The sequence below is a fragment of the Phoxinus phoxinus genome, assembly GCF_949152265.1.
Source record: "Phoxinus phoxinus genome assembly, chromosome: 16".
NCBI classification, from domain to species: Eukaryota; Metazoa; Chordata; class Actinopteri; order Cypriniformes; family Leuciscidae; genus Phoxinus; species Phoxinus phoxinus.
The window spans coordinates 10064518-10201191 of record NC_136891.1 but is presented as its reverse complement, the minus strand read 5'-3'; the positions used below and the strand labels follow the sequence as shown (position 1 = coordinate 10201191).

The window sequence follows — 136674 nt, the reverse complement described above, 5'->3', positions numbered from 1 at the left end:
ACCTTGTCTCTGAAATTCGATTAACAAAGCAAAACAGTATCATATTTGAACAGCTGATAATAAATATATTGTAAGATCTCTTTAATCAACTCACTGTTTTACATTTGTATAAATAAAAGAAAATGCATTTTCATGGGAGGAGTAAAAAATATATTATTGTCGCTGCATAATTGTACACTCCTAACAGTATCTGTGAATGGGAGCGTTTGATAGTTGTTGTTAAGCAGGATTCATTAGATTCCTTTACACTCAGTCAACATTATACTATCCTGGGCCCTGTGTGGAGTGGGTCCACAAAAGTCAGAGGAGGATGAGGCCCACGCATTAGTAATCCTGAAGACCTTTATTACTTTCTTAGCTTGTCTATTTTGTCTATTTAAATGGAGAAAAATCAATCATAACTTCAGTAAACTATGGAGTGCCGCAGGGATCTGTGCTAGGCCCTCTATTATTCTCAATATATATGCTGCCACTTGGAAATATTATAAGGAAACATGGAATTAGTTTCCATTGTTATGCTGATGACACTCAAATATATATTTCATCACGGCCAGATGAAAACGCTAAATTATCAAAATTGACAGAGTGTGTTAAAGATATAAAAGATTGGATGACGCGTAATTTTCTTCTATTAAATCCAGACAAGACAGAGGTACTACTTATCGGTTCAAAAAACCGCCCACAAAACCTCTCACAATAGCCTACAACTTTAACATAGTAGGATGTCCTGCTACTTTATCCTCTACAGTAAAAGACCTGGGTGTCATACTAGACTGCAACCTGTCTTTTAAAAATCATATTTCATATCTTACAAAAACAGCCTTTTTCCACCTTAGAAACATTGCTAAGCTACATAATATGCTATCAGTTTCTGATGCAGAAAAGCTAGTTCATGCATTCATGACCTCGAGACTAGATTACTGTAATGCTCTATTAGCTGGTTGTCCTGCATCCTCAAACAAGCTACAGTTAGTCCAAAATGCAGCCGCTAGAGTTCTTACTAGATCAAGAAAATATGATCATATAACACCGATCTTATCATCACTACATTGGTTACCTATAAAGTTCCGTATTGATTATAAGGTATTGTTACTGACTTATAAAGCCCTAAACGGCTTAGCTCCAGTTTATTTAACGGATCTTCTATCGCCCTATAATCCATCACGCTCTTTAAGATCGCTAAATTCGAGGCTTTTGGTTATACCTAGGATATCTATGTCCACCGAGCATTTTCACATTTAGTTTCAAAACTCTGGAATAGCCTTCCTGATACTGTTCGTTGCTCAGACTCGCTCTCACTAGATTAAAGACGCATCTCTTCGGCCAGGCATTCATATAAATGTTTTAATCTTACAGTTAAATCCGGCCTCTAGTTCATAACCGCCAGAGGAGAACTGGCCCCCGACTGAGCCTGGGTTCTCCCAAGTTTTTTTTTTTCTCCATTAGGTCACCTGATGGAGTTTTAGGTCACCATTAGGTCACCTGATGGAGTTTTTCGTTTCCTTGCCACTGTTGCCTTTGGCTTGCTCAGTTGGGGATGTTCAATTTAATGAATCAATCAATAATACTATTGATTAGCATTACCAAACATGGACGTTTTATTATTATCTTAATTTAATACTGTGAAGCTGCTTTGATACAATCTGTATTGTGAAAAGCGCTATACAAATATTCTTGACTTGACTTGACTTGACTTGTTCAGGTTGTGCTTGATCAGGGCTGGAGCTAAACTGATCTGATTGATACTATATATGATAATATTCAACTAAGTACTAAATAACTAAGACGATATATACTAAAGTAAACTACTGAATTATACATTTAGTTACTATGCACTATGGCTGCACGATTAATCGAAATTAAACTGCATGCGATTTGGCAAAGGCTGCGATTATTTTATGCGCAGCTTGTCAGTGAAGTACAGCTCTGTGCTCAGTAGTAAATGCTGCTCCCTCTGAAAGCCAGAGGGCGCTCTCACGCAAAAAAAATCTAAATATGCCCCGCCGCAGAAGTAGATAGCGCAAGTTATTCCAGGAAATCCCTATGGGAATCATTCTATCGATGTAGCTGAATAAACAGAAGATTGAAACGCTTTGTTTGGCGCGTGTTGGTTTTCCAAATTCACGTTATAAGCGACTCAAACTCGCAGTGCTTTCAGATGAACCAGCATTTACTACTGCCGTCCGTCACTGACAAGCTGTGCAAAACAAATATTGCAGCCATTGCGATTTCATAATCGTAATAAATCAAATCGGTTTAGCACGATTTCATGTTAATTGAGATTAATCGTGAAATGTATTTTTCAATACATTATCAATCATTCCACCAAAAAGTGTTTTTGTCTTACCCTGATTCACTAAGCCTATTATAAGTGTTTATATTTCGAACAAGCAGGATGGTTTTCACTGGAAATTGCATACATGCGTCACTCGCCCGTGCATGTATTGTCATATCTGTAAATAGAGAAAAGTTGCTCCGGCTACTTTGACGCTTGTATGGTGTGAGAGTGGCATCGGTTAGTTGTCACGAGCGAGAAAGGTTGACATGGAGCTCGCTAAATACCAAACCAGGGAATCACCCGTTTTAAAAATGCAGAACAGAGGAGAGTCTGCTGGCAGAAAGAGAATGCAGCAGAGCTTGTGATAAAACGAGAATCAACATTGGCTTGGCTTTTCGGAGATGGTGAGAAGAACTGAGGGATTTGAAAGGCTGTAAAAGCGACACGAAGATGGCGTTTTTATTACTTAACTGGTGGGTAAGGTATTTTATTAAACAGATACATTGCCATGTGTAGCTCTTTAACAGAGTTCATTGTAAAGCATTATCAAGTTTGAAGGGTCATTTCATTATGGTTGTTGTAGCGCTGCGCTGTAATTTATTTTCAAAGAAGTACCGTGTCTATTAACGGGTATAGCTACAGTAACATCTTTAGCTAGTCGGCTTGAGATTCTTTCCATTTTAACTGGTTATCTCCCTTAGGCCTATTAGTGAATGTTTTATAAGCAGTAGGATAGCCATATTCATCCGCACAGTCATGCAAAGCCGAAGTACAACCAAAACATTGTTCTTCCGCAAAATGCATGCAGTTTTGCTTTTTAACCGCTAGAGGGGCAAAAGTTTACATTTGACTCGTAAGGCTAGATATACTAAACAGGTCAAATTATCGTGAAAGAACAATTCCCAAAAACGGCAATAGGAGTGCAATAAGGTCAACCACAAAAAATATCCCTGTCCAGGCCTTTTCAGAACTCATTTTTCACAGTAGATTTTTTTTAATGCCAAAAGAGGGTTTTTGCCAGCACAAGCTTTTAGTAAATCTGGCCCTTAATCTGTAAAACTGATTTTTTTTCTTAAAATTAAAGTATGGTTTGATGAGGACAGCATAACAACATAAAGCCTTTGTTCAGCTAACGTTCTGCTCTTAACTGAAAGCGGTAGCAAAGACATGACAAAAATCCTGACTGACAGCATTCATATTTCAAAACTATTTTATTCCCGTAATCATTCACATGCAGGGCAATCAAGGTTATGCTATGCAACGTTGCTCTGGAAACAAACAAAACTGAATCTGCCAAAAAGCAGCAGGAATATTTTTGTGTGTGTGTGTTTGGGTGTGTGTGTTTGGGTGTGTGTGTGTGTGTGTGTTGTTTGTTTTAAACTGGAATGAATTTTGTAATTTTAGTATTATTTTAATATATTAAAATATTGCACAGACGACGGAAAATAACCCCAAATTATCAGTGATTTTAAGACGATTGCAAAAAGATTACTCCTGCTGACATACCAAACACTATAATAAAACCTAACTCAATTCTTGAACTAAACTTCTGTCAATTTAATATATTATTGGCAGGCCAGAACCAGGAGAATGGAGACAAAATTTACACACGTATGCATTATCTGTATTGTAAGCATATATGATATTTTAGCGAGTGATCACAAGGATAGCAATATGAGCACATGGTGGATTACTAATTGAAAAAATTAATGGGAGAAAACACTAAATCCCCTTTTAGAATTTCTTCATTTTAGAAATGTATATACATATTATATATAAATATTTTTTACAATTTAAAACAACTGTTTTCTATTTGAGTATATTTTAAAATGCAATTTATTCTTGTATTTTCAGCATCATTACTCCTGTATTCAGTGTTACATGATCCTTCAGAAATTCTAATGCTGATTTGCTGATTACAATCACTTTTGACCAATTTAACACATCCTTGCTGAATAAAAGTATTAATTTCTTTCAATTAAAAAAATAATAATAATAATGACCCCAAACTAGTAAATTTGATAGTAAATTGTTATTATATTACAAAAGATTTGTATTTTAAATAAATGCTGTTCTTATTTTTATTTTATGTTATTCATCAAAGAATCCTGAACAAAGTATCAGCAAAGAATAGGTTATAAAAAAATAATTATCACAACCTTCAGAGCAGGTTATGTTCAGATTGCTAATCAATTGCTATTTGCTACTCGCCCTGAAAGTTACCTCAAGTTCTGGAACCAAATTAACAGACAAAGAGAAAAAGCTTTTTTTTTTAAAAGAATTGTTGTGTAAACTTAGCCAGGTAACTCGCATAACCTGCTTTCATACCCCCTTAGAGAAGAGAAGAGAAGAGAAGAGAAGAGAAGAGAAGAGAAGAGAAGAGAAGAGAAGAGAAGAGAAGAGACAACATAATTTAAAGGGGTGGTAAAGTATGATTTCACTTTTCTAACTTTAGTTAGTGTGTAATGTTCCTGTTTGAGCATAAACAACATCTGCAAAGTTACAACACTCAAAGTTCAAAGCAAAGGAAGATAGTTGCTTTTAAAGAAAAGGACTACAACAAACGGCTGGTAGGAACTACACGATATTCCTTCAGGTTTAGTGACATCAGCAAGTCTAAAATGTACATAAACCCCGCCCCCGGGAACAGTCCATGTTGAGAAGAGGAAAAGTTGTTGTATAAGAGTACATTTGTGAGTCAGCTCAAACTTTAGCATCCATCTTTTCACATGCAATAGAAAGTTCCTATACGAGCAATTTATAGATTACCATGACAGAATATCCTAATTGAAGATAACTCTGCATCAGCAACATAAATTCATCAACTAACCATTCAGAGACGTCCTGTTGCATTCTACATGTTGTCACTTCTTCTTGAGTCTCTCCATCTTTGTCTGACTCCGTTTTAACATTAAAGGCAGAACAGTTTCTGTCATTTTAGTGTGTCTGCGTGAGGTAATCGCAGCTGCAAAGTAGTACCCCAGAGTGCAGTCTGGACGATGGGGCGGGGCGACACTTTGGGGCGGGGTTACACGTGTCGCTCCGCCCACCCCCAATTTAATTGGCTTGTTATACAGCAATCTTATTGGCCCAGATGATTCAAGCCTGAGCATGCGCATTCTTTATGTACTATTTTTGTGAATGATTTGTCCATATTAACGAAATATTAAATGCTAACTCTAATCGTATATTATCGGTTTACCATGGTCATTTTAGTTAAGATCTATTGGCTAATGTTTTATTGTTAAGACACAGAATAGACAAAGTTATTGTTTAAAAACGAACGCTTGGTGACAGCACCTCAGCTGTTTTCATATTTCCATCAGGTCGGTCGGTGGATAATCTCAAACTCGGGATTTTACGCAAATTATGATAAATCGCTGTATTAAAGGAAAGACATCGGACAAACCCGAACGCAAGCAGCTGATTTTAAATGTTATATTTATTTTATTTTATTTAAAGCACGACCGTTTTTTTTTTGTTTTTTTAAACGAGATTTGTTCTCCAATGCTTGCATTTTTTGGCACAAAGTGCAAATAAAATGTTTAATGGCAAACTCATATTTCCTATTTGTTTACCTGTTAAAAATAGGTTCAAATATTAACACTGGCAAAGGCTACAGCTGCAGCCTAACTATTAAAAAAATCGCCGCTGTAAATCTGTGCATAGCCTATAGCCTAAGCCTACTTCAAATTACTTATTTATACTTACTTAAATTGAGCACATAAAAAAATAATATTTGCTATAGAGCGACATATTAATATCTGTTTTAGTATTTGTTTTCCACTTTTCAGCACTGCAGGTTTTTAAATTCCCATTGTAGGCTACGCAAAAAAAACAAAACAAAACAATGTCCAGGGCTTGTATTATTTGGTAGCCTATTATTGTCTTATTTGTCACTTTCGGAACTGTGTCTTACTGAAATACAGTGAATTAGTATGTAGTGTAAAACCCCGAGTTTATTTTATTCACCAATCCTAATGGAAAAATTAAGCATAAATTAATGATGTAAAATGACGCAGCCCTGCATGACATTCGGAAAATATTACCATCAGCTTAATAGGCTATCTCTCCTTGCAATGCTAGTAATTTAATGCAGTCATGATCATTGCTCACTTAAAGTGCCATATTTATCTGCTGGGTAAATTAATAAATATAATTTAGCTAAATCTAAAACATCGTATGATTTATATCAGCAACATATTTCTTTATATCGCCCAGCTCTAAAACGACTCAATATAAAGCTTATATAGCCTAGGCCTATATTACTTTTTGAAAAACTGCTATAAAACGATGTGAATTGAGCGCTATACAAAATGTTTTGACTTGACTTGACTTCACTTGATAATGATATAGACCTAGGCTATCGTGGCCACGAATGAAGAATTCGTTCCCCAGATTTAGCAGGGCTATTACACGGCGGTTTGCCTTGAAATGATTGTTTGTTGTACAGTAACTTCATTTAACTTATTAAGTCGTATTAACTGTAACTCGTAGCCTACTAAGTTAATAAAAACATTATTTAATTGATCGTTAGGCTACTGAAATCGCCATGCGTAGTAGCCTACGGCCAAACTGCGTAGGAGATCATTCATAAACTCGCACATAAAGGAATGCGCATGCTCATGCCTACTCCAATAAGATTGCTGTATTATAAACCAATGAAATTATTGGTGGGCGGAGCGACACGTGTAGCCCCGCCCCAAAGTGTCGCCCCGCCCCATCGTCCAGACTGCACTCTGGGGTTACTCGCTGCAAACACACGCAAGCTCTTGAAACCCCGCCCTCTGTGCAGCTCATTTGCATTTAAAGGGCCAGGCACAAAACGGTGCGTTTTGGCAAATCCTCAAAAAGTGACAACTTAAACATGCTTTATAAAAATATCCGTTGGGTATTTTGTGCTTAAACTTCACACACACTCTGGGGACATCAGAGATTTTACCACTGTATTTTACCACTCCTTTAAAAAGCAAACATAAGTTCCCAACACAACGGAATCAAGCCACAAAACAACGACATCAAGCCACAGCACAACGGAAATAAGACACAACACAATGAAGACAAGTAACATGTCTCTTTTTTTTACAGTCTAACACAACGAAATTAGAGCCCTTATCTGACGAAATCAAACCCCAACGGAAATGCTCCCGACCACTAGGGGGCAGTCGGAGCGCGGTAAAGTCAGGTTCAATATTCGTCAGACATTCGTTTTCACTTGCCATTATCAAAGTCAAACAGGGGCGGAGTGGCAATCGGGAGAGTCGGGACTTTTCCCGGTGGGCCGGTATTGTTTTGAGGCCGCGAGGGCCGGTCTGATAATAATTATACATTGCAAGTTAGCAACACCATCCGGCGGCCTGATGTGCGGCCGCTGCCCGCTGGTCAAACTGTGCAGCCTCTCTCTTTTTTCATCTCGCTGCACCTGGAAAAAATGAGCGCGTCGCTTCAATTATGAGCGCACTTGCCGCGCGCCTACATTTGAAATAACGAACTCGAGCGCGCAAAAGACGCAATATGTAAACGGCCCCTTGGTAGCGTACTGGTAGCTCGCAAGCGACGTTTTGGAGACCCCTGGTCTAAATGATGGAAAGGCAAAAAAGAAAAGGGAAAGGTGGCGTTGAGAAGGGCAGACTCAAAAGGTAGCAATTCAATAAACAAATTAATCTAACCATATGTGACCAGTAGCGGTGGCTTTCTTAATCTAAATCTATTTTATAGATTCATAACTCCATATGGTGTAGTCTACGTGATACGCAGGTATACGCCGTATAGGCTACCCACTAGGAAATGCCAAGTATTTCCGTATACCCACTAAAAAAAGCGTGAGGATACGTAACAACTTCGTTTTGTGACAGAACTTTCCCACTTTCATTCATAAATTCACCGCGTCTGTGTTTGCAATGGACACAGATCAAATCGCGTGAATATTAAAAACTCAAAGAGACTGCAGTTGTTCAACGCGTCTCTGGGAATGAGCGCTCAATGTGTGCTCTACTACACACACACACACACACTGAAGCAAGCGCGTGCTTGTGTCAGCGCTTCACTAGCTATGAGGACATGATGTAGCTACACATGACACATGAACTTCATCACAGAGCTGCTATGAGAGTCACTTCATGAGAATTTCACCATTTCATTTGATAAAACTATCGCCATTCATTCGTATCATACACACACAGAAACTGTAATGTCTTTACGACAACCTGTCAAAATAAAAGTTCGGTATAAACTCAAAAAAATTATAAAAAATTTCCACAGTAAAATGTACTGTAAAATAATAATAATGATGAAATCTATTAAAACTTATTTTAAAAAGGAATATCACACAAGTTTTCATACATGTTTTAATTTAAACAGTAAACTTGCCAAAAACAATAACACAATTTTCTTTCAAAAGCACCATTTCTAAAAGTAAATTTGTATTTGTGCCTATAATGTTTTATTTTTATTTTTTTTATTGTCAGCTGATAAAACCTGTGCTTCAGGGACCATATTCATATAACATCTAAGGCTAAATGTAGAAAATCAGTCCAGTCTCCTCAGCTGTAAATGTCATTGGCTGTTAAAGTCTTGTGTTGCTTATAATAAATTTACATGTTGATAACACTTAGTCTCATAATGCTCTCAATTACATGTCGTTGCATACTGTATGCATTAGTGAGTGTGGTGGTGCTTATGGGGTGATGAGGGGGGAGGGGGGGGGGGGGGGGGTTTGGGTCAGAGACTACACCACTGTAACTCCCCCTGTAGGGCCGGTGGTCTACGAAATTTCCCGGTAGATTTTTTGGTCCCACTCCGCCCCTGAAGTCAAAAGTCTTACAAAGATATCAATACCACGATTAGTTTAACCCTCTGGGGACCAAGGTGTTTTTGGGGTCCTTGAGATGTTTTGACATGCCCTGACATTTGTGCTTTTTTCAGTTGCTTATAAACACATGGGCAGTTCATTCTCATACTGTTTTTTGAGAAAGTTTTAGAATATGTAACGTTATCCTCTCCCCAAATTTGTCACACAAAAAAAAACACAATACAAATAAGTGAATGAGAAGGGGCGTAGCCTATATTGACCTACTAGATTTAGTTTACATACCTTATATTTGTTTTGCTATTTTATTAAAAATGTTACAATTACAACAACAATTAAAATTTTAACAATATTTCAAGTGTAATCTTTCTTTGTAAAAAGTATACATTTAATCATACGTATTTCAGAGGTAAGGATTCATTAGTTTGTATAAATAGCAGTAGGGTGGGACAATGGGTAAAGTGGGACAGTTAAGCTTAATCATTTATATCTTTACATGGATATGTTTTTATTACTAAAAATCAACACTGAGCTCATCATTAGCTAGTATGTGATTTAAAAAAAAATATTCTGTGGCTATGACATCACTTCCGGGGTGTGGCACATAATTTTTAACAACCTTGCAGTGAACCGTGATGGTAAGTAAAATGACATAGCATTCTGAGGTAAATGTTAAGGTTATAAAAAAAAAAAAAAACTCATGGATCATTTGTAATTGTTATATATTTTGTTATAGGATGTAATGGTGAATCAGAAACCCAAATGTGAGATGTTCAAACTGACCAATCAGATATTTACAACTTCCCCTATTATACTAAAGGTGTGACAATTCTTAGATCCCAGATGTACACACATTTTGGCCTACAGGCCTTGAGCACTTCTGCCTTTAGGAATCCAAATGGTCCTTTGGATAAGAAAAAGGGGGGTTGAAAGTAAAAGAATCCCTTAGTTAAATTTTTTAAATATCTTTGATTATTTTCAACCTTACATAGTCCATCACAAACTCTTTGATTCTTTTGTTGAACATAATGCAAAACATTTATTTACACAGTTTGATTATGATGGTGGAAATTCAACTTGTTGCTCCGAGTGTGTGTGTACAGTAGCTAAAAATTGTAGTTCCCTTCACCAGGCCTTCTAACTTCTACACGTGTAAACACCTATTTAAAAACCCTCTGTGCGCATACTGTCCCCACCCGATGACAGCCCGAAATACATTTACATTAACACTGGCTCTTACACACCGACCCCATAATTGTTGGTGTGTAACTATAATTATCTCTTAAATTATTCAAAGCAGTCAAAAAGGGTGCATGTGCATTTCTTCTTTTAAGATCAGTCCTTTATATCTTTAAACAACGGGCAGATTTTGGAAACAGGTCTATTTACTAATACTGTTTTTGTCTGCAATCTTACAGATCGATTCCAAAATTCCCTTTTGTCAGGATATGTCTGAGTGTTTTTGCCTAATGACCAGGAACCATGTGAAGCAGTTGGGTCCATGGTGACCACTATATCACCAACAGCAAAGTTTCTATGTGGTTTCATCCATTTTTGTTGTTCCTGAAGCAATGGAAGATACCCCCTTATCCACCTTTTCCAAAAGAGACCAGACAGATAATGGTATTTTCTCCATTTACATCTGATGTACAAATATATATATTTTTTTAATCCTGGTGGAAGAAGTGGTTTTGATCTTAACGGCAAGATATGATTGTGTGAGAGCTTCTATGTCATTTGGATCATCAGAAAGCTTTGTGATAGGACGGTCATTAAGAATAGCTTCAGCTTCAGCTTCACAAAGAACAGTGAAAGCTCTCATCATCCAGCATTGTTGTCTAGGAGTGGAGTTACAACACTTTCTTTACAAGGCAAATGAGCCTTTCCCACATGTCTCCATGATGTGATCCAGCGGAGGGATTAAAGGTTCATTTGATTCCTTCTGATAGGAAAGTACTCAGGATTTGATCATGCTCCAATGTCTTCAAAGCTCCCTCTTTGCTCCAATAAAATGTGTGCCGTAATCAGATCTTAAATGCAATACTTGCCATAAGACGACACATGTAATGTAATTTATGCAGAATAGGATACTGTTTCCCACAACGCAACTTGCTCCACATGACATTTCATCTTCGTGAAGAATGTGACATGAGTGAAATGGAGGCGAGGAATAATTATAAATGTAACACTTTAATAAGGATACATATACATGTAGCCTAGCAAGTAACTAGCTGTGTTTCCGAAAACACTATCATTAGTAGTGCATAAATTGTACTTTAATCTACGGCAGATTTACGATCAAGTCAAAATTAAGTCCCCTTTATTATAGCGCTTTGATTTCAACGCAGCTTTACATTAATAAACAGAAATAGATAGTTTCATTGTTTAGCTGAATTCAATTTAGTATTTCTCATTTATTCAATAACTGTGTAAAGTTCATCAATTAGGAAATGAGTTCAATTCGACTACAAATCATCGTTGTTTAGTGGTAAGATTAATTGAACCCTTCGACCACTTAGGCTATTTAGACCATTATGTTCAATTAACAAATCTTAAGACTTTACATGAAGGTTCCCTTTGTAAAGGTTTTATAAAGTGGTAATGACTATAACTCATTTACAAATGCATTATAAGCCATTTTAATGGTGATGGATTGCTTCTCTTTTTGAACTAAGAGACAAAAAAAAAATTAGCTCCCAAGAACAAAGCTAAATGAGTGAAGCATGCCAGCCCTCTTTACCTGGAAAACAGGTGTTTGGTGCTCCCAAGAGCGATAGTATCGGTAATTCGACATTCATAATTCGATTGGATTTATCTAATCATTATAATGCGCTTTGATTGATCTAATTTCTATATTTTATTTGACTAATTTCAGAGCTCTGTATGGGTCATTATACAAAAACATTTGCAACATTTTAATTGGAAGGTTAGTTTACGTGGTTAATAAAATAATAACTTAAATAAAACCATAACAAGATGTTCATAACAATTAAACTTGAAATAAATGTTCAAGAATGTTTTTATTCTTGTTGTATATTTTTTTTATATTATTATCCATTCCATATTTGTATATTTTTATATTTATTTATGTCAACTGTATGTTTTGTCTACGTGTAGCACCTTTGACCATAGCAAATTCCTCGTATGTGTAAAACACTACTTGGCAATAAAGTTACTTTTGACTTCTGACTTTCAGGTTTGGCATAGACGAAGCAGACAGAATGGTAAGTTAATGCCTTTAATTTGCAGAATGGATCGGTACAGCGAAACAGGTGAGTAACCAGGAAGTTGTATATCAGATGAATGCTTAACTGAAGTGTAACCAAGTCTCTCTCTCTCTCGGTCCTTGTTTAAATGGAATCTTATGCAAGATAAGTGATGGTTGTTTAGAAAAGGGAACGAGCTCGGTTTCCCTCCGGAATGGGTTTAGGTCGTGTTGATTGTAGTTGGTGATCAGGTTGGTCACGAAAACATAAATTCAGCCTCGAATAGCATGAATAAAGCATGAATAAAGCATGAATAAAGCTGTCGTTGTTTTTTTTGAAGACAGAACAACTTGTTAATCAAATAATTGAAAATGGCCTTTGGGTGAAGGGGATGTTTGTGCCGGCAACTCCGTTGTATGCACCGGCTACAAAAGTTATAGTTTCAAACGTAACGTTACCTCCGTTTATTAAAAATGAAGCGATCGTCAAAGAATTGTCTCGTTTTGGGAAATTAGTTAAGATGGTACCTTTAGGATGTAAAAATCCAGCTTTAAACATGTAGGCTACTGTCATTCAGACGACAAGTTCATATGCTTTTAAATTCTCAGGAAAAAACTCTAGATGTGTCGTTTAGAGTAGGGGAGAGCCGGGACGAAAACGCGGGACGGATGAAACATTGAGATTTCCTTGAAAACCACTGACTTCATGTACGTCAAATTTCGTCAGCACGTAGGCCTAACACGCAATGCCTACCAGACACGCGAAAACATTTATTCTTTACGTCATGCCGTTTTGGATTTAAAGCCGGAAAGCTGTTTTTGAGTGCAGTAAGTGAATTCTTTCGTGCGGTTCTTTTTTTTGACTGACAAGTTGTATTTATTGTTTCATGTGCCATTGTAATGATAATATGGCAGGTGTATTAGTACTGTAACACACCCTTAAGTGTGCAATATCAAAGTTTTTTAGGGTGTATTCACACCAGGAAAGTCCGATAGTTCACTTGCTTTGGTCCAGACCAAATAAAACATTTTTTGTTGTTGTTTGGTATGGTTCGCTTTCACACTGCTCTTTTTGCAAGTGAACCAAAATTTGTAAACAAAACCACACGTGTGCGAAGGTCGTCCATTCATTGGACAAGGATTGTCAAGTAGGGAGATTAGGAAGTGCAAAAAAAAAAAGCTATTGTTTATACTGCTAACAAATGCTGTCAACGTTAACGCTTGCGATTAAGTTAGACCAGTTTAACGTAAATTAACGCAGCAGCACCCCCCCACCACCACACACACACACACACACACACACACACACACACACACACACACACACACACACACACACACACACACACACACACACACACACACACACACACACACACACACACACCATCCTTGTATTGTAACTATCGTTACATTATATGAACTCGCTCGTATTCATTCATTTTAAAGCATTTATGCGCGATTCGACTAAAGAGAAAGCTCTGTATGTGAATGTCCTGATGCGCACACACTCATTCATTCATTCATTCATTCCATTCCAATGATGCACTCACGACGCACAGAAAGACGCGCAACAGTATCGTGTGGCCGGAATGAAATTCTCTTTCGCACTTGAACGAACAATAACACAAACCATTATGCCAAAATGTATTAAATCAACAACAGATCACTTTCCCATAACGCAACTCCAACTACGGAGGCCTGTTAACTCAAAGGCGCAGTGCTTTCTTGCAATTGGGTCGGTTCATGTTCACATCGTAAACTAACCGTACCAGAGTTCGTTTGGAACCGTACCGAGACCACCTCTTCAGCTGGGTCTCGGTTCGATTGTTTGGTGCGCACCCGTTCAATTGCTGTATTCACACCTGCCCAAAAGGTCCGCACCAAGGGGGGGTGCGAACTCTAGTTGAATCGAAGTAGAGTTCGATTCAATCGAACCAAACAAGGCAGGTGTGAATACACCCTTAGTTTAAGGGAAAAACAGGTTTAACTGGCGGGAGGCGCTGTCGGGACGGTTGAAACAGTGCCTCCTGCCAGTTAAACCTGGTCACATGAAAACCGCTGTTAATGTGGCACCCCTAATTGTACAACTGACTACGCCACCCCTTGAGCTAAACTGGTTAGTGCAAGTGTCAGAGCAAGGGGAACTCTACTCCAATAAAATGTACAAACACAGGTTCGTAGAAAAGTATAAAAATACAATCTTTATTGAGGAATGATATTGATTGAAGGTGTTGGTTGGTTTAAGAAAAAAAAAAATAAATCAAACAAATTACCATAACTAGGGAATACCAAGCCATCCGCACAGGAGCCAGTAAAACAGTTGTGAAAACACTAGGGGAAGCTGAGTTCACACTACCACCGGTGAACAAAGACCTCACTTTGAAGTAATATACACTGCACACTCACAGCACTCTAATAAATAGGGTTTAAAAGACATTAAGGTTCACACTACACAGCACTGCAAACTTCTTCGTTAAACAAAAGAAAAAGGGAAACTCGCTTTCCAGTGAAGCTACGCTGGCTCCAATAACACAGAGGCTGGTTACAAACAAAAAGGGGAATTGGGCCTAAAGAAAATAATAATAAATAAATAAACCCACTCTAGCCTGTGACGTACAATTCATACGATCACATACAATAACAGCTTCAGCCAACAGGCTAGAGGAAAACAAACAACCAACAAAAGGGGAGAAAAGAAAGAAAGAAAAATAATAATAATAAAATAAACTATACTATGAGCAGCATCCACAATCACACAGTATGGAGAACAGCAGCTAGCAACTCAAGTGTAACTGCACAGGTCTGTCGTAGCATTCACAGTGAAAGGGGGAACACGAAGTTGAATATAAACATCCCACTGCAGTCACAGTCTCCAGTTGACGCTTATTATCCGTGGACGTAGTTTGGCACTACTTTGCTGTGATTCGTTCGCCCATACATGGTCAACCAGGAAAACAATAGCGCGCTGCGGCTCAATCAGCGTCGGCTCCTTCACGCACTCAACACTCAAACAGCATCTGGATCACTGATTCACCACACCAGAGCCAGCAGTACATTTACACCATCCCAGTCTAAGGACACCAGGTGTTTATAAGCCTGCCTCAATCGCGTTTGACGGCTTACTAAATACCCGCTCCACCCACCAATTAGTGACGTGATTAAACATAAAACTGAAAGAGAACGAGAGTAAACCGAAGGGACCCAATCCTAACCAGGCCCACAGGCTACATTCCACCCCCTCCAAGTGAATCGGCGGCCCGACGATGGCAGCTCACACTCCAATACTCTGGTCAACAACCTTTGGCAATATCCCCTCCTCATTCCCCATGGAAATGGCTCGAGGGAGCCGGTAGGGGTTAGGGTGCCGACCTGCCGTAGATCTAACAGAGCATCGCAGAGTCATGGTCACGTCTTCAGGTATAGCCTCCATTTCAGCAGGAGCGAGGGAACTGGGTGAATCTAGGGCCTCCTGGATCTCCTCAGGATGAAAAATGACCACCTCTTCCTGCTCTTCCTCTTCCCTGACCATAGGGTTAGTGGGTAAGTCAGCTTGGCTCGTGGAAGGAGTGGCCTCCTCTGCCATTGACTGTAACCCTTCTGGAACAGCCCTCAACTCGGACCGGTGCACCTGCCGGACTGGTCCTTCTCCATCTCTAGGGGCCACAGTATATACTGTTCCAGTCCCAGAGGGACTCCGTAGCACCCGAAACACAACAGAGTTCCAGTGATCTTGGATCTTATTCCGTCCAGGCACATGGTTACGCAGGTACACCAGCCTCCCCTCTTCAAGTCCAGGATCGTTCACATTGTCATTATGACGCTGGTTTCGTCGGCGTATCAGCTCATCTGATCTTTGCCGGACATGCTCCTGGGTCACCCGCATACTCTGTTGATGTTTCTGGATCCAGTCCTCCAAGTTGCCGGCGTCCTGCACTGCAACCCCAGTCCCGAGCAAGAAATCCACGGGTAGTCTTGGATGGTTACCGAACATAAGATAATATGGAGTGTGCCCAGTAGTCTGGTGAGGTGTCGTGTTGTAGGCAAAAGTCAGCTGTGGCAAATGGTGGGGCCAGTGTCGTTTCTCGGCTGACGGTAGGGTACGCAACAGGTCGTGCAAGGTACGGTTAAATCTTTCACACTGTCCATTACCTTGGGGGTGGTAAGGGGTGGTTCTACTCTTCTGGATGCCATACATCTGACAGAGTTGTTTAATCAGGATGCTTTCAAAGTTCCGCCCCTGGTCAGAATGGATACGGCCTGGGGGGCCGAAACGATGGAACCACTGCTGGACCAACACTTTGGCCACAGTGGAAGCCCTTTGATCTTTGGTGGGAAATGCTTGAGAGTACTTGGTAAAGATATCAGTCAAGATCAAAACATTCTCCCGACCATCGCTTGCAGGTTCCAAAACTGTGAAGTCGATAGCCAGGATCTCATTTGGCTGGGTAGCCTGCAGTGTCCCCCAGTAGGCACGAATCTTGGGCTGGACAGCCTTCCCCAATACACACCTTTGACATCGTTGGCACCACCGTTCAGTATCCCCGGTCATATTCGGCCAGAAGCACCGGTCCCGTAGGAGCTGGAGAGTCCTCTCGGTGCCCTGGTGCCCCTGATTATCATGGACACTATGGAGGACTTCTTCCTGCAAGCACTGGGGAAGCAGCAGCTGGAGTATCTCCAGGCCTTCACCTGGGGAATGAATGAGGCGGTACAATACCCCTTCCTTCTCGACTAGGCGGTCCCATTGACGCAGAAGCGCCCTGCTGGGGCGGGACAACGACTCACGCTCCTCAGCTCTTGGACGGCGACCTGCTTGATGATATTTGCGCACCGGGCCGATGACTGGGTCAGTCTCTTGCAGCAGGCTTAGGTCCTGAGATGTACGGCCAGGTAGCGCCACCACTTCTCCACAGTGACCCTCGGCGGAAAGGGGCTGGCCCATACCAGCCAGGGCTCCCAGCAATGGGACGTCTGTCCCAACAGCAAAACGGTCCAGGTATTGCCGGGATAATGCATCAGCATTTTGGTTGTTCCTCCCTGGGCGGTACTTGATAGTAAAGTTGAATGATGCGAGTTGAGAGGCCCACCGCTGTTCAGTCGCCCCCAGCTTGGCAGTCTGCAAATGGCTCAGAGGATTATTATCTGTCAGATTCCCCAGCAAGTACTCTCTATACTTTTCTGTCACTGCCCATTTCACTGCAAGAAGTTCAAGCTTCATTGAGCTATAATTCTCCATGTTTCTCTCGTTGGGTTTCAACCCTCGGCTAGCAAAGGCGATGGGGCGAACCTTCCCGTCACACTCTTGAGAGAGAACCGCCCCCAAACCCCCGTGGCTGGCATCTACTTCCACAATAAAGGGCTTTTTAAAGTCAGCATAGGCCAAGACTGGGGCAGAGGTAAGTCTCTCCTTCAAAGACTGAAATGCATTCTCACAAGCATCATCCCATGCTGTTGTTAAAGGAACCGGAGGAGTCTTCCCCTTCCGCCTTGGTCCACTGAGCCTCCCCACAAGATGGTGTAATGGGGCTGAAAGCTTAGAGAAGCCTTCCACGAACCGCCGATAATAGCTTGCAAAGCCAAGGAAAGATCTCAAGTCGGCCAAGTGGGCCGGGCGCTGCCACTCCTTAACCACCTCGATTTTCGCAGGGTCAGTAGCCACCCCATCAGCAGAAACCACATGCCCCAAATAACTCACTTGATGCTGGAAGAATTGACACTTGGGCAACTTAACTTTCAGGTTCTGATTTTGAAGGCGAGCAAACACTTCCCCTAGCCGCTCAAGATGTTGTTCTACTGTAGTGGAGAATACAATCACATCATCAAGGTACAGGAGAACTGATTGATGACGGCAATCTCCAAACATGCGCTCCATAAGGCGCTGGAAGGTGCCTGGAGCATTGCAGAGCCCGAATGGCATCCTATTAAACTCAAAGAGGCCAAACGGGGTGCAAAAGGCAGTCTTTGACTTATCTTTATCTGCCATTGGGACTTGGTTATACCCACTTGCGAGATCAAGGGTAGAAAACCATCTTGCCCCAGACAGGGCATCTAAGGACTCCTCTATCCTGGGGAGAGGGTAGGCGTCACGACGAGTCTTGGAGTTCAACTGCCGATAATCCACACAGAGACGAAGACTCCCATCTTTCTTTGTTACAAGGACGATGGGGGAAGAGTACGGGCTGTTGCTTTCTCTTATAACTTGGCTATCTAGGAGCTGTTGAATGTGTGCCTTCACAGTCTCATACTGAGAGGGCGGGATTCGTCGGTAGGGCTGGCGGACTGGGGCATCATCAACTAATGGAATCTCATGAGCAATCAGAGAAGTACATCCCAAATCTCCATCACCCTTGGAGAAGATGCTTTCGTACTGGGCAAAGAGGGCCTTGGCTTGGAAAACCTGCTGTGGAGCCAGCCCCTCGAAGTCAGGGAGGATAGACTCAGGGACTCTGGAGGAAGTGATTGCCTCCTGGATAGAGACATAAGCGCTACACTCTTCCCATGAGGGCTCAACAGCGACTGGTTTGGTTCCAGCAGAGGTCGCCACCACTGCTTGCACAGTCCCAACGACGCGACGAGGGGAAAGCCACACTTCAGTACACCCAACATTAACTATGGGGGCATACAAAAGACCCTTTTTGGCAGAAACCAGGGTGGGAGACACCAGAAGACCTTCGGGCAATTGTCCATCTTCAAAACCCAACGGCTCAAGCAAGAACTCAGCGGTCTCGAGCTGAGGGCATGTAACTGGAACCATAGTCAGGGCACCAGCCCCAAGGCAGATCGGAGACTTCCCCTGGACTTTAACCTTGAACGGCTTGGAGGCGTTGACGAGGGTCTGGATCTTCGCACAATGTCGCAGGGCCCGTTGAGCTGCTGGGGCCGCCGACTTAACTGGAGGGAAGTGGAAGAGCTGTGAACCATGCTGCTCAAAGAGAACCCTGTAGCACTCTGAAAGTACATTCATACCCAATATACCAGGGGTAGCCACCTTACGGTCTTGGAGGGTCACATTCGGTGGGTCCCTGACAATCAATACCCCCCTCCCCGGAATACGCTGTCCTAAAACGACCACATCCAATTCAATATAGCCAGTGTAAGGTATGTCTAGCCCGTTAGCTGCCTTAAGGCCTAACCACTTGCAATCTTTCCTCTGCAAATGACTAAAATGCTTACTAAAGAAACTCTCAGTTACAGTTGTAACCATTGATCCAGTGTCAATTAAACAAGGGACTGTCACACCTCCCATAACCACACTCAACACCGGGCATTTACCCACTAACTGTCCAAAAAAGGACGGACATGCAGAGCCAGAACCCATCCCTCCCAGTGTGCGGCTCTGTACACTGGGGGGTTCTAGTTTCCCAGCTGGCTATTAGAATTACTTACAAGGGGCAATGACTGACTGGTGGAATCTGATAACGTGTGAGAGGTAGATCTACTATTGCTAGCAGGAGCAGACTGACAATACCGGGCTATATGCCCAGGTCGATCACATCTAATACAGATAGGCTGACCATTAGGAGCACGTTTAAAACGGCCTTCCCTATTTAACAGAGGGGCGTGAGGTTTACCAATAGACTGTCCCAAGTGTTGGACCAGCATATCTAGTTGGGCTTGTTGCTTTAAAACCATTTCCTTTAACTCCGCCATCTCAGAAGGTTGAGCAACCGTGGAGTCACACTGAGACATATAAGAGGTTTCACTACTGCGCCCCGGTACGCGGTGACTCCGGTCACGACCTGTCTGTCCCTCCTCCACCCACCTCGTGGCCTCCCGTCTTACATCCAAGAGAGACAAACGCCCATTAGCCCGAACCAGTCTTTTAAGTTCCCTTCGTAACATATGATCTCTCACATTCTCACAAAATTGATCTCTTAACACTATGTCTGGATCAGAAATTGAATCTCCCTTGGACTGTTTCACCTTTTCCATAAGCTCCATTAATGCATGGGAAAACTCAAATAATGATTCATTTTCTCTTTGTTTTCTGTCAAAGAAACGCTGTTGCCAATATACATATGACTTAGAACATCCATATACCTCTTTTAACACTGAAATGATTTCTGTAGGATTTTCTCTTACAACTACAGGTCGATATTTAATCTCACTCCGGGCTTCGCCCTCTAAATGGTCATACAAAAACATTGCCTTTTCCAAATCAGACATGTACCTCGACCTAATGCAACTTTGTGCTTCTTCACTCCACTCTTCAATAGAAAGTGACCCCGCTGTTACAGAGCCGGAGAATTTAGAGCACCGTCTCTCTCTAGGCAGATATACTGCCTGCTCTCTTCGTACTGGCAGGGGACCACTCCCGCCAGCATCGTTTCCTTGGGCACCTGACAGTCTCTCATTTTCAGCTTGGAGCTGTGTCACACGGTCCCGCAGTTGCTGCAGCGCCGCATCAAATCCTCCACCGGCGTCGCCCGAGTCCATACTGCCAGCCGCTGTTCTCCACGCACACACACACACACCACACACACACGATGCTGCTCAATGTAGCCAACCAACACTTCAAAGAAAAAAAAAGAAACCCTGCCGACTACGCCAATTTGTGGCACCCCTAATTGTACAACTGACTACGCCACCCCTTGAGCTAAACTGGTTAGTGCAAGTGTCAGAGCAAGGGGAACTCTACTCCAATAAAATGTACAAACACAGGTTCGTAGAAAAGTATAAAAATACAATCTTTATTGAGGAATGATATTGATTGAAGGTGTTGGTTGGTTTAAGAAAAAAATAAATAAATCAAACAAATTACCATAACTAGGGAATACCAAGCCATCCGCACAGGAGCCAGTAAAACAGTTGTGAAAACACTAGGGGAAGCTGAGTTCACACTACCACCGGTGAACAAAGACCTCACTTTGAAGTAATATACACTGCACACTCACAGCACTCTAATAAATAGGGTTTAAAAGACATTAAGGTTCACACTACACAGCACTGCAAACTTCTTCGTTAAACAAAAGAAAAAGGGAAACTCGCTTTCCAGTGAAGCTACGCTGGCTCCAATAACACAGAGGCTGGTTACAAACAAAAAGGGGAATTGGGCCTAAAGAAAATAATAATAAATAAATAAACCCACTCTAGCCTGTGACGTACAATTCATACGATCACATACAATAACAGCTTCAGCCAACAGGCTAGAGGAAAACAAACAACCAACAAAAGGGGAGAAAAGAAAGAAAGAAAAATAATAATAATAAAATAAACTATACTATGAGCAGCATCCACAATCACACAGTATGGAGAACAGCAGCTAGCAACTCAAGTGTAACTGCACAGGTCTGTCGTAGCATTCACAGTGAAAGGGGGAACACGAAGTTGAATATAAACATCCCACTGCAGTCACAGTCTCCAGTTGACGCTTATTATCCGCGGACGTAGTTTGGCACTACTTTGCTGTGATTCGTTCGCCCATACATGGTCAACCAGGAAAACAATAGCGCGCTGCGGCTCAATCAGCGTCGGCTCCTTCACGCACTCAACACTCAAACAGCATCTGGATCACTGATTCACCACACCAGAGCCAGCAGTACATTTACACCATCCCAGTCTAAGGACACCAGGTGTTTATAAGCCTGCCTCAATCGCGTTTGACGGCTTACTAAATACCCGCTCCACCCACCAATTAGTGACGTGATTAAACATAAAACTGAAAGAGAACGAGAGTAAACCGAAGGGACCCAATCCTAACCAGGCCCACAGGCTACATTCAGGCTATTCAACTAGTAAACACTCAATATGACGCAAGGAAGAAATGTAAGATAATTAATTGTAAACGGATTTGTCTGTCTTCGTCAAAATAGCCTATTAGAAAGATTACACAAAATGCGCATAGGCTTATCGCCTTGGTTTAAAGGATTAGTTCGCTTTTAAAAAAACTTTTGCTGATAATTTACTCACCCCGATGTCATCCAAGATGTCCATGTCTTTCTTTCTTCAGTCGAAAAGAAATTAAGGTTTTTGATGAAAACATTTCTCCATATAATGTACTTCACTGGCGACCAAACGGTTCAAGGTCCAAATGACAGTGTCAGTGCAGCTTCAACGGGCTTTAAACGATACCAGACGATGAATAAGGGTCTTATCTAGCGAAACGCTTGGTCATTTCTAAAATAAATCAAAAAAGTTTAAGTTTTATAAGCACAAACGATAAGGACGGGTGGTTAGCCCCAGAAAATATTGCGCTAAAGATTGATGTGAAATCCTTGCGTTTTTCTGAAAGACTTTTAACTGAAATTGTAACTGCTGTAGGCTACTCTCTGATTTTAAATGTGCTCTAGATAAAGAAGTATCTGAACAAAATGATGTTGACAATGTAAAAGATTTTCCAGAATTGGAAGTAAAAGTTGGTGTAGTCTCATGGCAGGAGGAGGAAGGAAAACTGCTCACTTTCAGTACTCCAGAACTAAAATCCTTTCGTGTGGTGGGCAAGAAATCCATGTATCATGTCTGCGTTAAAGTAATGCGTTTTCAAGATTTGAAACAAGTACGTGAGTCAAAATGGCAAGAGATATTTGGCACAGATCTCTCACCCAAACGCAGCTGGAGAACTTTATAAGAACTTGCGATTTACAGTGGAGGATCATACATGGAATAGTAACAACCAATAAACATAAAGCTAATTTAGATTAGCGCTACTGATATGTGCCCTTTTTGTTCAGAAATTTAATCTATTTTTCATTTGTTTTTAGAGTGTAATAGATTAGAGCCACTGTTTCAGATGTTAAAAGAGTGGTGTGATATGTTGGGTCATGTTTTTAGTCAAGAAAGTTTTATTTATGGTCCAAAGTATCGATATAAAACAAGGAATGTTGATGTCTTTTTGAATTATTTGTATGGACAAGCTACATTAAAGGTGCTCTAAGCGATCTCGGTTGGCGTAACCTTGTTGATGTTTGAATTATTATCAAACAAAACGGAGGCTAGCTAGACCCTCCCTCCTCCTCATCCACGCAATAACCCCCCAAACCCCACCCTACATCATTCTTGTCGGTTATTGGCTGGAACAGTTTGTTATGTTTCGTGCTGCGGGTCACTCTGTTTATTGCTCAGTTTGTTTTTGCTGCTGTTTGTGGAGCTTGGGCTCTCTGCAGAGACCGTGTTTTTTTACAGTGTGTTCAGGGGACAGGCAGCTAGCGGATAGTGAGGAGATGTTTGCGGTATGTGAAAAAAAGTTTTGGCCTAAAAAACGCGCAAGATCGCTTAGAGCACCTTTAAGTATATGGTTGATTAGAAAAGCTAAGATTGTGGGAACAGGTTCCACCAATATTGTTTTAACATACAAAGGTTTGATGTCTGCTCGTTTAACGGTTGAATTTGCCTATATGAACTTGTTGGAAAATTGGTTACTTTTGAGGAAGTCTGGTGTTTAAATGGAATCTTATGCAAGATAAGTGATGGTTGTTCAGAAAAGACGTTGTTTTGTTTTTTATTTATTATTTTTATTATAATTTTTGTTTGTTTTATTTTTTTGTTTGTTTTATTTTTGTTTTGTTTTATTTTTTTGTGTGTGAGTGTATAATTGTGGAATTATGAAAATCTATTTTTAACTGTAATTAAAGGTTTTTGTAAAGTAAAAAAAAAGTATCTCTCTCTCTCTCTCCATGAAGAGGAGTTCCTTAGAAGACGGAATGATGAAGGAGGAGTTCCTTAGAAGACGGAATGATGACTGGCTGAGAAGAATGAGATCGTAGGTAGGAATGCATGTAGCCTAAGTATCGCAGAGAGTCTGTATCATGTGTAGACGAGATCAGACAATGACTGGATGTTTGTAGCATGTATATAAGGGTGAACTGATAATGAGTTCCAGGTGACGGTGATTAGTAATCAGGTGACAATGAGCGTGTGAATGACTGAGTGGGCGGAGTGAGGGAATGAGTGGAGGGAGATGGTGATGGAATCCTGACACTGTATACGTTATTTTTAAGTTATTTAAAATAGCTCATATCTCAAATATAATACAGTATAGGCTTTAGGTCCATTTAATCCTAATACTGCATTTCTTTCTTCAAATGTACTTCAGAAAGCCAGTTTAACATTTAAAAGAAACACACTAATTTGTTAACGTTCTACTTTGTCTCTGGAAAGAACCAAGTGATCCCGAACTCGTTTCTCAGGGTCCAAAATGATTTCCTTGTTAAATGATCCACCAACAAAATCTGCATTTAGGTCACCTGCTAAACAAGTTTAATGCGAAACAAGTCTCTAAATATTTCCTTACTCTGAAGTGTGGAAAGAACAGAATATATTGTATAAATATACTGTAACAGGGTTTCAGGCCTTGTCTCTGAAATTCCTTGAATGCTAAGAAATAGCATTATGTTCCGGGATGAAAAGGAGTCTGCTTAACATCTGTAAAAGGGAGCGTTTGAGAGTTTTGCTAGTGTAATGATTCCTGTCTTGTGTGGACTTTTGTTATTTCCTGTTCTGTGCCATGTTTTGTAGTCCTTTGTAGTTTTTCTTGTTTATTAGTCTCCCAGGTGTTTCTTATTAACCACACCCCCTTGTTATCTTGTTTAGCTTGTTTGCCTGTGTATTTAAACCTCTGTGCTTCTGCATCAGTTGTTGTTTGTCGGTTGTTGTAGCTGTTTTCTTGTTCCTGTCCTGAGTTCCCTGTTATGTTGTTTGCCCTGGATTACTTGTTTGTTTCATTAAAGTAGTGCGTGCATGTGGATTCTCTCTACGCTTCGTCCTTGCCACATCATAACAGCTAGATTCATCAAATTCCATTTTGCTCAGTGGATATTATTACATATGCTGGAACCGGGAATGAGGCCCAGATAAATGTAGGCCTATAATCATTACATATTAACCATCTAAAAACCTACTAAGATAAACTAAAAATGTACAATGGCTTGAGAAATATCTCTCAAAGTGCTGCTTTTTGCAACAAAGATAGCGAACTGAAACCAAAACGATCTTAACTGTACCTTAACTAACCTGTATATCCGTGTGTTTATTATTTTATAAAGATATAATGCCAAAGTATTACTTGCATTTAGTTAAGGTCATACACTTTCTAGCGCAACTAAAAAAAGTTATATTCTATAATAAAATTGAACTTTATTATAATTGACAGAGCTTCTTGTTTTAGTGGTTAATCATTAAAGGAATAGGTCACTTAAAAATTAACATTTTGTCATCATTTACTCACAAACACTGTTTCAAACCTGTATGAATTTATTTCTTCTGCTGAACATAAAAGAAGATATTTTGAAGAATGTTGGTATAAACAGTTGATGTACCCCATTGACTTCCATAGTATTGTTTTTCCTACTATGTAAGTCAATGGGGTACATTAACTGTCTGGTTACCGAAATTCTACAAAATATCTTCCTTTTTGTTCAGCAGAAGAAAGAAATTCATAAAGGTTGGAAAAAAATTTGAGGAAACGGCCCCTTCGTCCTGACTTTTTTTTTTACATTTTTGTCTGTATGACTCCGGCACAAGTTCATGAGCACAGAGTACAGTTTGTTTAACAACATCAGAGACCAAACTCTGTTCCACTGGCAATGTGGAACAAACTTCCTGTGCTTTGCCAATTAATTTACACTGCAGCAGAATAGCCCACATCTCTCTTGGCCACTGCAGTGTACTGTAGATGCTTCACGCTCAAATGCTGTGAAGCAGCTGTCCACTTCTGTCTCCCTAAACGCTGGAACCAAATTAATGTGTTTTTCTCACATCGAAAACCGGCACATTCACTGTATCCGCAACAGTAATAGAGGACTAGACAAGGCAGGCATAGGGCCTATGGGTAAAGGAGCAAATGAAGGAGATGTTGGGTAACTTATCAGTGAGCCCAAAGCCGGCTGAACTGACCGTGATCTCTCCGAAATTGTTCCCTCTCTAACTCCAACGCCAGTTTCCTTAGCCTGAGCCTTTTACCCTTTAGTCTCTTCCCATTTCACTTCTAATTCCAATTCATTCAATTTTAATTCCAGCAGTGGATCTGATAATGGAAACATCATCGTGCTGCTGGGTGGCGTAAATAACGGCAACCAGGGAGGTACGGTAAAGAGTGGGACAGAAGGCGGCTTCTCATCGGCCGTTAACGACAAAGCACTCCCATCTGCACCCACCCTAAGAACAAAGAGAGTGCTCTTCTTTTGTTCTGAAAGCAAAATTCATACAGCTTCATAGGGGAGATTAGAACTGTGTTTAAAATGTTTAAGATTAGATAATGACAACCCTTACCACTTTCAGAAAAAGCATCCAGAGACACAGGGATTTCTTTTTTCTGGAGAGTTTTAAAAACATTTAAGTTTGCTGACGTAAAATCATCGCCGTTGGGGTCGCTGAGGCTGTTGGTTTTTACTTTAAATTCATAGCCTGCTATAATGCTACCAGGCCTATGGAGTAACACGCATACCACAACAACGAGAAAACACAGTTTTACCATCATCATCATCATCTTCTTCTTCTTCTTCTTCTTCTTCTTCTTCTTCTTCTTCTTCTTCCGCTTATCCGGGACCAGGTCACGGGGGCAGCAGTCTAAGCAGAGATGCCCAGACTTCCCTCTCCCTAAACACTTTCTCCAGCTCTTCCGGGGGGACACCGAGGGGTTCCCAGGCCAGCCGGGAGACATAATCCCTCCAGCTTGTCCTAGGTCTTCCCCGGGGTCTCCTCCCGGAGGGAGGCCACCTCAGCTGACCCCTCTCGATGTGGAGGAGCAGTGGCTCTACTCTGATCTCCTCCTGAGAGACCGAGCTCCTCACCCTATATCTAAGGGATTGCCCAGCCACCCTGCGGAGAAAGCTCATTTTGGCCGCCTGTATCCGGGATCTTGACCTTTCGGTCATGACCCACAGCTCATGACCATAGGTGAGAGTAGGAACGTAGATTGACCGGTAAATCAAGAGCTTTGCCTTGCAGCTCAGCTCCTTCTTCACCACGACAGACCGCTACATTGACCGCATTACTGCAGAAGCTGCACCAATCCGTCTGTCAATCTCCCATTCCATCCTTCCCTCACTCGTGAACAAAACCCCAAGATACTTGAACTCCTCCGCTTGAGGCAGGAACTCTCCACCAACCTGTACTTGGCAAGCCACCCTTTTCCGACTGAGAACCATGGCCTCGGATTTGGAGGTGTTGATTCTCATCCCAGCCGCTTCACACTCGGCTGCAAACCGTCCCCGCGCATGCTAAAGGTCCTGGTCTGAGGAGGACGACATCATCTGCAAAAAGCAGAGACGTAATCGTGTGGTCCCCAAACCTGAAACCCTCCGGCTCCTGGCTACGCCTAGAAATTCTGTCCATAAAATTATGTACAGAACCGGTGACAAAGGTCAGCCCTGTCGGCAGAGGTGGAAAGTCCAGGTTCAGAAAGTAAAAGTCCTCCTCAGTATTTTGTTCCAATCACCTGGATTTGCTAATTAGCACAGTTTTTCAGCCAGGAGATAGAACTAATTAGTGAAATCAGCAGTTCATGGGTGGAATAAACATATGGCAGGACTTTTACTTTCTGACCCCTGAACTTTCCACCTCTGCCTGTAGGAGTCCAACATGCACCGGGAACAACTCTGACTTACAACCGTCAACCGGCAGTGTGAACCAAGCTCTTGCTCCAGTCGTACAGGGACCGGACAACCCTTAGCAAAGGGCCCTGTATAGACCTTACCTGAAGCCAGTGACTTTTACTGAACCATTACCATAGGAAGACACAGTTGTGTAACTTGTATCAATCTGTAAAAAGTAACCAGTGTGCATTAGGAAATATACAAGATACCAGATAAATTATATAGTTTTTCAAGATGAAATTACGAGAACCAGAGATAGATAAATAATTTATAAAAATCTATATAATTAATTAATATATCAAATTAGAGTGGTGTAAAAAAGGCTTTAGAAAGATAGCAGCTTCATTATTTTATTTTTACACAGAGATTGGTAGGTCTATTTGTAAAATATCTTCACTTTAGCAATCTTTGTTTAATTATATGCCAACAGTGACAGTTAAAAAGTGCCTCAAGTTTGCATGCCTGTAACTCAAGAATTATTAAAGATATCTAAATATCCTTTTAGATTATGGTTCTTAACAAACTTTTATTTTGGTACCTCCTTTTAAAGGCCCTCGATGGTTCAATCCCAGAGATACGTTCAGTATCTCAGTAAATTAGTCATGAGTAAATTGGTCAAATGTCACTTTGCAGACAGCAGATACTTTTTTCTTTTAAAGGTGCTGTATGGAGTTTTCAGCGGCATCTAGCGGTGATCTTTCAGATTGCAACCAATACGTTTACAAGCGAGCTTTCTTTTGTTTTTTATTATTATGTGGAGTTTGTGTTGGAGTCAGTGTTGTGCTAGTCGTTTCCTAGTATTAGCAGACTCCCAGGGCCGCATTAAGAGCTCACTGGGCCCCGGGGCTATGAGCTATTGGAGGCCCCCTAAAATTTAATCAAATTAAACATTCTCTTTTTTAAAACTTGTTTTATTAGTTTCAATATTTTAACTTTATGCACATTGCATCAACCAAAAATTTAATTAAATGCAACAGTCTCAGACTTGAAGAAAATTGTTGAACATTTAACGAATTTCTGCACATTCCACCATATTTTAACGAAATAAACAAAGTCCTTTTTCTGTTAACTTATATTTCTGCATATTCCAGCATATAAAATGCACATATTTTTTTGTAAAATCCTCTATTCGATTAGATGTAAATAAAATACAGCAATAAAACAATTAAAATAAAAGTCTCTCATGACTGTATACCAAATTATTAACATTTACGTCTTTTAACATTAAAGTGCAGATTAGTTTTGTTTTTGTAAATCGTCAGACATGTTTTTTACCATTTCATTAAGTTTTACTTTGTAGAAAGCATTTCTTTAAAGTGAATTTCGTTTTGTATAAATTGTATCTTAATTTTAATAAATATTTAATCAACCAATTGCATGTATTTAATAAATAAAAAGCAAATATAGCAGACAATATATAATAACCGTGACATTGAGGCGCTAGCACGCTGTGTTCACTTGCATTGCATTGTTAAAAGCCTTTCTTTAAAGTGAATTTCGTTTTGTATAAATTCAATTGTATCTTATTTTAATAAATGTTTCATCAACCATTTGCATGTATTTAACAAATACACGGTAAATATATAGCAGACAATATAATAACCGTGAGATGGAGGAGCCGCGCGCCGCGTTCACTTTCACTTTCATTGTTAACTAGAGCGCGCACCTCATAAATGAATGAAACTCAGCGTAGGCCTATGTCTCATACATTAGCATTACATATATTTGCTGCATCCTTTCTAGAACAGACAAGGGATTGAATGAACATAAGAAGGAATGTTGTAACAAGCGGTATTACAAATTCACAATGTCACATTAACATTAGCTTCTAGTGGGAAAAAAAGAAAGAATACATTTTACATAAAATCCAGTGCTTTCAGAGCATTACATGTTTTTATTTCTTTCTTGTTTTTAGTTTGTTCCGAAAGATGTACATATAATGTAAAGTCATTTATAAAATGTGGAAAATTTGGTTTACTTTGAGCCCACTTCTTTTTATGTATATGGTATTTTCCCAATATAACAGATAACTTTAGCCTAATATGTTGTTCTTTACATTCCAAATTGTTATTCTTCTTAGTACAAAAAAGCACATAAAAAAACACAAATTTCCATCATACACTTTTAGAATAAATGCATTTGATATACCAAATTCAAACGTGACGTTTCAATTCACCCTGCCGCCCACGGGGGTTTGATGGACAGGCGATCTGACCAATCATAACGCCGAATCCGAAATTTAGTCCGGCAGCAAAGCAGTCAGTAGAAAGTTAACGTCTTTGGACTTGACTGAAAAACGGTATTGTTTAAATTACTTAAATGACAATATTTGAAAGTTGTGACTTTGTTTCATGTCAAAAGTAAGCTGCTCTCTCGTCTGTCAGCGCGTAGCCTACTACTAGTCTGTGCCCCGCGATGTATTTTTCACTGCGTGAGAACTTGTGTGGCGTGACTCGTGAGAGCGAGAGCCTGGCTTATCACACACAGGAGGCTGGTCTTTGCGAATGGTCAATTACTTTAATAATAATGATTGATAGTGATGATTCCATGATAATGCATGCAATTTATGGTAAAGCATCACTAAATAACAGGGCTAATTTGTGGGGGGCGTGGTGAGGCTGTGGCAATCAGCGTTACCGATGGATAGTCAATCTGCTCCACGGCCAATCACGGGCCCCCTCCTTGCTCGGGCCCCGGGGCTTTAGCCCCGCCTAGCCCTGTTGTTAATGCGGCCATGGGCACAGCAGACATTTCAGAAGACAAAAATGCAACACACTCAGTTCAGTATCTGAAAGATCCTCAAGCTGGCAAGGGTAGGCGAGACAAATAATCAGCAACCTGGTTTTGAGAGCCAGGATAGTAGTTCACTTCATAGTTAAAACACAAGAGTCGCTCTGCCCAACGCGCTATCCTCATTCCAGTGCGATCTGTGCCTTTACAGGAGAGGAGCACTGTCAAGGCCTGATGATCCGTACGTAGAAGAAATTTCCGACCCCAAAGGTAAGTTCTCCATTTTTCAACAGCCCAGACACATGCTAACGCTTCCTTTTCGATCGTTGAGTATTTGCGTTCAGCTGTTGACAATGTTCTTGAAGCAAATGCAACAATACGTTCGGTGTGGTTTTCATGAATTTGAGAGAGTACAGCACCTAGCCCATAATTTAATGCATCCGTTGATACGACAGTGGCTAAGTTAGGGTCAAACAATGCTAAAGCAGGGCATTGAAGTAACAACTCCTTTACAGCACTGAAACTCTTCTGAGCTTCACCTGACCAGCTAAACTCAGTACCTTGTCTGATGCATGCACGCAATGATTTTACTATTGTAGCAAAATTTGGTATGAATTTATTGTACCATGACAACAATCCAAGAAGGGAACGGAGCTGGTGTGCATCATTAGGAACAGGAGCATGAAGCATTGCACTGAGATGACCTTCATCTGGGTAAATACCCTGTGCAGATTCAGTATGACCAAGCAAGCGCAAACTGCTTTTATTAAAGTGACATTAAGAATCATTCAACTGTAAACCTGCATCTTGTATGCGCTGAAGAAACACTTTAAGCATGTGGCCATGTTCACTTTGTGTGCGTCCCCAGACAATAACATCATCCAGATAATTGGCTACAGTTGCTAGCATTTTCTGAAATGTAGATGGAGCTGAAGCTAGGCCTAAAGGTACTTGACAAAATCTGAATAGTCCTTCATGGGAGATAAATGAAGTCAGATTACGACTTTCTTTGTGTAACAAAAGCTGGAAGTAAGTATTCTCCAAAACAATTGTAGAAAAAAAACTGTTGCTCCTCGCAGTATAGACAACAATTCATCAATATGGGGCAACGGATAACTGTCTGCAATAGCTTTATTTGGTTCTCGCAGGTCTACACACAGGCGAATGCCACCCGATGACTTCTGAACAACGACGATTGGAGAAATCCACTGCGATGCATCCACTCGTTCAATGACACACAAAACAAGAAGGCGTTGAGTTCATCACTCACAGCATTTCTAACAGACAATGGCAGCCGTCTGAGTTTCTGGCGTACAGGTTTCACATCTGGAGAAATTTTTACCTTATGCACAAAGTCTTTTGCACATCCCAGCTTAGCAACAGGCACAGAAGTAGACAGGCGCATTACGGGGATTGGTGAAGGAGCCAGTCCTGGAAGTATGGAAGAACCCTCAAACTTGAGATGCAGTCCATTAATCAAATCCATTCCAAGAAGAGCAGAGCCACATTCAACAATAAAAATTGACGTATTACAGTTAACATCATCCTTGGTAACAGTAACAGGTAGACAGCCAAGCACTGGTATTGGATCACGTGAATAAATCACTAATTTAACAGAAGGAGGCAGCAAGGAATCTTGTTTAAAGTGTTTTCATACACAGATTTTGGCAGAATGGAAACGGAAGATCCAGAATCCACAATCAACTTCATAGGAACAGAGGCAGACTCAGTCATAATAGTAGCAATACACTTTATCTTATTAGATACTGAATCATGCATGTAAAGAATCTGAAGCTCAGGCAGTTCAATCTCACGTACAGAACGTGTTTGCGTTGAACGACAAACTCTTGAAAAATGTCCAACCTTTTACAATTATTGCACTTCACAGAAACTGCAGGACATCGGGAATCATTTGCAAGATGCTCGATAGATCCACAACGATGACATGCACGAGTCGAGGAAGTAGCTGAAAACTTTGAAGACTTTCTTTTGTACCGATCAACAGCAGGCACACCCATTGTTTGCATTGCTTGAACAGGTACTGAATTCTGATTTGAAATCATCTTAGCTTGTTCAGCAGAAGCCTCCATTTGTGTAGCAATAGTAATAGCCTTGTTAAGAGTCAAATAAATCTCCAGCAGCAACCGTTCTGTAAATACCATGGCTGTTTACATTCTCCACTAATTGATCTCGCAACATTTCATCATTATTAGAAGCAAACTCACATGTGGCTGCAAGGTCCCGTAGAGAAGCGGCATACCGCAGGATTGTTTCCCCTGATGCTTGAATTCGTTTCCTGAATGCATGATGCTCAGCAAAAACATTACGTAGAGGAATAAAGTGCAGGTTCAATAGCATCATCCATTGTCTCTCCATTGTTTGGAAAAGTATAAAACAGTCTCTGGCCTTCTGTTCCCAGGAAATGAAGAAACAAAGCTCTCTTTCTTGCAACTGGCCAGTCATCCCCTGATGCATACAACAAGTACGTAGTTCTCAAACATCTTTAAATAGACGTAGAAAGGTATAGATGGCTCACCAGAACATAAGAATGGTGTAGGAAATAAAGCAACAGCAGACATCTTTCATGAGGAAAAGCAAAATGCTCGTCGCCAGTTTGTTATGATTAAATCCTGGTAAGCATGAGGACAAGGCAATTCTCCATTCTTAATCTTTTTATTCAGCTTCCACAAGCAAGCCGTGGGTGCTTCTCAATGTCCCTCCTCGTCTCCTCGCTCCTCCATCCTATGACCCGGAAACCGATCGAGCTCAGCCATCTTGAAGGACATCTCAATTCTCTAATTGCACCGTGAGGAGGCGAGGATCGAGGAGTGAGGAGGCTTGCAGAGGAGCTATGAGTGAGGATACACAGGTGTAGCCAGGGTTCTAAATTAACTTTTTTGATCACCAGCCAATCAGAATATCCACTAGCCCAATTTTTTACTTTAAAATGATTATATCCTACTACGAAATAGTATGTTTTGTTTTTTTGAGTACATGCGGCAATCTTGACAATCCCTGACGACATTGTGATCAAACACTAGCCATTCACGACCCGTCAGCCATTTGGCATTACAGTTTCTTTTCTTAGTTTCTCTACCGATACCCTGAATCGAGTGATCAAGCATTCCAATGTATAAAAAAGCTTTCATTCGATTCCTCCGTCCTCATTTTCTTTCCTGGCAGCCTTCCCCTGCGTCCTCCAGGGGGTGGAGCTGAGACGCGAGGAAAGGAAGCAAGGAAAGGAAACAAGGATGCACAAATAAGAATTGAGAAGCACCCAAACTATGTCAGGGATTATCTTGATTGGTAACAGGTGCAACACTTTTCATTCTTACTCTACACCTTTTATAGGAAATGACATGTGGACTACAGCGCCATCTCCTGACCAGTACATAAACACAACATTGTCACAGTGTCTGGTTGGTGTTTCCTGGGTGTCCACTAGACTGGTCTCTCTCCCATACCGTCACCACCTCATCATGAACTGCATTTCCCATAATCCTTTGTCTGAACTCATCACTGACCATTGCACACAGCTGTTCCCACTCACATTGTTTGTACCTGTCTATTTATACCCTGTCTGTTTCTGTGATTGTCGTGGAGTCCTTGCTTAATGTCTGTTTGTACTTCTGAGTTCGTTTTCTGGTTTGTTTCTCGTTTTTGGACCGTCTCTGTATGGATTTTGACCTTTTGCCTGGCTGTTTATGATTACGGATTACCCCATTAAAACTGCCCTTGGATCTTACCTTTTGTGTGTGCATCCCGTGACAATTGTATTTTCAGCCGTCATATTTGCCCACACGCGTGATCACATTCGGATGTAAGAAATTATTGTGTGAAAAATTACAAATAAAGAAAGCATATCAAGATGTACTTACTTGACTCATTATTTGCAGTACATAACGTCTCATCAGGGCCGACGCTAGCCATTTGGGTGCCCTAAGCACAAATGCTTGGTGGTGCCCCCCACACCCCTCACCCACCCCCAACCACAACCACCCACCCACCCAAAGTGTGTGTCTACATGAATTATATATGTGTGTACTGTGTATAATTACTTTGTATATATAAATACACATTTGCATGTAGGCTATGTATTTAATAAATATTTGTTATATTATATATATTTGTTATATTATATATAAATATATACAGTATATACATGCAAATATTTCTTAAATATATTTCTTAAATATATACGTGCATATGTGTGTGTATTTATATATACAAAATAATATATCATGTAGACACAAACTTTTATTTTGGATGCGATTAATCGCGATTAATTTTTCCCAGCCCTAATAATTTGACAACTCTGTGAATATGAAAATATACAAACACTGAGATTGTGGGTTTTTTTTTCTTCTAATTGCAGTTTCACCAACAGATGTCGCCCTTGGCCTATGAACCTCTTGAAAATGACCGCATTATCCGCATAGAACAACAACGAAAAAACGTATCTAGCGGTCTAATTTGACAAAATCACATCACGTTCAGTTGCAGGGTTTTTCTAAAGTTCACCTTGCCAAGAGGCAGATAGACATTGTATTGAAGCGAAGAAATTACAATAGGGAACGTTCTGCACTAATAGCCTATGCACACACATCTGTAACGTAATAGCCTAGGGGGAAAATTTGCTTTATTAGTCATTCAAATATGACGATGAGGACCCCAACGATTGGCCGTCCTATCCTTCTCAAACAAACTAACTGCATCTTTAACAGCCCAAGTTTCAAAATTTCCCGGGGGAGAAACCCCCGGACCGCCATTAAAATAAAAGACTCAACATGCAGAGCTAAAGCCCCGGATCTTTTGCACTACTAGCGACGCCCCTGGACGGCGCTGGACGACGCCCCTGGACGGCGCAAGGGCCCCCGCGCTACAAAACTAACATTTTTATTTAAAACATTGTCTTACCTGCAAGTGACGCGCGAGCATCATCCCGCTGTCTCTTTTATTTTTTCCGCCCCCGACTCTTTTCGAGGCCATGTCTGAGGTTGGTGTCTGCCAAATTTGACATTGATTGAGGCATAATCGGACAGACCACTGAGAGGTGGGGAAGGGGGGGCACCAGAGGGAGACTGGCACAGGAGATTCACCTTTTTCTCGACTAATTTGGTCTAGGCCTATATTACTTTTGTATTGCTTTTGTATATTAACATGCTTTAGACATATTTTATTTTTTATTTATACTAGTAGCCTATTGTGATGATTTTTCACGACCCAGATTTTTTGGTGCCCCCCCAATCACTTGGTGCCCTACGCGCAGTGCGTGATGTGCGTGTGCGGAGCCCCGGCCCTGCGTCTCATCTGTAATTATCCGAACGTGGCGCTCCTTTGCGCACTTCTTGTCTGATCAGCAAAGTTACCAAACACATTTCAATTAAATAGACATGACGGACAACGCATTTTCAAACTCGAGTGAAGTAGTTGCGTCATCATTCGTAACATAATATTTTTGGCGCATGCGCATTAAACAAAAAGTTCATATTTTGAAACAAGATGAAACATTGGAAGAACTATTCATTCAACCCGAACCTCCATTGCAAGGACAACTCGAGCAGGACGTTTCTCAGTGATACACAACTCAGTTTGAGATACATTATGAGATGTTGCAACTGTAATTCCTTAACATCAGCATTAACAAGTGTATGTCCATCTACAAACGCGATGTGTATATTTCTAATATAGTGCGGTGCACATGCAGGAACTGTATCAATAACGGTGCATAGGTTTGCCCAGCACTATCTTGCTCCATCCTTTCTCTTTACTCAAAGTATGAACGACAGACAAACTGCTTTAACCCTCTGGGGTCGGCAAACGCACGGGCGCGTTTTGCTGTTTTTTTTTTTTACATAGAAGCAACATAGACTTAAAATACTCCGTCATGTATGGTCATACAGACTTAAGAAATATGAAAAAAGAATCTGTGAGATGTCTACTTTTGTATGTGTCCACTTACAATCTAAACAAAACGTTGTGCTTTTGTAAAATAAAGAAAATAAACAGGGTGTGCTTTCTGCCTCTCCGTCTCGTGATAATTGATAATTTAAGTATAATTGACAAAGCTTAGGCTAACTTGTTTTATATTTTCTCATCAAATATGATCAAAAGTGTTAGTTTTGCTTTAGGGAAACAAGGGTTGCTGAAAACATACAGTATACAGGAACAGAAAGAGATGCAAAGGATTCAGAATCAAAGTCCTCATACTTGTATAATGTATAATATAACGTAGGTGAGGTTGACCAAGCTCAAATAATTGTGAAAATGAATAAGAAACTGTAACTTTAATACTGTGATGGCTTAAAATAATAATAAATTATTTGGAAACATGATTATTTCATCATTATTGCCAGATGCAATAAATATGAATAACAAGAGAGCTATGCCATGATTATCAACTTCCAAATAAATGTAAAATAAAGAGCCTTTTCATTTCTGGTGCAGCTAAAAATAACATTTTTATTATTTAATTATTTTAAATAATCCATACAGTGTAGAACAGCATGATATAATGACACCAACTGGACAAGAAAACTGATGATTTAAAATGGCAAAGAAAAAATACATCAAAACATCAAATACACCAGAAAACACAAATAAAGCTATTTCTCTAGATCTATATTATTGATATGATTTTTCTGTTATAAATGAAAGTGCACCCAATCCTGCAAATCACAGCCTTATAATAAAAAGTATACTTAATTAAACATTAGATCTGTATATTATTGGCCATTTTAATTAATACTTCAGAACAGAGAAAAACTTCTTCCCAGAAATCAGTAACAGATAGTGCAGTTTACATGCAGTGTTAAAAACATGTTCAGAAAAGGCTGTTTAATATTTAATAAAGCAAACAAATCCCTAATGAAGCAGCTGCTTATGCATTTGTATAAGTTTCTGAGCCACTGGACATGTTTGAAAATGTTGCTGCCTCAGATATGTTGTACACATCTGCAAATAATTATTTTTATTTATTATGTTACTTGAAATATTCTTGTCATGTCATATGATATATAGGCCTGGTTTCACAGACAAAGCTTAGAATAAACAAGGCCTTTGTTCAATTAGGACATTTAATACGCTTTTATAAATGTGCCTTAGAAAAAACATTACTGTTTTTTTTTTTAGACAAAACATTACTGGTTCCCCCCCCCCCCCCCCCCCCCATCTCATCTTGAGACAAAACAATAGATATATTTTAAGATATGTCAGTGGAAGTTGCTTTCAGTTCAGACAGCTCAAACATTAATTTTAGTCTGTGAAACAGGCCAATAATGTATACATTTGAATAGTAAGACTTACTTCTTCTCCTACGCATCCATTGAAAGAAACCCAGCCCGCTTGAAGATGATGGTCCTGCACTAGTACTCTGTAATGTAGAGATTTAAGATATCAGCCGTAAACTGAGTACATCTATCATTAGGAAGAACTCATGCATCAGATGTATTGTTTTGTTGGCATTTACCCTGGTACGGTTAGAGCTGGTAAGGTTCCTTAGTGACAGCCTTCCTGCCAGTGCCTCACGGATCTGCAACCATAAGTGACAAAATGAGTTAAAGCACTGCAGTAGAAATTAATGCCTCTAATATAATTTTAACAAATTGTCAACTTGCAAAAACAAAAATCAATTCATACCTTGCTGTCTAAAAGCGTTCCGAACACCAAAATAAAGAATCCCTGCAGAAGTGTTACAAATATGAGGAAAATGGTATGAGTAAATAATACTTATTATAATGCTGTTAATTTCATATTCATAACAACATTGAAAATAACTTATTTTGCATTATTATATGTTGTTGTGAGGCTTTATAATGAATTGTTAGAAGTAGAGATTATAATAATTATTGCATTATTTGCATTACAATTGTTTTAATGTTTGCATTTAAATCAATCACACAAAATATAGCTTTAATATAAAGTAAAAATACAAAGACAGAAAGTGATACCTGCAGTGAATTGAGGAGTGCAAACACCACATGAATGCCTATGTTACGGGACAACATGGTTCCAATTCCAAATCCCCATGTTAGACCAAAGATAGGAGTCAATATGGCCACACATCGGGCAATGACCACCAGCGCATGTTTCTCATCCGGTTGAGTTGTGGCACCAACTCCTCTCCTCAACATCTTATACAGAACCACAATCAAAACCACAAGGTTTATGGCTACAATAGTGAGAGCTGGAATCACAAATGCCAGCAGGGCCCTAGATTCATTCCAGTTCAGCCAGCATGCGAATTGTTTCGTGATATAATTCTGTGGTCCAGCTGTTGACGCAACAGTAATGACCGCTATGAGCAAAGGTGCACCATAACCGACTATGAAGCCAATGGCCATCATTGTGGATCTTGACATTTGGGACAAGACCATGACTGTACGGTAAAAGAGTAACAGCGCTGAAATTAACATCCAGAAGAAAAGAGCCAGGTAAAAAAAGTGCATGAAGAAAACCGCTGGACTGCAGCGACCCACTGATGTCGGTTGCTCTAGTTCTGCGACTGCGGCTCCAATGATAAAACAGATGTTTGCGATCAGCAGGGACACGGCAATGTTGACTATGGACACATGTCGCATGTAGGATGTGTCATTTCTTGTCATTGACTTCCATACGATAATTTCAATAATGAGGCACAAAATCAAGCTGACCATTGAAATAGTTACACCGATGTAAGTTATATAAGCTAGGAGAATACTTTCAACACTTTCACCACTTTCACCACTTTCACCACTTTCACCACTTTCACTACCAATAGAAAACGGTGACATTAGGATTGAAAAAGAGGTTGTGTGGTTGCATTCACATGTGATATTGCCCGCTTTGTTCCCTGAGGGCTTTACTTTACATCCAGTGGAATCCCATGCGTCAAGACTGAAGTTCCAAAAGACACACTGAGGATTTCCCAAAGACTGATCCGTAATGTCAAACGCAAAAGAAATGTTGTCAAGTTTTACATTATTATCAACCTTAACAACAACCACATCTCCATTGATGCGCACATCTGAATTCCTACTGTCATTATTAGTAGTACGATTAGGTAGGACATTTTCAAGAGTTGAGAAGATTATGATGGTTATGGTAGTCACATTAGGAACCTGTGGTATGACAATCTCTGTAGTTGAGTTTGGCAGTGTTGATGTTATACTGAATGAGTTATTAATTGTAGTTCTGTCCAGCTGAATGGATGTTTCATTAAAAACAAACTCATCTTCGAGACGGTCACTTATCTTCTCAATAGCGCTCAGAAGTTCAGTGCTGGTGTCTCCTGTGGTGTTTCCTTTGTTCAGTTTGTTCCATGTATTACTGACATTACCTGATACAATGATGTTCACTGTTGTTAGGTAATTCTGGAAATAAAATTATGTTTAATATGGTGAAGTTACATAAAATATAAAAATATTTTAATATAAAACAACATAAGATATTATTATATGAGAGAATGTCTATTGCAAAACACAATTACTGTATGTGCACTGAATCAAAACAAGTTTATGTTAACTGGACATCTTATTAAATTCAATAATACAAGAATAAAATGTCTATACATTAAATTCGCTTATAAATGTGGATATACATACCACCATCACTGGATTATCGATGTCTGCTGCAGTAGTTTCTGACAATTTAGCAATTGTAAAAAGTATAAAAACAATTGCTTGAACAGTAGCAGCAGACTGTGTAATATTAACATTATTCTGTACTGTGGCACTACTGAGGCTAGCCATAAACCCTGGAATCTCCTCCACAATCAAGGCCTACATTGTGAAGTACAAAAATATAAATATTAGAAACATTTAAATTGGCAAGATGAATAGAGATAGAGATACATGATCTCTAAATTACCTCAACTCTGTTTTTAAGTTCGTCTATAACGTCAAGTACACAGTTGTCTTGTACTGGAGTCCAATCAGGGGAATCACATCTGTAAGTTATGGTGCCTTTAAAGCCACTTCTACAGATTCCTTTCGTTTCTTCGTTTTTTTTCCCAAGTCCAAGTTCTGTATTTTTACAGACGTAATCTGAATCTGATTGAAAGTCAGAAGGAAACTGATTCAGTTGAAAAGGTGTTCACACACTATGCAGAAGCATCAGAAATAACTAGGGTCAAATACACTAACTAAATAATGGGATCAAAGCAGTCAACAGCACAGCATAAGATGCGATGTGGTCCAAAGAAAAGTCTGCCAGATCGTTAAAATCATCCAATGCAATTCCATAACAGTGAAAAACAACTTAATGCTGAAAACAATAAGAAACTTAAGACTCACTTTCTGCGCTTGTATTTACTGTGACTCTGCTCCAGCTGTAACTGTATTGAAGTAGTTGGGACAGACCCTTGAGACGGCATATAAAGGTTTCCTCCATACAATTTCCACTTTGAGTAGCATAGTTTACTGTGATGTCAGATCCTGATTAGGCAAAAAGGGGAATACATTTATTAGAAAACAGTAATAACATGGAGGATTTAACTGAAGGTTTAAATGACAACAGCTCTCTCTCTCTCTCTCTCTCTCTCTCTCTCTCTCTCTCTCTCTCTCTCTCTCTCTCTCTCTAAAAGTGTACCAACCTGAAGATTGTACGGTGCCATTCAGGACCCACTCAATATTGTAGCCAGCATCAACAGAACATCTCAGTGTAACATTGTTGCTTTCACACGGAAAAACTCGATATTCATCACCCACAATGATATTGGGGCGTTTTTTAATAACAATGTTTTGCCATTGAATGTGTGGTATTGTATCCGTTTGTATGATGCATGAGTATCGACCTGCATTGGAGGGGGAGGGGGGGGGGGGGGGAACATCATGTATCTAAATCCTTCCCAGCTAACACACACAACATGCCAATTATCTAAATTATTGGTACTTTTTGGTAATTTCATGTCTTACTAATGGACAAAGTAACTACGACAATGCATGCTCATCATTTCAGTTACTCTTTTGCTGCATTCAGGTCCTCCTGGGAAGTTATTTATGGGGGAAGTCCTGTTTATGATGTCAGGTGCGTTCAAGCAAGATGATGGTGTACCTTCACTTCATTAACTATACAAAAATACTGCAATGTTTTTTAACTCTACTTCTAGAAAATGAAGAACTAGAATGTGCATCAAGTGTTTGCTTTTTGTGTGTTAATTTAGGAAGCACTGTAAACTTTGTCGTATTGTTATTGTAGATAAACAATGCTATCATATTTTGCGCAGGCAATTAGCATATTTTTTTTCTAAATAAAAAGCCTGATAATGGCCATTTCTCAATATATGTTATTAGGCGATCTTGCGTCCTTGTGTTCTAGTAGTAGCCTACTACGTCATCATCAACCGTCGAAGTTAAATTCCAATACTCAAGATGCAAGTACAGTGGACGCATGAAAGTACTCGGATCTGCTCTTGATTTCGAGGATGCATCGAATGTAGACTTGAGAGAACCGAACCATTAGAAATCCCAGAAGACATCACTGCAGGCGGCCAATGTACGGTATGTAAGTTTTAAACATCACGTTCTCACTTAAGAGATTGCCTCTGCAAGCTCACAAATACGTGACTGCTTGTGAAAGTAAACATTTGTCTGTTTGTTTTGCTTAATTTTAATAAAGTGATAATATGAAGAAAGCCTGCAGTATTTTTATAATTGGCATATTCAAATAATCTTAATATTGACAAAGCAATGGTACTGTAACACATAGGCTACTAATTTTCATAAATACACGTGGTAAAATAAAAAGATTAAAGAAAAAATAAAGATCATATGAAAATAATGTCTATAATATGAAATAAATGTTTTAATAGGTTGTGACATTTGATTGTGATGTTATGTTGTATTAATTTATTAATTGTTACTTAAAATATGCTGGGACGTAGCCTACAGTTGGGAAACAAGATTGCAGCACATCTCAATTCTCACAAAGATGCGTTCTGTGTCCTCGCGTCCTTCCGACGTTCATTCTTTTAAGGTCGCCAGCAAATATTTGCATAATGCCGCCAAAAATGCATACGCAAAGAAAGAAGACGTGGCTTCAGTTCTTGTAGTGCTGTCACCGCCATGTTGTGGAGACGTTGTATGTTTCTATGCGAAAGCACTTTATTTGGCCTTCCAAAAGTGGATGCAATTAGGAATCAGTGGTTAATATTTACAACACTGTTCCAGAACAGTAAAACCCAAATGTTTGTATGTGTGCAGTGTCATGGTAAAAGGGGCGTTTACAACGGTTACATTTCCAACACAACGCACTGGGTCAGCTGACCAATCAGATCACACTGTGCTTTTTCAGAAGGAGGGGCATTGTAGAAATCGAAGCAAGAAATTGAAAAAAGATGGGGCATAGAGGAGCTACAATAATGTACACTATGTGAAAAATTATGTATTTTTTTAACATTAAAGCATGTTAACATATTCCATTACACCCAAAACACAAAATAATAATCTTTGAAAAAAGCATCATATGACCCCTTTAAACTGCGTCCGACAGAAAAGTCCACAGCTTTCGCATGTCTTTTTTAAAAAAATTCTTGCATCAGAAAAAAACATTTAGAGTTTTTTGTTGTTGTTTCTTTGACTACACACTCCGGCGCAAACCACTCAGAATGGTCTTGCGACCTGCTTTTGGGTCGAGACACACGGTTGAGAAACACTAATCATGGTGTTTATTATCATCATATGCTATAGTAAATCAGTGATGATATACTTATTATGGTAAAGTTTTACAGCAGTCTGCTTTTTAAAACAGGACACTAAAAGCATTCAGGCAATTTGCCATGTAAGATATCATAGAGAGGACAAAATAAATCTCACGTCACTCACCACTGTCACTTTCAATAACGTTTTCCACAGTGAGAGTGCTATTGTTGTTTGAAATATTGTATCTTTTGTTGTCCAGTGCAGGATCTTTGTTATTCACTATCCATTTTATTCCTTTTGCAAAGTCTGGGGGTGTACAATTCAGGTCCAGCTTTTGCAAAGGATATAATTCATCTGTTGTGAAGTCCTTTTGTTCTGACAATAAAAAAACATACAGATACAATATAACAAATATGATGGAACTAAGAAATGTGAAGGGTTTTAGATTAGGCATTGACTACCCTTACCACTCCGAGCAAAAGCATCTGCAGCTAAAATGAATCCTTTTTCTGTTAGAAAAGCAGAAATCTCTGTGTGTGCTGCTGTAAAATCAAGGTTGTTGGATGTTGCATTTATCGTGTAGTCTACTATAACACTACCAGATCTACGGAGTGAAACACAAACCACACCAAGGTGAAAACACTGTATTAATATTGTATTTGAAAAAAAAAAACAAGTGAATAAATGGGAATGTTGTTTAAAAAAAGTGAACATTTAAATGATAGATCATACCTGAAGCCAGAGACTTTTGTAGAATTAGAAATGTAGCCAGTTAGTTTATAGGAATAAATTGTGTTAATCTGTAAAAACGTAGCAACAAGTAAGACTTTTAAACAGCATGACATTTTTCACAGGATCATGTTTTTTTGTTTGTTTCATCGCTGGGTAAAATACTGCAGCTAAATTGGGATTTGCATTCCCGACTCGTGGAAGCATAATAAGCACATTCTATTGTATTAAAGGTGCATTGTGTAATATTTAGGAGGATCTGTTGACAGAAATGCAATATCATATACATAACTATGTTTTCAGTGGTGTATAAAGACCTTACTTAATGAACCGTTATGTTTTTATTAGGTGTCAAGTAACGAAGTACAAATACTTCGTTACATTACTTAAGTAGAAATTTTGGGTATCTATACTTTACTTGAGTAATTATTTTTCAGCCGACTTTTTACTTCTACTCCTTACATTTTCACGCAATTATCTGTACTTTCTACTCCTTACATTTTAAAAATAGCCTCGTTACTCCTATTTCATTTCTGCTTGTTTTCATTCCCGCTTGTTTTGTCGTCGTTCAAAAAATGGGCAATTATACAATAGATCTGAGTCCCGCCTCCTGAACAAACATCGCTAAACTGATTGGCTTTGTGTTTTCTTTCTAACTTGTGAGAGGCTGTCCGCGCGGCGCGCTGTAGTTACATTTGGTTTGTGCGAAGCTGCAAAACTCCGAAGGAAACCTACTGTAGATGCGGTAAGCGAGGTAGAAATGAATCAACAGTTTTGTGCTCAAGAATACGGGGCAAATCGCGTCAAATATTGCTTTGGGGACAGGACAGCCGTTTTTACAATATTGCCTACTGTATGACAATCGCGGGATAAGTGGCAAACATAATCGTTAGTGTGTGTGTGCGTGTGTGTGAGAGTGAGAGAGAGCGTGCGTGCGTGCGTGTATGTGTGTGTGTGTGTGTGTGTGAGAGAGAGAGAGAGGAGAGAGAGTGTGTGTGTGAGAGAGAGAGAGTGTGTGTGTGTGTGTGTGTGTGTGAGAGAGAGAGAGAGAGAGTGTGTGAGAGAGAAGAGAGTGTGTGTGTGTGTGTGTGTGTGTGAGAGAGTGAGAGCGTGCATGTATGTGTGTGTGTGAGAGAGAGAGAGAGGAGAGAGAGAGAGAGAGAGAGAGAGAGAGTGAGAGTGTGTGTGTGTGTGTGTGTGTGTGTGCGCGCGCGCAACCATTAATAGTGTCATATCCCCACAAAGACGGCAATATCCGAAATCCTTATATGTGGCTGAAACAGGTAGCCTAGTGCCTCACAAGTTTTTCAACATTTACATTTTAATATATATAACATTATAGTCATTATGGCCTTATAAATTTTTTTTGGGGATGCACTATAGGCCCCTTTGGCGCGGTCTAAGCTTTTGTCCTTAATGGCATTTTTTGCCTTGCATTACTTTTACTTTCATACTTTAAGTAGTTTTAAAATCCAGTACTTTTATACTTTTACTTGAGTAAAAAGCTTGAGTTGATACTTCAACTTCTACAGAAGTCATTTTAAACCCTAGTATCTGTACTTCTACTTGAGTAATGAATGTGAATACTTTTGACACCTCTGACAATGAGCCATTTCTACATACACCGCAGTTCCCTTTCATGGGTCTCTCATCACTGCGACAGCCGTCGCTATGGGAACATACCGACTGTCTGAAGCCCTTATACCAGAGCCGTCAAATATTTTCGCTATATTGGACGAGTCTTGTATTAAGATTAATTTCTATGGCAAGCAGTTTTATTAGCACTAATGCCATAGTGGCTGCAGAGTGAGCTGACGGTTTCTCCTCTCTCTCTCTATATATATTCTGCGCTGCATTAACACAGGCATATGCATTTGATTTGGTGCTCACATTAAAATGCGCTCCCATTTTTCTACAGTGGCCCTAAACGGACAAATGCTTTTCGTCACTATGTTGTTCTTCGTGCAAAGAAGCATAGCTAAAGTCAGGGAATAAAACACTAACACAATGATGAACAAGTAACAATAATAATCGCAATAACATATAGATTTACTGAATAATTAAGTAAACCTAATTTCTTAATTTATCTTTGTAAAGAAACATTTGTGGGTGCATGGGCTGTGCCAATCATAAACCCCAATTATTGTAAAGGCCTACTTCATAATGAATATGGACTGATTACTCATTTGGACTATGTATAATACTTGATACTTGTTCTGGAATGTGGAATCAACTCTTTATATGGATGCTAACCATTATGGGCAACTTAGTGTTCATCTGTGATCTCTATAATATACTGTAAGATTATTGTAATTCAGTGTGGCTGTATTGGGTTATGTTCAATTATGTTTTTTCTTTGATGATTTTAAAAAAATATATATATTACAAAGGGGTTAATACTTTAAAATACAGGTGGTGGATAATACAACTTATAACCACAATATAAGTTGTGGTTTAACCACAACTAAAGTATAGCCTCAAGTATGCTTCGTTTCAAATCTGAGGATGATATCTCTAAAATTGTGCATGCTCTGAAGACTGCTGTAAGAGTATGTCCGTGGAGATTTTTTTTTAGAAAAGCTGATAAGATGCTAATCAATATGTTATTGCCCGTAAACAACCATTTACAGTCTTTGATTAATGCCTGGTGAGGAGAACTGGTCATTCATGCGATGTTGATGTCAATCGACGAACCTTTTACACTTCTGCCTGTATTGTGTAAATTTGAATTATTAACAATAATCTAACAAAATTGAGGCCTTTTCTCATCAAACAACCAGACAAACCAAATGGCTCGACACAACCCGTACCGAGGAAGAGCCTAGACAGGGCTTTCTTCTGTGTAGATATAAATTCACCAACGCTTTGCATCAGCTGGGTAGGACAGGGTAAATGACGGCTGTCATAGCTTACCATGGTAAGTTAAAAAAATAAATAATAAATTAAGATATAAATCAATATAATTAGTAGTAAATTAAATATTTTAAACACTAATACAAAAATGAAAGAATAATGCATTGACTTTTGTATATAATAGGCCTAACGTTCATAAACTGTCATTCAGACTGACTGTCAGAGATATTAAAATACACAGGCCTACTCTTCTGAATTTTATGATGTAGGCCTTTATTTTTTTCACTTTATTTTATTAAAAATGATTATAATTTATATCTCAAAAGGATGCGCTTGTGCATTCTCTGACATTACATTTACTTATTTCATTAATATTGAGTGAGTATCAATTGATGTCAAACAAAACGGTGCGTGTTAATTTCTCTGCCAACTAAGCTACCTGTAGGCCTAAGTCACTGTGCGTTCTCTCCGCGCTGTCTAGGGCATCCAGCAGCTTTTCCACACAGATTTTGAGAGTTGGCCAGCTAAACAAAATAGGCCAAAGAAGTAGAGTAATGCTAGTCCGGGAGATGTGGGTAGGGGGTAATAAAAACTGTTTTTTACTCTACATTTACTACAGCATTGTACTTTCTATTTTCTGCCAGCAAGTTACTATATTTCACAGTGTTCTTTTTACAGTGAAGCTGTATTCAAAGTTGTATTTATAGTATTCAAAAATCAACATGTTCTTTTTCATAAACAATTTAATTAAATATGGATAACATTCCGATCAGAAGCGCGTTTACACTTGTCTTTTCAAAAAGTGTATGTTGACAACATCCGGATACAGGTCGCATGTTAATGCCAAGTGTAAACGCAGCCTGTGATCTTTGGGGTTTTAATTTGACCCAGTTTTCCCAGTTTGTCTCTTTTATTCAGTATCCTGTTCACCTGTGCCTCGTTTGTCATGTCAGCTGTGTCTTGTTTCCTTGATTTGGTCCCTGTGCAGTGTATTTAAGCCCTGTGTTTAGTCCTGTCTAGTTGTCGTCCGTATTATGTGTTGGTTCTTCTGTGCCTGATCTGTTCCTGTCCATGAGTGTTTAGTTTAGTTTTTGAGTTAGTCTAATAAAAGCCTGCTGCATTTAGATCCTGCATCCTTCCTTCCCTGCTTCAACCTGCACTGGGACAGGCGTAGGCTTACACAAAGGTCTCGTCTCCTTCAGGGCTTCGGACGAGGAAGAGGATGACAGTTTCTCCATTGCTGCATCCGATTGCGAGTGGACGGGCTCCGTGTCCGGCCCTGCCCCATCGACCCAAGCTGGCGCGAGAACGAGCATTGACACAGAGCTTATCCGCTTGCTGATCGAGGCCGTCGAAGGCCTTGGGCTCGAGTGGCCCCTTAGCAGAGGCCCGCCCCCTTCTTCCCAGAAGTGCACGACGAGCTGACTAAAGCATGGAAGGTGCCCTACTCAGCTCGCTTGAAGCCGTCGTTCTCTTCAGCGCTCTCCTCTGTCGACAGCACTAGAGACAAAGGCTACGAGGCAATTTTTCCCTTCGAAGAGGCGGTGGCTGCTCACCTCTTGTCCCCCCACCGCCGCGGGATGGAAGGCGAAAGCATCGTATCCTTCTAAACCTTGCCGCGCCACCTCAGCTCTCGCTGGCCGCGCATACACCGCCGCTGGTTAAGCTGCTTCAGCGCTACACACCATGGCTGTCCTTCAGGTGTTCCAAGCCAAGCTCCTCCGCTCATTGGACGAGTCCAGCCAGGATACAGAACCTTGTAGGGACCTGCGCAGCGCCACAGATCACAGCCCAGGCGAACGGTCAAAGCATGGCTAGCCTCACGGTGCTCGAGAGACATGAAGGATAAAGACAGGGCAGCTTTCTTCGACTCCCCTATCTCCACCACTAGTCTGTTTGGCACCGCTGTGAAGGGCTTTGCGGAGCAATACACAGAGGCTCAGAAGGCGCCACAAGCGATGCGCCACTTCCTCCTGAAACGCTCCGGCTCTGCTTCGAGTCATACTAGAAGAAGTGGTCCGTCGCGACTGAGGTCTGTCACCGCTCTCGCTCAGCCAAGCGCCAGCAGTTCACGGCGAGACGGAGACCCCGGCCCAGGATTGTGCTGGACCCCGAGCCTCACAAGCCTTCCTAGCCGTGAGAAGGAAAAGGGAGAATTCAAGTCCCGCCGAGGCCGGACCATTCTCCAAGAGACTTCTCAAGCATTTCCCAGCTCCCTCCTCTCAGGCGGCTGGAAATGTCAATACTGCAGTAAATGGGTCTGTTCTAAAACATGCGCACCTGCAAACAAACGCCGTTTTAACGGCGACACAAATAACACACCGAAAAGAGCACTTTTCTGTCTGTGTCACATGTAGGTCACGTGCCCGCTGCAATGTATACACCCCTACACACAAGCACTGTCCCCACAGTAAATGTTTTTTCCAGCTCACGCTGTGAAGGTAGTTCGTGTGCCCGCAACAAAGCGCGCACCCCTACACATAAACACTACTGACAGTCCCCAAAATCCCCCCAGCACACGCTGGAAGTGTAACGAATGTAGTTTGCGCGCCCACAATAAAGTGCACGCCCCTACACACAAACACGGGTTCAAACTCTCTCGCGTCCAGCTCGGAACCAGCCCACTATGAAGTATGCACCACTACACACAAAAACTGTTCCCAGAGTATCAGTTTTTCCCCTCGCTGCCGCGAGAAACATGATAAAGGGTGCACCCGCTGTAAAGCGCGCGCCCCTACACATGAGCGCTGTTCATACAGCAATAACACACGGTTGGACGGTTGGGTCCCTATCTTAAAGCGGCCCGCCTCCAGCTTTTATTCAACCCCTTGCTATAGGGCCAAGGCCTGGGAGGCTATCCCCGGTATATCAGAATGCGCCCCTACACATGAGCGCTGTTCATACAGCAGTAACACACGGTTGGACGGTTGGGTCCCTATCTCAAAGCGGCCTGCCTCCAGCTTTTATTCAACCCCTTGCTATACAGGCCAAGGCCTGGCAACCTATCTCCGGTATATCAGAATGGGTGTTAAACACGATAAAACGGGGATACTCGCTACAGTTCGCTCGCAGACAACCACGCTTTCTAGCCGTGGGCGAGACGACAGCGAAAATGGGCGTGGCTCACGTCCTTCGGACCGAAGTGTCGAAACTGTTGGAAAAGGGAGCTATCGAACCAGTTCCCCTTCCACAGAGCGAGTCAGGCTTTTACAGCCGTTATTTCCTTGTCCCAAAGAAGGATTGCGGCCTCAGACCCATCCTAGATCTCAGGCATCTGAACAAAGTGCTTATGTGCTTAAAGTGCCCGTTCAAAATGCTGACGACCAAACAGATCCTTGCTCAAATTCGACGGGAGACTGTTTTTTCTCAGTGGATCTGAAAGATGCTTATTTTCACATCCAGATATTGCCTTGACACAGGCCATTCCTGAGATTCGCCTTCGAGGGACAGGCCTACCAGTACACAGTACTACCGTTCGGCCTATCGCTGGCACCTCGTACATTTACGAAGTGTATGGACGCAGCACTTTCCCCCCTGAGACAGCAGGGAGTGTGAGTGTTAAACTACCTCGACGACTGGCTTATATTAGCCCAGTCGAAGCCAGAGTTAGTAACTCACAAATCCTGGATACTCAGCCATCTGAAATGCCTGGGTCTCCAGATCAACACAACAAAGAGCACACTGTCTCCCAGCCAGAATATCTCGTTCCTGGGTACAGAAATAGACTCTATACGAATGAAGGCGCGCCTTACACCCTGAGAGAGGGAACGAGTATTGCATAGCCCGCCGTGCTGTGCTGTGATCTGGGTTCCCTTCAGTCGATTTAACCTGGTTTTCCTAGGCGAGTCCTGGTCCCTTTATACCCTGGGACCACGCCCATTCTGGCGGGCTCTGATGTGTTCAGGGCGCGAAGGGCCGCCTCGCCACAGGTTTGGACAGTTGCCGCAGCACAGCCAATGACCACGCCTGCGCTCATATGTGTCTGCTGTGCAGCTACACTGCGTTTTGAAAATATTGCTTCAGTATTCTCGAGAAAAGGAGTTTTGCCATAGCGTATGCTACGCAATACTCGTTCCCTCTCTCAGGGAACTGAGGTTACTTTAGTAACCGAGTAGTTTTTGAATTATGTTTAATTATGTTTTAATCATTTCCAATTTTATCTGGACATTTTAATAATTTAACATTTAACTTGAATGGATTTATGTGGATTTATTATGTTTAGGAAAATAGTATTGTTTACAATTTTTTTAATAAATGTGTATATACAGTGTATATATATAAAGATTTGGAAAGTTATGTCATTTTCTGACAAAAACGGTGTCTTCATTTTACAGTACACAAAATTAAAGCAGAAATGCCTCATAACAGTGATTTTATATTTGCTGTGATAAAAATTACAGCACTAATAATACTGTGGTTATTACTGTAATATAAATCACAGTAAGTATATAGTTACCATGATGAAATTTACAGTAAGCTTACTGTGGAATACACTACAGCAACGTACTTTCTATTTTCTGCCAGCAAGTTACTATATTTCACAGTGTTCTTTTTACAGTGAAGCTGTATTCAAAGTTTTATTTATAATATTCAAAAATCAACATGTTCTTTTTAATAAACAATTAAATTAAATATGAAACATGGAATACTCACTGCTGTCTCAATTTGTCCAGATAAATTTGTGTAGGTCTTGCTATTAGAGTCAGTAAGACTGGTGTCAAAAGCCTGTTCTATTTTTATCGACATTCCAACAACTGTAAAACAATATTTTTTACATTTATGTGCATTGTATCAGGTATCAAACAATCCTCAATATACAATACAATAATAAAATACTGGGGGTGTATTCAAGATAAACAATGATTTTTTAAACCCATGACAAATTAACAAAACGTATTTCCTGTTATTGTTATTTGCTTGTGCCCCAGCTAATACAATATATCTTGATTCAGAGATATATTTTTTTGCAGTAAGGTAGTAAAGAAAAATACATCATTAAAGGACAAGTTCGGTATTTTAAACTTAAAGCCCTGTTTACAGATCGTATCTGATGAAATAGAACGGTTAAGATAAAAATTTGGACACATGCTCCTGTCCCGAGAATTTTAGGTTTATTTCGCTTCCCCCCCCACCTCCACAATGGCAGTCTATGTGCACTGGAACAAATCTTCCTAAAATGCATTAAACTTTCGTTTACAAAGACGTGAAACTCACCGAGTGGTCAGGGGTGTTCACTGATATGCTCACACAAAAATCGCTGCAAAAGATGCTTTCCAACAGGTGTTTTACCATTCGTTGTAAAACTGCGGACCTATTTTTTTCAAACGCATCGCAGGCATTCTTCCGTTGAGAGCTGGAAAACTACGATAAAACCTGTTGGAAAGCATCTTTTGCAGCGATTTTTGTGTGAGCATATCAGTGAACACCCCTGACCACTCGGTGAGTTTCACGTCTTTGTAAACGAAAGTTTAATGTGTTTTAGGAAGGAATGTTCCAGTGCACATAGACAACCATTGTGTGTGGGGTGGGGTGGGGTGGGGTTAGGGGGGGGGGGGGGGGTTCTCGGGACAGGAGCATGTGTCCAAATTTTAATCTTAACCGTTCTATTTCATCAGATACGATCTGTAAACAGGGCTTTAAGTGTAAAATACCGAACTTGCCTTTAAAGTAATTCATTGGACGTCACTCCATAAAAATTAGGCTGGAGTCACATGGATCACTTTAATGATGTCTTTACTACCTTTGTGGGGCTTGAAAGGGGTAGTTGCGTAGGCTGTCAATGGAGGGACAGAAAGCTCTCAGATTTCATCAAAAATATCTTCATTTGTGTTCCGAAGATGAGCAAAACTTTTACGGATTCGGAACGACATGAAGGTGAGTAATTAATGACAGAATTTAAATTTGTGGGTGAACTAACCCTTTAAGTGTCCACTGAATTAGCAGGTTTTAGTAACAGTTCTCAATACTAATACAAATCTTCATCATCATCACAATTGTTGTGCTTTATTAAAAATTGTGTTTTACCGGGCATACCTGTTGCTGTTGGTGCTTGTGTTGTTCGTGATGCTGGTGTTATTATTGCTGTTGGTGCTTGTGTTGTTGGTGATGCTGGTGTTATTATTGCTGTTGGTGCTTGTGTTGTTGGTGATGCTGGTGTTATTATTGCTGTTGGTGCTTGTGTTGTTGGTGATGCTGGTGTTATTGTTGGAACTGAAGAAAACAGACATGACTTAGTTTGAAAATTCAGCCTCTATCCTCTTGTGTCCTCACACCATTTGGACTTTGTTTTCAGTTTGCACCATTTCCCTTAGTTCATTGTCATAGTTATGAATGGATTAGTCATTTAGTTCAGCATTGTTCACCCATTGTCACTAGTATTTAAGTTCTCTCTGTACTCGTTACATCATAAGAAGAATGGCATCTACGCTAATTTTAGTGTCTTTGTTTATCCCGGGGTTTTCCCGCAGCCTGCCGGATCCAGGCCGTATCCAGATCTGACGAAGGACCTTCGCCTGGACCCGATGTCAACGCAGTGCTGAAGTCCCAAATAGCCTCTCCCTATGGAGGATCCCTTTACCACTCTACAGATAAAGCGTTGTGGAAATTCGCGTATCTACCCCGTAGTGATAAAATAAAATAAAATTCTGTATCAAATTTATATGCAGGACAAGTAGTTTATTTCGGCTTGGTTTGAAGAGAATTACAAACATGCGCACATATATTCAAACGCACATACCTATATAATTAATTCTTGATGCGCACGTGAGCGCCATCAGTGTTTATATCACAGGTTCGCGTTTAAAGTCTGTGTAGAGAGAACGGTGTCGTCTTAGCGGCCCCTAATTTAATAACAAATTATCCTTTCGACGAAAGTGAATCAGTCAAGACTAACTTTAGCTGGAAAATAACATTATTCAAGAAGCGCTATAAAGCCAAAACAATCTGTTACCTTAAAGGGGTCATGACATGAGAAACCAAATTTGCCTTGATCTTTTGGTATATAAGAGGTCTTTGTGTCATTAAAACGTCCTGCAAGTTTCATAGCTTAAGACGTCCTCCCCATTATAAACGAATCATTTATTTAATCAAGCTCTAAATACAGCTCGTTCTGGATCCATGGTAAGAAGTGACGTCACGGTACGAAGTGACGTACCAGCGTTTGCATGTGACCGCCTCCAGAACAAGACAACTACGCTTAAAGCGCAAGACAACTACGCTCATTTCGTATCATTGTCGCGCCCACGCGCTGCGCGCCTCACAAGTGTTCAGTCGACGGACAGCGAGTGGGTCTGTGTACAGGGAAATTACGATGCCACGTAGATGTGCTGTTCCTGGCTGTGGACAAACAACATCTTTGAATACGCTGCCGAAAGATCCAGACGTCAGGGAAAAATGGATGCACTTTATTTTTTGCGGACGTCCCAGTCACGGCAGTGTTCATTTAAGCGTTCGTTCTCTACATTTGAAGGATGACTGTTTTGAGAACAAATCCCAAAATGATGCTGGCTTTGCCAGAAAACTGTTGCTCAAAGATAAGTCCGTGCCGAGTGCCGACTATTCTGGGCTCAACAACGACGACGCAAACTGTAAGTAATGTATTTACTTTTTAAATACGCTGAATCCGCAAATGTTCTGGCTGGGGGAGTTAATAATTGATGCATAGGCACTGACGTTAGCCAATCATAACAGTGGGCGTTAACACTGAACTCTTAAAGGGGAAACACCCCCAAAACAGACTGTTTGAATCAGAGGATGAGAAACAGGGTGGGGAAAGGTCATAAATCACTACATTTTAAAAGTTTTTTGTAAAAAAAACTATAGTAATACTATAATTGCACCTAAGGGAACATAATAATAAAATAAAAAAAAACATGTCATGACCCCTTTAAATTATACGTTTATCTATGTATAGCAGCTTTGAAACAATCTACATTGTTAAAAGCGCTATATAAATGAAGATGACTTGACTTGAATTGACTTGTTCCTAGCAGGGGCGGCTGGCCAATAGAGGGCACTAGGGCGCTGCCCATGCGTACCCATCTACAGTGGACGATTGGAGCTGGTATACCGTATACGTACAGTAGGAAGGACTGACTAGCTGATGGGTGCGGTCATGCTAATGCCTTGTTTTGCTTTCTGTGATAACTTTTTAAAACAACAGGGACAGATTCAGCATGGACAGTAACCGGAGTGAGGGAAGCACTTGTCTGAGAATGTAACTACTCGGTTACTATCGTAACCTCAGTTCCCTGAGATAGGGAACGAGTATTGCGTAGCTATACGCAGTGGGGAAACTCATTTCCTCAGATTTATTGAAGCTTAAAATGTAAAGCGCATTGCAGCTGCACAGCTAGACAGTGAGAGACTGGCTCACTCATTGGCTGTGCTGCAGCAATCTCAGAGAATTCCCTAACTCAGGGAACTGAGGTTACGATAGTAACCGAGTAGTTCCCTTTCGAACGGTCACTTCGTATTGCGTAGCTATACGCAGTGGGGACGTCATTTAAAACGCTGCACCATAAGTAACTATCTATCTATCTATGGGGAAAATACATTTACATTTGTTTTAATACATACAAATATAAACACATAAAGCATGAAAGACAAATGTTAACTCACAACATAATATACTAAAATAATAACTATATAAGGAGAATACAGATTGAGAAAGTATAATAATCTACATTTTTAAACACAACTGACCACAACATTTACATTTGGACAACAGCATGTGCAAAATAAACAAATTAACAAAAATGTATTATACACCTCCCAATACTCATTTTCTTTGTCATACATTTATATCATAAGGTTTTGCTGTACCTTTGCATGGGTTACTGCTGTTTATAGGGAGGTTCGGGTCTGTTACATTATATCCACTCATGCACGAGCAATTGTGACTCCCAACAGTGTTGTTGCAGATTGAGTTTGGACCGCAGACCTCTGATCCATTGACACATTCATTCACATCTTTATTAAAAGGAAGTTATGGGAAAAAGAACAGTTTGGGTCAGTTTAATCTCATCTGAATGAAACATTCACAGTTTTAAGCAACATCTCAGATTTTGTTTTAGAATACATAGATATTGGCAATGTCACTGTTAACACTTCATTTGTAAAAAAGAGAAACAATAATAATAAAAAAGTTACTACCCTACCAGTACCCATGTTCTTTGTCATTAATTTATTAGCACTAAGTGCTTCACATGTCAATCATACCTTTGCATGGGTTACTGCCGTTTATAGGGAGGTTTAGGTCTGTTATATTATATCCAGTCATGCACAAGCAATTGTGACTCCCAACAGTGTTGTTGCAGATTGAGTTTGGACCGCACACCTCTGGTCTCTCGACACATTCATTCACATCTTTATTAAAAGAAAATGACAGGCAAAAAAATAACAGTTTCCTCTTTAGGTCACTCATACAGAATGTGGAGGTCAACTCATTAATTGCCTAACCTTACAATCTAATATTCCATCTAGAATATTTGATCTAAAGTAGGAAACGCTTAAAAAATCAATGTTGTTATTAAAAACATATTTGCTGATATTTTAGTAATATTTATTGGACTAATGGTGCAAAAACATCTAGTTCATTATTCAATGTTAGAGAACACATATATCTGAATATAGAATGTACCTCTACACATGTTATTGATGCTGATGGTGAGATTTGAGTTTGTTGCAGTGAATCCATCCAAACATGAACAATTGTGACTCCCAACAGTGTTGTTGCAGATTGAGTTTGGACCGCAGACCTCTGACCCATCGACACATTCATTCACATCTTTATTAAAAGGAAGTTATGGGAAAAAGAACAGTTTGGGTCAGTTTAATCTCATGTGAATGAAACATTCACAGTTTTAAGCAACATATTAGATTTTGTTTTAGAATACATAGACATTGGCGATGTTACTGTTAACACTTAATTTGTAAAAAAGACAAAGCAATAATAATAAAAAAGTGATTAGCCTCCCAGTACTCATTTTATTTTTCATGAATTTATTAGCACTAAGTGCTTCACATGTCAATCATACCTTTGCATGGGTTACTGCTTTTTATAGGGAGGTTTGGGTCTGTTACATTATATCCACTCATGCACGAGCAATTGTGACTCCCAACAGTGTTGTTGCAGATTGAGTTTGGACCGCAGATCTCTGATCTCTCGACACATTCATTCACATCTTTATTAAAAGAAAATGACAGGCAAAAAAATAACAGTTTCCTCTTTAGGTCACTCATACAGAATGTGGGGGTCAACTCATTAATTGCCTAACCTTACAATCTTTAGGTTACTTACGTAACTCCGGTTCTCTGATAACATGAGTGAGGTATCTCACTATGGGAAACGCCTCTGGGCGTGACAGATCTGGAAGAACCAATTACACCACGTCTGTCAGTTGACAGACCAATCACGACAGTGATGCGGGAGTCCCCTTCCCACATTTTAACCACTGCCAGTGGTCCCTACTTCATTCTCTGCATATCTCTTCTCCGTGCAATGCAAGGAGGGACGTGTGGTGAGATACCTCACTCATGTTATCAGAGAACCGGGGTTACGTAAGTAACCTAAAGTTCTCTTTCAAACATTCGCTCGGTATCATACTATGGGATATAGACAACTCCCGTATTGCAGATATGCTATCCGAAGCAGGCATGTCAACTAACTCAGTGATGCATGTAACATAACAATCCACAATGAGTGTTTTTTTTTTTTTACACACTTAAGACGGAATGAGCCAGTGATGGCTCAGTGACATCCAGTCTATAAAATCGGACAAATGTGTGAGGCGAAGCCCAACTTGCTGCAGCACATATGTCCTGAACTGAAACGCCTTTAAACAGTGCCCACGAGGTAGCCAACCCTCTGGTAGAATGAGCCCTCAGCCCTTCCGGAGGACAGAGACCACTGCTATTATAACCTAATATAATAGCTTCCACTACCCAGTGGGACAGGCGCTGACGCGAAATAGGTTTCCCCTTATGAGAATCAGCCCATGAAACAAACAACTGATTACTCTTCCTTAGCGCTCTTGTTCTGTCCACATAGTGACGCAACGCACGGACAGGGCACAGGCAATGAAGCCGCGCATCCTCTGACGAGAGAAAGGGCTGCGGACTGAAAGCCCGTAAATTCACCTGCTTACAGGCGAGAGCTGACTCGCTAACTTTAGGGACAAACGATGGATTCGTTTTGAGAGTTACTCCCGAGTGGTCCATAGCGGATTTATCCGAATTTATAAGAGCCAATTTGTCTGGGGCTGGGTGAAAAATCTCCCCGCGCGCTTGCGAGAGAAGGTCCCTGCGCAACGGGAGGGGCCAGGGCTGTGCGTAAAGGAGCTGAATTATCTTCGTCAACCACAACTTCCCTGGCCAGTTCGGGGCAATCATTATGACCGAGTGACCGCACTCTCTTGTCCTTCTTAAAGTTGGAAAGATCAGACTCAGTGGAGGAAACGCGTACAGTAGTGCGTTTGGCCACGGGTGCGCCAGAGCATCCACACCCATAGGCGCACCGCTTCTCACCAGAGAGAAGAACAGAGGACACTGAGTGTTTTCGTGCGAGGCGAAGAGATCTACGGCAGCCCGGCCGAACCTCTCCCACAACTGGCTCACTACCTGAGGGTGGAGAGTCCATTCTCCATACAGAGGATTCCCCCTGGACAAGAGATCCGCCCCCACATTCATTATTCCCGGGACGTGGGTTGCCCGTAGTGAATGAAAATGCTTCACGCCCCACAAGATTATTTTCTGTGCCAGACTGTGAAGCAGATGGGAACGTGTGCCTCCCTGGCGGTTTATGTATGCCACCGCCATTGTGTTGTCCGACCTGATCAAAATGTGATGGTTCCTTAGGAACCGCACAAAATGATTCAGAGCCAGAAAAACTGTTAACAGTTCCAGGAAGTTTATGTGTGCGTCTTGTAGCGAGACGGGCCTTTTTCCCTTCGCTATCCTGCCCTCGCACACGGCACCCCAACCTGTGAGCGACGCATCCGTCGTAACCACCTTTCTCAGAGAAACTGCTCCCAGCGGAGTCCCTGACTCGAGAAAAGAGCGATCTCTCCACTGACGGAGAGCGCGCATGCAAAGTGACGTCACTATCACTCTGCGGTTGAGGTGGCGTTTTGGACACAAGCCCAGCGCCGCCGTCCAGTTCTAAAACTCTCTCTTTCGCAACAGTCCCAGGGGAATGACAGAAATTGTCGAGGCCATCAGACCCAGAAGACGTAAACACAGTCTGAATGAAACTCTGTTTCCTTTTTGAAAAAGGGATAGACAGCCGCGAATTGACCTGATGCGCTCCTCGGACAGAAAAGCTTGATATAGGTCTAAATTTAGTCTGAGACCCAGGTAAATTATCTCCTGTGTAGGCACCAAGCAGCTTTTCGTTTCGTTTATCTTGAAACCTAAGCTCTGCAAATGAGACACGAGCATTGTTGACTCTCTCTCTGCCTGTTGCCATGACGGCGCGCACAGCAGTAGATCGTCCAAATATGCTGACACTCCTAGACCCATTATTCTCAGCGGTGTGAGCGCTGCTTCCACACATTTGCTGAAAACCCTGGGCGCTAAAGACAAGCCGAACGGGACTGTCAAAAACTCGTAGGCTGTGTCTCGATAGGCAAACCTGAGGAATTTTCTGTGTGCTGGGTAGATGCTTATGTGAAAATATGCATCTTTCAGATCGACTGACGTAAGCCAGTCCTTGGGACGAATAGTTTGAGATAACGTCTTTAAGGTCAACATTTTGAACTTGTATTTCCTGAGGTGTTTGTTGAGGTTCCGTAAATCCAGAATAGGACGGAGACCACCCCCTTTCTTGGGAATAACGAAGTACCGGGAGTAAAAACCCTGATGGCTGTCTTCCGGCGGCACAACTCGAATAGCTCTTTTGCTCAATAAAGAGGCTATTTCTTCCTCTACAACCTGAGCTGACTCCCCCTCTGCTGCTGACATTGACACACTGTTGAAAAGTGGAGGTTTTACAGCAAATTGCTGACGATAACCCCGGCTTATTGTGGTTAAAACCCATGGGTGTACTTCGCATGCGCGCCAGCTCTCCGCATGAGCAGCGAGCGTCCAGTAGCGACGCGGCGGCGCCCTCTAGTGGTAAGGCTGGGAACTGCAGCTCTGATTTTGACAATTTTGTTTTTGTGTGTTTTTTTATTTTCAAACATAGCTGTGCCCTTGGCCCACTGCCTGGATGCACAGGGAACATGTTTATTATTTCCATAGCACACATGTCTTTTGGAAAACAGCCCTCTGCCCTCTGTTGTAACCCCGTGGGTGGAGGGAGGGAAACTTTTTTGTGAGGCACTGGGGGAACTGGTGCAAACTTCACATTTGAACTGGTCATTACATAACTCGTGAACAATTCCCCTGTCCGACGCCTTCTCTTGGCGGGAGGGGGAGAAAATGACCGTTCTCTTTGAGGGAGGATAGCAACAGATACTCCGTGAGTGCTGTTGCTCATCCCTTTGTCCTGAACCTGACAAAATACTAGGTTGCTCGCCATTTCTTCCGTCCCTGAGGGTTTGGTGGACGGTGTCTGGCTGCAGCCGCTGCAAATGAAGGTTCACCCCTCGGCTGAGCTGGCTTAGACTGCGGCTCAGAACGCTGAGGCTGAGAAGGGTCTAGGGCCTCTGAAATCTGACCGACCACTCCCTTGAGGGGCTTCAAACCTGGGCCGTGGTGGTTGAGAAGTCCCTAACGGTGGATCTGCGAGGGAGGCAAGTCTGGAAAGCTTCGCCCTCCTGCTTCTTTCGATCGCACCGTTCTCTCATAGCAGTGACCGATGCCCCGAAAAGGGCTTTGGGCTCAACTGGAGCATCCAAGAAATCTGCTTTCTCTCTGTCTGACAGCCCTGACAGCCCCAGCCAGAGAGATCGCTCGCCAACCACTGCCAAGCCCATGCTGCGGCCGCAGCTCTGGACCGCACCCCTGGAAGTTCTCAGGTTGAGATCTGCAATAACGCAAATCTCTTCCCAGAGGACTGGGTTTGGTGACCCAGCATCCATTTGCCTCCCCATCTCTTCCATAAGCTCTGCCTGATAAGCAGTGAGGAGAGAGGTGGCATTAAGAGCTCTCACTGCCAGTGCAGAAGAGCAATACATTTTCTGAAAAACTGATGCCGTTAGACGATCAGTGCGACCTGGCAGTGAAGCTGAAGCCGAGGAAAAAGCTGTCCTGCGGTTAGGGTGGAGATGATGTGCAACCGACAGCTCGACAGGAGGGGAATTTGACATCCCTAACTCCTCCATTTTATCCACATCCAGCCTAGAAAATCCCTTTACGGGAACTCTGTGAGAAAACGGCTTATCCCAGAAACGTTTCATTTCCGAAACGCACGCGGGGACCGCTGGAATGAGCTGCTTAGCTGGTGGGGCACGTGACGGCAGTCTCTTGCCGTCATATAGATCTCTCTCCATCCCCTGGCCCGTCTGCTGTGATGGCCAGTCTATGGAGAGTTTTGCCGCCGCCCTCCGGCACATTTCCAGTAGGTCGAGCTCCGCCTGAGCCGGGGAGGATGAACCCTCACTTAAAGGCCGTGTTGCAGGTTAAATTTTTCAACGAATTTGTGCAATTTGCTTGTTGGTAATGAACATTTAAACTGTTATCCATTGTATTTTATGTTGTTGGGTATCACAAAACGGAATATAATACGAAAAAGTAGGTACTATCTTACAGCGCCAACGATTCTCCTTTCCACCACAATGCATTCCATGACGTCACCTTGGGGAGAGAGTTTACCAAAGCCCGCCGTGAGAGCGCTGAGAGTGACTAGAGAGACGAGTAGTAGACGAGAGTATTCAGATAGCGCAGATTATAGAACATGATCATTGTCTATACAACACATCTATAGTCACCTATAACTGTTTAAGTTGGTTCATAAGACTTCGTGAAAAAAGTAAACAAACAATTAACATACTCGTGCGTGCTGGCTTGAAGGGGACCATGATCCTGAAATGGGTGTATGCTATCTTCAGCACAAACGGATTCAGGCAGCATGCATTCAGCATTCAGTCACATCTGTTCGCGGGGTGAGCTGCTCGACTAGCAACCCAAACGCACTCACTGCCCTACAGCACAAGCTTTCCAGCGCAGTTTCCACGGAACGGCACCGCCCACGCGAGCACCTGCCAAACACCGCGACAGACACGCGGCGGCTACGTTTGCAACAACATTTTCACCGGAGGAAGAGAAACGCTTAGAAACGCCCATATAGCTAGCACAATGCCTTTATATTTATAGATGACAAAGACAAAGTTTACCAGTACTATGATGACAAAGGCTAACGTTACCGGTACCTATCTGAACTAACGTCATGATCACCGCCACTATAAAGAAAACGTTGATTTTTCACTCAGTGCTATTCAATGACAGTAAAAAAAAATGTGTCGTTATCTCATTGCTGCGTTGCTAAATGATAGCAACTCACCAGGACACTTCACCAACTCTCCACTCATTCTCCTCGGACCATGCATTTCATCGGCTTTGACGGCCATCAGGCTACCTTTCCTCCACTTCTCCCCAACGTGACGTCATCGCCGAATTGCGTGAAAAAAAAACGTTAATACCAAAAATGTAAAAAACTGGTATTTAAGACTATTTTTGAGACATTTTAAAAATGATATACATATCTTGAGTGATTTATGTACCCATTAATCGACAGTGGTGGTTAACCTGCAACATGGCCTTTAACGCGTTGTCTGGCCGGGATGGATTTGGCGGGAGGATCGCATCTTCGTCATCATCCTCATCGTCCTCTAACATACGAGCGATGGCCTCGTCGTCCTCGTCATCCTCCTCTCTCACATCCGTAAGTCCTACGGATCCAAAGAGGGGAGGTAGTTGCGGGGAGAATTCGTCCATGTATTCGCCCCAGCTGCAGGACGCCGGAGGCTGTTTCGCCTCCTCCGCGGGTGACGGAGAAAAGCAGGGATCTCCCTTAATAGTGGCCGCGACACGCACTCTTCTCTCTAACACCCTCGACGGGAAGAGAGAACAGTGAGGACAGCCCTCGGGGTTAGCGAGGGCTGCCTGTGCGTGTCTCACCCCCAGACATGCGATGCATAAAGGATGAGAATCCTTGCCCGATAATATCGAGCCGCACGCACACGGGCGAGAAATTTCTGCTTTCGGTCCGCTGTTTGTAGAACTTGAAGTTGCCATAATAATAGTATCTAAGCTCACCGTAACGTGCAACTCAGAATAAGGAATATCTAAGAGAATTCGCCGTAACACGTTAATTCTCTTAAAGTACACCAAAAAACAAATAACACTGCCAAAAAAATAGCTGCGTTCAGCGACGTACCTTGACGGCTCGTCTAAGAACCGTTAAACAACTATTTCAAGACAGGTACAAGGATAGCTTCCAATTTGATCTTCACGGGGAAGAGATCGAAGAATGAAAAAGGGACCACTGGCAGTGGTTAATATGTGGGAAGGGGACTCCCGCATCACTGTCGTGATTGGTCTGTCAACTGACAGACGTGGTGTAATTGGTTCTTCCAGATCTGCCACGCCCTGAGGCGTTTCCCATAGTGAGATACCGAGCGAATGTTTGAAAGAGAACCAATGTTCCATTTAGAATATTTAATCTAAAGTAGGAAACACTTAAAAAATCAATGTTATTATTAAAAACATATTTGCTATTCATTTTAGTAATATTGATTGGACTAATGGTGCATAAAAACATCTAGTTCATTATTCAATGTTAGAGAACACATATATCTGAATATAGAATGTACCTCTACACATGTTATTGATGCTGATGGTGAGATTTGAGTTTGTTGCAGTGAATCCATCCAAACATGAACAATTGTGACTCCCATCAGTGTTGTTGCAGATTGAGTTTGGACCGCAGACCTCTGACCCATCGACACATTCATTCACATCTTTATTAACAGGAAGTTATGGGAAAAAGAACAGTTTGGGTCAGTTTAATCTCATGTGAATGAAACCTTCACAGTTTTAAGCAACATCTCAGATTTTGTTTTAGAATACATAGACATTGGCGATGTTACTGTTAACACTTAATTTGTAAAAAAGACAAACAAAGCAATAATAATAAAAAAGTGATTAGCCTCCCAGTACTCATTTTATTTTTCATGAATTTATTAGCACTAAGTGCTTCATATGTCAATCATACCTTTGCATGGGTTACTGCTGTTTATAGGGAGGTTCGGGTTTGTTACATTATATCCACTCATGCACGAGCAATTGTGACTCCCAACAGTGTTGTTGCAGATTGAGTTTGGACCGCAGACCTCTGATCTCTCGACACATTCATTCACATCTTTATTAAAAGAAAATGACAGACAAAAAAAAACAGTTTCCTCTTTAGGTCACTCATACAGAATGTGGAGGTCAACTCATTAATTGCCTAGCCTTACAATCTAATGTTCCATTTAGAATATTTAATCTAAAGTAGGAAACACTTAAAAAATCAATGTTATTATTAAAAACATATTTGCTATTCATTTTAGTAATATTGATTGGACTAATGGTGCATAAAACATCTAGTTCATTATTCAATGTTAGAGAACACATATATCTGAATATAGAATGTACCTCTACACATGTTATTGATGCTGATGGTGAGATTTGAGTTTGTTGCAGTGAATCCATCAAAACATGAACAATTGTGACTCCCATCAGTGTTGTTGCAGATTGAGTTTGGACCGCAGACCTCTGACCCATCGACACATTCATTCACATCTTTATTAACAGGAAGTTATGGGAAAAAGAACAGTTTGGGTCAGTTTAATCTCATGTGAATGAAACATTCACAGTTTTAAGCAACATCTCAGATTTTGTTTTAGAATACATAGACATTGGCAATGTTACTGTTAACACTTCATTTGTAAAAAAGACAAACAAAGCAATAATAATAAAAAAGTGATTATCCTCCCAGTACTCATTTTATTTTTAATGAATTTATTAGCACTAAGTGCCTTCACATGTCAATCATACCTTTGCATGGGTTACTGCCGTTTATAGGGAGGTTTAGGTCTGTTATATTATATCCACTCATGCACGAGCAATTGTGACTCCCAACAGTGTTGTTGCAGATTGAGTTTGGACCACAGACTTCTGATCTCTCGACACATTCATTCACATCTTTATTAAAAGAAAATGACAGACAAAAAAAAACAGTTTCCTCTTTAGGTCACTCATACAGAATGTGGAGGTCAACTCATTAATTGCCTAACCTTACAATCTAATGTTCCATTTAGAATATTTGATCTAAAGTAGGAAACGCTTAAAAAATCAATGTTATTATTAAAAACATATTTGCTATTCATTTTAGTAATATTGATTGGACTAATGGTGCATAAAAACATCTAGTTCATTATTCAATGTTAGAGAACACATATATCTGAATATAGAATGTACCTCTACACATGTTATTGATGCTGATGGTGAGATTTGAGTTTGTTGCAGTGAATCCATCCAAACATGAACAATTGTGACTCCCAACATTGTTGTTGCAGATTGAGTTTGGACCGCAGACCTCTGACCCATTGACACATTCATTCACATCTTTATTAACAGGAAGTTATGGGAAAAAGAACAGTTTGGGTCAGTTTAATCTCATGTGAATGAAACATTCACAGTTTTAAGCAACATCTCAGATTTTGTTTTAGAATACATAGACATTGGCAATGTTACTGTTAACACTTCATTTGTAAAAAAGACAAACAAAGCAATAAAAATAAAAAAGTGATTATCCTCCCAGTACTCATTTTATTTTTCATGAATTTATTAGCACTAAGTGCTTCATATGTCAATCATACCTTTGCATGGGTTACTGCTGTTTATAGGGAGGTTCGGGTTTGTTACATTATATCCACTCATGCACGAGCAATTGTGACTCCCAACAGTGTTGTTGCAGATTGAGTTTGGACCGCAGACCTCTGATCTCTCGACACATTCATTCACATCTTTATTAAAAGAAAATGACAGACAAAAAAAAACAGTTTCCTCTTTAGGTCACTCATACAGAATGTGGAGGTCAACTCATTAATTGCCTAGCCTTACAATCTAATGTTCCATTTAGAATATTTAATCTAAAGTAGGAAACACTTAAAAAATCAATGTTATTATTAAAAACATATTTGCTATTCATTTTAGTAATATTGATTGGACTAATGGTGCATAAAACATCTAGTTCATTATTCAATGTTAGAGAACACATATATCTGAATATAGAATGTACCTCTACACATGTTATTGATGCTGATGGTGAGATTTGAGTTTGTTGCAGTGAATCCACTCATGCACGAGCAATTGTGACTCCCAACAGTGTTGTTGCAGATTGAGTTTGGACCACAGACTTCTGATCTCTCGACACATTCATTCACATCTTTATTAAAAGAAAATGACATGCAAAAAAAAATAACAGTTTCCTCTTTAGGTCACTCATACAGAATGTGGAGGTCAACTCATTAATTGCCTAACCTTACAATCTAATGTTCCATCTAGAATATTTGAACTAAAGTAGGAAACACTTAAAAAAATCAATGTTGTTATCAAAAACATATTTGCTGATATTTTAGTAATATTGATTGTACTAATGAAACAGAAATTTGATTATGTAATTTTACAATTAAAATCTGCATAAACAAATTATAATTTAACACATTGTTTTATGGAACACATTAATTATTTGTTTCTATGTAATCCTTATAAATAAACTAAAAATTAGCCGTAGGAATCCAACTGTTAGATGAAATTACAGCTTTATTACTTTTGAGCAGTAGGTGGCAATGGAAATATGGCACTGATGGTTAGAAATTTTATGGTGATGCAAAACAACCATTGCCAATATAATGTCGAATTTACTGTATGGTGTTTTCATCAGCAATTTTCTTAAAATTTTTCTGGATAACATTGAAATCTAATAAGTGACTTTACAGAGTTTATTTGAAGATGTTATGGGCCAATTTTGGTAAAGATTGCATGATTACACTAATCTATTGAAAATTAGTATTAAAGTTATTATCTTGTCTAAAATTCTTTAAACTTTTAAATGCAATGCCTATTGTCACCAAACTGCTCCTGTACACTCAAAGTATTGATGCAATGAGCCTCCCTTATAGAGACTGGGAGGCGAGGTGGCACTTGCAGCTGGAAGAGACTCCTCCCACGGGCAGACGGGTCTGAGGACCATCATCCTCTCGAGGAAGGCTTCGGCAAAGAGGTCCTGACACCTAAAGGGTCAAGCCTTTGAGGGTAGACCCCTAAGGGGGGACGGGATAATACCTCAGCATACGGTACCCTCAGGGGGTCGTTCTGCCAACCCTGCCACCTCGTGTGCTTCGGGGAGCAGCGGTCCTCCAGCGAGTTCTAGTCTCAGTGTCAGCTCGGAAACGTTGCAGCACTGGGAGAAACGCCCCCCTCCCAGGAGGGTTTCAGAGGAGTCAGTATGGTTGTTTCCTGCCGGTCATCCACTTCAGGGCATCGTATTGGCTACTCAAGTGATGGCAAAGACCAGTCTCGAGAGGCTGGTTCCTCCTAATAGATTTTTTGGCAGCGTGGAAACTCCTGCCAAACATATCTCAATAGAAGCAAAAGCGTCGCCACCCGAGACCCCTACAAAAAGACAGTGCCCTCAGACGAAGTCTTCCCCACCACCTTGTGTGTTTTGAGGTGCAGCGGTCTCCGGCGAGCCCATATCTTAGTATCCCCGCGTAAACGTAGTGGCGCTGGGATGCTCGGTCCCTCTGAGGAGGGTCTTCGAGCAATCAGTTTGTTTGTTCCCCGTCGGTTCACCGCTTCAGGTCACCGAATTGGTCGTTTAAATAACACCAGAGTGTCATGATTCTGCCATCTAGTCCTTGTCTTTCTTTTAGTCTTGAGGCAGGATCATGACAGACCCATGTTTTATGTGCAAACACATGGCCTTGTTGGGCCATGTGCTTGTGTTGTCTCGTCATCTAGCCCCGCCCTCCTTGTTATCCTCGTTTTGTCATTATTGCTTTACCTGTGTCACCTGTTATGTTATCATTAGTCTCGTCATTATTGCTTTACCTGTGTCACCTGTTATGTTATCATTAGTCTCCCTATTTAATCCCCTTGTGTTTGCTGTCCTGGGTCGGTTCATTGTTAATCCATGTCAAACCTTTGTCAGTCTGTGAGTAGCTTGTCAAGAGCTGTTGTGCTATTGCCTGTGTTAGTTGTTTGTTTTCTTGTAGTTATCTGTCACAGTCTCAGTCTAGTTAGTCTCCATTGTTCTGTATATGTTTTGCCCCCTCGTGGGTTTTGTTTTCTGTTTTGTGTCAAAATAAACCTTGTGTCTGCTAGTGATGGGCAGATCGAGGCTTCGTGAAGCAATGAAACAGTTGAACCAAATGGTTCATATTGTTTCGAGGCTTCGAATCAATCCGACACCCGTCTCCACGGTGACACCTAGTGGTCACTTGCAGGTGTTGATCTGAAACAACCTTGACGAGCCATTAAAATTGTTGTAGTTTATTTATTATTGTACTTTTCTAATATGTGAATCTTGTAACCTATAGGCTCCTCACTGTGCATAATGTTATTTTGGTCCTGCAAAATGAATATTAATAAAATAAATCAAGCCACAATGTCTCACTTTTTTAGATATTTTTATTCAAAAATATTAATTTCTCTGCTGTGGAAGGACTTAGCTTACTTCTTTTTTTATAGATAATTTCTCCAGCCTTTGAAAAAATCCTCTCACAAGGGACACTTGTTGCTGGAATGCAAATATATTTTTTAGCCATGACATACAAATGAGGAAAGACTGCTCTCTCTTTCCAGTAAGTTAGTGGATCATGAGTTCTGGGCAAATACGCATCGTTGATGTATTTTTTCACTTCCACTGTGGCATCAGCTGTAGCATTGTGTATCATCTGGGTTTGATGGATACGACGAGTATCAAAAAGTTCCCATAAACTGTCCTGTGTTTCTACTGGTGTTGATGTTGATGATGTTGATGGGTCTGATGTTGACATTTCTATCCCTATCTTTAATATATCTATGTATCTATCTATCTATTAATCTAGCTGTCTATATATTTATATCTATGTATCTATTAATGTGTCACTATATGTATACTCTGTGTCTCTAGGTCAATGTGTTGTGTAAATTTAAATGTAAGCCTAAATATAACTAAACAAATCGCACTATAAATGTCGCTATATCACCAAAAATCGGCTATCTCAATATCAAACTCCTCTCACAAAAACCCACGAGGCCAATATGCGTTGATTTCACTTTTATACAGATGTGCGATTGTGTGGTCTGTTTCCGACCGTGTCAATCAAACACTGATTCGGCGGATCACACCTGATGAAACACTCATGAAACACTTCGAGGCTTCGTTTGGCCATAGTCACGTGACATGGGTGTTTTGAATCACGCTTCGGATCAGTGTTTCGAAACATCTGCGCTTCGGGATCTCGCAAAGCTTCGGAACGAGTGTTTCGCGTCAGCCATCCCTAGTGTCTGCATATCGTCTGCATTTGGGTTCTCTCCATCAACCTCATAACAGAATGAACCGACCAAAGAAGAACCCAGCAGACAGAATGTCTTATGTCAAGCATAACCCAGATGACCTTATAGATTGGTGGCACAGGACCATCGCTGACTCGAAGAGGGGCAAACTCCCGATTCCCTCCCAGGGAGAGCTATCAATGAGGGAGTATGCCCGGGTCGCGAACAAGAGGAGGTTTTTCCTGCCTGATGTTCTCCTAAACCGTTACCTCATTGCGGGTCTCAACTCTTCTCCACCCCTGGCTGAACGGGAGAAGCTGGTTTGCCGTTCGTTCACTGATATGGTGGATTGCTTATCTCGGGGAGAGTCACAGGCACCCACGAGCTCATCATCTGCCAAGTTGCCCGTGATCCCGGAGGGTCGTGTATTAGCTGTGGTCACGCTTGGGGACCAGGCTCATGCCGCTTCGACTCCTGAGGCGTCATCTCCGCCCATTAGTCTCGCCGGTAAACGGGGAAGACGTCTCTCGTGGGAGTCCGCTTCGGAGTCCTCCGCTACGGAGTCAATCCTTCCTGAGGCTGCTCTTTCGCTACCTGTAACGGATCCTGTTGAACTTCCCCAACCGGCTGCGAACCTGGCAGAGGCTTCTGCTCCGCGACCTAGAAAGAAGAGGAGGAGGAGGAAGAGGGGAGTCTCTTGTCCTTTGTCATCCCCTGTGTCTGCAAGCGCTGTCCAAGAGCCTGCTACGGATGGCGCTGTCCCTGAGCCCGCTGCAACTGAAAACGCTGTCTCAGAGCCTGCTGCAACTGAAAGCACTGTCTCAGAGCCTGCTGCAACCGAAGGTACTGTTCCTGAATCAGCTGCTGAGGGCGCGGCTCCAGAGTCTGCAGCAGTAAGGGCTGTTCCCGAGCTTGCAGTCGTGAGTGCTGCAGAGAGGGAAGCGGCCGATTCAGCTGCTGAGGCTGTTTTGCGCTCAGTTTCAGCTAATCAAGAGATGCCGGTCATCATTGCTGCCAAGACCCTGTCTGATTATTTGTCACGTCTCGTCAAGATCCTAGAAGTCTCTGTCAAGCCTGTCTTGTCCCCAGACCCCGTGCCTAGAGCTGCAGAGAGTGCTGCTCCTGAGTCGGCTGCTCGGATTGCTGCTCCTGAGTCGGCTGCTCGGATTGCTGCTCCTGAGTCGGCTGCTCGGATTGCTGCTCCTGAGTCGGCTGCTCGGATTGCTGCTCCTGAGTCGGCTGCTCGGATTGCTGCTCCTGAGTCGGCTGCTCGGATTGCTGCTCCTGAGTCGGCTGCTCGGATTGCTGCTCCTGAGTCGGCTGCTCGGATTGCTGCTCCTGAGTCGGCTGCTCGGATTGCTGCTCCTGAGTCGGCTGCTCGGATTGCTGCTCCTGAGTCGGCTGCTCGGATTGCTGCTCCTGAGTCGGCTGCTCGGATTGCTGCTCCTGAGTCGGCTGCTCGGATTGCTGCTCCTGAGTCGGCTGCTCGGATTGCTGCTCCTGAGTCGGTTGCAGAGAACGCGAATCCTGAATCCGACATGAGAAGCGCATTTTCCGAGTCTGATGTGAGGAGCGCTGGTTCTGATTTGTCTGCAGAGTTCTAGGACCCCGTTCCAGCTCCGCAGCCTGCTGCATTGCCTCTCTCCACTGCCCAGCCACCTACTACATCCCCTGTCTTGAGTCCTGCTTCATCTCCTACTGTTTCCCCCATCAAGATTCGTCCCGTATCGTCGCCCCCTGTTGTTTCTATCAAGACTCCTATCAAGTCGCCTTGTGTTTCCCCGGTCAGCCCTGTCTGCACTCAGCCCCGAACTGTTTCCCCCAAGACTGTTCCTCATGTCTCCCCATCCAAGCCTGCCCAGATTCCTTGTCCACAGCCCTCGTCCGGAAGAGACCCAAGAACCCAAAACCCAAGACCCAAGAACACAGTCCCACCCACCCACCCTGGACATTCCCCCATGAACTCTCTTATTCCTCCGCCCCCCCTCCCGTGTTTATTTTTATTGTTGCATCCCAACCCTGTTGTCGTGTTTTCGTGTATGCCTTTATTGTTATTTGTCATGTTTTGTTGGTTTGTGTCTTTGTCTCAGTCTGTCATGTCCCGTGTTTGATGTCCCCTTGAGGAGTGTCTGGAAGCCGCTCCTTAAGGTGGGGGTTCTGTCATGATTCTGCCATCTAGTCCTTGTCTTTCTTTAAGTCTTGAGGCAGGATCATGACAGACCCATGTTTTATGTGCAAACACATGGCCTTGTTGGGCCATGTGCTTGTGTTGTCTCGTCATCTAGCCCCGCCCTCCTTGTTATCCTCGTTTTGTCATTATTGCTTTACCTGTGTCACCTGTTATGTTATCATTAGTCTCGTCATTATTGCTGTACCTGTGTCATCTGTTATGTTATCATTAGTCTCCCTATTTAATCCCCTTGTGTTTGCTGTCCTGGGTCGGTTCATTGTTAATCCATGTCAAACCTTTGTCAGTCTGTGAGTATCTTGTCAAGAGCTGTTGTCCTGTTGCGCTATTGCCTGTGTTAGTTGTTTGTTTTCTTGTAGTTATCTGTCTCAGTCTAGTTAGTCTCCATTGTTCTGTCTATGTTTTGCCCCCTCGTGGTTTTTGTTTTCTGTTTTCTGTCAAAATAAACCTTGTCTGCATATCGTCTGCATTTGGGTTCTCTCCATCAACCTCATAACACAGAGACCATTTTTGAGAGACTGGTTCCCTTAGTGGATTTAATCGGCCTAGCTTTGTCACCCCACACTTTCATGAAATACGTGGATGCAGCACTGGCTCCTTTGTGACTCTAGGGCATTTTCATGTTAAATTACATAGATGATTGGTTAATTCTTAAAAAAAAAAATTATAGGTGTTATACCGATATTAACAAAACCTCACGCATTCAACATAAGTAATTGGCAGTAAGCTAAAAAAAAAAAACGTGCGTGTAAGTTTGTATATGATTGAGTGTTTTTGTGTTTAAATATTTAAATCAGCAGGATTGGTGTAGTATGAATTGTTGCAGGTTGAAGAATTGTGTCCTAGTTATAAGAGGGGATGGGTTTGAGATTTTGAGTATGTTGAATTGGGTCAGGTTCATCAGATCTTTCCTCCGACTGCGCTAGCCTTTACTGCGGCCAAAGAGCACATTGACCCCAGGTGCTAGGGGGAATGGGGCTTCGGATGCGGAGGGAGATTTAATCCAGAGGCACCTGGTGCCAGAACCCCCCTCTACTTCTGCCCTCCCCTGCCCCCGCCATCAGGTGAGGAGCAGGGGATAGGACTTATTCAGATCCACCCTCCAGCACCACCTTTTCCCTATCTATAGATTGACAGCGCAGGGAGAGGAAACAGAAGAGGGGTAAACGAGCAGGCCTACTAGTGAGACTAAGAGCTGCTCCCCACAAAACCCCCATCCCTAGTGTCTTTCTTGCTAGATCACTTACCAACAAAATGGACGAGCTTCGACTGGACATTGTCACACATAAAACTACAAAGGAATGCTGCCTTCTGATTTTCTCAGAGACATGGCTGAACCTCAGCATACCGGACGCTGCAGTTCAGCTAGCAGGCCGTACACTACATCGTACAGACAGAACGGCTGATTCCGGTAAGAAAACAGGAGGAGGACTCTGTGTTTATGTTAATGATTCTTGGTGTACAAATTCAACTATAATCAACAAGTTTTGCTCTCCGGATTTGGAATATTTAATGTTAAGATGCCGACCATTTTACTTGCCCAGGGAGCATACAGTTGTGATTGTTATGGCTGTATACATACCACCTCAGGCTAATGTTAAGTTAGCATTGGAGCAGCTATATGACGTTATCAGTAAAGAACAGAACAAACACCCTAATGGAGTTTTTATCATCGCTGGGGATTTTAATCAGGCGCATCTTAAGACTGTACTTCCCAGTTTTTACCAACATGTAAAGTGCAAAACTAGAGGGGAAAACATCCTAGATCATGTTTATTCAAACATAAAAGATGCTTATAAGGTTATACCACGACCCCACCTCGGACAGTCAGACCATATCTCCTTGTATCTCGTCCCTGCATACAAAGCCCTTGTCAACAGTGCTAAACCAACTAGCAGGATTGTTAAAATTTGGCCTGCAGTTGCCATGAACCAACTCCAGGACTGCTTTGAACATACAGAGTGGAACATATTTTCCCATCAGTCAGACTTAGAGACATTTACTTCATCTGTACTCTCATATATTAATTATTGTGTAGAACACGTCACTGTTAATAAAAAGATCAGAGTGTATCCAAACGAGAAACCGTGGATGGACAATGAAGTCAAACAGCTGCTCGGAGCAAGGGACATAGCCTTCAAATCAGGAGATATCTCTGCGTACAGAGTTTCCAGAGCTAATCTCAAGAGAGGTATTAGGTCTGCAAAATTAAAGTATAAACAGCGGATTGAAGAGGATTTTAGCAATAATTCCAATCCACGGCGAATGTGGCAAGGCATCCGATCAATCACAGATTATAAAAAGAAAAATGACACACAGCATATACTGTACCATTCAACAATAATGCTAACCTTGCAGAGGAACTTAATAGCTTCTTTGCTCGATTTGATAAACATAATAATCAATCGCCAGTTCACTTGACAGGGGACTCACAGCCCCTGGTCCTACATACTCATGAGGTACGGCGGGCACTTAATAACATAAACACAAGAAAAGCAGCTGGTCCTGATGGTGTGCAAGGACATGTGCTACAAGCCTGCGCTGAACAACTGGCGGAGGTGTTTACAAACATTTTCAACCTTTCCCTCTCCTTGTGTATAGTCCCCACATGCCTGAAATCTACAACCATCGTGCCTGTTCCAAAAAAAACCACAATAACAGGTCTCAATGACTATCGACCGATTGCTCTCACTCCTGTTATTGCAAAATGTTTTGAACGACTAGTAATCACACACATCAAAGACTCTGTACCAGCTGATCTAGACCAATATCAGTTTGCCTACCGGGCAAATAGATCGACTGAGGATGCCATCTGTGTAGCTATGCATGCTGCCCTTTCACATCTGGAAAAGCCCAACACATATATCAGGATGCTTTTCGTTGACTACAGCTCGGCATTTAACACTGTTGTACCAAGCCAGCTGATCAACAAACTGCGTGCACTAGGACTAACTCCCTCTATATGCTGCTGGTTACTGAATTTTCTCACCAACCGCCCCCAGTCAGTGCGGTTGGATAAGCATACATCCTCTACCTTAATCTTGAGTACTGGTGTACCACAAGGATGTGTGTTAAGCCCCCTCCTCTATGCACTTTTCACCCACGACTGTCAACCAACCCATGAGTCGAAACGTTCTGGTCAAATTTGCAGATGACACGACTGTCATTGGGCTTATATCAAACAACAATGAAGACGCTTATAGGGACGAGGTCCAAAACCTGATAGCGTGGTGTGATATCAACAACCTGGTCTTGAACATCAAAAAGACCAAAGAAATGATTGTGGATTCTAGGACCACTAAAAAGATCACCCACAGCCCAGTAACTATCAAAGATGACATAGTGGAGAGAGTCCCCAGCTGCAAGTTTCTAGGAGTTACCATCACAGAGGATCTCACATGGGGGAATAACACTGCAGGTATAGCAGGGAAAGCACAACAACGCCTCTATTTTCTGAGAAGGCTAAGGAGAGCTAACCTTCCCCAGAAGCTGTTGGTCAACTTCTATAGATGTACTATAAAGAGCATCTTGACAAATTGTCAGCCTGGTATAGCAGCTGTACCAAAGCTGCCAAAAAAGCCCTGCAGCAGGTTGTAAAAATAGCACAGAACATTGTAGGCATTGATCTGCCATCACTTGAACACCTCTATAACACTCGCTGTTTGAGAAGGGCCAATACCATCATCAAGGACATCACTCACCCTTGTCATAACCTGTTTCAGCTCCTCCCATCCGGCAGGCGTTTTCGGTCAATCCGTTTACGCACAAACAGACTAAAAAACAGTTTTTTTTGTGAAAAATCACCTCTGAGACAAGCTGCGTTGTTTTACTGCGAGGCTCAACGTCACAGTTTTCCGACAGCAATAACCATGTTAAATTATGATATCTCCCTGTTGGACCATGTACAGTATAGTAAGGTTGTTGGCAATGTGCGACTTACTTTTTAGGGGCAATAATAATTCATGCTGCTATACACTTGTGCAATAATAATAGTATTGGTACCCTTGGATTAACAATGGATATGGCATTTTTGACAATATTCTGAACAATTTTTAAATATTTTGTATTATGAGTCAGTTTCTTAGCTTTTATATTGTATTTATTTATTATATTGTTATGCTAATTATTATACTTATTAACTATTTCATCTTGAACTTATTTATTTATTTGTATCTTAGTACATGTATTGTTAACTACTTGTGCTGTTTAATTTTAAATAGGATCTACTTCTCTTTCTCTTTTAAATGCACCTTTGGGGTTGTCACAAGAGTAATTTCATTGTGCTACACAATGACAATAAAGTACTTCATTCATTCATTCATTGTGTGATTGAGTGTGTGATATGAGATGTATTAAAAAGAAGTTGGGTGTAACAGTGCAGGGCCTCTTCAGGTTTATTATGTTGTGGTTCTCCCTTACACACCCTGCTCCTTTTGGGCTGGATGTCATGGTGGAGATATGGCAAAGGCTATGTCTGTATGCTTTCCTCCGCTTTCTCTGCTCCTGGGAGTTCTGGAGAGTGTTCGCCGGGACAGGGCCCACCTTCTGCTAATACTCCCCTTCTGCCCGAGTCTGTTTTTCTGACCTTGTGTCCCTCCTCGACAGCTCTCTTTGGGAGATTTCAGTCAGGAGTGACCTTCTGTCTCAAGCAGGGGTGACAATCCCTCACCCCCGTTCAGACATGGCAATTTAATTGGCAGACGGCAGTCCATGATGTAACACACGGAGTGCCCATGCTTATCCTAGGTCATACGTCTGTCCACTGACGATTGCAGAAGGAGATTAGAGTGGAAAGGTTTCGTTACGGCGCACACTGTCGACCACGCCTTCTTGTGAAGAGGGGAACGGGAGCTGCAAGGCATAGCGTTGCAAGTTGCCATTCTGGTCTTCTTGGGGAGAGGGGAACGAGAGTGGCAAGGCATGGTGGCGCATGCTGTCGTTCCCACCCTCGTGGCACCCAGAGATGGTGTGGGTACCGCTGGTTGAGCCGCCAGAGGCTGAAAGAATTTGTTAAATCATGCACCCGGCCCTCCTCCGGGGAAAGAGCAGCTTCATCCCGGTCTGGGTTGCCAGTCTCAGCCCCCGAGCAGTCAGTGAAAAATCACCTCTGAGACAAGCTGCGTTGTTTTACTGCGAGGCTCAACGTCACAGTAGAGCTGGCTGTGTTGGGAGTCCCCTTTTTTTTCAGTGGAACGACGCCCTTGGCGAAGAGCAGGCTGAGGGTTAGCCCACGAGTGCTCTTGAAGCACACAGGGGCAAGCTCTTGATTGTCTCAGCCTGCTTCTGAACTGCGGAGAACTGCTGGGCCCAGTCCTCGAGAGTGTCGCTGAAAAGCCCACCTTGTGAGATGAGAGCATCGAGAAGGCACACTTGGCAATATCCCGCACCTCTGCAAGGTTTATCCAGGGGCGCTTCTGGACCACCAGGGTGGACATCGTCTGGCCGAGGGCCAACACTTTGACTTAATCTCAGTCAACATGCACATCTCAACCCCGGCTCAGAACTACCCTCTGTACGATTATTGTTTAATGAAAAGACCACTTACGATGAACTCTGATTCATCATTTGGCTTTCTATTGTGCCACCAGTATTATTGTGGTGCAGATTTTGGTAGTAAGTAGGTATATTAACAAAATAATTTAATAAATAAATAAAACATATCTTGAATTTGTAAGAAAAAAAAAAAAAAAAACATTTTTTACAGTGAAATTCTGACAGATGCTAGTTTTTTACAGTATTACAGTATTTTTGTGTGAATGGTGTCTTCAAAAGAAGATGAGAAAAAAAAGAAAGATTTTAATTGAGCGTCAGCGTCAGTTGTGGCAGGCCAGGTAGTCAAGACGCTGCTAATGCTATTTGCTAACAACACCGTCCCGTCAGCTGATCTGCTTCAGCTGAGCTGTATTAGCTGGTTTACTCCCCTCGCTGCTTAATGGCCAAGCTCAAACAAGGCGCCCTATTTAAAGCTCATTCAGCTTGCTCATACATGCTTGCTGCTCACTTATGCTGCCCGCCACCTCCCCAGCTCCTCCTTATGCATAACGTGACATTTGCTTATGTCATGTTGCCTACTCTGTTCACAGGGGGATATTTCAACTCTCACAGTCCTAAACTGTGAGCGTTCCCTAATGCTGCTGCTGCTGTCCTCTGACTCTCTGCTATTTCATGGTGCTCATGAAAGGTCAGAGGACTCCCTGAACAGAGCCATACCGCCAAATTTCAATTCAGGAACATCAACTTGTTTGCAGTCTATTCAATACAAATTCTATATTATTTTTATTGTTGGGTGTTTTTGACTTAATGGGCCTGACAGAAAAGTTTTACTTTGGGAAAAAATGCTAAAGATATTCATATACAATATAATTCCAAGAAAATTGAAAAGAGAAAAATAAATACGTTGTTGGGTGATGTTACAACTCAAACAGGAACAGCTAAAACTCACACTAGTATTCACACAAACTGTAAAGATACAACAGCTCTGTACTTTCAAGTTAATGAGACTAAAATAGAAAAATCAGTTGATAATACTCACCCTGACATAAGTTGTTGCGGCTCACAGGACTGTCTTTATTGGAGGTATTAAATCCACTCCAGCATGAACACATGTGACTCCCAATGATGTTAATACAATCTGAGTATTGACCACAAACTGACACTGCATCTTCACATTCATTGATGTCTGAAAAAAAGGAGTGAGAAGCTATTGAAATTTTTTTTCGATTTCCAAGACACCAAAACGTGTCAAGTGTCATTGAGTAAAATCATACTGGTCATGTTACTACAATTACAATCAGTACATTTGTGATCTAATGTGTTTTCTCACCTCTCTGGCAAAGCGGACCCTCTGAAGGGAGAGCTTGAATACATCCACAAGTGCCTCCCACAATCTCATCACACTCATGATAGGCCCTGCAGGTGTCATTGGGCCAAACATGACGCTCCTCACACTTGCACTCATATTGTGTTCCATTTAACCCACACACTGTAATAGAATATGATTTATTAATCTGTGTTCAAACTGTCAATTTGTCCTAATACTGAACTCATCTTAGTATGTGACATGATGAAACATTCTGCTCTCACCAGTAGTCATGTCGATATCTGTGATATTTATGCTGTTGCTCAGAGTCAAAGGCAGGCTGATATTTCTGATGAGATCTCGTAAGTAGTTCACCAGGAACAAGTCAAAGAATCTCAGATCAATGTCAATCATGTACTTAGAAGGCAGCACTGCAAGAACAAATAGAAGCAGGTTGAGTTGTTGTGTACTGTGAAAATTCATATTTTTATGATGAAAACTCCATATAATAGACCATGTGCCTTACAGTTATTTGCAAGAAAAATAAAATAATATTAATAATAATAATAATAATACATAAACACATAATCAGTCTGAGATCCCAGTATCAATACGCAGTTAAATCAAAGCAGAAAAAGAACCAGAACAAATTAATTAAAGGGTTAAAACTGATGTTGTCGTAGAATGATGCCAGTGTCTGACCTCGACAGAACTGTCCATCCGCTGGAAGGCCATTGATACATGTACATGATCCATCAGTGATGACACCACAGGCCTCGTATGAGTGACACGTGTCATTTGGCCAAACAAACAGACCCTCACATTTACACTGATACTGCGTTTGGTTCAAGGAACACACTGAAAAGCAGAATCCACACGTTTATCATTCATAGCAGTATATATGATATATAATAAAGTACAAGTCAAAGCAGAGACAGAGCTCGTACCAGTAGTTATGTTGATTTCTGTGATGTTAGTTCTGTCACTGAGTATGTAGGGCAAATTAAAAGACATCAGAAGGGTCCTCAGCTGATCAGTGACGCTACTATCCACACTATTGATCTGAATTTCAATCAGATATTCAGTCAAAGGTAGAGTCACTGTAGAAAAAAATATTTAAAAAAAGAAATCATAACAAGGCCTTTTACCTACAAATACAACAATCAAAGTGAACAAAATAAAATTATTAACAGACAATGATTTTTTCAGGCCAATAGGATTTCATGTAACAGTTTTTTTTTTAAACAACTCGATTATGTATTTAAGCAGCTTTTATCATGGATGAAAACAGAAATGACAGAAACACACACCAAACCATATAATAGATTGAATTGATATTTCTGTCAAATCTACTTACAATATTAATCAAATACATCATGATGAAGTATATTTTCTACATGCTTACCATTGCATGGGTTACTGGTACTGACTGGTTGATTCATATTTGTTTCAGTAAACCCAATTAAGCAGGAACAGTTGTAACTCCCGATTGAGTTGATGCAACGAGAGTTTGGACCACAGAACTCTGATGTGTTTAGACATTCATTCACATCTATATTACAAGACGATATGAAAAAGGTATTATTGTTATCAGGAACACTGAAATATGAATGTCACTTTAATTAAAATCTATGTTTTCTTATGTTTTGGTAACTATAAATAGAGGACGAATAAAATGTAGTATGCAACAGTTAAAAAAATAATAACCTAATTGCTTTCAATTGTTAATTAAACACCAAACAGTGTTAAATATGATTTTATTTCAAAAAAATTAAAAGTCTAAAAAACTGCACTAGGTCCAAAATTAGACTATATATAAACATGATTATAGGTTTACCTCTACATGTGTTATTGATGCTGATGCTGAGATTTGAGTTTGTTACAGTGAATCTATCCAAACATGAGCAATTGTAACTTCCTATTTCATTTGTACAGTTGGAATCTGGACCACATACAGATGGACTGACCAGACATTCATTTATATCTATGGAGAAAAAAGAAGAAAAATAACAAAACTATAATTTTTTACTGGTTTAAATTAGACAAACACCTAAAACCATGGGTGATGTTACTCCTCAAACAGGAACAGCTAAAACTCACACTAGTAATCACACAAACTGTAAAGATACAACAGCTCTGTACTCTCAAATTTATGAGATAAAAATAGAAAACAAAATCAGTTGATTATACTCACCCTGACATGAGTTGTTGCGGCTCACAGGACTGTCTTTATTGGAGGTATTAAATCCACTCCAGCATGAACACATGTGACTCCCAATGATGTTAATACAATCTGAGTATTGACCACAAACTGACACTGCATCTTCACATTCATTGATGTCTGGGGAAAAAAAGGAGTGAGAAGCTATTGACATTTTTTTACGATTTCTAAATCACCAGAACGTGTCAAGTGTCACTGAGTAAAATCATACTGGTCATGTTACCACAATTACACTCAGTACATTTGTGATCTAATGTGTTTTCTCACCTCTCTGGCAAAGTGGACCCTCTGAAGGGAGAGCTTGAATACATCCACAAGTGCCTCCCACAATCTCATCACACTCATGATAGGCCCTGCAGGTGTCATTGGGCCAAACATGACGCTCCTCACACTTGCACTCATATTGTGTTCCATTTAACCCACACACTGTAATAGAATAGGATTTATTCATCCGTGTTCAAACTGTCAATTTGTCCTAATACTGAACTCATCTTAGTATGTGACAGGATAAAACATTTAGCTCTCACCAGTAGTCATGTCGATATCTGTGATATTTATGCTGTTGCTCAGAGTCAAAGGCAGGCTGATATTTCTGATGAGATCTCGTAAGTAGTTCACCAGGAACAAGTCAAAGAATCTGACATCAATGTCAATCATGTACCTAGAAGGCAGCACTGCAAGAACAAACAGAAGCAGGTTGAGTTGTTGTGTACTGTGAAAATTCATATTTTTATGATGAAAACTCCATATAATAGACCATGTGCCTTACAGTTATTTGCAAGAAAAATAAAATAATGTTAATAACAATACATAAACACATAATTAGTCTGAGATCCCAGTATCAATACACAGTTAAATCAAAAGCAGAAAAAGAATCAGAACAAATTAATAAAAGAGATAAAACTGATGTTGTCGTAGAATGATGCCAGTGTCTCACCTCGACAGAACTGTCCATCCGCTGGAAGGCCATTGATACATGTACATGATCCATCAGTGATGACATCACAGGCCTCGTATGAGTGACACGTGTCATTTGGCCAAACAAACAGACCCTCACATTTACACTGATACTGCGTTTGGTTCAATGAACACACTGAAAAGCAGAATCCACACGTTTATCATTCATAGCAGTATATATGATGTATAATAAAGTACAAGTCAAAGCAGAGACAGAGCTCGTACCAGTAGTTATGTTGATTTCTGTGATGTTAGTTCTGTCACTGAGTATGTAGGGCAAATTAAAAGACATCAGAAGGGTCCTCAGCTGATCAGTGACGCTACTATCCACACTATTGATCTGAATTTCAATCAGATATTCAGTCAAAGGTAGAGTCACTGTAGAAAAAAATATTTAAAAAAAGAAATCATAACAAGGCCTTTTACCTACAAATACAACAATCAAAGTGAACAAAATAAAATTATTAACAGACAATGATTTTTTCAGGCCAATAGGATTTCATGTAACAGTTTTTTTTTTAAACAACTCGATTATGTATTTAAGCAGCTTTTATCATGGATGAAAACAGAAATGACAGAAACACACACCAAACCATATAATAGATTGAATTGATATTTCTGTCAAATCTACTTACAATAGTAATCAAATACATCATGATGAAGTATATTTTCTACATGCTTACCATTGCATGGGTTACTGGTACTGACTGGTTGATTCATATTTGTTTCAGTAAACCCAATTAAGCAGGAACAGTTGTAACTCGCGATTGAGTTGATGCAAAGAGAGTTTGGACCACAGAACTCTGATGTGTTAAGACATTCATTCACATCTATATTACAAGACGATATGAAAAAGGTATTATTGTTATCAGGAACACTGAAATATGAATGTCACTTTAATTCAAATCTATGTTTTCTTATGTTTTGGTAACTATAAATAGAGGACGAATAAAATGTAGTATGCAACAGTTAAAAAAACAATAACCTAATTGCTTTCAATTGTTAATTAAACAACAAACAGTGTTAAATATGATTTTATTTAAAAAAAATTAAAAGTCTAAAAAACTACACTAGGTCCAAAATTAGACTATATATAAACATGATTATAGGATTTACCTCTACATGTGTTATTGATGCTGATAGTGAGATTTGAGTTTGTTACAGTGAATCTATCCAAACATGAGCAATTGTAACTTCCTATTTCATTTGTACAGTTGGAATATGGACCACATACAGATGGACTGACCAGACATTCATTTATATCTATGGAGAAAAAAAAAGAGAAAAATAACAAAACTATAATTATTTACTGGTTTAAATTAGACAAACACCTAAAACCATGGGTGATGTTACTCCTCAAACAGAAACAGCTAAAACTCACACTAGTAATCACACAAACTGTAAAGATACAACAGCTCTGTACTCTCAAATTTATGAGATGAAAATAGAAAACAAAATCAGTTGATAATACTCACCCTGACATGAGTTGTTGCGGCTCACAGGACTGTCTTTATTGGAGGTATTAAATCCACTCCAGCATGAACACATGTGACTCCCAATGATGTTAATACAATCTGAGTATTGACCACAAACTGACACTGCATCTTCACATTCATTGATGTCTGGGGAAAAAAAGGAGTGAGAAGCTATTGACATTTTTTTACGATTTCTAAACCACCAAAACGTGTCAAGTGTCACTGAGTAAAATCCTACTGGTCATGTTACCACAATTACACTCAGTACATTTGTGATCTAATGTGTTTTCTCACCTCTCTGGCAAAGTGGACCCTCTGAAGGGAGAGCTTGAATACATCCACAAGTGCCTCCCACAATCTCATCACACTCATGATAGGCCCTGCAGGTGTCATTGGGCCAAACATGACGCTCCTCACACTTGCACTCATATTGTGTTCCATTTAACCCACACACTGTAATAGAATAGGATTTATTCATCCGTGTTCAAACTGTCAATTTGTCCTAATACTGAACTCATCTTAGTATGTGACAGGATAAAACATTCAGCTCTCACCAGTAGTCATGTCGATATCTGTGATATTTATGCTGTTGCTCAGAGTCAAAGGCAGGCTGATATTTCTGATGAGATCTCGTAAGTAGTTCACCAGGAACAAGTCAAAGAATCTGACATCAATGTCAATCATGTACCTAGAAGGCAGCACTGCAAGAACAAACAGAAGCAGGTTGAGTTGTTGTGTACTGTGAAAATTCATATTTTTATGATGAAAACTCCATATAATAGACCATGTGCCTTACAGTTATTTGCAAGAAAAATAAAATAATGTTAATAACAATACATAAACACATAATTAGTCTGAGATCCCAGTATCAATACACAGTTAAATCAAAAGCAGAAAAAGAATCAGAACAAATTAATAAAAGAGATAAAACTGATGTTGTCGTAGAATGATGCCAGTGTCTCACCTCGACAGAACTGTCCATCCGCTGGAAGGCCATTGATACATGTACATGATCCATCAGTGATGACATCACAGGCCTCGTATGAGTGACACGTGTCATTTGGCCAAACAAACAGACCCTCACATTTACACTGATACTGCGTTTGGTTCAATGAACACACTGAAAAGCAGAATCCACACGTTTATCATTCATAGCAGTATATATGATGTATAATAAAGTACAAGTCAAAGCAGAGACAGAGCTCGTACCAGTAGTTATGTTGATTTCTGTGATGTTAGTTCTGTCACTGAGTATGTAGGGCAAATTAAAAGACATCAGAAGGGTCCTCAGCTGATCAGTGACGCTACTATCCACACTATTGATCTGAATTTCAATCAGATATTCAGTCAAAGGTAGAGTCACTGTAGAAAAAAATATTTAAAAAAAGAAATCATAACAAGGCCTTTTACCTACAAATACAACAATCAAAGTGAACAAAATAAAATTATTAACAGACAATGATTTTTTCAGGCCAATAGGATTTCATGTAACAGTTTTTTTTTTTAAACAACTTGATTATGTATTTAAGCAGCTTTTATCATGGATGAAAACAGAAATGACAGAAACACACACCAAACCATATAATAGATTGAATTGATATTTCTGTCAAATCTACTTACAATAGTAATCAAATACATCATGATGAAGTATATTTTCTACATGCTTACCATTGCATGGGTTACTGGTACTGACTGGTTGATTCATATTTGTTTCAGTAAACCCAATTAAGCAGGAACAGTTGTAACTCCCGATTGAGTTGATGCAACGAGAGTTTGGACCACAGAACTCTGATGTGTTTAGACATTCATTCACATCTATATTACAAGACGATATGAAAAAGGTATTATTGTTATCAGGAACACTGAAATATGAATGTCACTTTAATTCAAATCTATGTTTTCTTATGTTTTGGTAACTATAAATAGAGGACGAATAAAATGTAGTATGCAACAGTTAAAAAAATAATAACCTAATTGCTTTCAATTGTTAATTAAACAACAAACAGTGTTAAATATGATTTTATTTAAAAAAAATTAAAAGTCTAAAAAACTACACTAGGTCCAAAATTAGACTATATATAAACATGATTATAGGATTTACCTCTACATGTGTTATTGATGCTGATAGTGAGATTTGAGTTTGTTACAGTGAATCTATCCAAACATGAGCAATTGTAACTTCCTATTTCATTTGTACAGTTGGAATATGGACCACATACAGATGGACTGACCAGACATTCATTTATATCTATGGAGAAAAAAAAAGAGAAAAATAACAAAACTATAATTATTTACTGGTTTAAATTAGACAAACACCTAAAACCATGGGTGATGTTACTCCTCAAACAGGAACAGCTAAAACTCACACTAGTATTCACACAAACTCTAAAGATACAACAGCTCTGTACTCTCAATTTTATGAGTTAAAAATAGAAAACAAAATCAGTTGATAATACTCACCCTGACATGAGTTGTTGCGGCTCACAGGACTGTCTTTATTGGAGGTATTAAATCCACTCCAGCATGAACACATGTGACTCCCAATGATGTTGATACAATCTGAGTATTGACCACAAACTGACACTGCATCTTCACATTCATTGATGTCTGGGGAAAAAAAGGAGTGAGAAGCTATTGAATTTTTTTTACGATTTCTAAACCACCAAAACGTGTCAAGTGTCACTGAGTAAAATCCTACTGGTCATGTTACTACAATTACACTCAGTACATTTGTGATCTAATGTGTTTTCTCACCTCTCTGGCAAAGCGGACCCTCTGAAGGGAGAGCTTGAATACATCCACAAGTGCCTCCCACAATCTCATCACACTCATGATAGGCCCTGCAGGTGTCATTGGGCCAAACATGACGCTCCTCACACTTGCACTCATATTGTGTTCCATTTAACCCACACACTGTAATAGAATATGATTTATTAATCTGTGTTCAAACTGTCAATTTGTCCTAATACTGAACTCATCTTAGTATGTGACATGATGAAACATTCTGCTCTCACCAGTAGTCATGTCGATATCTGTGATATTTATGCTGTTGCTCAGAGTCAAAGGCAGGCTGATATTTCTGATGAGATCTCGTAAGTAGTTCACCAGGAACAAGTCAAAGAATCTCAGATCAATGTCAATCATGTACTTAGAAGGCAGCACTGCAAGAACAAACAGAAGCAGGTTGAGTTGTTGTGTACTGTGAAAATTCATATTTTTATGATGAAAACTCCATATAATAGACCATGTGCCTTACAGTTATTTGCAAGAAAAATAAAATAATATTAATAATAATAATAATACATAAACACATAATCAGTCTGAGATCCCAGTATCAATACGCAGTTAAATCAAAGCAGAAAAAGAACCAGAACAAATTAATAAAAGAGATAAAACTGATGTTGTCGTAGAATAATGCCAGTGTCTCACCTCGACAGAACTGTCCATCCGCTGGAAGGCCATTGATACATGTACATGATCCATCAGTGATGACATCACAGGCCTCGTATGAGTGACACGTGTCATTTGGCCAAACAAACAGACCCTCACATTTACACTGATACTGCGTTTGGTTCAAGGAACACACTGAAAAGCAGAAGAAGAGTCCAAAAAATAAATAATTTATGTCAGTATTCATGATGAATAAAGTTTAATTTGAGCTATTTAACATTACAAAGTAGAGACAGAGCTTGTACCAGTAGTTATGTTGATTTCTGTGATGTTAGTGCTGTCACTGAGTATGTAGGGCAAATTAAAAGACATCAGAAGGGTCCTCAGCTGATCAGTGATGCGACTATCCACACTATTGATCTGAATTTCAATCAGATATTCAGTCAAAGGTAGAGTCACTGTAGAAAAAAATATTTAAAAAAAGAAATCATGAAAATGCCTTTTACCTACAAATACAATAATCAAAGTGAACAAAAGAAAATTATTAACAGACAATGATTTTTTCAGGCCAATAGGATTTCATGTAACAGTTTTTTTTAAACAACTTGATTATGTATTTAAGCAGCTTTTATCATGGATGAAAACAGAAATTACAGAAACACACAATAAATCATATAATAGATTGAATTGATATTTCTGTCAAATCTACTTACAATATTAATCAAATACATCATGATGAAGTATATTTTCTACATGCTTACCATTGCATGGGTTACTGGTACTGACTGGTTGATTCATATTTGTTTCAGTAAACCCAATTAAGCAGGAACAGTTGTAACTCCCGATTGAGTTGATGCAACGAGAGTTCGGACCACAGAACTCTGATGTGTTTAGACATTCATTCACATCTATATTACAAGACGATATGAAAAAGGAATTTTTGTTATCAGGAACACTGAAATATGAATGTCACTTTAATTCAAATCTATGTTTTCTTATGTTTTGGTAACTATAAATAGAGGACGAATAAAATGTAGTATGCAACAGTTAAAAAAATAATAACCTAATTAATTTCAATTGTTAATTAAACAACAAACAGTGTTAAATATGATTTTATCATATTTAAGTCTAAAAAACTACACTAGGTCCAAAATTAGACTATATATAAACATGATTATAGGATTTACCTCTACATGTGTTATTGATGCTGATAGTGAGATTTGAGTTTGTTGCAGTGAATCTATCCAAACATGAGCAATTGTAACTTCCTATTTCATTTGTACAGTTGGAATCTGGACCACATACAGATGGACTGACCAGACATTCATTTATATCTATGGAGAAAAAAAAAGAGAAATAACAAAACTATATATTTTTTACTGGTTTAAATTAGACAAACACCTAAAAACATGGGTGATGTTACTCCTCAAACAGAAACAGCTAAAACTCACACTAGTAATCACACAAACTGTAAAGATACAACAGCTCTGTACTCTCAAATTTATGTGATAAAAATAGAAAACAAAATCAGTTGATAATACTCACCCTGACATGAGTTGTTGCGGCTCACAGGACTGTCTTTATTGGAGGTATTAAATCCACTCCAGCATGAACACATGTGACTCCCAATGATGTTAATACAATCTGAGTATTGACCACAAACTGACACTGCATCTTCACATTCATTGATGTCTGGGGAAAAAAAGGAGTGAGAAGCTATTGAATTTTTTTTACGATTTCTAAACCACCAAAACGTGTCAAGTGTCACTGAGTAAAATCCTACTGGTCATGTTACCACAATTACAATCAGTACATTTGTGATCTAATGTGTTTTCTCACCTCTCTGGCAAAGTGGACCCTCTGAAGGGAGAGCTTGAATACATCCACAAGTGCCTCCCACAATCTCATCACACTCATGATAGGCCCTGCAGGTGTCATTGGGCCAAACATGACGCTCCTCACACTTGCACTCATATTGTGTTCCATTTAACCCACACACTGTAATAGAATAGGATTTATTCATCCGTGTTCAAACTGTCAATTTGTCCTAATACTGAACTCATCTTAGTATGTGACATGATGAAACATTCTGCTCTCACCAGTAGTCATGTCGATATCTGTGATATTTATGCTGTTGCTCAGAGTCAAAGGCAGGCTGATATTTCTGATGAGATTCCGTAAGAAATTCACCAGGAACAAGTCAAAGAATCTGACATCAATGTCAATCATGTACTTAGAAGGCAGCACTGCAAACAAAAAAAACAAACAAAAAAAAACCCGCAGAAGCAGGATGAGCCGGACAATTAGTCCAAGTAATTCAATTCTTAAAATAACTTTTAAAAAAAAACTTTTTTTTTTTTAAATGACCAGTGTAGCCTGTTGTTTATAATTTAAAATAACATTAATGTGTTGTTAATAGAGTTATTTGCAATCAAAAACAAGCACATAATCAGTCTGTCAATCCAATAGCAAAATGCAGGAAAATCAAAGCAGAAAAACTGAAATTTATTAAAGGGATAAAACTGATGTTGTCGTAGAATGATGCCAGTGTCTCACCTCGACAGAACTGTCCATCCGCTGGAAGGCCATTGATACATGTACATGATCCATCAGTGATGACATCACAGGCCTCGTATGAGTGACACGTGTCATTTGGCCAAACAAACAGACCCTCACATTTACACTGATACTGCGTTTGGTTCAAGGAACACACTGAAAAGCAGAAGAAGAGTCCAAAAAATAAATAATTTATGTCAGTATTCATGATGTACAGAGTTTAATCTTAGCTATTTAACATTACAAAGCAGAGACAGAGCTTGTACCAGTAGTTATGTTGATTTCTGTGATGTTAGTTCTGTCACTGAGTATGTAGGGCAAATTAAAAGACATCAGAAGGGTCCTCAGCTGATCAGTGATGCGACTATCCACACTATTGATCTGAATTTCAATCAGATATTCAGTCAAAGGTAGAGTCACTGTAGAAAAAAAGATTTAAAAAAAGAAATCATGAAAATGCCTTTTACCTACAAATACAATAATCAAAGTTCACAAAAGAAAATTATTAACAGACAATGATTTTTTCAGGCCAATAGGATTTCATGTAACAGTTTTTTTTAAACAACTTGATTATGTATTTAAGCAGCTTTTATCATGGATAAAAACAGAAATTACAGAAACACACAATAAATCATATAATAGATTGAATTGATATTTCTGTCAAATCTACTTACAATATTAATCAAATACATCATGATGAAGTATATTTTCTACATGCTTACCATTGCATGGGTTACTGGTACTGACTGGTTGATTCATATTTGTTTCAGTAAACCCAATTAAGCAGGAACAGTTGTAACTCCCGATTGAGTTGATGCAACGAGAGTTTGGACCACAGAACTCTGATGTGTTTAGACATTCATTCACATCTATATTACAAGACGATATGAAAAAGGTATTATTGTTATCAGGAACACTGAAATATGAATGTCACTTTAATTCAAATCTATGTTTTCTTATGTTTTTGTAACTATAAATAGAGGACGAATAAAATGTAGTATGCAACAGTTAAAAAATAATAACCTAATTAATTTCAATTGTTAATTAAACAACAAACAGTGTTAAATATGATTTTATCATATTTAAGTCTAAAAAACTACACTAGGTCCAAAATTAGACTATATATAAACATGATTATAGGATTTACCTCTACATGTGTTATTGATGCTGATAGTGAGATTTGAGTTTGTTACAGTGAATCTATCCAAACATGAGCAATTGAAACTTCCTATTTCATTTGTACAGTTGGAATATGGACCACATACAGATGGACTGACCAGACATTCATTTATATCTATGGAGAAAAAAAAAAGAGAAATAACAAAATTATATTTTTTTTACTGGTTTAAATTAGACAAACACCTAAAACCATGGGTGATGTTACTCCTCAAACAGGAACAGCTAAAACTCACACCAGTAATCACACAAACTGTAAAGATACAACAGCTCTGTACTCTCAAATTTATGAGATGAAAATAGAAAACAAAATCAGTTGATAATACTCACCCTGACATGAGTTGTTGCGGCTCACAGGACTGTCTTTATTGGAGGTATTAAATCCACTCCAGCATGAACACATGTGACTCCCAATGATGTTGATACAATCTGAGTATTGACCACAAACTGACACTGCATCTTCACATTCATTAATGTCTGGGGAAAAAAAGGAGTGAGAAGCTATTGAATTTTTTTTACGATTTCTAAACCACCAAAACGTGTCAAGTGTCACTGAGTAAAATCCTACTGGTCATGTTACCACAATTACACTCAGTACATTTGTGATCTAATGTGTTTTCTCACCTCTCTGGCAAAGTGGACCCTCTGAAGGGAGAGCTTGAATACATCCACAAGTGCCTCCCACAATCTCATCACACTCATGATAGGCCCTGCAGGTGTCATTGGGCCAAACATGACGCTCCTCACACTTGCACTCATATTGTGTTCCATTTAACCCACACACTGTAATAGAATAGGATTTATTCATCCGTGTTCAAACTGTCAATTTGTCCTAATACTGAACTCATCTTAGTATGTGACATGATGAAACATTCTGCTCTCACCAGTAGTCATGTCGATATCTGTGATATTTATGCTGTTGCTCAGAGTCAAAGGCAGGCTGATATTTCTGATGAGATTCCGTAAGAAATTCACCAGGAACAAGTCAAAGAATCTCACATCAATGTCAATCATGTACTTAGAAGGCAGCACTGCAAAAAAACAAAAAAACAAAAAAAAAAACGCAGAAGCAGGATGAGCCGGACAATTAGTCCAAGTAATTAAATTCTTAAAATAACTTTTTAAAAAAAACTTTTTTTTTTTTAAATGACCAGTGTAGCCTGTTGTTTATAATCTAAAATAACATTAATGTGTTGTTAATAGAGTTATTTGCAATCAAAAACAAGCACATAATCAGTCTGTCAATCCAGTAGCAAAATGCAGGAAAATCAAAGCAGAAAAACTGAAATTAATTAAAGGGATAAAACTGATGTTGTCGTAGAATGATGCCAGTGTCTCACCTCGACAGAACTGTCCATCCGCTGGAAGGCCATTGATACATGTACATGATCCACCAGTGATGACATCACAGGCCTCGTATGAGTGACACGTGTCATTTGGCCAAACAAACAGACCCTCACATTTACACTGATACTGCGTTTGGTTCAAGGAACACACTGAAAAGCAGAAGAAGAGTCCAAAAAATAAATAATTTATGTCAGTATTCATGATGTACAGAGTTTAATCTTAGCTATTTAACATTACAAAGCAGAGACAGAGCTTGTACCAGTAGTTATGTTGATGTCTGTGATGTTAGTGCTGTCACTGAGTATGTAGGGCAAATTAAAAGACATCAGAAGGGTCCTCAGCTGATCAGTGATGCGACTATCCACACTATTGATCTGAATTTCAATCAGATATTCAGTCAAAGGTAGAGTCACTGTAGAAAAAAAGATTTAAAAAAAGAAATCATGAAAATGCCTTTTACCTACAAATACAATAATCAAAGTTCACAAAAGAAAATTATTAACAGACAATGATTTTTTCAGGCCAATAGGATTTCATGTAACAGTTTTTTTTAAACAACTTGATTATGTATTTAAGCAGCTTTTATCATGGATAAAAACAGAAATTACAGAAACACACAATAAATCATATAATAGATTGAATTGATATTTCTGTCAAATCTACTTACAATATTAATCAAATACATCATGATGAAGTATATTTCCTGCATGCTTACCATTGCATGGGTTACTGGTACTGACTGGTTGATTCATATTTGTTTCAGTAAACCCAATTAAGCAGGAACAGTTGTAACTCCCGATTGAGTTGATGCAACGAGAGTTTGGACCACAGAACTCTGATGTCTTTAGACATTCATTCACATCTATATTACAAGACGATATGAAAAAGGTATTATTGTTATCAGGAACACTGAAATATGAATGTCACTTTAATTCAAATCTATGTTTTCTTATGTTTTTGTAACTATAAATAGAAGACGAATAAAATGTAGTGTGCAACAGTTAAAAAATAATAACCTAATTAATTTCAATTGTTAATTAAACAACAAACAGTGTTAAATATGATTTTATCATATTTAAGTCTAAAAAACTACACTAGGTCCAAAATTAGACTATATATAAACATGATTATAGGATTTACCTCTACATGTGTTATTGATGCTGATAGTGAGATTTGAGTTTGTTGCAGTGAATCTATCCAAACATGAGCAATTGAAACTTCCTATTTCATTTGTACAGTTGGAATATGGACCACATACAGATGGACTGACCAGACATTCATTTATATCTATGGAGAAAAAAAAAAGAGAAATAACAAAACTATATTTTTTTTTACTGGTTTAAATTAGACAAACACCTAAAACCATGGGTGATGTTACTCCTCAAACAGGAACAGCTAAAACTCACACTAGTAATCACACAAACTGTAAAGATACAACAGCTCTGTACTCTCAAATTTATGTGATAAAAATAGAAAACAAAATCAGTTGATAATACTCACCCTGACATGAGTTGTTGCGGCTCACAGGACTGTCTTTATTGGAGGTATTAAATCCACTCCAGCATGAACACATGTGACTCCCAATGATGTTGATACAATCTGAGTATTGACCACAAACTGACACTGCATCTTCACATTCATTGATGTCTGGGGAAAAAAAGGAGTGAGAAGCTATTGAATTTTTTTTACGATTTCTAAACCACCAAAACGTGTCAAGTGTCACTGAGTAAAATCCTACTGGTCATGTTACCACAATTACACTCAGTACATTTGTGATCTAATGTGTTTTCTCACCTCTCTGGCAAAGCGGACCCTCTGAAGGGAGAGCTTGAATACATCCACAAGTGCCTCCCACAATCTCATCACACTCATGATAGGCCCTGCAGGTGTCATTGGGCCAAACATGACGCTCCTCACACTTGCACTCATATTGTGTTCCATTTAACCCACACACTGTAATAGAATATGATTTATTCATCCGTGTTCAAACTGTCAATTTGTCCTAATACTGAACTCATCTTAGTATGTGACATGATGAAACATTCTGCTCTCACCAGTAGTCATGTCGATATCTGTGATATTTATGCTGTTGCTCAGAGTCAAAGGCAGGCTGATATTTCTGATGAGATCTCGTAAGTAGTTCACCAGGAACAAGTCAAAGAATCTGACATCAATGTCAATCATGTACTTAGAAGGCAGCACTGCCAAAAAAAAAAAAAAAAACAGAGACAGAAGCAGGATGAGCCGGACAATTAGTCCAAGTAATAAAAAAAACTTTTTTTTTTTAAATGACCTTTGTAGCCTGTTGTGTATAATTTAAAAGAACATTAATGTGTTGTTAATATAATTATTTGCAATCAAAAACAAGCACATAATCAGTCTGTCAATCCAGTAGCAAAATGCAGGAAAATCAAAGCAGAAAAACTGAAATTAATTAAAGGGATAAAACTGATGTTGTCGTAGAATGATGCCAGTGTCTCACCTCGACAGAACTGTCCATCCGCTGGAAGGCCATTGATACATGTACATGATCCATCAGTGATGACATCACAGGCCTCGTATGAGTGACACGTGTCATTTGGCCAAACAAACAGACCCTCACATTTACACTGATACTGCGTTTGGTTCAAGGAACACACTGAAAAGCAGAAGAAGAGTCCAAAAAATAAATAATTTATGTCAGTATTCATGATGTACAGAGTTTAATCTTAGCTATTTAACATTACAAAGCAGAGACAGAGTTGTACCAGTAGTTATGTTGATTTCTGTGATGTTAGTGCTGTCACTGAGTATGTAGGGCAAATTAAAAGACATCAGAAGGGTCCTCAGCTGATCAGTGATGCGACTATCCACACTATTGATCTGAATTTCAATCAGATATTCAGTCAAAGGTAGAGTCACTGTAGAAAAAAAGATTTAAAAAAAGAAATCATGAAAATGCCTTTTACCTACAAATACAATAATCAAAGTTCACAAAAGAAAATTATTAACAGACAATGATTTTTTCAGGCCAATAGGATTTCATGTAACAGTTTTTTTTAAACAACTTGATTATGTATTTAAGCAGCTTTTATCATGGATAAAAACAGAAATTACAGAAACACACAATAAATCATATAATAGATTGAATTGATATTTCTGTCAAATCTACTTACAATAGTAATCAAATACATCATGATGAAGTATATTTTCTACATGCTTACCATTGCATGGGTTACTGGTACTGACTGGTTGATTCATATTTGTTTCAGTAAACCCAATTAAGCAGGAACAGTTGTAACTCCCGATTGAGTTGATGCAACGAGAGTTTGGACCACAGAACTCTGATGTCTTTAGACATTCATTCACATCTATATTACAAGACGATATGAAAAAGGTATTATTGTTATCAGGAACACTGAAATATGAATGTCACTTTAATTCAAATCTATGTTTTCTTATGTTTTTGTAACTATAAATAGAGGACGAATAAAATGTAGTATGCAACAGTTAAAAAATAATAACCTAATTAATTTCAATTGTTAATTAAACAACAAACAGTGTTAAATATGATTTTATCATATTTAAGTCTAAAAAACTACACTAGGTCCAAAATTAGACTATATATAAACATGATTATAGGATTTACCTCTACATGTGTTATTGATGCTGATAGTGAGATTTGAGTTTGTTGCAGTGAATCTATCCAAACATGAGCAATTGTAACTTCCTATTTCATTTGTACAGTTGGAATATGGACCACATACAGATGGACTGACCAGACATTCATTTATATCTATGGAGAAAAAAAAAAGAGAAATAACAAAACTATATTTTTTTTTACTGGTTTAAATTAGACAAACACCTAAAAACATGGGTGATGTTACTCCTCAAACAGGAACAGCTAAAACTCACACCAGTAATCACACAAACTGTAAAGATACAACAGCTCTGTACTCTCAAATTTATGAGATAAAAATAGAAAACAAAATCAGTTGATAATACTCACCCTGACATGAGTTGTTGCGGCTCACAGGACTGTCTTTATTGGAGGTATTAAATCCACTCCAGCATGAACACATGTGACTCCCAATGATGTTGATACAATCTGAGTATTGACCACAAACTGACACTGCATCTTCACATTCATTGATGTCTGGGGAAAAAAAGGAGTGAGAAGCTAGTGAATTTTTTTTACGATTTCTAAACCACCAAAACGTGTCAAGTGTCACTGAGTAAAATCCTACTGGTCATGTTACTACAATTACACTCAGTACATTTGTGATCTAATGTGTTTTCTCACCTCTCTGGCAAAGCGGACCCTCTGAAGGGAGAGCTTGAATACATCCACAAGTGCCTCCCACAATCTCATCACACTCATGATAGGCCCTGCAGGTGTCATTGGGCCAAACATGACGCTCCTCACACTTGCACTCATATTGTGTTCCATTTAACCCACACACTGTAATAGAATATGATTTATTAATCTGTGTTCAAACTGTCAATTTGTCCTAATACTGAACTCATCTTAGTATGTGACATGATGAAACATTCTGCTCTCACCAGTAGTCATGTCGATATCTGTGATATTTATGCTGTTGCTCAGAGTCAAAGGCAGGCTGATATTTCTGATGAGATCTCGTAAGTAGTTCACCAGGAACAAGTCAAAGAATCTGACATCAATGTCAATCATGTACTTAGAAGGCAGCACTGCCAAAAAAAAAAAAAAAAACAGAGACAGAAGCAGGATGAGCCGGACAATTAGTCCAAGTAATAAAAAAAACTTTTTTTTTTTAAATGACCTTTGTAGCCTGTTGTGTATAATTTAAAAGAACATTAATGTGTTGTTAATATAATTATTTGCAATCAAAAACAAGCACATAATCAGTCTGTCAATCCAGTAGCAAAATGCAGGAAAATCAAAGCAGAAAAACTTAAATTAATAAAAGGGATAAAACGTACTCGGTTACTAACGTAACCTCGGTTCTCTCTAGGAGAGGGAACGAGTACTGCGTCGAATCGACGCTGCGGGAAAGATATTTCTTTGTCGAGATTGAAGCCCAAAAATTAATCCTTAATTTTGTAATATGTAAAACGCTTTTCTGTAGCATACAACCCTAGGCGGAGCAATACCGCTCGCCCATTGGCTGCTCCGCCAGAAAAGCACAGCCTATGCGAGGCCAGTGACGCTGACCAATGAGGGCGCTTCGCGCCCTTCTGCGTCATCTCCCGCCGAAACAGGCGTGGCCTAGGTCTATAAATACCAAGCATAGCTGCTTCCACTCCGATTTTTGTCACAGAAGCGACACAGCGTGGGCACGCACGGCATGAGACGCAGTACTCGTTCCCTCTCCTAGAGAGAACCGAGGTTACGTTAGTAACCGAGTACGTTCTCTTACGTAGAGTTCTCTCCTACTGCGTCGAATCGACGCTGCGGGAACCCCTGTAAGACGCCGTGCGTGCTCTTGGACCGACACAGACACCCGAGGGCGCGCGCACGCGCCCCGGCATGCCAGAGCCTACACCAAGAGTATACAGGGAGAGCGGCTAGGATAGCATCATCCCTTTATAATAGGGCCCCTAAGGGCATAATAACATATATATGTAAATATAGATATATATGGGGGGGGGGGGGGTAAAAGCATGCTCATGGGACACATTTGTCGGTGAGTGATGCTTAAACATTTAGTGACCTGGGCCGCCGTACGGGGCAGGAACACTATACCTGGTCTTAGACCGAGAGCAGTTTAGCCTGCAACGCAGGAACCTCTAGGTTATAGAACCTTATAAATGTAGACGGGGAGGCCCAGCCTGCCGCCATACAAATATCATGCAATGAGATTCCGCTATACCAAGCCCACGACGAGGCCATGCCTCTCGTAGAATGTGCTCTGATGCCCAGGGGGCATTCCAAACCTCTAGATGCGTAGGCTAGCGCAATGGCATCCACTACCCATCGAGATAGGCTCTGTTTCGTCGCAGCACGTCCTTTAGAGCGCCCACTGAACGAAACGAAGAGCTGCTCCGTCTGTCGAAAAACAGCGGAGCGGGACGCGTAAGCTCTTAATGCCCTGACCGGGCAAAGGAAGCTATTTCCGTCCTCAGAGGCCGGCAGAGCCGACAGGGAGATGACCTGAGCCCTGAACGGTGTGTTGAGGGACTTAGGTACATACCCGTGCTTCGGTTTCAACACGACTATAGAGTCGTTGGGCCCGAACTCCATACAAGAGGCTCTTACTGAGAGCGCTTGCAGATCCCCCATACGCTTCACTGAAGCGAGAGCCAAAAGAAACATGGTCTTGAGAGACAGATGTTTCATGTCAACTGAGTGAATAGGCTCGAAAGGGGCCCCTTTCATAGCGTTTAACACTGTAGAAAGGTCCCAAACGGGGACTGAAGGAGGCCTTGGAGGATTTAACCTTCTGGCTCCTCTAAGGAAACGTACCACCAGGTCGTTTCTGCCCAGTGCATGGCCAAGCGTCGGATTGACGAACGCTGATATGGCTGCCACATAGACTTTGAGCGTGGATGGGGTCCTACCCTTATCCAACAGCTCCTGCAGGAAGGAGAGAACCTCCGTTTCACCGCACTGAAGAGGTGATAGACCTTGGTCTGAACACCAGTCAGAGAACACCGACCATTTGGAAGCGTAGAGCCGTCTAGTAGACGGGGCCCTAGCCTGCTCGATCGTGTCTAACACTCCTCTTGGGAGTTTAGCGGGTACCCGTTTATGGCCCACACATGAAGGGACCATAGCTCTGGGTGAGGATGCAAAATCGAGCCCCTGGCCTGCGAGAGAAGGTCCCTCCTCACTGGGATCGGCCACGGAGCAGTACTCTTGAGCTGCATCAAGACTGGGAACCAGTGGTTGATTCGTCCAGTATGGTGCGACAAGAAGCACTGAGCATCCGCTTTTCCTGATTCGCTCGAGCACTTGGGGCAGGAGCGAGACAGGGGGAAAAGCATAGAGCGGACGGCGGGGCCAGACTTTGGCCAGCGCGTTCGTGCTCTTTGAAAAGAATTCTGGGCAGTGAGCGTTTTCCTGGTTTGCAAACAGGTCTATCTCCGCTCTGCCGAACTTTTTCCACAGCAGACGCACTGTCTGTGTGTGTAGGGACCATTCTCCTGTCGGAACATTGTTCCGTGAGAGTCTGTCTGGTCCTACATTCAGGCGACCAGGCACATGGATCGCTCTCAGCGAGCGCAGGTTGTGCTGGGCCCATACCAGTATGCGTTCCGTCAACCTGTAAAGGTTTCGGGATCTCACGCCACCCTGGCGGTTTATATAGGCTACTACCGACACTGCAAAAAATACTTTCTTAGTTAGTATTTTTGTTTTGTTTCCAGTCCAAATATCTAAAAATTCTTAAACCAAGAAGCGTTTACTAGAGAAGTAAAATGACATAAGAAATTCTATTTTGTTTTAAGATAAAAAGAAAGTAATTTAAGTAATTTTTGCTTAAAACGAGCAAAATTATCTGCCAATGGGGTAAGCAAAAAATTCTTGGTTTCCATTCGAATTAAGATTTTTTTTCTTGTTTTCCATTCGAATTAAGATTTTTTTGCTTACCCCATTGGCAGATAATTTTGCTCGTTTTAAGCAAAAATTACTTAAATTACTTTCTTTTTATCTTAAAACAAAATAGAATTTATTATGTCATTTTACTTCTCTAGTAAATGCTTCTTGAATTAATAATTTTTAGATATTTGGACTGGAAACAAAACAAAAATACTAAGTAAGAAAAGCATTTTTGCAGTGGACGTGTTGTCCGAACGGACTAGGACGTGGTGTCCCTTTATCCGAGGACAGAAGCGCCTCAGCGCTAAGTCCACTGCCATCATTTCTAGGCAGTTTATGTGCGGTAGTTCGACTCGTTCTGCCATTGGCCAAAGAACGGTCTGCCTTCGAGCAGTGCTCCCCCAGCCTGAGGTGGACGCGTCCGTGGACACCACCTTCAGGCTCGAGGAAGTCCCCAGGCTTACACCTGACCGGTACCAGTCTGACGCTCTCCATGGTGTCAGGGCTGAAACGCATTCCTGATTGACCTTGAGGCGATAACGACCGTGAACCCATGCTCGGCGCGGTACACGCGCTTTTAGCCAGAACTGCAGTGGGCGCATGCGCAGCAGGCCCAACTGTAGAGCTGTCGATGCTGCGGCCATGAGGCCTAGCATTTTCTGAAATCTCTTGAGCGGCACTATGTGGCCGCTGCGGAAGGATTTCGCCATCCGCAGGGAATTTCTCCTGCGTTGTGATGACAGTCGAGCTGTCATAGACAGCGAGTTCAGCTCCAGTCCTAAAAAGGAGATCCTTTGACTGGGAAACAGTGAACTTTTCTCCCAATTGACTCTCAGACCTAAGCACTCGAGGTGATCGAGAATTAGGGTCTTGTGGCGGATGAGTTCTGAAGGTGATTGAGCTAGAATCAGCCAATCGTCCAAATAATTCAGAATTCGAATGCCGCGGAGTCTCAGGGGTGCCAGCGCCGCGTCCATGCACACTGTAAATGTACGAGGTGCTAGAGACAGGCCGAATGGCAGGACTGTGTACTGATATGCCTGGCCCTCGAAGGCGAATCTCAAAAATCGCCTGTGACGTGACGCAATTTGTATGTGAAAATACGCGTCTTTCAGATCTATTGCCATAAACCAGTCTCCTCGGCGAATCTGCGCGAGGATAGCTCTGGTCGTGAGCATTCTGAACTTTCGCTTTGTCAGCGCTTTGTTCAGATGCCTGAGATCTAAAATGGGTCTGAGACCCCCGTCTTTTTTCGGTACCAGAAAATATCTGCTGTACAGACCCCCTTCGCTCTGAGCTTGAGATAAAGGCTCTATGGCCCCTTTGCTCAATAGCTTCGCTATTTCGGCTCGAAGTAGATGTGCTACTTCTGTTTTCACCGTGGTTTCGACTTTCTCCGTGAAACGGGGAGGGCGTCGATGAAACTGTAGCGAATAGCCTCTTTTTATAGTCTCTAGCACCCATTCTGAGACCCCGGGAAGTCTTTCCCATGCATCTGCACGTGTGACTAGGGGTTGAATGTAATCTGGGCCCTGGTCGCGAAATGGCGGCGACACGAGAGCAACCGTGTGCTGTGACATGGACGCCGTGGCGTGTGAGGCGGGGGGCATGTTTAACACAGTATGCATCCCGCGCGCGCTCGGCTCTCTGTGTCGAGAGAGAGCGCGCGGGACGAGTCCCGTAGGGCTCGTTATGCTTGTGAATAAACGTGGGCGCTTGGTGGCGGGCACATTTATAACACCGGGGACACTGTGTTTGTGTACTGACTGACCGTTCGTTAGTTTCGTTTTTACAGAAACCTCGGAACGTGCAGTGTGTAGTGGTTGTGGGCACTTGGCAGTGGGCACGCTTACTACATGTAAAGCACAATCGATCTGAGTCGATTTTAAGTGTGCAAACCCTGTGTTGAACGGGGCTGCCCGTAGGGCTCGTATATTTGTGAATAAATGTGGGCGCGTGGTAGCGGGCACATTTATAACACCGGGAATACTGTGTTTGTGAACTGACTGACCGTCCGTTGGTTTCGTTTTTACAGAAAAACCGCGGAACGTGCAGTGTGTAGTGGTTGTGGGCACTGGACAGTGGGCACGCTCACTACATGTAAAGTACAATCGACCTGAGTCGATTTTATGTGTGCAGACCCTGTGTTGTACGGGGCTGTGCTTGCACGGGTTGAAAAACCGGGCTCTGGTCGCGAAATGGCGGCGACACGAGAGCAGTCGTGTGCTGTAACATGGCGTGATGCGGGGGCGCGCTTATCGAGCGGGCAGCCCGCGCGCGCGCTCAGCTCTCTCAGCTGAGAGAGAGAGAGCACGCGGTCTCCGTAGAAACCATGTTGACATGTAGCTTGTAGTGATTGTGGGCACTTGAAAGCGGGCACGCTCACTACATATAATACACAATCGACATTGAGTCGATTTTATGTGTGCAAGCCCTGTATTGTGTGGGGCTGTGCTTGTGTGTATGAATGGGCACTGGGTCGTGGGCATACAGTTACACACATTACATCATCGGCTGTGGCCGGGACACCGTGTAGCACAGAGAGTACTGTCTATCAGAACCGACTGACCGTGCATTCGTTTCGTTTTTACAGAAACCACGGGACATGCAGTGTGTAGTGATTGTGGGCACTGAAAAGCGGGCACGTTCACTAACTTACATGTATTGCACAATCGACGAGTCGATTTTATGTGTGCAAGCCCTGTATTGTGTAGGGCTGTGCTTGTGTGTACGAATGGGCACAGGGTCGTGGGCATTACGGATACACACATCACACCATCGGCCGTGGCCGGGACACCAGAAAATACATTTTCAGATTTACCTGGGGCGTCGTGAAAACGGCGTTTGTGTGCAGGCAAACGAGCATTGATGCCGATTTGGTGACTGCAAAATACACTGGCACGGTCGCGTATGTTGGGACTGTGCGAGCGAGACATTTTAGTGAAATCCGGCCGCGGCGGGATTTTAACACTGTAGCTTCCCTCGAAGCAGATGTGCGCATCCTGGCTGAAGACGGGGCTTTCCGGGACTCCGCGATTTCTTCGTGAATTCAGGAAGAAAAGGGCGCGGGTCGTGAGGACGGTAACGTACGTTCCTCTGCAGAAAAACAGCCATCCAGCCGGTAAGCGCATCGATGCTGGTCTTTCTCCGTCGACGCTCATGAGCGGCGGGGGAGGGGAGATCCTCGGAGCTCGCCCATCCGAAGCGGGAGAGAAAAGCAGTCGTCCTCCACAGACGCGGCTTCACCTTCCTCGTTCATGACGGACGCGGCGGCACACAGCGGCCCTTGTCCGTCGATAGAGAGTCCAGCGAAGCGGGCGGAGAAGCTGGCGGCAGCAGCGGCGAGCACCTCGTGGGTGGGGGGAGGTTCCGGGCTCCGCTGAGCACGGCGCTTTTCACGGCGCGGCACTACAGCGGGCGGAAAAGATGCAGCTTCAGTAAATGAACGCCAGGCGAGTCCGCAGAGTCACCGTAGGCATCAAATCACAGTGATGGCAGCCGCCATCGACGAGAGCTGAAGCTGCGTGATACTCACAGGCAGGAAACACAAGCACGTGGTCCCCGACGCTGAGTGGGGCTCAACACGAGCCACAGGAGGTGCGAGACATCTTGAAAAAGACGCTCGGCTCTTTTAGTGTGGAAAAACTGTGTGACGCGACGGCGAACACACACACAAAACACACACACATAATGTAAAGGATATTCCACGCCGGAGAAGCGCAGCAGGGAACGGCGGCTGAAGGCGGCGATGACCAGCGGCTTCAGGTAAGGGCTCGTCCTGCTGAGGTGCTGTATCAGACGGCTGTGGTGGCTCGAATCCGGTCCTACGATGCGTGTAGCTTCGTGAAGTAAAGAAAATCGGAGTGGAAGCAGCTATGCTTGGTATTTATAGACCTAGGCCACGCCTGTTTCGGCGGGAGATGACGCAGAAGGGCGCGAAGCGCCCTCATTGGTCAGCGTCACTGGCCTCGCATAGGCTGTGCTTTTCTGGCGGAGCAGCCAATGGGCGAGCGGTATTGCTCCGCCTAGGGTTGTATGCTACAGAAAAGCGTTTTACATATTACAAAATTAAGGATTAATTTTTGGGCTTCAATCTCGACAAAGAAATATCTTTCCCGCAGCGTCGATTCGACGCAGTAGGAGAGAACTCTACGTAAGAGAACTGATGTTGTCGTAGAATGATGCCAGTGTCTCACCTCGACAGAACTGTCCATCCGCTGGAAGGCCATTGATACATGTACATGATCCATCAGTGATGACATCACAGGCCTCGTATGAGTGACACGTGTCATTTGGCCAAACAAACAGACCCTCACATTTACACTGATACTCCGTTTGGTTCAAGGAACACACTGAAAAGCAGAAGAAGAGTCCAAAAAATAAATAATTTATGTCAGTATTCATGATGTATAAAGTTTAATCTTAGCTATTTAACATTACAAAGCAGAGACAGAGCTTGTACCAGTAGTTATGTTGATTTCTGTGATGTTAGTGCTGTCACTGAGTATGTAGGGCAAATTAAAAGACATCAGAAGGGTCCTCAGCTGATCAGTGACGCTACTATCCACACTATTGATCTGAATTTCAATCAGATATTCAGTCAAAGGTAGAGTCACTGTAGAAAAAAAAGATTTAAAAAAAGAAATCATGCCAATGCCTTTTACCTACAAATACAACAATCAAAGTGAACAAAATAAAATTATTAACAGACAATGATTTTTTCAGGCCAATAGGATTTCATGTAACAGTTTTCTTTTTAAACAACTTGATTATGTATTTAAGCAGCTTTTATCATGGATGAAAACAGAAATGACAGAAACACACAACAAACCATATAATAGATTGAATTGATATTTCTGTCAAATCTACATACAATATTAATCAAATACATCATGATGAAGTATATTTTCTACATGCTTACCATTGCATGGGTTACTGGTACTGACTGGTTGCTTCATATTTGTTTCAGTAAACCCAATTAAGCAGGAACAGTTGTAACTCCCGATTGAGTTGATGCAACGAGAGTTTGGACCACAGAACTCTGATGTCTTTAGACATTCATTCACATCTATATTACAAGACGATATGAAAAAGGTATTATTGTTATCAGGAACACTGAAATATGAATGTCACTTTAATTCAAATCTATGTTTTCTTATGTTTTGGTAACTATAAATAGAGGACGAATAAAATGTAGTATGCAACAGTTAAAAAAAAATAACCTAATTCATTTCAATTGTTAATTAAACAACAAACAGTGTTAAATATGATTTTATCATATTTAAGTCTAAAAAACTACACTAGGTCCAAAATTAGACTATATATAAACATGATTATAGGATTTACCTCTACATGTGTTATTGATGCTGATGGTGAGATTTGAGTTTGTTACAGTGAATCTATCCAAACATGAGCAATTGTAACTTCCTATTTCATTTGTACAGTTGGAATCTGGACCACATACAGATGGACTGACCAGACATTCATTTGTATCTATGGGGGAAAAAAAAAAAAAATTAACAAAACTATCATTTTTTACTGGTTTAAATTAGACAAACACCTAAAACCATGGGTGATGTTACTCCTCAAACAGGAACAGCTAAAACTCACACTAGTAATCACACAAACTGTAAAGATATAACAGCTCTGTACTCTCAATTTTATGAGTTAAAAATAGAAAACAAAATCAGTTGATAATACTCACCCTGACATGAGTTGTTGCGGCTCACAGGACTGTCTTTATTGGAGGTATTAAATCCACTCCAGCATGAACACATGTGACTCCCAATGATGTTAATACAATCTGAGTATTGACCACAAACTGACACTGCATCTTCACATTCATTGATGTCTGGGGAACAAAAAGGAGTGAGAAGCTATTGACATTTTTTTACGATTTCTAAACCACCAAAACGTGTCAAGTGTCACTGAGTAAAATCCTACTGGTCATGTTACTACAATTACACTTAGTACATTTGTGATCTAATGTGTTTTCTCACCTCTCTGGCAAAGCGGACCCTCTGAAGGGAGAGCTTGAATACATCCACAAGTGCCTCCCACAATCTCATCACACTCATGATAGGCCCTGCAAGTGTCATTGGGCCAAACATGACGCTCCTCACACTTGCACTCATATTGTGTTCCATTTAACCCACACACTGTAATAGAATATGATTTATTAATCTGTGTTCAAACTGTCAATTTGTCCTAATACTGAACTCATCTTAGTATGTGACATGATGAAACATTCAGCTCTCACCAGTAGTCATGTCGATATCTGTGATATTTATGCTGTTGCTCAGAGTCAAAGGCAGGCTGATATTTCTGATGAGATCTCGTAAGTAGTTCACCAGGAACAAGTCAAAGAATCTCACATCAATGTCAATCATGTACTTAGAAGGCAGCACTGCAAGAACAAACAGAAGCAGGTTGAGTTGTTGTGTACTGTGAAAATTCATATTTTTATGATGAAAACTCCATATAATAGACCATGTGCCTTACAGTTATTTGCAAGAAAAATAAAATAATATTAATAATAATAATAATAATACATAAACACATAATCAGTCTGAGATCCCAGTATCAATACGCAGTTAAATCAAAGCAGAAAAAGAATCAGAACAAATTAATAAAAGGGATAAAACTGATGTTGTCGTAGAATGATGCCAGTGTCTCACCTCGACAGAACTGTCCATCCGCTGGAAGGCCATTGATACATGTACATGATCCATCAGTGATGACATCACAGGCCTCGTATGAGTGACACGTGTCATTTGGCCAAACAAACAGACCCTCACATTTACACTGATACTGCGTTTGGTTCAATGAACACACTGAAAAGCAGAAGAAGAATCCAAACAATAAATAATTTATGTCAGTATTCATGATGTATAAAGTTTAATCTTAGCTATTTAACATTACAAAGCAGAGACAGAGCTCGTACCAGTAGTTATGTTGATTTCTGTGATGTTAGTTCTGTCACTGAGTATGTAGGGCAAATTAAAAGACATCAGAAGGGTCCTCAGCTGATCAGTGATGCTACTATCCACACTATTGATCTGAATTTCAATCAGATATTCAGTCAAAGGTAGAGTCACTGTAGAAAAAAATATTTAAAAAAAGAAATCATGACAATGTCTTTTACCTACAAATACAATAATCAAAGTTCACAAAAGAAAATTATTAACAGACAATGATTTCTGTGAAAGTTTACAAGTACTGTTATGCAACCACGCGAGCAATTTAATATGTGTGTGCATCCGTGTCCGCGTTATATTTCGGGCACGGACACACACCAGCTGTGTGTGCTTTGCCTTGGTGTGCAGCACGCTAGAGCGGCTCTCGAGGGAGCCGCTTGTAGCGAGTGTGATAAGCTGCCGCTCAGGGTTTTGCGCTCATCAAACACGGCCAAGCTCGCGAGCCCCGCGGTTCTGGGCCCGCCGTTGTCGAGGCAACGCGGCGCCGCAGATCGTGGGGCTCACAGATGGATCTCTCAACGGGACACGGGACTGCTGCGGCATCTTCCCGGTCCTCGTCTGAGGATTCAGATGTTCTCCCGCCTCGTGTGGAAGCCCGCGAAGTGGTTTCTTCTCGCGAGGAAGGGAATCAGATGCTTCAGCTATCAGGCTCTGAGGAGTCTGATGCTGTAAGCATTGATGTGGGTGATGTGGGGCCCGATCAATCACTTCACGCACCCGCCCAAGAGGAGTTGGTGGAGGTTTTGACCCTCGCTGTGGCCAAGTTAAAAATTGATTGGCCACAAGAAGAACCGGAAATCCAGCCACCAAGTAAGCTGGATGAAAGGTTCTTCAGGCGCAGATCTCAAACTCCACGCCGGGGCCTTCCGTTTTTCCCCGACTTGCATAATGAGTTGTGCAAGTCATGGGAAAAACCATACTCAGCCAGGCTCTCCAACCCCCCAGTGCTCGATTTTTCTAACGTGCTGGGGGCGGCTGAGCGTGGTTATGGGAAAATACCTCGGGTGGAGGAAGCTCTCGCGAGTTATCTTTCCCCCGAGGCTGCATCGTCCCTTAAAGCCCCGGTGCTGCCCACTAAGCCATGCCGTGACACATCCACTCTGGTGGGCAGGGCCTATATGGCGGCTGGGCGGGCTGGTAGCTGCCTGCACACTATGGCGGTGTTGCAGGCCTACCAGGCTGACCTCCTCAAGGAGCTTGATGAGGGCGAGGGTCCCTCTCCGAGTGACATCTTGGAGCTTAGGAAGGCTACCGACTTGTCTCTCCACATCACCAAGGAGACGGCCCGTGCCATCGGTCGCTCCATGGCTGGTATGGTGTGTGTGGAGAGGCATTTATGGCTGAATTTATCGGGGATGAAGGAGAGAGAGAAACATTTTCTCCTAGACTCCCCGATGTCACCTGCTGGCCTCTTCGGCGGAGCGGTTAGTACCGTCGTCGAGAGGTTTCAGGAGGTGAAAAAGCAGTCGGCGGCCTTCCAACAGTACCTCCCTCGCTGCTCTGGCTCCTCGGGGAAGGCTGCCTCAAAGGGGCAGCCTCAGCCATCTACCAGCTCCTCGCGCCGATATATGCAAAGAGAGAGTGTCGCCTCCCGCGCCCCTCCTGAGGGAGCCTGGCAAAGGAGGCGTCGTTCTCGTGGCAAGCCTTCTGAGCCTAAGGTCGATCTGAGGACCGTCCTTCAGGCGAAGAAGGCTTCCTCCAAGCGGTCCTAATTGTGGCCAGACCGCTGAGAGCTGTCCCCCCTGGAGCGGGGCGATCGAGGTCGCCTTCCCCCCGGAGCTCTCAGGGAATCAGTGCTGTGTTCCCGCCGTCCAGCACGCTTCGGGCCACACTGATTTCCCGCGTACGCACGTCGCTCCAGCAGCCTCTAAGAAGATCTGCGGCGGGGCGGCGAGTGCGTCCGCACACCAAAAATCGTTCTCGACCGCTTCCTGCCGGCCAGCCGCTTCAGGAAGTCGGGAACGAGTCTCGGTTGACACCCGAGGCCAGCCTCGAGGGGCTGGTTCCCTTAGTAGATTATCTCGGCGCATGGTCATGCCTTCCAAATATATCTCCGTGGGCCCTGCGTACTGTAGAGCTGGGTTACAGACTACAGTTCAGCTCCCCTCCCCCAAAGTTCAACGGGGTGGTCTGGACTGTGGTCGGCCCAGAGCAGGTTCGGGTTATGGAACAGGAAGTTCAATCCCTGTTGGCCAAGGAGGCCATAGAACGTGTTCCTCTGCCAGACAGGGAGTCCGGGTTCTACAGCCGGTACTTCATAGTTCCCAAGAAGGATGGGGGGTTGCGTCCCATAATAGATCTCAGGCACTTGAATCGTTCTCTGAGGAGGTACAGGTTCAAGATGCTCACCATTCCAGCAATCGTAAGTCAGATCCAGTTCGAGGACTGGTTCGTCACGATAGATCTGAAGGACGCATACTTCCATATATCCATCCTTCCATGTCACAGGAAGTTCCTGAGGTTCGCTTTCGGGGGCGAAGCGTACCAATATAGGGTTCTTCCCTTTGGCCTAGCTCTCTCCCCTCGCACCTTCACCAAGTGCATGGATGCAGCGCTGGCTCCGTTGAGACTCCAGGGCATCCGTGTACTCAATTACATCGACGACTGGCTAATATTGGCCAGGTCGTGCGAGATGGCAGTTCGGCATCGAGATGTCGTTCTGGCCCATATCAGGTGCTTGGGGCTGAGACTCAACACAAAGAAGAGTGTGTTGACGCCCTCCCAGAAGACTACGTTCCTGGGAGTTGTATGGGACTCCACGACGATGCGGGCACAAATGTCTCCCGCACGCGTGGAGTCCATACTGGCGATGGTCTCCAGGGTGAAGCTAGGCCACAACCTCACTGTGAAGCAGTTTCAGAGATTGCTGGGACTCATGGCAGCAGCGTCCAGCGTCATACCATCTGGCCTGCTACACATGAGATCCCTACAGTGGTGGTTGAGAGCCAAGGGGTTTTCCCCGAGGGGAAATCCGTTCCGTATGATCAGAGTAACGCGCAGATGCCTTCGTTCTCTCGTCATATGGAGGAAACCTTGGTTCCTGTCCCAGGGACCGGTGCTGGGGGCATCATGTTGCCGGAAAACCGTTTCAACAGATGCTTCCCTCACCGGTTGGGGCGCGGTCATGGACGGTCGCTTTGCGAGAGGTCTGTGGGAGACACAGCATTCTTCCTGGCACATCAACTGCCTGGAAATGTTGGCGGTCTACAAAGCCCTGAGGGGTTTTCTTCCGGACCTCCGCGGCCACCATGTCCTGATACGCTCCGACAACACCTCTGTAGTCGCGTATCTGAATCATCAGGGGGGTCTGAGGTCGCGCCCTCTGTGCAGACTGGCACACCAGATCCTCCTGTGGTCCCAGGGGAAACTGTCGTCTATCAGAGTGATGTATGTCCCAGAGGACCAAAACCTGGGAGCAGACGTCCTGTCGAGGCAGGGGCTGAGGCCCGGGGAGTAGCGTCTCCACCCCGAGGTGGTGGAGGCCATGTGCGTGAGATTTGGCCCAGTGGAAGTGGATCTGTTCGTGTCTCAAGAGACGTCCCACTGTCCACTGTGGTTCTCTCTCAGGTATCCAGCCCCTCTGGGGCTGGATGCCATGACACAGATGTGGCCGAGGCTGCGTCTGTACGCATTTCCCCCAATCACTCTGCTCCCGGGAGTCTTGGAGCGGGTCCGCCAGGAAGGGATCAGCCTACTTCTAGTGGCACCCCGCTGGCCGACCCGGGTAAGGTTCTCGGACATTGTAGCACTGCTGGACGGCCTCCCGTGGCAGGTCCCTCTGAGGAGGGATCTGCTGTCACAGGCAGGGGGCAAAATATTTTACCCCCGACCAGAGCTGTGGAACCTCTGGGTCTGGCCCCTGAGGGGGATCAGTACCTAGAAGCTGGCCTGTCAGCAGGTGTTGTCGAGACCCTACTCAGCTCCAGGGCTCCTTCCACCAGGAGACTGTACAGCCTGAAGTGGAATGTGTTTTCCACTTGGTGTAGAGAGCGTGAGGTGGACCCAGTTAACTGCCCAGTGGCTTCAGTGCTGGAGTTCCTCCAAGATCGTTTCTCCGCCGGTCTTACCCCATCCACACTTAAGGTGTACGTGGCTGCCATAGCGGCTTTCCACTCGCCTTTAGGTGATGGGCCCCTGGGAAGGCACGATCTGGTTGTACGTTTCCTCCGTGGGGTTCGGAGGATGAGGCCTGCGGCTCGCTCCAGAGTCCCAACCTGGGACCTGGCGGTGGTACTTGAAGGGTTGGCTGAGGCCCCCTTTGAGCCACTGGAGTCGGCTGAGGCAAAGAACCTGACACTTAAGGTGGCCTTTCTCCTCGCTATCACCTCTCTGAGGAGAGTGGGGGATCTCCAGGCCTTGGCTATAATGCCAACTTGCCTGGAGTTTGCCCCCGGCGGAGTTAAGGCCATCTTACATCCTAGACCGGGCTATGTGCCCAAGGTGCCCTCCAATGTGCCCTCCAATGTGGCACCAATGTTTTGGTTCACCCAAGAAAGGGCTGCCTGCATCCAAGCAGACAATCAGTAACTGGATTGTCCAGGCTATAGCCACGGCCTATCAGGTGCGCAATTTGCCTTCACCGATGGCCGTGAGGGCGCACTCCACCAGGGGCATGGCCTCCTCGGTGGCCCGCCTTTCTGGAGCCTCGCTTCATGAGATCTGCGAGGCGGCCGGGTGGGCTACTCCGCACACCTTCATACAATTTTACAGTCTGCAACTCCCTGTGACGCCTGGCGCCAGAGTGCTTGCGTCCTAAGTGTGCCTGGTTCCCAGCTTCACACTAGGGCGGGCGTGATTACGGTGTGGCCTAGTGGGCATTACGTTCCCCAAAGTGTCGTCGACGACGACGCAGTGCGAGTTCCCTCGAAGGGGAACGTCTCGGGTTACGACTGTAACCCTTGTTCCCCGAGAAGGGAACGAGAGACACTGCCCCGCGCTATGCTGGGGCATTCCCCAAAGTGTCGTCGATGACGACGCAGTGTCTCGTTCCCTTCTCGGGGAACAAGGGTTACAGTCGTAACCCGAGACGTTTTTTTTAAACAACTTGATTATGTATTTAAGCAGCTTTTATCATGGATAAAAACAGAAATTACAGAAACACACAATAAATCATATAATAGATTGAATTGATATTTCTGTCAAATCTACTTACAATATTAATCAAATACATCATGATGAAGTATATTTTCTACATGCTTACCATTGCATGGGTTACTGGTACTGACTGGTTGATTCATATTTGTTTCAGTAAACCCAATTAAGCAGGAACAGTTGTAACTCCCGATTGAGTTGATGCAACGAGAGTTTGGACCACATAACTCTGATGTCATTAGACATTCATTCACATCTATATTACAGGAAGATATGAAAAAGGTATTATTGTTATCAGGAACACTGAAATATGAATGTCACTTTAATTCAAATCTATGTTTTCTTATATTTTGGTAAATATAAATAGAGGACGAATAAAATGTAGTATGCAACAGTTAAAAAATAAAATAACCTAACTGCTTTCAATTGTTAATTAAACAACAAACAGTGTTAAAGATGATTTTTATTTCCAAAAAATTAAAAGTCTAAAAAACTACACTAGGTCCAAAATTAGACTATATATAAACATGATTATAGGATTTACCTCTACATGTGTTATTGATGCTGATAGTGAGATTTGAGTTTGTTACAGTGAATCCATCCAAACATGAGCAATTGTAACTTCCTATTTCATTTGTACAGTTGGAATCTGGACCACATACAGATGGACTGACCAAACATTCATTTATATCTATGGAGGAAAAAAAGAAAAATAACAAAACTATAATTTTTTACTGGTTTAAATTTGACAAACATCTAAAACCATGGGTGATGTTACTCCTCAAACAGGAACAGCTAAAACTCACACTAGTAATCACAAACTGTAAAGATACAACAGCTCTGTACTCTAAAATTTATGAGATAAAAACAGAAAACAAAATCATTTGTCTAAAATCATTTGTCTAAAATCCTGGAACGATCAGTCGCCACTCAACTAAAACAACACCTCTCTTCCAATCAGCTCTATGAAACCTTCCAGTCTGGATTCCGCACTCATCACTCTACTGAAACAGCACTACTCAAAGTAATAAATGACCTCCTGCTCGCCTCTGACTCTGGTTCCCTCTCCATTCTCCTCCTACCTCTGCTGCCTTTGACACCATTGACCACTCCATCATTCTACAACGCCTACAACACCTCGGCATCGCTGGTTCAGCTCTCTCCTGGTTCACCTCCTACCTCACTAACAGATCTCAATTCATATCCATTAACAACTGTACATCTCACACCACACCGGTCAAACATGGAGTCCCTCAAGGCTCAGTGCTAGGCCCCCTTCTGTTTATCCTCTACATGCTTCCCCTCGGACTCATTATTCAAAATCATGGACTAAAATTTCACAGTTATGCTGATGACACTCAATTATACCTCAGCACCAGATCCATCACCCCTACCACAGTATTAACCATCACAAACTGCCTCTCTGCAATAAAAACTTGGATGAATGCAAATTTCCTTAAACTCAACGGAAATAAATCGGAAATCATCATCATCGGTCCCAAATCATTACTACCCGCCTCCCAAGACTTCACTCTCTCCGTTGATGGCCACACAGTTACCACTTCTCCTCAGATCCGAAACCTTGGTGTTATTCTTGATCCCACACTCACCTTCAAGCCTCACATCCGTCATATTACCAAAACTGCATTTTTCCACTTACGAAATATTGCCCGCCTACGCCCCGCCCTCACCACATCTGCTGCTGAAACCCTCATCCATGCATTCATCACATCAAGACTTGATTACTGCAATAGCCTCTTATATGGTCTCCCTTCCTCTGTTTTACAAAAACTCCAATACGTTCAAAATTCAGCTGCTCGCCTCCTCACTCACACCCGTTCAAGACACCACATCACCCCTGTCCTTCAACAACTTCACTGGCTCCCCGTACAACAACGCATTCGCTACAAAGTTCTGCTCATCACCTTCAAAGCCCTCAATAACTTGGCACCTGCTTACCTCACAGACCTTTTACAGCACCATCGACCCTCCCGACGCCTCCGCTCTGCTGACTTGAACTTTCTCAAACCTATCACTAAATCAACACACCGAACTTTGGGGGACCGAGCATTCGCCATCGCTGCCCCTACCCTCTGGAACTCACTTCCCATCCATATCAGAAACTCGGACTCACTGACCACCTTCAAAAAACTGCTCAAGACCCATTTGTTTCAGCTAGCCTACAACACATAAAAACTATACTCTCCCATCTTTATTTATCCTTATTTACTTTTATTTTTTTTTCTGTTGCTTGATTATTTGTAAAGCGTCTTTGAGTTTCCCTGGAAAGCGCTATAAAAAACCTATGTATTATTATTATTATTATTATTTGATAATACTCACCCTGACATGAGTTGTTGCGGCTCACAGGACTGTCTTTATTGGAGGTATTAAATCCACTCCAGCATGAACACATGTGACTCCCAATGATGTTGATACAATCTGAGTATTGACCACAAACTGACACTGCATCTTCACATTCATTGATGTCTGGAAAAAAAAAAGGATGGAGAAGCTATTGACATTTTTTTACGATTTCTAAACCAACAAAACATGTTAAGTGTCACTGAGTAAAATCCTACTGGTCATGTTACCACAATTACAATCAGTACATTTGTGATCTAATGTGTTTTCTCACCTCTCTGGCAAAGTGGACCCTCTGAAGGGAGAGCTCGAATACATCCACAAGTGCCTCCCACAATCTCATCACACTCATGATAGGCCCTGCAGGTGTCATTGGGCCAAACATGACGCTCCTCACACTTGCACTCATATTGTGTTCCATTTAACCCACACACTGTGAAAAAAAAAAAATGATGGTGACTTTTTGGCTATATTCATACAATCAATAGAAGTCACTTAAAGGGGTCATGACATGAGAAACCAAATTTGCCTTGATCTTTTGGTATATAAGAGGTCTTTGTACCATTTAAACGTCCTGCAAGTTTCATAGCTTAAGACGTCCTCCCCATTATAAACGAATCATTTATTTAATCAAGCTCTAAATACAGCTCGTTCTGGATCCATGGTAAGAAGTGACGTCACGGTACGAAGTGACGTACCAGCGTTTGCATATGACCGCCTCCAGGCACAAGACAACTACGCTTTCAGCGCAAGGCAGCTACGCTCATTTCGTATCATCGTCGCGCCCGCGCGCCGCTCGCCTCACAAGTGTTCAGTCGACGGACAGCGAGTGGGTCTGTGTACAGGGAAGTTACGATGCCGCAGATGTGCTGTTCCTGGCTGTGGACAAACAACATCTTTGAATACGCTGCTGAAAGATCCAGTCGTCAGGGGAAAATGGATGCACTTTATTTTTTGCGGACGTCTCAGTCACGGCAGTGTTAGTTTAAGCGTGTGTTCTATACATTTGAAGGATGACTGTTTTGAGCTTTGCCAGAAAACTGTTGCTCAAAGATAAGTCCGTGCCGACTATTCTTGGCTCAACATCGACGACGCAAACTGTAAGTAATGTATTTAAAACTTTAAACTACTTTTTAAATACGCTGAAAGATCCAGTCGTCAGGGAAAAATGGATGCACTTTATTTTTTGCGGACGTCCCAGTAACGACAGTGTTCTATACATTATAAGGATGACTGTTTTGAGGAAAAAATCCCAATATGATGCTTGGCTTTGCCAGAAAACTGTTGCTCAAAGATAAGTCCGTGCCGAATATTCTGGGCTCAACAACGACGACGCAAACTTACTTTTTACCATGGCTAATATAAACACATTTGTATAAGAGAATCTTGAAAATATGTCGCCTTTCTAGTAGGCCTACATGTGATAGAAAATTAAAAATGTTGCCTTTATCAATGCTGCATCTTCAAATATGGCCTGTGCATGCATTTTTGTCCGTGGTACACCCTATCATTTCATTGGAATTAGTTAAATAATGTTAAACTGTTAGCAAATTAAGCTATAGGAAAATTATGTAACAATAATCCGTTTTCAAGTGTCTCGGGTTAATTTTTTTTTATTAATTCAAAATAGTTTCACTTTCCATGTGGACACGGGCTGATCCAGTCTTCGTTGTTGTGGTGATCGTTCATTTTCCTCTGATTCCGGCTCAAACATAATAAGGTTTTATCATTGCAAGAGCCATCGCTTCGCATGCATCACCCGCTATTAAACAGTTGCGCCGAATCCGCACAGGTTCTGGCTGGGGGCGTTAATAATTGATGCATAGGCACTGACGTTAGCCAATCATATCAGTGGGCGTTAACACTGAACTCTTAAAGGGGAAACACCCCCAAAACAGACTGTTTGAATCAGAGGATGAAAAACAGGGTGGGAAAAGGTCATAAATCACTACATTTTAAAAGTTTTTTGTAAAAAAAACTATAGTAATACTATATTTGCACCTAAGGGAACATAATAATAAAATAAAAAAAAACATGTCATGACCCCTTTAAAATTATTAGTGTTAAGTGTAAAACCAAGAAAGCATTTCTGAATCTTTGCATTTGTAGGTGAACATATATTATGGCAGCAACTTTGTGTTTATGTGCATGTTAATATCCGAAGACATTCAGTAGTGCAGAAGGCAATATACAGTCTCACCTCAAAATACCCCAAATTTGATGATTTTATGATCATACATGATAAGAAATATAAAACTAATCGTATTAAAATTACACATTTTTGTGCAAACACTGATGTAACAAAGCTTTCTGCTCTCACCAGTAGTCACATCGACATTTGTGATATTTATGCTGTTGCTCAGAATGAGAGGCAGGCTGATGTTCGTGATTAGACTTCTTAAGTAGTTCACCAGGAACAAGTCAAAGAATCTCATATCAATGTCAATCTCGTAGTTAGAAGGTGGTGCTGCAAAAAAAAGAACACAGGCAAGGATAGCAGAACAAAAGTGAAACTATGTAGCCTCACAGTCAAAAACAGGTTTGTCTTGATGCCACGGCCTTCTTCTGGAATGTTGTTGTGTTGCTGTATTTTTATGAAAATTCTTACTCTGGTGTATAAAAATAATCTGAATCATAATCGGCTGATCTCTATGCAGTGATATGCTGAACCCATTTTTATGTGATTTCTGCTTTTTGACACAATATCTGTATAATAATTTGACTACCAATATAAAAAACATTATATCCATTGCCAATATTTGATTAATTAATGAATTTCTATTTATGTGTCCGGTTTCTCATTTTACATTTCTCATTTTAATTAATTGCTGTTTTATTTTTATTTTTTTATTTTAAGTTGAGAAATTATTCAAACACTTCATTAAAGGAGAACTCCGGTGCAAAATGAACCTTTGGTCTAATTACACATTGTTACCTAGTCAACCGTTATCTGAGATTTGTTTTCATGATTATCGAATGTAAATAGTTTATCTCTAAAAACAGTTTAGCCTATAACGCTAGTATAACGCTAGTATATGGGGCGTAGAGTAATGACAAATAAAAATCGCTTGTTAATACCACTAACAAGGCTCAAAATAGCCCCACACTAACACGGTAGCATAATGAAGGTCCCTACCTTCAAACCGAAGCATTGAGAACTTTGACAGTGTCCAGACAGTTTAATAAGAAGATATTTTATACATAGTCAACTTCACGTATATAAGCAGAATCCATCTTGGAAAAACAGACTCTATCAATCGATCTACGAACCACCGATCCAAATGCGCTGAACTGTGTAGAATATCATATGGTCCAGCGCATTTGGATCGGTGGTTCGTAGATCGATTGATAGAGTCTGTTTTTCCAAGATGGATTCTGCTTGTATACGTGAAGTTGACTGTATGTATAAAATATCTTCTTATTAAACTGTCTGGACACTGTCAAAGTTCTCAATGCTTCGGTTTGCATGTAGGGACCCTCATTATGCTACCGTGTTAGTGTGGGGCTATTTTGAGCCTTGTTAGTGGTATTAACAAGCGATTTTTATTTGTCATTACTCCATGCCCCATATACTAGCGTTATACTAGCGTTATAGGCTAAACTGTTTTTAGAGATAAAACTATTTACATTCGATAATCATGAAAACAAATCTCAGATAACGGTTGACTAGGTAACAATGTGTAATTAGACCAAAGGTTCATTTTGCACCGGAGTTCTCCTTTAAATAAGTTACTGTGAAAACTGTTGGAAACTTTTCTTTAGAGACTCACTAAAATGGTTACAAATATCGGTATACCAGATATTAAGAAAAAATAACCAATTCAGTTTAAGATTAAAAGTGTGCTTAAAAATAAAAGTGTGAAATCACTCTCCATGATATTTAGTTGCATTGGGGTGCTACAAGTCATAAGTCAAATATAAAAAGTTAACGGGAGAATGCTGCTGTTTTACAGATTTATGAATGTAATGGCTCACCTTCTTTTAACTGGCAGAACTGTCCATCCACTGGAAGGCCGTTGATACATGTACATGAACCATCAATGATGTCATCACAGGCCTCATATGAGTGACACGTGTCATTTGGCCAAACAAACAGACCCTCACATTTACACTGATACTGAGTTTGGTTCAATGAACACACTGAAAAGCAGAATCCACACGTTTATCATTCATAGCAGTATATATGATGTACAAGAAAGTACAAGTCAAAGCAGAGACAGAGCTCGTACCAGTAGTTATGTTGATTTCTGTGATGTTAGTGCTGTCACTGATTGTGTAGGGCAAATTCAAAGACATCAAATAGCTCATCAGCTGATCAATGATGGCAGTATTCTCGGCATCTATCTGGATTTCAGTTATATATTCAGCTGGAACTGGAGTGAGTGTAGGAAAGATAAAAAGAGTTAGGAATATTCACTCTTCTCTTCCAATGTGCATGAAAATGCTGCAGTTATATGAACTTCGGTGTTTAAATCAGATGTTTTTATGTACCTGTTGGTGGTTGCCCACATGCAGTGTTATCTTCCAGGAAAAGGATGAGAATGGATTAGAAATAATCTATAACAATAACAGAGATCTTCTGTGTGATTACACAGAAATGTATAAAACTATTTTACTTGTTATCTCGTTGACTGGTTGACAGAACTGTCTATCACTTGGAATATCATTGATGCATCTACATGTTTTGTTAGCGATGTCATCACAGCTCCCATATTCTGCGCACTTTTCACACGGCCAGAAATACTGATCCTCACATACACACTTGTATCCACTGTCATTGAAATTGCACACTAAGAAAGGATTAAACGTAAGGTCATTTTTTAACAGATCAGGACTGCTGTGTTTGTGTTCAGAAGCTCATGAAGGTCATGTGATGTTCTTCACCTGTCGTGATGTCCACATCTAATACTTCAACCAGCTCATCTAACTGAAGTGGAAAGGTGATGTTCTGAAAATATCTCCTCATCTCATCGATCACAGAGATGCTTGATGATTCCATCTCAATTTCAAACAAGAAGTCTGTGAAGGGCAGTTCTGTGACAGACACAACAAGCATATTATTGTACTTTGTATGTTTTATTACAATATACATGTTTATGTAATTAATTATATTATCAATAGCAATGTGTGATACATAAAAAAATTGAAAGTAGTTCCAAAAGTAGTTTTTTGTTCAATTTACAGTACAAACCTAAAACTAGCGACTGTGCACTTTAACTGTAAAAATGTCTAGGCATCATGAGAGGCATTTTGGTGTCCATATATTTTACAGTATATATTTGTACATTTTGGTAACTGATATGTTGATGTACCAACCTACAGTAAATCTTATTTTTTACCTTAAAAACCATAACACCATCCATTTTTACATAATTGATAACTATTTAAAAATATATATATATTGAAATGATGCATGACACAGGGACTTTTGGTAACATTCTTAAATTGCTTTTTACCATAAATTATTAGGTGACTCATCATTTTTTACTTAAACATATATTTGAATGTAAGCATGCATACAGTATATTGTCTTGTTAAATAAAATATAGATTTTCACTAAATGATATGCAAATTCATACTTTTACTGTATGTTAAGGTAACTTACAGTATACCATTTAACAGTTTTTTTTTTTTTTTAGCATTTTTTACATAAACATTAATACAGCTTTCTAGAGTATGTTTGCGGTTGGCTTGTTTGGTCATGATTCTTACCGCTCTCCAGCACACACATCTCTCCATCACTCGGAATACCACTGATACATCCACATGAGCCCAAACTGATGTCATCACAGGCCTCATATGTCTTGCAGTTGTTGTATGACCATGCATAACCATCTTCACATACGCACTGGTATTCGGTCACATTTGGCTGGCACACTAATGTAAATATAACAGAACTGGTTAGCAACAGAATGTTTGCACAACGATTAAAGATGAAAATAAAGCAGTAAGAATTACATAAATAGCTTTTGATCACCAGTTTAACAGGCTCACCTGTTGTGATGTTCGCAGCAGTAATTTCATCACCATTGTCCAAATGAAGAGGAAACGTGATGGAGGCCAATGACGCTCTGATCTGTTCAATCACCACAGCTTGGGATGCATTAAATTCCACAACCACAATGAACTCCAATAGCTCTATACATATGAGAAAATTAATGAGATTTTAATCAACGTGTGGTCATAAGGAGGACTGTACTCTTGAAGTAAAGGACAAGACAAAACCATTGACAGACAAAATCCCAGACAAAAATAACAAAGCATATTAAGTTAATGTGTCTTAATTCTTATATAACATTAACCAATTATTATAATAGTGTGTGAGTAGAGGACAAGACAGTGAATCCAACCTGCGCTTCTTGGTAATCTATGATGCAGTTGCCCATCAATGTAGCTAAACTGTAAAAATAAAACAACACAAAAATACATTTATCTATTTATATATAAACTTTTATCATGTGAGTTTATCATGTGACCATGGCAGGGTTAATAACATTAACTAAATGAAATAAAATAAAATATAAATTAGTTGAAAAACAAACTAAACGGAAACTAGAAATGTTGCCGTGGCAAGTTTATGTTGAAGTACTAAAATTATTACCGGTAGCTAGAAATAAATAAAAACTAACACAAAATAAAAATAAATTGAACCTAAATAGCAAATTTTAAGAAAAACTGATAAAAAAGACTAAAGCACATAACGAAATTACTAAAAAAATAAACTATTCAAAATTATAAAAATAAATGCACATCAAAATTTGAATCTAACTATAATACAACTAAAATAACACTGAACCATGGCTCTATACAATACATTTGTTTTATGCTATACATTTCATGTTAAACATTTTAAAAGTGCTTTTACAAAATAATTAATTATTGGTGAAAACTATATTATAGCAAGTTAATCTTAAAGAGACAGGAATCTGTTGTTTTTCATACAGTACATGGTTTATGTTTATGTTCTCGCAGTGGAAAAAAAGAACCTTCCCTTACCTCTAAATCTATTGTTTCTGGGAAATCAAGTGTTTCCACAACAACACATTCATGGGCCAGCAGGAGCGTTATTACGATTCCTGCAAAGTACTTTAATACTTTTTCTGTATCAGAGAAATTGAGAAATAAAAAATACACATAAATATATACTGTAGCGTAAAATCAGATATCAGAAAAACCAAACATTTAAAATTTGGACACATGCTGCTGTCCCGAGAATTTTAGGTTCTCTTACGAGAGATACTCTCGTACTGCGTAGGAACTACGCTATGGGGAAAATCCTTTTCCACGAGAATACTGAAGCCAAAAATGATCCTTAATTTTGTATAAATGTAAAACACATTGCCACAGCATACAGACCTAGGTGAGACAGCTCGCGCGCCGATTGGCTGCTATGCTGGCAACTGCTTAAGCCTATCGAGCGAGACCATGAGTGACATCACACCCAATGAGTGTGCGTCACGTCCCGCCGAAATGGGCGTGGCTTGGGGCTATAAATTGCGCTCGCAGGCTTAACTCTGTGATTTTTAATCCTTCAGCGAAGACATCTACATCGCTGGATCCGAGAAGAAGCCGCGCCGTCGACAAAGCAACTCAGCGGGACGAGTCGAGAAGCTGCTGGCCACGCCGCCTTCCCAGCTGCGCTATCCGGCGCCCATATGCTTTTGAGAAACCACAGTGTGTGCTCGCCGGCGAGACACACACTTTTCCTTCTTCTAAAAGAGCAAATGTCTTTTTAAAGATGGAATCCTGCGGCTCGTGCAGAGCCACACTCAGCGACGGGGACCACCATTTTCTCTGCGTTTCCTGCCTGGGTGAACAACACGCTTCTCTTGCTCTCGCGGACGGCGGCTGCCCTCACTGCGAGCTGTTGCCCTTAGCGACTCTGCGGACTCGCTTGGCATCATTAGAAGAGCCCGTGCTCACCGCTGTTGTGCCGCGCCGTAAAAAGCCCGGAACCCTCCCCCAGCCGCCAAAGCTCGCCGGTGCGCCCGCGAGCTGCGTCACCAGCTTCATCGCTGTCGATTCCCGATGGACAACGGCCGCAGCCTGCCGCCGTTTCTGTCATCGAGGAGGATGAGGTCGACACCATGTATGAACCCCGGCTGGTCGCCTTGGGTCTATGGTGTCGGAGCCCAGCACGCACGACGTTTTACATCGTGTTCCCCATAGCGTAGTTCCTACGCAGTACGAGAGTATCTCTCATAAGAGAACGTACTCGGTTACCAACGTAACCTCGGTTCTCTCTAGAGAGAGGAACGAGTACTGCGTATCATGTCGTGCGTGCACTCTGTTTTTGCTTCACTGTTAAAAATCACAGAGTTAAGCCTGCGAGCGCAATTTATAGCCCCAAGCCACGCCCGTTTCGGCGGGACGTGACGCGGGAGGGCGCGAAGTGCCCTCATTGGGTGTGACGTCACTCATGGTCTCGCTCGATAGGCTTAAGCAGTTGCCAGCATAGCAGCCAATCGGCGCGCGAGCTGTCTCGCCTAGGTCTGTATGCTGCGGCAACGCGTTTTACATTATACTAAATTAAGGATAATTTTTGGCTTCAGTATTCTCGTGAAAAAGGATTCTCCCCATAGCGTAGTTCCTACGCAGTACTCGTTCCTCTCTCTAGAGAGAACCAAGGTTACGTTAGTAACCGAGTACGTTTCTTTTGCTTTCCCCAAAACCTCTAGAATGGGTGTATAGGTGCACTGGAACAATCCTTCATAAAACACATTAAACTTTCGTTTACAAAGACGTGAAACTCACCGAGTGGTCAGGGGTGTTCACTGGTATGCTCACACAAAAATCGCTGCAAAAGATGCTTTCCTACAGGTGTTTTACCATTTGTTGTAAAACTGTGGATCTATTTTTCCAAACATCTCACACCCGTAGATTCTTACGTTGAGAGCTTGAATAATAGACACTCCAGCCTAGTTGGTGGCGATAATGCACCTTTGCCAATTGCAAGCAAACCGCTGAAGAAGAAGCGGCGGAGTAGTACCTCAAATTCGAAATAAACCTAAAATTCTCGGGACAGGAGCATGTGTCCAAATTTTAATCTTAACCGTTCTATTTCATCAGAGACAATCTGTAAACAGGGCTTTAAGTGTAAAATACCGAACTTGTCCTTTAAGGCTCAAGTGCTTTGAGATAATTAAATACAATGACTTGCATTACAGCATTTTTGTGAGAAACGTAGCAACAGTGAACCAAAAATAATTGAGTTGATCGTACCTTGACCGGCCATGTTTCTCACTGATGTATGTTAGTCAAAATCACTTCAACATATTTCTTCAGAACAAAAGGCAATTATATGGATCATCCAGACACCTTTTATCTGTAAAATAGGAAATTATGTCATAGATAATCAGTGGACAATGATAACATTTTGATTCAAGATGTTTAAGGTCTTTTAATGTCCAGTGCTCAAGCCAGTCAAATTTTCGTGCTATTTGTCACAAATCAGCAGAAATTGTTATTACATGACTTTCTGTGACTTAAAAATAATTAATTCCTTAAAAATCAGAGGAACTATATGTTTGACCGTTCTATCCATTCATTTTTAAATATCTACATTAGGGTCATTTTTAATGGAAGTACAGTACCCTGCAATAAAAAAGCATTGTTTCACAATAAATTACAATGACACAAACTGCAAACACAAATAAGGATTGGTTGCACACCAGTCAACAGCAATCGCACACCTGAATTTAGGTCAAATTTCTGCTCGTTTATATTAATAACAGACAGAAATGACTTTCAAAAGTAAAGTATTGAACAGCACATTTTAAAGTCAAGGCTTTCTATGAATGTAGGCCTATTTCAAAAAGGAAATTGAAAGCAATTATACATTCAAAATAATAAACATTGATTTGTCACACTTACCTTACCTCTGGAAACAACAATGAAGAGATGCCGAACTAGTTTCAGGTTTCCTTGTCAAATGATCCACCCACAAAATCTTCCTGGAATGAGCATGTCTTTGTGCAGGTCACCACAATAATGTGACTGCGTGTGGTTCACCTGCTAGACCAGTTTAATTATCTCTATTATTTCCTTGTTCTCTTGGGTGAAGAGAACAGAGAAGTGGGCTGAATTTTTAAATAAACAGTGAAAGGTCTTGTGGGCTACATTATCAGGAGTAAATCACAGTTACCCTCAAAAATCCATTATTGGCATATTATGGAAAGAGGCTATTATAGTTACACACTTTATCAGACCTTGTCTCTGAAATTCGATCAACAAAGCAAAACAGTATCATATTTGATAACAGTTGATAATAAATATATTTTAATATCTCTATAATCAACTCACTGTTTTACATTTGTATAAATAAAAGAAAAGGGATTTTCATGGGAGGAGTATAAAATATAATAATTAATTAACATTAGTAATCATGAAGACCTTTATTACTTTTATAGCTTGTTCAGGTTGTGCTTGATCAGGGCTGGAGCTAAACTGATCTGATTGATACTATATATGATAATATTCAACTAAGTATTAAAGGTGCTCTAAGCGATCTCGGTTGGCGTAACCTCTTGTTGATGTTTGAATTATTATCAAACAAAACGGAGGCTAGCTAGACCCTCCCTCCTCCTCATCCACGCAATAACCCCCCAAACCCCACCCCACATCATTCTTGTCGGTTATTGGCTGGAACAGTTTGTTATGTTTCGTGCTGCGGGTTGCTCTGTTTATTGCTCAGTTTGTTTTTGCTGCTGTTTGTGGAGCTTGGGCTCTCTGCAGAGACCGCGTTTTTTACAGTGTGTTCAGGGGACAGGCAGCTAGTGGATAATAAGGAGATGTTTGCGGTATGTGAAAAAAAATGTTTTGGCCTAAAAAACGCGCGAGATCGCTTAGAGCACCTTTAAATAACTAAGACGATATATAATAAAGTAAACTTAACTGAATTACATTTAGTCACTATGCACTATGGCTGCACGATTAAACGAAATGAAACTGCATGCGATTTGGCAAAGGCTGCGATTATTTTATGCGCAGCTTGTCAGTGAAGTACAGCTCTGTGCTCAGTAGTAAATGCTGCTCCAGCCAGAGGGCGCTCTCACGCAAAAGAAATCCAAATATATCCCGCCGCAGAAGTAGATAACGCAAGTTATTCCAGGAAATCCCTATGGGCATGATTTTTTTTTAAATGTTGTCTTTTGTTGGACAACGGGTTCATAAATGCTTCTTATGTTTGGAAAGATGTTTGGCGCATATTGCTTTTCCAAATTCACATTATAAGCGACTCAAACTCGCAGTGCTTTCAGAAGGACCAGCATTTACTACTGCCGTCTGTCACTGATAAGCTGTGCAAAACAAATATTGCAGCCATTGCGATTTCGTAATCGCAAAAAATTGAATCGGTTTAAGCGCGATTTCATGTTAATTGAGATTATTCGTGAAGCCCTACTATGCACAAGAGATATAGTAAGGCAAATAATCATTCTTTCAATTTAAAGGTACACTACGTAACATATTTTATTTTTCAATACATTATCAATCATTTCACCAAAACGTGTTTTTGTCTTACCCTGATTTACTATAGTAAGCCTATATAAGTGTTTATATTTCGAACAAGCAGGATGGTTTTCACTGGAAATTGCATACATGCGTCACTCGCCCGTGCATGTATTGTCATATCTGTAAATAGAGAAAAGTTGCTCCGGCTACTTTGACGCTTGTATGGTGTGAGAGTGGCATCGGTTAGTTGTCACGAGCGAGAAAGGTTGACATGGAGCTCGCTAAATACCAAACCAGGGAATCACTAGTTTTAAAAATGCAGAACAGAGGAGATTCTGCTGGCAGAAAGAGAATGCAGCAGAGCTCGTGATAAAACGAGAATCAACATTGGCTTGGCTTTTCGGAGATGGTGAGAAGAACTGAGGGATTTGAAAGGCTGTAAAAGCGACACGAAGATGGCGTTTTTATTACTTAACTGGCGAGTAAGTTATTTTGTTAAACAAATACATTGTCATGTGTATAGAGGTGTGCGATATAACGTTTAGACGATAATATCCAAATTGTTGTCTGGACGATATGCAAAATTGGGATATCGAATATTTCATAATTTGTACAATCCGACCCCCCCAAACATGAAAAGAGCTGAAGGAAGTTAAAGAAAAAACAAATAACACTATAACCTTCTAAACTATGATATGTATTTTAATACTGTATGGGGTTTGTTTGACTGTATTTTATGTTTGTTTGTTTTTTGTACAAAATCACGATCGTTCCTCAATTGACCGTTCGCAAAACCCCGCCCTCTAACGGTTCTCGTCCAATCCTAGCTCAGCAACTGTAACTAAGGAGAAGGACCTCCGTCAAACATTCCGATTTCAGCAAGATAGTGCAATGATGCGCCTATGGCAGTGAGGTCTGCACGGGCTTAAAACTTGCTGTATTTTATGATTGCTTGCAACTATTATTAAAAAAATAGGCTACATGTACAAACACCGTTTCACTACGGCACTGCGGCCCCTCATCAGTCAGCAAACAAGAGGAAAAAAGAGAAAAAGCACGGACTTACTAATTACGAAACTTTGATGTGGTTGAACAGGTACACAGTCACAAATTCCTCAGGAACTCAAACATTAAACTTCAAAACAAAGTTCGCGCAGTTGCACAACTATTCACACAAATATATCCTTATCAGTAGTTTGAGTTATGAATGAAGAGAACGCATCGAGAGTTGATGGTTCAGCGCGTCCTCTGATTGCAGTGTTGTGACTGAAATAGCGCGCGCGGGAGCACATGCGCAAAACAGTTTTGTAAAATGATATATGATCAAATAAAAATGATTAATATATACTTTTACAAAACTGTTTTGTGCATGTGCTCCCGTGCGCTATTCTGTCTATATTTCTGTCGTGCACTGGAGGATATGTCTGGTGCATTACTCCAAAACCAATCACGTATGGATCTCAACCCAGCCATGGCTATGGTTCTCAATTGTTTGACGGGCGTAGTAACAATAACTAAGGGGCGTGGCTTTTGCGAACGGTCAATTGCACGAGAGTAATTGCTGCTACTAATTTGCAATACAACTACGGAGTTCTTACCTGTGTGTTATGACGTTTCTTAGGTTGAAGCAACAATCCAAAAACGTTAAGAGTAAAGCCGATGAACGATTAATGAAATAGCTGATAGAAAAGGCAACATATGCATTGTTTGCGGAAAACTGAAGTTAAAAAGTTTTTCTTAAAGGGCATATTGCAGGTTTTTTTTTTTTTCCAGAATTAATATATAACCTTGTATGAAAATACCATATGAAAAGTAAATGCACGATTAAAAATTGTTTTGCCAGACATAAGGGCACAAATTCAGTGGAAAACGTGACCGTTTCCTTGGCCGAGTTGAAAAAAACGCTTTTTTTTCACCACCGCGTCATATTACGTCACAATGGGGAGTCGTTTGCCGGGCGCTGCGTTCGCTCAGTGCAGAATAGGCTGGTATTATGTTGAAGCGGTCATGATTCAGTGTGTTTTCGGTGGTTATTGTATTTCAATTAATAATTATCGTGATAAATGACTGTGAATTATGGCCTGTCAGGACATCGAGTCCACAGGTTTCCGAACAAGAAAAAGGATGGTGCTTTCTTCCGTGTTTGTGTGCGTTTTGTGCAGGGTAAGAGACGGCCTTCGCTTCTGCGTCTGCTTTGAAAAACGCGGTAGTGTGTAGCGTTCACTATAGACTGCATGATTATAATCCCGGCGATATGATGAGTTAACGTTACGTTATATGATGACGGCGATATGTGCACACTGTCCCGGCTCCTTCATCGGGTCGCCCGGTCCGCCGTCAGCATGTGGGTCGGCCACCGGTGGGAAACATGACGGTCACGGATCCGTCAGAGATCACTTATTGTACATTTGTTTTACAAAATGTGCCTTGTCTTAATTTAATTCATTAACGTATCCTCCATAAACTTGTAATGTCTTGCAAGTCTGCAGCCGACACTTATTATTATTATTATAATATAATATATTATGTTCATTTTCAATCTGTACTCCGAATTTTAATGTTTGTGTTGGCTGCTTCTACATATAAAGTTTTTATACAGTAAGAAAGTTGTGATTGTGATTATTTTTTTATTCATTATCACCAAATGGGGCCATTCAAAACCTTTATAATGTCCCTCTTTCTCTGGAAACTGTCTCCTAATGGCTGACATACACGTGCAGGTAAGGGTCTAAATACTAGCTTTGCTATTGCCTGACACATAATTATATTGTGATCTGAGCATAGTGTTATACATATCGTCGGCTAACGTGAATACATCTATAAGCTAACACTGTTTTCTCATCGAGACCCCTGCCCTGTTCTCCTCACACCACAGCTCAATGCGTCTCCTCTGACCGTTGTTTTGTCTAATCCTGACCTGTCTACTCTCTTGGCTTCATATAAGGCTCATAATTATATGGCTGAGGTCCATCATACGAGTAAACATTTAGGCTACAGTTTCCTCAGCGTCCGAACTGTCATTGCGATCCATTGCTTTCCTATTGTTTACTTTGACCGCGCTCCCTCATTATACGTCACTTCCGGTTTGGCGGTTTTCAAATGCGGAAGTAAAATTTTCTCACAAAAACGACTCCAGAAGCCTAAATAGCGTTTTATAAGTATATGTTTATATTTAAATCTAGTTCCTACATTATTGTTCTATACATTGGCTCACTGGGTACTCTAACCTGCAATATGCCCTTTAAATGTCTGTGGCGTCCACAAGTGGCGAGTTTCGTGATTGCATCATTAGATGCATAATGATGATGAGTCCAAAAGATGGAATACGTTTTCCCAAGAGATCCACCGTAATAGCCTCCGAACAGGGCTTCTTTTAACTTCTAGTAAATGGGTAGTCACATTGTTGTTAGTCAACTAATAGTACTGTTTGCAAATAGGGGTGTAACGTTACACGTATTCGTATTGAACCGTTCGGTACGAGGCTTTCGGTTCGGTACGCATACAAACCGAACGATTCGTTGGACCATTTTTTCCTGCCGACCAAAATCCGCGCTGGCGCGAGTCGCGACCACCATAACGTTGCACAACATCAATGGCAAACCTCTGGGCAAACGTAATAGAAGCGGAACGAAACTGCGCTATCATTTTCTTCACGGACACTTTATCAGTTCGGACCATCAATGTCAGTGCAGCGCGAGCCGAATCGTGATAAAGCGACACTGTTATACACAGCGCTAAGAGATCCAGAAAAAAAAAACATTTTAATTCGCCACTGAAGTAATAACATCACTGCGAGATCTAGTGAGAAGCATTCACATTTCTCTGTTATTAAAGGAACACTCCGACTTTTTGGGACTTTAGCCTATTCAACGTATCCCCCATAGTTAGATAAGTCCATACATACCTTTTTCATCTCTGTGCGTGCTATAAGTCTGTTTGACGCACCCACCGCTAGCCTAGCTTAGCACAAAGACTGGATGTAAATGGTTGCAGCTAGCATACTAATCCAAATAAGTGACAAAATAACGCAAACATTTTCCTATTTACATGTTGTGATTTATATAGTCACAGAGTGTGCAAAAAACAAAGTCACATACACAGACATATTTTAACCGTATAATTACTGGGAACTATATTCCCTGAATATAGTGCGGAGTGATAACCGCAGCGCACCTGAGACGCGCTCTGAACGAACTCTCTGCTCCTCACCACGGCGCGTCTCAGGTGCTGCGGTTATCACTCCGCCCAAGTAGCAGTGCTTCGCCTTCAGAGAATATAGTTCCCAGTATTTATACGGTTAAAATATGTCTGTGTCTCATTTGACTTTGTTTTTTGTACACTCTGTGACTATACAAATCACAACATGTAAATAGGAAAATGTTTGCGTTATTTTGTCACTTATTTGGATTAAGTATGCTAGCTGCAACCATTTACATCCAGTCTTTGTGCTAAGCTAGGATAGCGGTGGGTGCGTCAAACAGACTCATAGCACACACGGAGATGAAAAAGGTATGTATGGATTTATCTAACTCTGGGGGATAAGTTGAATAGGATAAAGTCCCAAAAAGTCGGAGTGTTCCTTTAACGGATCAAACGTTGAAACCAGGAGAAACATTTTGCCTTGAATGAACTAGTTATAGGCTTTAAGTTCACAGATCAGCAACATTCACCATGGATTTAATATAGTAACACTAACTGAAACCATGGAAGTTTGGCAGAAATGGTAAAATGCCTTCAGGTAGGCCTACATCACACATATTTTTCCAGCACTTCAAAACTAAAAATATTATCATATTTAAATGTTATTTTTAATGTGATGATGACCAAAACATTATTTGTTCATCCTTCAAAGATGACCCCCATTTATAAAACTAAAAGTTCCAAGAAAGTTCCAAATTTTTTTTTTTAATAAATAGGAAATTTATCTGGCATTTCTTTCTTTTTGCTGTATCGAAAACGTACATCACTGTATCGTATCGAAACAAAACGTGAATTTTGTGAACCGCCTATTTGCAAAGCACAAAGTTATTTTTTTTTACGTACATATGCCTATTGTACTGAAAAAGCACTGTTCTTGTATTACAATAAATATTTAGTACAGTAACTGGGTTCATGTTTAAATCAATAATGTCTCATATCTTTATGTAGGCCTACTAGTAATTCTATACAATGATAGGTCAAATGCAGCAAGTCAAAAGACCAACTGGACCTTCTTTGCCTGTTTGCACACATTTCTTTGAAGGATTGCAAAAAATATCGTCTGAATATCGATATCGAGATATTGGGAAAAAATATTGAGATATTAATTTTTGTCAATATCTCCCACCCCTACATGTGTAGCTCTTTAACAGAGGTCATTGTAAAGCATTATCAATTTTGAAGGGTCATTTCATTATGGTTGTTGTAGCGCTGTGCTGGAATTTGTTTTCAAAGAAGTACCGTGTCTATTAATGGGTATAGCTACAGTAACATCTTTAGCTAGTCAGCTTGAGATTCTTTCCATTTCAACTGGTTATCTCCCTTAGGCCTATTAGTGAATGTTTTATAAGCAGTAGGATAGCCATATCCATCCGCACAGTCATGCAAAGCCGAAGTACAAGCAACACATTGTTATTTTGCAAAATGCATGCAGTTTTGTACTGATCCCATCCTCTCTCAAGGAGTGTGGTTCCAGAGCCTAAGCCGTGCGTAGAGGTGATTCCAACTATCTCTAGTTGGAACCTCTCAACCTCACGCACAATCTCAGGCTCCTTCCCCGCCAGCGAGGTGACGTTCCACGTCCCTAGAGCTAGTTTCCGTGTCCAGGGATCGGGTTGTCGAGGCCCCCGCCTTCGACTGCCGCCCGATCCTCTATGCACCGGCCCCTTACGGCCCCTCCTGCAGGTGGTGAGCCCACGGGAAGGCGGCCCCACGTCGCTCCTTCGGGCTGAGCCCGGCCGGACCCCGTGGGGGGAGGCCCGGCCACCAGGCGCTCGCATACGAGCCCCAACCCCGGGCCTGGCTCCAGGGTGGGGCCCCGGCTGCGCCATACCGGGCGACGTCACGGTCCTCAATTTAATTTTCTTCATAAAGGGCTTTTTGAACTACTCTTAGTCTGACCCGTCGCCTAGGACCTGTTTGCCTTGGGAGACCCTACCAGGGGCATATAGCCCCGGACAACATAGCTCCTAGGGTCATTCGGGTACTCAAACCCCTCCACCACGTTAAGGTGGCAGTTCAAGGAGGGGTTCAAAGACTAGAATCAGTCGTTCTACTGGGGGACTTCAACGCCCACGTGGGCAACGACAGTGTTACCTGGAGGGGCGTGATTGGGATGAACGGCCCCCCTGATCTGAACCCGAGCGGTGTTCAGTTATTGGACTTCTGTGCTAGTTACAGTTTGTCCATAACGAACACCATGTTCAAGCATAAGGGTGTCCATCAGTACACGTGGCACCAGGACACCCTAGGCCGTAGGTCGATGATCGACTTTGTGGTCGTTTCATCTGACCTGCGGCCGTATGTCTTGGACACTCGGGTAAAGAGAGGGGCGGAGCTGTCAACTGATCACCACCTGGTGGTGAGTTGGATCCGATGGCGGAAGAGGAAGCTGGACAGACTCGGCAGACCCAAGCGTACTGTAAGGGTCTGCTGGGAACGTTTGGCCGAGTCTCCTGTCAGAGAGATCTTTAACTCCTACCTCCGGCGGAGCTTCGACCGGATCCCGAGGGAGGCTGGAGATATTGAGTCTGAGTGGACCATGTTCTCCACCTCCATTGTCGAAGCGGCCGCTCGGAGCTGTGGCCGTAAGGTCTCCGGTGGTGGACACCGGAAGTAAAGGATGCCGTCAAGCTGAAGAAGGAGTCCTATCGGGCCTGGTTGGCTTGTGGGACTCCTGAAGCAGCTGACGGGTACCGGCAGGCCAAGCGAACTGCAGCCCGGGTGGTTGTGGAGGCAAAAACTCGGGCCTGGGAGGAGTTCGGTGAGGCCATGGAAAAGGACTATCGGCTGGCCTCGAAGAGATTCTGGCAAACCGTCCGGCGACTCAGGAGAGGGAAGCAGTGCCCTACCAACGCTGTTTACAGTGGAGGTGGGCAGCTGTTGACCTCAACTGGGGATGTTGTCGGACGGTGGAAGGAATACTTCGAGGATCTCCTCAATCCCGCCGTCACGTCTTCCATGGAGGAAGCAGAGGCTGAGGTCTCAGAGGTGGACTCGTCCATCACCCAAGCTGAAGTCACCGGGGTAGTCAAAAAACTCCTCGGTGGCAAGGCACCGGGGGTGGATGAGATCCGCCCTGAGTACCTCAAGTCTCTGGATGTTGCGGGGCTGTCTTGGCTGACACGCCTCTGCAGCATCGCGTGGCGGTCGGGGACCTCTGGGATGGCAGACCGGGGTGGTGGTCCCTCTTTTTAAAAAGGGGGACCAGAGGGTGTGTTCCAACTATAGGGGGATCACACTTCTCAGCCTCCCTGGGAAAGTCTATGCCAGGGTACTGGAGAGGAGAATACGGCCGATAGTAGAACCTCGGATTCAGGAGGAACAGTGCGGTTTTCGTCCGGGCCGTGGAACACTGGACCAGCTCTATACCCTCTACAGGGTGCTGGAGGGTTCATGGGAGTTTGCCCAACCAATCCACATGTGCTTTGTGGATTTGGAGAAGGCATTCGACTGTGTCCCTCGTGGCGGCCTGTGGAGGGTGCTCTGGGAGTATGGGGTCCGGGGTCCTTTGCTAAGGGCTGTCCGGTCCCTGTACGACCGAAGCAGGAGCTTGGTTCGCATTGCCGGCAGTAAGTCAGACTTCTTCCCGGTGCATGTTGGACTCCGGCAGGGCTGCCCTTTGTCGCCGGTTCTGTTCATAATTTTTATGGACAGAATTTCTAGGCGCAGCCAGGGGCCGGAGGGTGTCTGGTTTGGGAACAACACGATTTCGTCTCTGCTTTTTGCGGATGATGTTGTCGTGTTGGCCCCATCAGACCAGGACCTTCAGCATGCACTGGGACGGTTTGCAGCCGAGTGTGAAGCGGCTGGGATGAGAATCAGCACCTCCAAATCCGAGGCCATGGTCCTCAGTCGGAAAAAGGTGGCTTGCCTACTTCAGGTTGGTGGAGAGTTCCTGCCTCAAGTGGAGGAGTTCAAGTATCTTGGGGTCTTGTTCACGAGTGAGGGAAGGATGGAACGGGAGATTGACAGACGGATCGGTGCAGCTTCCACAGTAATGCGGACGATGTACTGGTCTGTCGTGGTGAAGAAAGAGCTGAGCCGCAAGGCGAAGCTCTCGATTTACCGGTCAATCTACGTTCCTACTCTCACCTATGGTCATGAGCTTTGGGTCATGACCGAAAGGACAAGATCCCGGATACAGGCGGCCGAAATGAGCTTTCTCCGCAGGGTGGCTGTGCGATCCCTTAGAGATAGGGTGAGGAGCTCGGTCACTCGGGAGGAGCTCAGAGTAGAGCCGCTGCTCCTCCACATCGAGAGGGGTCAGCTGAGGTGGCTCGGGCATCTGTTCCGGATGCCTCCTGGACGCCTTCCTGGGAAGGTGTTCCGGGCACGTCACACCGGGAGGAGACCCCGGGGAAGACCTAGGACACGCTGGAGAGACTATGTCTCTCGGCTGGCCTGGGAACGCCTCGGTGTCCCCCCGGAAGAGCTAGAAGAAGTGGCTAGGGAAAGGGAAGTCTGGGCATCTCTGCTTAGACTGCTGCCCCCGCGACCCGGCCCCGGATAAGCGGAAGAAGATGGATGGATGGATGGCATGCAGTTTTGCTTTTTAACCGCTAGAGGGGCAAAAGTTTACCTTTGACTCTTAAGGCTAGATGTACTAAACAGGTCAAATTAGCGTGAAAGAACAATTCCCAAAAACGCCAATAGGAGTGCAATAAGGTCAACAGCAAAAATATCCCTGTCCAGGCCTTTTCAGAACTCATTTTTTCACAGTAGATTTTTTTTAATGCCAAAAGAGGGGTTTTGCCAGCGCAAGCTTTTAGTAAATCTGGCCCTTAAAGGGTAACTAAACCCCTGGTCAGAGCCTGACTCCACCCCCTGGCAATATTTGAAAAATGCTGGAAAAGTGGGCAGAGCCCAACGGACGAACCGAGGGCGGGGCTGAGTGGGTGATTGACAGACCCGCAGTGACGCAGTGATTGACAGCTGCTGTCAAACTCGCTAAGATGGAGAGTGACTGGAGTGACGCAAGTAGCTTTGCAACAGAGCGGTCATTTGAAGTCGAGGACTTTTCTCCCCCACCTTTCCCTGAAGTGGACGAATTGTCTGTGGACACAGAGCCAAAACCATATCAATTTGAGCCGCGAGCTCAAACTGCGGTGTCGCATCGCATTAACTCCCGCATCGCGATCGGCATCCGACGATGCTAGCGAAGCAGCCGCGCAAGAGAGAATGGGTCCAGTATCTGAGTGGATTATTATTACTATTGACCTCCGTTAAGCATATTTTGCCGCTATGTGAAAAAAAAATATCCAGCAAAACGCGCCGGCGCTTGTGGAGTCCATGCAGGAAGAGCAGCGTTTGGCACACAAGTGCATGTAAACACTGGCGCTAATTCGTGGAAAGTTATGCAGTCCAGCAGCGCTGTTGCAACCGGCAACACTACACCTATACCAGCCTAACCACTGTACTAAACACAGATAAAGCTAATGCTAAAAATCTACACTATCCTAACTGATGCTAGACTATGCTACTAACTATCTATGCTTCTAACAACACTAACAACTATGCTAAATAACTACCTAGGCTATACGAAATAATCTAAATAACTATATAAATGCTATGCTAACTAGATGCTAAAATACACTATCCTGATAGTTTTCAATACTCGTAATTCCAATTTCCAACTCCTGACTCGCTACAGTGGTTTTGACGGAACCAGATGCTTTTATACCAGCGGCTGCCAGGGGCGTGGCAGAGTAGCGTCACAGAGTACCCTACGTCAGAGAGTACCCCTACTTCAGGAGATTCCGTTTAACCTGAAGAGGGCAGCACTCAGACGTTTTTACACCATATATTTGAAAATTAAAACACTTTATACCAAAGAATATAGAAGAACAAGAGGCGAAACTCTGATGCTTTCTGGGTAACAAGCCAGTAGGTGGCGCGGCCGCCATTTTGGGGTGAAGATTCCAACTGGAGTTACTGGACAACAGCACAGACAACAGTTACCGTAACAGTTACACATAAACAAACAGAATGACAACGAAGTCCAAGTGGAATAAAAGAAAGCAGTGCTCGGCAATAAACTGCAAAAACTATCAGTGCAGTACAAATCTTGCCTTTCATCGGTTTCCCAAAGACCCTGACAGGTAAATTTGGCCTTTATGGCATGCAACTTATATATTGGTATTAATTCAGTGTTTGAAATGCTAATACTTGAACTTCAAAGAATGTCAAACCAAACTGAAGGTTTTGTGGGGAAAAGAAGACTTGTCTAAGTCTGTGAAATAAACTGTTAAACGGGATTTGATGATCACTAGTCTAGTGATTGTACGTTATTATATGTTGTCATCATTCAGTTAGGATTTGATCTTTAATGTACTTTTTATATATATAAAGCAGCTGATATTGCCATAGCGAAAGCAAGAAGCTAGTGGATAGTGATGGGAAGTCCGGCTCTTTTCAAAGAATCGGCTCTTAGAGCCGGCTCCTTCGCGAACGACACATCACTAGTAGTGGACTGCCGAGTCGCTTTCACCCCAAAATGGCGGAAACGTAGGGCTGCTGCTGGGCGCTGGTGTTGCAATGGAACGTTCTATTGGCTTTCACTTCTTGTCAATATACGTTCTTTGTTTATACTCAAATGTTAAAAAAAGTACTCGAATCAATGAACAGCATTTATGAAGCTCCATTCTTACAGATCATGAACTAAAAAAAGTTGGTTTAGTGTTTAGTTACCCTTTAATCTGTAAAACTGATTTTTTTTTCTTACAATTAAAGTATGGTTTGAAGAGCATAAACACATAAAGCCCTTGTGCAGCTGACGGTTCTGCTCTTAACTGAAAGCAGTAGCAAAGACATGACAAAAATCCTGACTGACAGCATTCATATTTCAAAACTATTTTACTCCCGTAATCATTCACATGCAGGGCCATCAAGGTTATGCTCTGCTATGCAACGTTGCTCTTGAAACAAACAAAACTGACAAATCTGCCAAAAAACAGCAGGAATATTTGCATGTGTGTGTGTGTGCGTGTGTGTGTGTGTGTGTGTGTGTGTGTGTGTGTGTGTGTGTGTGTGTGTGTGTGTGTGTGTGTGTGTGTGTGTGTGTGTGTGTGTGTGTGTGTGTGTGTGTGTGTGTGTGTGTGTGTTTTAAACTGGAATTAATTTTGTAGGACCCATGGTTAGTATTATTTTAATATATTAAAATATTGCACAGAAGACGGAAAATAACCCCAAATTATCAGTGATTTTAAAACGATTGCAAAAAGATTACTCCTGCTGACATACCAAACACTATAATAAAACCTAACTCAATTCTTGAACTAAACTTCTGTCAATTTAATATATTATTGGCAGGCCAGAACCAGGAGAATGTAGACAAAATTTACACACGTATGCATTATCTGTATTGTAAGCATATATGATATTTTAGCGAGCGATCACAAGGATAGCAATATGAGCAGAGAACATGGTGGATTACTAATTGAAAAATTAATGGGAGAAATAAGAATTTCTGTATTCAATGTAAATAAGAAAAATGCATTATATAATCCAAGTGATGGAAGTTGCAATAGTTTTGTCTTGTGACGTGTCCCAGTGAAACAGGTTTTAAAAAAATGTTTTATATATATAAAAAAAATATATATATATATATATTGTGAAATATTTTTTACAATTTAAAACAACTGTTTTCTATTTGAATATATTTTAAAATGCAATTTATTCTTGTATTGGCAAAGCTGGATTTTCAGCATCATTACTCCTGTATTCAGTGTTACATGATCCTTCAGAAATTCTAATGCTGATTACAAT

General features: G+C 41.3%; 2 protein-coding genes across 2 annotated transcripts; both read right to left on the bottom strand.

The window, feature by feature from the left end:
• Nucleotides 1-36827: 36827 nt before the first annotated feature.
• Nucleotides 36828-111512, bottom strand: LOC307012694 (uncharacterized protein). The gene is made up of 27 exons (XM_079639639.1): nucleotides 111440-111512; nucleotides 92045-92191; nucleotides 65979-66125; nucleotides 65557-65703; nucleotides 65156-65302; nucleotides 64733-64879; nucleotides 64331-64477; nucleotides 63909-64055; nucleotides 63508-63654; nucleotides 56791-56937; nucleotides 56394-56540; nucleotides 55973-56119; nucleotides 55577-55723; nucleotides 52787-52963; nucleotides 51407-51507; nucleotides 43904-43971; nucleotides 43639-43775; nucleotides 43355-43546; nucleotides 41125-41325; nucleotides 40826-40966; nucleotides 40401-40582; nucleotides 40136-40312; nucleotides 38504-39904; nucleotides 38193-38234; nucleotides 38023-38085; nucleotides 37860-37926; nucleotides 36828-37508 (listed from the first exon to the last, which is right to left on the bottom strand). Exons 2-27 carry the CDS (start codon nucleotides 92079-92081, stop codon nucleotides 37435-37437), a joined length of 4677 nt encoding a protein of 1558 aa, XP_079495765.1. The 5' UTR covers nucleotides 92082-92191; nucleotides 111440-111512; the 3' UTR covers nucleotides 36828-37434.
• Nucleotides 111513-117846: 6334 nt separating this feature from the next.
• Nucleotides 117847-121348, bottom strand: LOC306983659 (uncharacterized protein; the record flags this gene model as incomplete). The annotated part of the gene is made up of 5 exons (XM_079584214.1): nucleotides 117847-118049; nucleotides 118144-118293; nucleotides 118972-119136; nucleotides 119254-119397; nucleotides 121183-121348. The coding sequence occupies 5 exons, from the start codon at nucleotides 121346-121348 to the stop codon at nucleotides 117847-117849; spliced, it is 828 nt and encodes a 275-aa protein (XP_079440340.1).
• Nucleotides 121349-136674: the final 15326 nt, after the last annotated feature.

What these genes read in the sequence shown, in the direction of transcription:
- LOC307012694 (XM_079639639.1), bottom strand. Translation starts at nt 92,081, where the DNA reads ATGAATCAACCAGTCAGTACCAGTAACCCATGCAATG. An exon ending in CAGCAGTAACCCATGCAAAG is followed by an intron (nt 63,655 to 63,908) that starts GTATGATTGACA and finishes CTGTTAATAAAG; the next exon opens with ATGTGAATGAATGTGTCGAT. An exon ending in AAGCAGTAACCCATGCAAAG is followed by an intron (nt 56,541 to 56,790) that starts GTATGATTGACA and finishes CTTTTAATAAAG; the next exon opens with ATGTGAATGAATGTGTCGAT.